Source organism: Meriones unguiculatus, chromosome 19, assembly GCF_030254825.1.
Source record: "Meriones unguiculatus strain TT.TT164.6M chromosome 19, Bangor_MerUng_6.1, whole genome shotgun sequence".
Lineage (NCBI taxonomy): Eukaryota > Metazoa > Chordata > Mammalia > Rodentia > Muridae > Meriones > Meriones unguiculatus.
In genome coordinates this window covers 66341805-66485983 of record NC_083366.1, presented here as the reverse complement: position 1 = coordinate 66485983, position 144179 = coordinate 66341805, and the positions used below count along the sequence as shown (strand labels likewise).

Sequence of the window (144179 nt, the reverse complement as noted above, 5' to 3'; positions counted from 1 at the left end):
TCCCACCCCCAAATCAAAGTCACAGTTCTACCCCTCTCCCCCAACTTTTTCTCAGTTTGTTGGGAAATAAACTAGATCCTTCCAGAAATTTGGAGTCATCCCATTCAATTATTTTGCAAATGATGAATTAAAAGTACTGGGCAGGCGAGAGCCACATGAGGAAGGAGAGGGTGGACTTCAGAGCCAGGCACCGGCTGCTGCACAAAGGTGTTCAGGGTACCACATCCACGCTGCAGGGGAAGGTTCACTGGACAGGAGGCAGCTGTTCAGGCGGTCTGGCCAGACCGTGGGAAGCCATTCAGACTGCATGCAGGCAGCTGACAAGTTGAATGTATTTCCTCTACTTTTGCTGCTTCTTCCTCTCCCACCCCCACCTCATAGCCCAGAGAGAGAGAGAGACAGAGAGAGAGAGAGAGAAACAGAGACAGAGACAGAGAGAGAGAGAGTTCTTTTGATTCTGTTGACTTTTCATTTTTCTTCCCATGGAGGTGACTCCAGCTACTTCCCAAGCACAGGAGAACTCAGGTGCCAAAGGACAGCTCGGTCCTGTAAAGTCCTCTTTGAGATGGGACATGAGAAAAACTCTTGAATTGCTGAGGCCCTTTCTTTCAGGATGGATGAAGTGTGACTGCAGAGGTGGCTCAGTAGCTAAGAGTGCTTGCTGCTCTTTCAGAGGAACCAAGTTCCCAGCACCTTCATCAGGTGTCTCACAGCTGCCAGTAAGTCCAGTTCCTAGGGATCCGATGACATTATCTGGCCTCTAAAGGCACCTTCATACACACACACACACACACACACACACACACACACACACACACACACACTCATAATAATTACAAAAGGTACATTGTGTGTCGGATTGAAGAGATTTTATTTCCACAGCTCATGAATATTCATCTCTGCTATTGCTGGACTATTCGGGGTCTCAGCACAAACACTGCTCTAGCTCTGTTAGTTTACATAGTTTGTTTGCTTTTTCATTTTCTGACCACGCTGCCACTGAAATGCTTTGGGGCTGGGAAAAGCTGAAATTTGGAGAGTGTTCCTGCAGATGTGGAACCCACCCACACACCCTTTTGTCCATCATGGAGACCACTCCACCGGGAAGCAAAGCATTCATGGCATTCCCCCCACCCCCTTGTGCCTTTGAACCCCACCACTGCCTAGGACAACCGAATGTGGGGATAACAGTGTGCAGACACTTGCGTGACTAACCTTAAAGGCAGCATGGCTTCCCCTAGCTTTGTTGGGCTTTCATCCTGGGTGTCAGACACTTTGTTTTCAGGAAGCCCAGGCCCCAAGAAGAGATTACACTTGGGTGTTTGAGACAAAAGCCAGCAAGAGCCAGCACAGGCCAACAGCCCTATCAGAGCATGGCCATTGGGTGATGTCAGCTTCCACTTTGGATATTTCCCAGAGGGACCTCAGACACCATGGGGCAGAGATAAGCCATCCGCTACTTCCTGTTCAACTTCCTGCCCCACAGAAAGCAGGAGAAGTGATAAAGGATTATTTCAAGCTGCCAAGCTTGGGGATGTTGTTAGATAGCAGTAGATGATCAAGGGCAGAGGAGGAGAAACAGAGAAATAGGAAGAAAATGCTAACAAAATGACATGGACCAGTCTGTGGTTGTTTCCTTATGTAGAATAATGTCTCTGAACATCACTGTGGTAGAAGATTTTGTGAATAAAAATGACAGGGTTTAAGGGAAAACATTATGTTTAATGGGAAAGTATGCAACACCAGGCCAGTTTTGTGATCGATTTATTATGTTACCTATCTGGCAAAATAAACAGCATTTTCCTACACCGTGTCCCTTGGCAAGCTCCTGCTGTTTGGGAAAGGGTTTGGTTTTGGAGGAGCGCTGGTGGAGACACAGCAATGGGACCTGAAGGAGGGTCACTGCTGGAAATGCAAGAGCAAGTCCTGCTGATTCGGCATTACAGCAGCCTTTTTAACCCATCGTGCTTAAGGCAACGGCTGCCTGTGGTTTGTATTGCATTGTACTAGGTTATGTATTACTGTGCTTCACTGAATTATGTTCCATTTTTCTGTTCTATGGTACCGTGTTGTATCATATTGTGCTCTGCCGCATTGTATTACACTGTATTATTTCAAGAGCAATGTATCTGCGAAATGTAGATTCTTACAGGGGTGGGCCTCTGGTGATACTTCTTTGTCCGGGGCCTTCCTTTAACATTTATATCTGGATTGTGTGTGTGTACATGCTTATGCATGTGTGTGGTGCATACATAGTCATGTGTGAGGACATACGTGAGACCTGAACTCAAGTCCTCAGGCTTGAATGACAGTTTGACATACAAGGCCGGGATCGACCCAGCCGGGGTCTGTGTTTCCATAACCGGAATGCTTGCTTACACTTGAGAGTCTGCAGCGCATATGTCCATCATGAACGTCCAACACTCACTTATGGGTAAAGTGTGCAGAAGATGTATATGTCATTAATTTACTTACTTAAAATAGTTAAGTGTGAATTTGAAATTAAGAGAATGATGCCAAGATTTAGGTGAAAACCTTGAACCTTGGACCAGTGAGATGGCTCAATGGATAAAAGCACTTGAAACTAAGACTGATGATTTGACTTCGATCCTTGGGACCCACACAGTGGAAGGGCAGAACTCACACCTGCAGGTTCTTCTGTGCCTCCACACGCGTGCCGTGCCAAGTGGGACCATCCCTCCTCCAAATAAAGAAATGTAAGAAAAAAGAAAGCCTTTGTCTCTGTATTTGAAATACATACACACAGAGGCATGCATGAGCATGCAAGATACATGCTCACACTCACGTGTACACGCACACAGAGACACCGATAAACAAACACACACACACACACACACACACACATATACACGTTGGGGTGAGGAGACTGGCTTTGAACACCCAGTCACAGATGCAGACAGCTGATACAGGTGGTAGTTTGGTGGCTCAAATACCAGGTGGTTTTTGTCATTGGGAATGTGGTTTTCTGGAGTGATGAACCATGCTTGGTACCGTTCCAAGCCAAATAAAGAAGAGCTTCCTCTTATCTCCATCACAGCTAGATTCTTAGACCCTGTATTTACACGTGAAACGTCAGATTGTGGGCTCAGATAACCAACAGGTTTCTCCCTCCACATGAAAACTCAGGTGGGCATCCAAAAGTCACGTGAGGCAGGACACAGTTTATTCTCTTGCAGGCTGAGCAGCATCTCTCTTTTACTCCTACCAAGTGCCAGAGGCACCTCCTAATTGTACCAGTGAGTCAAACCCAGCCTCCTCTTCTGCAATGGCCAAATTACAATGCACATAGAATTCCTAAGCCCACACTGTCTCTCCTAGGAGCATTAGGGCACTGAGTGGGGCAGCTCCGGAACTGGAACAGAAACATATGAACAGATACAAAGAAGCTGGGGACCCTGAGCTCTGAATTCCATGATGTCTGCAGGAAGGAGTTAGCAGGGCCAGAGATTGCCCTTGTGAAGGCTGGCTCTAGGAGACTTGGATTCATACTGTCTGACTTGTTTGTGCAAACGAATTGGTTGCTGTCGAGACCAGGTTTTCTTTCACTATGTGTTTCAAGAATTCCTTCCCCAGGGAGATGCAGACAACATGTGCCCTCTCTTTGCAAGGCCCCAAGGCAAACTGAGTACAATTTCACCTGGGGACTTTATTGGGCCTGGTTACAGAGTGTGGCTGAGGGGTCACTGCCAGGAGCGTGGGGTATGCCAAGCAGCCACACTGGAAAAATCTGCAACAGGCATGGACACAGCTTCCCCATGGACAGGGAGATAAGAGCCCCTTCTGTTAACCTGCCCCGCATCGTATGCTCTAGCACCTCCTGGAGACAGTGAGGCCAGGTGCAATTAGGGTAGAATTGCACACCAGTATCTGGGAGCAGAGGCCGGAACTTCCAGTGAGGTCCAGTGACCCCCGCCACCCCTCCTCCTCTGAGGGAATGTCAGCAGGGACAGGTCCACTGGAGATGGTGTCTTGCAAGCAGGCAAGCTGCTCAGTGAAGGTGACAGCTCTTTCCCTATTCTGTAACACTGTGCTCCCGGTGTAGTTGCTGGTTTGGAAGTGTCTGTCCCACCAAACTGCTCCAACTTGGTGCCGGTGGACGTAAGTGTACCCTGTGTGACTGGAAATTGTCACCTGAATTCCTCCAGGTCTTGTCCCACTTGCTTTTCCCTTTACTGCCTTTGTGTTCTTCTGAGGCAGTGATAGCAGTGGGTCCAGCTATCTTCTGAGCCCAGTGCTTTCTCTTAGCGCAGTGTGTTCTCTTCACTGAAGAGAGAGGTCCTCTGGGGATTCCATACACTGTAGAAAAAGCACTTTGCCCTTCCTGCAGGCAAATCCCTTTGCCTGGCGATTCTGGTGCGCTTTCCCCAGACGGTGGGTCTATAGGTAAGGCTTCTCGGAAATCAGAAGCTATAAACTGTAGGTACATGGAAGTCTCAGCAGGCCCCAAGGGATGAAACTCAAGGTGTGAGTGACCCACAAGGGGGTATGTTACAATCGACACCAAGTCTGTGACCTGGAACTGACAGGAGCAGGTGCTCTTACGGTGTGGTGTCAGGGTGGAAGGACTGTAGGATATGACCATCTGATTTAGTGACTTATTTCATCACATTTATGCCTTGTGGGTATATAATATTCATTCAGTGTGTGTATAACACATTCACTGTGTGTGTGTGTGTGTGTGTGTGTGTGTGTGTGTGTGTGTGTGCGCGCGCGCTTGCACACTCGTAGGCCAGTGGAAGAGCTGTGGGATTCAGCTTTCTTCCTTCACCACATGAGTCCCAGGAATTGAACTCAGGGCCTCAGGCTCGGCAGGAAGAGCTTCACCTGCAGAGCCATCTCTCCAGCTGAGCCTGAATCTGTTGCTGCAGACAGCAAGAAAGCTGGGGGTCTTTGAGCTCCATGGGTGAGAAAGGACTCCCCCTGGTGACTTGTCTGACAGATGGCAATGCCTGTGTGCTGGTTTCTGAAAGAAGCAGGCGACTTAGAGAGAAAGTCTGAGTTGTCTCAGGGAGAACCAAACCCACCTCCAAAGGCTGGTGGCCTGGACACTAAGGGTGCTGTTCTGAGGGCAAAGCAGAAGGAGAGGAACACACTGCTATGATCCGGGCAAGGAGGCTTTAGTATTGCAGGGTTTTGGGGAAAGGATGCCTGAGAGCCATGCAGAACATGGACCTCCATGGAAGAGAGCTAAGGAAATTCCAAAGCAAAGTGTTGAAGGGGTTAAATTTATCATTGATGTGACAAAATACAAAACAATTCAACTGAGGGGAGGGAGGGAGGAAGAGAAGAAGAGAGAGGGAAACTTGAGAAAGGGAGGAATGGAGGGAGGGAGGGAAGAAGGGAGGAAGGAACAGAGGGGGGGAGGGAGTTTTACTTTAGCTCACAGTTGGAGGGTGCAGTCCACCACAGTGGGGAAAGCAAGGCAGCAGGAACCTGAGGCAGATGCAAAGGCGAATGCCAGTGCTCAACGCACTTTCTCCTCAGGAGACAGAGATAGAGGCTATCACACAGCACCCCACTTATAAGTTTAGGATTGATGAAAACTGGGGTACCCACTGGAGCCTGCTTCAGCTGCCACTGCATCATAAGCAACACTGCACATGACGGCTTAAGCACAGGCCCCAGATCCAGAAAGGGCTCAGCGGGCTGGCTTATCTCTGTATTACCTGGCTGGGAATGTCTGGTAATGTGTTTCTACACGTGTGTGTGTCCATGTGTGTGTGCATAGCCCAGAGGTTGACATGAGGTATCTTTTCCAACCACTTTCCACTTTATGTTTTGAGACAGAGTCTCTCAGTAAGCCCGGAGCTCACAGATTCTTCTAGACTGGCTGGCCAGTGAGCTCCAAGGATTCCCTTGCCTCTGCTTCCCCAGCTCTGAGATGACAGATACACACCACTGCCTGCATGTTTCTCCTATGGGTGCTGGGGATCTGAACTCGGGTCCTTGTATTTGTATCGTAAGCACTCCCCTAATTTCAAGCCCCTGGCCCAGATTGTTCTTTCTGGATATGCTGTCCTCATGTAACAGGGTCACCCAGTGTATAGCTATTCTTAAGTCCTGGTGCTTGCCTTCCAGAAGGCAAGAGGGGAAAGCAGCCAGGGCAGGCCCAGAGGCACAGCACCCCCATGTGTCAGCTCTTCGGCAGGACAAAGTGAGAAGACCTTACCACCCTTACTGCAGGTGAACCCGTGGCTCAGAACACATGATTGGGGCCATTTCTGAGAAACGAAGCTGGTTATAAAGGCGAAGCAGAGACTATTCCCTTCGGTAGTAGTGGTTGTGTTCTGGGATCTGGGAAGCCTCTGAAAGAACCTTCAGAGTAACAGTTGAGACAGTAGTGAGGGCAGAGCATCCTCTTGCCTGAATTCCTTGCCCGAGAGATGTCAGGTTACAATGGAGCCTGTGGGCTCTTCCTCTCTGGAAATTTCATACGCTTTCAGCTATGATGGTTAATTCTCTGGTCAAGCACCCAAGGAGCATTTGAAAATCTTCCTGAGGAACAGGAGAGCTGAGAGAGGAAGAAGCAATGGCAGTAAGTGTGCCCTTTATATCATGCTCCGGTTCTCTCATGGTATGGTTGTTCACACGCCAGTCTTCACACCTGTGGGAAGGAAGAGTCTGTGAAATGCACACATCCCTCAGTATGGGACTATTGACAATTCTGGTCTGTGTCTCCATCCTCCTACTTGTAAAGACTGATTACAAGACAGAATGTCCTCTTAAACCCCTGTGTGCCTTTGAGGCCCGGCCCTCAGACAGCACTGCCCACCCCTGCCATCACCAGCACACCTCGGTGAAAACACAACTCTTTTCTTCCCACTTGGTTCTCTGACTTTAGGGTTTGATCTTACAAATCCCGAACCCAGCTGTCTTTCTTGCTCAGTCACCATGTGACCTACCAAATGCCCTCTCTGCCTCAGTGGAGTGGACAAGGAGGGCAATACGTCATCATTTAAGCTGTCAGAGACAGAGTCATTCTGCAGAAGCTGTGCCAGAGCTGTGGAGTAGAGGAAAAAGAGGGGAGAAACAAGAGGTACCCATAACTGGCACCTCTCGTTCATGATCATAACTCAATCAGGAACAGGTCATAGTCCTTTTGAACCTTCTTTCTTATTTCTGTGCTCTATAATCTAGTCCCTGCTTTGTTCGCTCTTTAATATTTGGAGAAAATTTTCTGCTTTCATCTTTTTCTGTGACTTTGGTATTGGTTGACATTTTGACATCAAAGCCAACTGTATTTCCAGCCTGTTGAGTTGGTGTGTGCTTTGCATGTCTGAATGAATTCTCACCAAATTAGTCACTCTAGGGTGTACAGACACATGGCCAGCCATCTCCAGCACCCCAAAACCTTCATAATGCACCTCTATGTGCTATTTGAATGAGAGCAGAAATCTCTAACAACCTAGCTCCAATGACAGTGGTATCTTCAAATATAGTACAGATTCAATTAATCAGACATCTCAAGACAGACGCCACAGATGCAGTGACAGGAAAACTGAACTCGTTGTTGTAATCCCAGGGGCATGGAAACCTGTCGTGGATCGGAACTGCAGGTTTGGTCTTTGGCACACGGCAGCACTGTCTCTGCTGCTGTTTGGGTGACTGCTGTGTTTCATGACTACACGAGGGAAGCTTTAGGTGGGGAAAAGCCTGGCCGTGCCTCACTGTTTAGGGTGATAATAGTCTCAGCTCGCATGCCTCAGAAGTAGAGCTGTGGTCAATGCGAGCGAAGACTGCTGTCTTGGCTCTCAATTGGGGTGTTTGGCGGGTGGCAATGTTGGACCAGGTTTTATAGGGTCTAGGACTCTCTGACTCCTCTCTTTTCCTGCCTCCACACACTTCTGTTAAGCTGCAGAGAATAAGAAATCACAGCTGCAGGGTCTACACAGATGTGAGCTCTTGACCTCACTCAAGAGCTGAGTCAAGAGCTGCCAGGATGTGAGAACCAAGGTTCAGATCCTTGCACCTGTATGAAAACCAAACATGCATGGGTGACATAAAGGCAGCTGTGTTACCAAGATGCCCAACTCAGCACGAGTGACGCTCATGACAGCTGCATCTCTGGAGCTTCCGGCATGTGTTTATTGCTTGTATAACCCCGGGCAGGGCCTTCGAGGGCCTTGTCAGTTTTAGCTCCCAGGACCTGTGAGATTCATTTGCATCTGAAGCCTAGTGAGTTTTCCTCACCCCGGTTCAGCTGGCAATTTTTCCACACAACATACCATGTAGTTGCTAGTATCTGATGCTCGCCCAGGCATCACACGGTTTGTCTGGTAGAATGCAGGTGTGGTTGGGTATATCCTTGAAAGGTCCAGGGTCATGGCCTGGGGTGGTCAGCCAGAGATGGAGGGTCACAGGGACACCTTCTGTCAAGAGGGATAAGGCAGTTCTTTCAGGACCAGACTAACTTCCAAGTAGTTTTTATGGGAATGACCCTGGCCCCTCTCTAGTCTCTTGCTTCCTGTCATGTGATTCCTTCACTCACACCAAGCCCCGCTCATGTATGAGCGTGCAATGTATGATGTTATATGCTGTGCCACCAAATAGCTAGATTACTCCACCAGATCCAAACAGCTCGTGCTCTCCATATCCCCGTTTTCCACGCCCCAAAACTCTAAGCTAAATAAACCCATTTCTTTTTCGACATGTGCATCCTCGTATGAGACCAGTGCTGTGTGAGGATTTAAAAAGGGATTGGACTGAGCTGCAAATGCTTGCAACCCCTTGGCTGGGTCTTAACATCTTTGTGTTGATCGAAGGAAGCCAGACAAAAACAAAAACAAAAACAAAAACAAAAAAAACCAAAAAAACAAAAAACATGAACCTTAAGCTTTGTTTTAATATACTTGGGGGAGACAAGATAGCAGATAATTTCCATTGTGTTGGCAGTGGAGACAGGCAGACACTACTTCATATCTGTGCACTTACCTGCATGTACACTTTCCTTTAAAGGGAACTATGGCCAGTGGTGACCTCAGCTAATGGGACTTGAGTGAAGTGTGTGAGGGCAGACTGTGCCGATGGTTTTAACTTCCGTCTGCATTCATCAGTGCAGGAAGAGACAGGTAAATGAGAAGCTTGTGAAACAGGAATGTAGGAAAGTGTTTGGTCTGGGAGGCAGATAGATACACACTCAGTGAAGCCCAACTTGTGTGTTTGAGTTTTTAAAGTGAAATATTAAGGTGGTCCCTCAAGATGGCTTCCAAGCCTGGAGACCCGAGTTGATCCCTGTAAACATGGTGGAGGGAGAGAACTGATTCTCCCAGGGTGTCCTCTGGCCTCCACACGTGTGCCATGGTACACACACACTCCAAACACACACACACACACACACGTGCACGCACACACACAAAATAAATGAATAAATCATAGTCATTGTTTGAATTGAGATATTAGCAGAGGTCATACTGAGGCTCTGGCCTCCCACAGAATTTCTAGGTGTGACCAGAAGGGAATGTGTGTCTACAACAGTGTGCAGGTGGGCTCACCTGTGCAAGCTGGTACACGCTGAGGCAAGAGGCTGCTTCCCCAGTCCCTTCTCCTCCTTAGTCTTGATACAGGGTCTCCCATTGAGCCTGGGGCTTGATTTTGCTGTGCTGGCAGGCCAGTGAACCCTGGATCCCCACCTGTCTCGCACTCCCCACTCCCTGCAGGTGCTGGGGTTTCATCCAGCTGGGGATCGGAGCTCTGGTCTTCATGCTAAGACAGCAGGCACTTTGCTTCCTGGCCCATCTCCCAGCCCACGGAGACACATCGTGTCTGTGTGTATGAAGCCGTACAGCTTTAGTTCCGGCACAGTCCTTGTTGGTAGAGCCTGGCCCTGCTTCTCCTGTGCTGGGGGCTTTCCTGCATCATGGTTTGTAACTGACTGTAGCTACATGGAGAGAAGGTTGCTTTTGTTTGCAGATCATTCATTTGGTAAACAGAGTAAATTCATGGGTACAGTAATTGATCAGGAATTATCATGGGTTTTCTGGGTGTAAAATTCTATCCCCAGATGATGAGAAGATTTTCCTATTCTCTTTCAACATTTAATTTCTTACAATTTGTTTCTTATGTAATTGACACCGAGTACAAATCCTGGTTGCCAACTCAGGCTCTGAATGATGATGGTCTTGGTACAAAACTTAAACTATTTTTAAACCACGTGTGTAAGTTCAGGCATCTTCTTCAAGGTCTGAGTATGCCATTTTCTCTGTCTGTGAAATGGGGATACAAGCAGTATTTACAGGATGCTGTGCCATTTAAAGGGATGGTGTGTGTAACACTTCCACCAAGGAGGAAATCCAGTCTTTAAGGAAACAACACATTCAGCGTTCCTCTGAAAGCATGAAAGAATCTATAGCCAAAAAGGTGTGTGTGTGTGTATGTGTGTGTGTGTGTGTGTGTGTGTGTCCTTGGGTACCACCCATGGTTTTTTGTTTTGTTTTGTTTTTGATGTGTGTGTGTGTGTGTGACAGTCTTTCACTGACTTGGGCTCACCAAGTAAGCAAGCTGGCTGGTCAGTGACCTCAGGCTTCCACTCCCCGATCTTTACCTGCACAACACCAGGACGGAGAGCAAGGAACTTCCTCCCCAGGCCAAAAGGACTTTGGTGGTGACAGTTTTGGGGCAAAACAAACTTAACAGGACCGAAAAGTCTGACAAAACTATATCTTGTTCCTAAGGTTCTTCCCCTCACAGGCGTAAGGATGAGGGGCAAGATGAAGTCAAGAAACTAAGAGCTTTTCTGTGTGATGCCCACGTGATGGTTCAGCATCCGCCAGCTACACATCCAATGTCCTATATCCCCCAGATATTGGTGAAAAAAAAAATCTTTAAAGTATCAGTCACAAGAACTAAAATAAAGAACTGCTTTATTTATTTTTTTAAGTCATTCTGTGGGTCTCTCTGGAGAGGAACCAGGGAGCTCAGATCTGAAGTGGGAGATGAATCCCAGAGAGGAAGGTGGGCCATAGGATCCAGGTGTTGGAGAAGGCTCGTTGGGCTGTAGGGAAGTCGGAGTTTCGGTCTTGTGGCTGCGGGGAGGCTGGTGGCCAAGGGTATCAGTTAGTCCTTGTGCAGACCTGGGCGTATCACACCTCCAGCCGGACACACATGGATGTGGCCACCTATAATTAGGAGGAGCAGATGCTGTGGTCCCGGGTCTGCCCGCCGCAGGAGTGCTGGTGCTCGCCTCCCTCTGAGGATATTTTAGGCTGGGGGGTTTTGATTTTATTTCTGTCTGAGATTCACCTTGGATGGAAACCCCAGAGCTGATTGATGGCCTTGGCCAAGCTGCCTTTTTTACCCCTCCGCCTAAATGCAGGCCAAGCCTGTGGCTTCAATCAACGGCAACAGCTCGCCAGCTGAGATGGCTGCGGATCCCACAGACAGGGCCTGATTTCCGGCAGATGTCCCAGATACCAGGCAGGAGAGCCACCACAGAAATGGTTGCGTAAAAGAAGGTCTGCTCAGCGTGACCTGCCAGCCACAGGCCCGACTTGGGCCTGCTCTTTCCCAGTTGGAAACTTCAGGCGTAGCTGGGGTCGCTCCTTTCCCAGAGCATCCTCCTGTCCCAGGTGCTGGCTCCGGCCTGTCCAATGAGGATTCTCCTCTGAGTGAGACCTGTCACTTGGGGCCTCTGCAGGGTCTGTCCTCTGACATGAAGGGCCCTTCCTGCCTCTGTGCCAAGTTCAGTTTGAAGGGCAGGAATGGATGGCTGACATCAGTGTCTTTTGCATCACCAACTGGCCTATCATGCATCCCACACTCTATAGGTCCCCAACATACGCCACAGAGCAGGGATGAGGGACACATAGGTCCAGGCAGCTTACACCTAGTGAGGGACAGGGCAAGGGTCAAAATCAGAGACCTCAGCTCTCAGGAGCTCAGCTTGAGGTTCAGGCCAGACACCTGCTCTACACTAGGTCAGCTTTCTGAAAAGAGAAACAGAGAGTGTTCTGTGCTTCAGAGGGAAAACCAGAAGAAAAAGGTGAATATCCCTGTAAGGGTAGGTTCGTGTCTCTGTGTGTGCGCACACACACACACACACACACACACACACACACACACACACTTGTGTTTGTACATGAGAGTATCATAGTACACATGTGAAGGTCAGAAGGCAACCTGGGGGTCAATCTTCTTCACCTTCTACCTTGCTCGAGGCAGAGTCTTGTGTTTTCCCTTGCCAGCTCCAGGTTAACTGCCCTACGTGCCTGTGAGGATTCTCCTGCCTCTACCACCCAGCTCACAGTAGGGACACGTGGAACTCAGATACACCCTGCTGTGCCCGGCTTTCTGTGGGCCCTCACATTTGCATGGCAAGGGCTTTACAGACTGAGCCACCTGCCTGGTTCTCCTGTTAATACTTCATGTCTGGAGCCAGCCCATGTCTGGGCTGTTCAAAGCTTACCAAGTTCTCAGGAACAACCTCTGGATGTCTGTGAAACCCACAGGCCATGGACAGAACCCAGCACACGTGGGTCCCTTCGCAGTAGCCACAGTGTGAGGCAGGAGTCCCCGTGCGACAGCACTGAGGGGCCCAGTCCTGCCGTGGGCTGTTGGCTGCATCCACAGGAGATCGGGAGCAAGCTGCAGCATGAGGTGAATTAAAGCAAAGGCTTACTCTTCCCATTTCTGCCCACAGATACCTCCTGCCCCCTTCCTTAGCCATCGATTCTCGGGGAACCCTCAGACTCTGGGAGAGGAATGTCAGTTCTCATGGTTGACCTCCTAGATCAATGCATTCCAACACCAGTGACAAATGATACTGAAATCCCGCTATGTTTTGTTTTACATGTAAGCATGACCTGAAGAAAACCTATCTAAAAACAAAACCAAACCAAAACCCTGAAAATGATGTGCCGTCTCTATTCAACCCAAACCAAGAATGCACCCTGTAGCTTTCTTGCCCGTATGGCTGACTTTCCAGTGATCTTTTCTATGTCCATCAGAAGATGTGCAGCCCTCCCCCCTAGGGGTAGAATGGAGTAGAAATGGGCTTTGCTTCCTAATGGCCTCTGGGATCTTCAAATGGCCCGTAGCTCAGAACTTGGAAAAGCGTAGTAGGTAAAGCATGAGGCTGCCTGTCCATGTGCACACAAATCACTGGGAAACCGAACCCCAGGACAGCAGCGTCGGGATGGGGACTGGTCAGGTCGTGAGGGCCATCAACTAGAAATGGACGTTTAGCTGGCTCTGGTAGGAACGGGCTGCTGGGCAAAGGCTTCCTGCTTCATGGATAACCTGGAGAGGAAGAGAAGCTGACTGAACACAGATCTGACTCTGGTCCACAGCGTTTCATTCACCGTTGTGGGTCTGCACATCAGTGTTATATGCAATTGGGTTATTACTGTGTGGTGGCATGTGTGCACGTATGTAAGTGAGCAGACATGCATGTTTGATGGGAGGAGCTCTGAGATCCCAGTCCATCTGTCTGGAGCACTCCGCAGGCCTAAGAATATGCCTCCAAGCTACAGGCAGCAAGCCAGCTCCCACAAAAGAATCTTTAAAATTCTCGAAAATGGGAGAGCCTCTTCTCGACCCCACACTGGCTCAGTCACATGACAGCTTCGTCCTTGGGTGTCTTTTTCCTCTATCAGTGTCCATGTGCATGCGTGTGCATGCATGCATGTGCATGTAAGTGCACACTTCATACCTGTGCTCTCTGTACTCTTACACACCTGTCCCGTGTCACACTGTAAGAAGAGTCATGCGGAAGAGCCACCACCTCTGCTGAAGGGGGTGTCAGGGAGTCCACCTCTCTCTGCGCTTAAAGAGCCAAAACCAAAACAATTACAACAACAACCACAACCCTTTATTTTTTGGTCAAAGAACAAAACAAAACCCTTTTCTTTTTCCAAGATAACCACAAACATCGTAGAAAGATAGGCAAAAGTATTTTCCTTTAGCTGGAAACTTGGTTTTGTAGAGTTTAAACATTAAAGGTGGAAACAAGGCAAGCAAGCAAACAAACAAGAAGAGCAGTTCCTTGCCATTGTGATACAAAACAAAGTGGAGCATTAGTCAAGGAAATGCAGTCAGACCTCAGGCCTTCTCCATCAGCATCTGTGTATTGTTTCTGTTCAGTAAAATTCTATCCCATTTAGTATGACCCCTCTTCCTTTTGCTGGGTGTGATTTGCTTTTGAATTATGAAATCTCTCACCTATATATTAACAATCATCAAATCCTGGAAGTGTACCAGCAATTTCTTTATCATTCTTCATCACAATTCACAATGTGAATGCTTTCTTTCTTTCTTTCTTTGAGGGGGCAGGATGGGAGAAGATGGCCTCTTGCATAGACCAGGCTGGCCTCTAATTCACAGAGCTCTATCGGCCTCTGCCTCCTCATGCTAGGATTAAAGCAGGTCCCACCATGCCTAGCCAGATGTGAATTCTTAGTGCTTTGTTTACATGGCCATGCTAGAAACTTCTCGCTATACTTTTGAGCAAAGAGCATTCTCGAGCATGCCTATCAGTGTGTCCTGCGCGTGCTGGGTGCTATGTAGGCCCCTTGGAGGTTAACACCTAGTTGGCTGTGCTCTCCTGGTTAGGAGAGTTCCCCACTTTGTTCTGGTCTAAGGGCTTTGCCCCTGGTGCTCAGCAAGGGCTCCCAGCACCAGCTCCCAACACCCTCCATTCAGCTGGCAGTTAGCTGTGCACATACCCAGAGTCACAACCCATCTGCCTCCCTCAGTGGGCTGTGAACAGTGAAGGGGAGGGGGCAGGTGGAAGTGCTCAGAGCAGAGGTTCTGTGCATCTTTGTTTTTCTCAAGAAGAGAAAATATTTGCTCCTTCAGTGCTCTGCAAAGTGGTGTAAGGACTTTGGGATGACGTGGACTTGAAAAAGGACCACTAGTGTCAAGTGATGCCCATCCACTGTGAAGAGCCAGCACATGGGCTGTGCCCCCTGGAGCCCTCTAGATGGTCATGTCCCCACGTTTCATTTTGGCCCAGAAATACTTCCTTTCACTCCACACAGGCCAGGTACCTCTTCTCTTTGTTTGCTCCAGAGAGAATAAAAAGCAGATCCAGCTCACTACTAGTCACGACGGCCAGTGTGCTTTTTTCCTGGTCCTCGCTGCTATAAGCCCCATTGTTTATGGGACATCTTGACTCCTCCTTAGCCTGACCCTCTGCCACCACTCCTACTGTGCTCAGGCTAGTGCCAGTGGCAAGGGAAGATCCCGGGTGGCCCAGAGAAGAGATTTGCTGAAGGACACAGCAGTTCCCGCATGGCCTAGACTTTCCTGGTCCCAGTCCTGGAACTGGCTGGTCCTTTGTTTGATTCTGAGGGTCCCAAGCTTCTACCAGCCAGGGTAACAATGATGTCAAAAGTTCTCTGGGAACTGCATTATCTTTTTCCGGTGAGGCTGTGCTGGAGGCAACAGGAGCATCCTGCATGTTAGATACTGCCCTGCTGCACATACGTGTGTGTGTGTGTGTGTCTGTGTGTGTGTGTGTGTGAATCCCAGATGTTGTTCCTCAGGTTCTGGCCACAGTTCTTTTTGACAAAGGATCTCTCATTGACCTAAAATTCACCAACGAGGCTAAACTGGCCGTGGAACCCCAAAGACCTTCCTGTTTCTGCCTCCTTGCTGGGATTATAGGCACACATCACCATGTCCATTTTTTTTTTTTTTTGAATGTGGGTTCTGGGGATTGAATAAGATCCAAACTCCTTTTTTTTTTTTAAAATTTCCTTTTAAAAAGAAAAGCTACAAAAGAACAGTTTTCTCTTTACCCAATGACAGGGTTGGAAGGCCCCTCTTTTCCTTATTGCTATGGTCCTAGCCTTGCTATTCCCATTTCCTGGAAGACTAAGATCACCAATGTTGGGTGTGTGTTCCTGCCTGAACTATAGCACAGTTTTGGCCCATCTTCTTGGCCACCTGTTCCCTTTCCAGATTAGAAAAAACTGAGAGGAGCCACCACACTGGCCATGTTCCCTTGGGCTTTAAAGATGGTCACATTTTAAGCAGGCCTAGAACCACTTCTGCCTCCTCTACTCTGTCTGCTCAAGAGAAAGAATCCTATTGCCACCTGCTGCTTCCTCACTCAAAAATCACAGCGGCGCTTAGGTGGGAGACTGCTGGCCTTGCTGCAGGAAGCTCAGTGCCACGTGCCCACTGTGGTGGGACACATTCATCCTCAGCTATGCAAAGCAAGTTCCTGGTCAGCTGGGGTGCATGTTCCCAAATAATCACAACTGAGTCTCAACGCCTCGATATGTGTGAAGGATTTAATGACGACTAAGTGAATTGACATCTCTAAATCCTGTGCTTGTCATCAAAGCGCTATTGATCCATTCATCACCTTTATTGACATTCAATTTCTTTTGAAACAAGGTCTATGTCAGTGGTTCTCAACCTTTCTAATGCTGTAACTCTTTAATACAGTTCCTCATGTTGTGTTGACTCCACAACCTTAAAATTGCGATTGTTACCACTTCATAACTGTAATCTGCCATTGTTGCGCATTGGAGTGTGAATGTCTGCGTTTTCTGGTGGCTTCAGGCATCACCTGTGAAAGGGTCATTCAACCCGGGATTGGGACCCTCAGGTTGAGAACCCCTGCTCTACATAGCCCTGGCTGTCCTGGAGTTCCCTCTGTAAATCAGGCTGGCCTTGAACTCACAGGAATCCATCTGCCTCTGACTCCTAAGTGCTGGGATTAAAGGCATGTGCCACCTTCACAGCTTGATTAACATTTTAATCATTGCACATTTCTAATGAGTGTAGTGCATTTGTGTTGTTAAAAAAACTTCTGTGTATTGTGTGCATGTGTAGCCACATGTGTGTGCATGTGGAGGCCCGAGTTTGATGTGGGGTGTCTTTCATCTATTGCTCTCCATGCTATATTTTTGAGTCAAGGTCTCTCACTTAGCTTGGGCCTTATGAATTTGGCTAGACTGCTGGGTTAGCAAGCCCCAGGACACCCCTGTTTCCACCTGAGATTTCAGCTGTCCACCTTACATCCATCCTTTTATGTGGCTGGTGCAGATCCAATCAGGTCCCCATCTGTGCTCATACAAGCCCTTTGTTAACGGAGCTGTCCCCCAGCCTGTTCTTGAGCCAGTGCCTTATGACAAAGTCAGCTTATTCTGTGGCTGTGTTTGTGAGGCTCCCAAGTCAGAGGAAAGCAAGCGAGACATGGGCAGCTGTGGGAAGAAACGAGAGAACAGAGGTTCCCTTGTGATTTTGTTCAGGCAGCTGAGGTCAGAAAGCTGGTGGCCCTCCATGCGACCTTATGGTGTCAAGGAGTTGTAGATGAGACATGAGGCTCCTCTGAATGTCCCAGAGGTGATTAAAAGGGCACAGGTAGTCCCTGACTCCTCATTTCTGCAGATTGAACTGTGGGTCCTTTAAACCCCACACTGCTCTGTTCCTGCAGCCGACTTGGCACTCTGTAGTGCCTACTATGATCCTCAGGTTGCTTACTGGGCTGGGCGGGGAGACTGAAGGGAGCCCACAGCATCTCTGATCCCCGTCGCTCCCTCAGAATGATTGCGCGGCTTCTGAAAGTCTCTGGGCCTTGGTTGCTCTGCGGTCTGTCCCTCATTGTACTGCTTTCTCTCTTTCCTTTTTTCACGGATCCCTCAGGAGCTCACAGAGGTCCTGGGTGTGGGGAGACTGTTGTCCCTGTAATTTGTACAGATGTGTACCCACCTAGGAGACACTGGGGCTGCGTGAACCTAGGTTTGCTGATGTGATGTGTACGCACAGGCAGTAAGACTGTGCAATACGACAAGCCTCACAAGAGGAAGCAGCAGGGAGCGAGGGTCTCACTCCAGGTAGCTCCCCAGCTAGGGAGAGGGCTCCGCTGACAGTGCGCGTGGCACGCAGCATGAAGTCTGAGTTTGTCTCCCCAGCACACATGTGAAAAGTCCCCGTTTCAAGAAATGTGGTGGATTCGATAAAGACACCCGTTGTCATTTTCTACCCTACACGCACGCACACACACACACACACACACACACAGAGAGAGAGAAAGAGAGTGAGAGAGAGTTTATAGCAATAATCCTACTCACTCATATTGATCTTATGAACTATTCATTTCAGCAGTATGTACTTTAAAAAAAAGGACGTGATTATTTCTGCAAAGAGTGCTTGTAATGTTTTTCTTCTGCACCAATAGAAGACCACACAGTTCTAGTTTTGCTTGACATTTTGGTGAGGTTGATGATGGCGACATTTTTGAGGTATGTTATGGCCCAGAACAGCCTGGAACTCACCATTCTCCTGCCTTAGCCTCCTGAGTGCTGAGATTATAGCTGTGCATCTGTGCAGAGCTGGCCTTGGTTTTGCTCATGCTTCTAGTGTGCCGGGAAAACCCTCTCTGTAGAGGAGGGTAGCACCAGTAACAGCCATCTAGCCGAGAGGTGATGTGACCCTTGGATAGCTCTGAGCATGACAGGCAGCAGCTGGCTCACCTGCCACGGAGTCTTCTGCCCATGTCAGAGACGAGAGAGCTGTTTTGCCCTCATTCATTCAGCTCCGCCATTCTGTGAATCGTCTGCACTGGGCTTCAATGTGCCAAATGCAGTCAGGACTGCCGCCCTTTGTTCTGACTGATTAAAACCGTCACAGGGGCCAGAAGGGGGTTCAGAGGGTAAGGGTACTTGCCAGGGAGATCTTGTGAGCTGAGTTCAATCCCTGGATCCCACGGTGGAAAGAGGGAACTGACACCTGAAAGTTATCTTCTCACGTCTACACGTATGCCGTGGCGCGTGTGCTTCTGCGCGCACACACACACACACACACACACACGCACCCGTCATTGGAAAGCTGTGGTAATAATAGCACATTTAAAACAGGTCAGAGGACTGAAGAAGAAATGCAGATGACCCACTTTCCCGAAGGCCTCCCTGGGGATGGTAGCCATGGTAGCCATTGTTACCTGTTCATGTCTTAGTGGCCGCAGGACTATGGCTCTGAACGCAGGCGGGAGCAATGCAAGGATGCCTGCAATCCCCAAACAAGAACATGGCCAGTGGCATACACTTCCTGTCACCTAGAGAGCTAGGTCTCCTCAGCCAGAAAGCAGAAAGGATGTCTGCAGTTGTAGAATAAGGGATGCCTCTTTAAACTCAGTTGAGACTTGTCAGGTCTTTTATGTTCAGAGAACAAAAGGCTGAAGAAAGAGGAGGGAGGAGGGAGAGATGGGCAGGCTGCGGCAGGCCAGCGCTGCAGGCCTTTCTCTGCCCTGGCTGGGCAGGGCCGGAGGCTTTTGCTGTTATGTGCACATCACCAGGCCCTGAGGCGAATGAGGCTTTGATGGACATGAGCGTCAAGCCTGGAGAAGACGGCAGTGACGTGCCCCGTGCTGTCCCTTAGGTCCCCGTTGGTGACTTCCCCTCCATAGATTTCCACAGGTGTTCCATCCATGTGCAGCTGAGCGCATGAAATGACTCCCCCCCATCATTCCAAATACCATCACCTGGGCTCATTTCAGAGGCGACAAGACACTTATTTCTGGTTTCTTTGCTTCACACACTCACACCATTTGTTTTCTAGTTTTAGAGTGAACTGAGCAAAAAGACTTCCCTTCCTCTTAGGTCCAGTTCTTCCCTCTAAAATAAGACAAGTCACGTGTCACTCTTTTCTGAACCATGCACAGGTCCAGCCTCCCTAGCTCTGAAATGAGAAAGCCAAGGTTTCTGACCTCAGAGTATTTGGGGCTTGGGATTTTCAGATTAGGGACACTCCCTGGTAGAGTCTGAGAAGTTGGCAGCATGGACAGCACTCTCCAACCTGAAAACCACTGGATTCTGGGAAGAGGGTTTGGGTTGCTGAGCTTCGGGCCTTGTTTGACAGATCTTCAGGAAGACTGTGGCTCGGCAGGAGGGGACTCTGGCGCAGGTGTCTGAGGCATTGCTGTGGCCTGGCTCTTTGCTTCTTACACATAGGACATGCCTGGTGAAAATGGGAGAAATTAGGGTATGGGTAGACGGCAGAGAAAGTTGCTAACTGTCTTTCAGGACTTGTGTGTGTGTGTGTGTGTGTGTGTGTGTGTGTGCATGCACGTGCAAGCATGTGGAAGCCAGAACTCAGAAGGAGAGATAGACAAACATCTCTGTGAGTTCAAAACCACCCTGTTCTAGACCTACATAGTAATACCCTGTATGAAAAAAAAAATAGAATAAAGCTAAAAATCAAGGTGGAGATTATGGGAGGAAGACATGGGGCAGTGACCTCTGTCTTCCACATGCACACGGCTGGGCTTACATGTGCACACAATTGACCTTTAAAGAGAATGTACATTCTTGTCTCTGGTTCTACTTGTGTGTGGAGGGCTGGGAGATTGTACGGTCCATGTACTTAACATCTGTGTATCAAACACACACGATGGCTTCTTGTCCATGCTACGCCATATAATCAGTCTTTTCCTTTCCTCCCTTTTCTTTTGTTCTCCTTTCTGCCCTCCACAGTTGAACACAATGTCACAAAACCAAGCACCCCTTTCAGCTTAAATAACCCAAGAAAATAAGAACTTTTGAGTTCTTATGCCGTTCATTCTCTTACACATTCACAAAAATAGAACTGCAAGGCTTAGGGTTGTTATGGGCATCAGACAGGCACGGAGCATGACACATCCTTCTAAGTAGGATCCCTACTGGGGCCAGGAATGAAAATGCTGCGCCTACTTAAAAAGCTGGCATGAGTCATGTCTGCTGAGTTCACCCTTTGATTTAGGTGCCAGGAATGATCAGCCCTTTCAGATACATTATCCAATTAGTGGGATGGGCCTGCCTACTGGCAAGGCCTGTTAGCTGCTCATGCCAGCCCTTCCAGGGTTGTCATGGAGACCATGAGAGCAGATTCCTTCGACTGGGGAAGGTGTCTCTTAGAAATGGAAAACTAAGTACAGGACATTTGATTCTAAGTCAGGGCCACGTGGAGCTGGAGAGTGGGCTGGGCAGAGCAGACTCCTGGGAAGAAGAAATTCATGGACTATCATGGCTGAGTGAGCCTCCACATGACCCACAAGGAGAAGGACATTCTAAGCTTTCCTGTAATTCCTCTGAATCATTTAACTGCTGGCTGCCAGGTTTAATCTCAAGATATTCAGCCCACATCAAGAAAGCTTTATTTGAATGCTCAGGGGTTGCTGGGAGGTGTCCATCAGAGGCACTGGCCAGTGTTCCTCTCTGACAAACACTTAAGATGATCAAAGGACTATGAAGGATCAGGGATTTGGGAGTTCTGGTTCAGAGTTGCCTGCATCCATGGCTTTTGAGCCTGTAGCAAAGCAGCACGTTGTAATGGAAAAGCATCGCAAGGCAAAGCCATTCACTTCCTGGCCGGGATGCTAAGGAGAGCCAGGAAGCAGAGGGATCCTGTAAAGCTGTGTTCCCAGTAGCCTGGAACTCACCACTAGATCCCATCTGCTAAAGGTCTCATCACCTCTCATGGGACCAGAGATGCATCACAAAATCCTTAGGGTCTGTAGCATGCAGGGCTCTGTAGAGAAGGAATATAGGAATAAAGGTATATATATATATATATATATATATATATATATATATATATATATCACAAAGGTACTTATACTCTTGTAATACCTTGGTCTACATGACAGGAGTATGGCAATGGCTACATGCAGCTCCAGAGAAATCAAGAACCAGGTAGCTTCCCCATGCATGAAGCTGGGTGCCGCGATAGTCCTAACATGACAGCAAAGTCCTGGAAGCTCTTTGCAAAGCCACTGGTCTTCCTCTCACATTAGGAGGCAGATGAGGCTGGAGCCTGGTGACAGAAGGTGACATGGAAACTGCAATGATAGGCTGATGTTTCTGCCAGCATGAGTGAAGGCAGCAGGCAAGCAGGGCAGATTTCCTCTCTGACAGACTTCCTTATGCCAGGAGGTGTAACTGAGTCTCCCTGGAAATGTTCTCACCAGCCTGCCCAACAGTGGATCAGTTAGTTGGTTTCTGATCAGTCAAGGAAGCCATTCTAGATCTGGTAGACCTCAGCATCCTTGCCTATGAAGCACAATGTCTTGAAGATCGCCCCCAGGCCTTCCCAATTTAGCTCAAGTCGGTGTGGCCAGGACAGCTGGGCCTGGAGGCATCACCACTGAGAGGAAAGTCAGCAGTATGAGCTTCTGAAAGGATCCTATGCCTTCTTGGTCACATCTGACACAAACCCACTTACAGAACGGCAAACTGGAGCTCACAGGGAAGATGCTTTCGTGAGCTTCTGTTATGTGCCAGATATGCCTTTAAACACACTCTCCAACCCCTGTACAAGCTGCAGGTTTGGAAGGTGACATCTAACATTTAGGCCGCTCAGCTGAGAGCCGCACAGCTGTCGGAACCTGTGCCTTTACCGTGTCAGTAACAAGTACTTCCTGATGTAGGCATCCCGGCAACCCCCACGAGCTCTTTCTGGAGATGAAGAAAGAGTGTACCAGGGCCAGCAAATAGCCAGGGCAGTTGTCGCCTGTATCAGTCCATCCTTTCTTTTTGTGTGACTGGAAACTTGTTGCGTACATTGATTCTCATTTAATGGCCGAATTGCTCAGTCTCTTCTGAGACTTGTCAGGGTCAAGTTAAAAGCTGATGAGACAGGAAATGGATAGATGGCTCAGAGGGTTTGTTTGTTTGTTTGTTTGTTTTTTTGTTTGTCTTTGAGACAGGGTTTCTCTGTGTAGCCTTGGCTGTCCTGGACTCGCTTTGCAGAACAGGCTGGCCTCAAACTCAGAGAGATCTGCCTGCCTCTGCCTCCCCGAGGGACAGGATTACAAGTGTGTGCCACCACACCCTGCTTGGCTCAGATTTAAGCGAAGACGCTGCCTTTGCAGAGGACCTGAGTTCAGTTCCCAAAACCCATGTCTGGAGTCTTGGAACAGCCTGTAACTTCAGCTTCGGGGGATCTGGTGCCTCTCCTGGCCTCTACAGGTAACTGCACACCTGTGCATGCTCCCCTCACACACACATTCATGCGCATAATTAAAAATAAAACAAATCTTTAGGAAAGATTATAAGGTGCTCCTTTTGTTTACTTAAATATAACAAGATGAAAGAAGAAATGATGATGCCTTAGAAAGGAAGGGTTTGCTCCACTGTCTGGCCTAGGAAAACATACTGGCCCTGAGAACCTAGAGCCTGAAAGCTGGTGTTGCTTTCAGTGAGTGTTGCTCCTGCCCAGGCCACATTTGCTCGGTTTAAAGAGAAGTAAACATATTTCAGCTACTGTATCTTGGGGTTTTATCAGACCCATTAAGTCTGTTTGTAATTCATGTGTTCCAGAGGTGAAAGTCAACTTAAAATGGACCATGAATTTAAGAAATTACCCCAGGCCTCTGCAGAGGGAAAATGCCCACTGGCCATGTGCATGAGGCCTCCCTGTCTTTCCCTGGTTAGTTGGGACCACATAGAGTGAGGAAATGCAGCCTCGGAGGCGGAGTTTATGGGTTGCAGGAAAAGGGCAGGCTTAGCCTGACTGCTGTGCACGAGGGAGGTGTTGCTCTGCTCTCATTCAGGAGAGAGCCCCACTCCCCTTTTACTTCAATCTTTAATAGTCACTGGGTGGGAGCTTGGACCCACATTCAATAAATAATAGATGAGAACTCTGTATCTGATACAGAGGACTCTGGAGGCAGGATAGAAGAGAAAACAACTCATCTCTTTTTGAAGTATAGGTGTGTGTGTGTGTGTGTGTGTGTGTGTGTGTGTGCCAGAGAGAGAGAGAGAGAGAGAGAGAGAGAGAGAGAGAGAGAGAGATGCTGTCTGGAGGCTCAAAGCTCAGACTCTGGCCCCAACTCAGGCTCTCAGCACGTGTGGAAGGTGGCAGGATGTTTGTTTCAGGGTTAGCCTTCTCCATGGTTTTTGAGCCTGTGGTAAAACCTTCTCCGTGAACCACTGTGTCATTCAGGGGAAGCTGGACACCATGACAACAGAACACTGGCTCAGCACTGTGGAGAATCACTCTGGGAACACAGCTGAATCCTCAACCTACAGCCATCCCCAGTACGTCTACCAACTTGAAACAAGGTCCCCAAACCAAGATGAATCTACAGTTAAGCCACTTTCTAACCCAACATCAAAACCCAGAATGAGGCAGCCAAGCCATTTCCAAATTCCCAGCCCTCAGAAAGCGTATGGGAAAGGATTTCTGCACAATGGTTTGTTAAGATGCATATAGGAGCCAAGCATAGCTTAGAGGTAGAGCACTTGTCTAGCAGGTACCAGGTATGGGGTTCAACCCATACATAATGTCCCTATGCTATGATTTCATGGTGATAAAATCATTTGACAAGATAAGCTTAAGGGAGGAAGGCTTTATTTTAGCTCACAGTTCAAGGCAGAGACTACCATGGTGGGAATGTTAAGACAACAGGAACTTGGAGCAGCTAGTTCATTATTTCTGCCTTCAAGAAGAGTGAATGCACCATCTGTTCAGGTCCCTTTTTGCATTTGCACAGCCCAGGACCCCTGCCCAGAGGATGGCGCCACCCACGGCGCCTTCCTACCTTGATCAATATAATCAAGATAATTTCCCACAGACACACTTAGAGGCTCATCTTTCAGGTGAGTCTAGACTCTGTCATGCTGACAATTGTAACCATTACAGGTCCATCAAGAGGAAGGGCCCAGGAGCTGCTTTTCTGCAGTGTTTTCTCCTAAGGTACCCAGGAGGTTGGATTAGGTCACACTCTATATCTGGCACTGACTTTGCTGAATAAGAAAAGATATCTAACCAACATCTCAGGCTTTTTATTACGTAGAGGGCTCTGCCTCCTGCCTCGTGGGTGGTGTGAGACTTGGGTTTGATGGTTGCAGAGAATGGTGCCTCATGCCTGTCCTCATTCCCTTAGCTGCGTACACCCAGCACAGTTCTTTACAATGTGCTTCAGTCACACAACCTATTCGTAACTTTCACATTTTGTTTATGTGTGGATGGAGCTGGTAGGTTCTTGTCTTGCTACTCCAAGCCTGTTTTGCAAAACACACATTGGAGACAACACGGTTCAAGACTAACAGGACAGAGGCAGAAGTAGACTCCTCAGCCAGCCTGATGTATGCCTTCCACTCCACCATGGCGTCTGTCTCGGAAGAGGTAATGCCCACTCAGCGTTGGCCTCTCCTGCTCCTTCTTCATTGGCCCACATGACCAAGCCTTACATTCCCTCTGCAGGGTCCTGAATGCACGAACTGGGTAGCCATCTGGACAGGTGTTTCTGGTGGCAGCTTGTGGCTGTGATCACGTCTCTGAGAATAGGCTCTGAATCACTCATGGGAGCGTGCTTAGCTCCAGGTTTCATTCCTGCCCGGCCTTGTTTACAGATTATGTCAGCTATGGAATGTGACTTAAATTATTGTAATGCATTTGAGAATCAGATTTATGTTTTCAAAGATAGGAGCATGGGCCCTGCTGCTCTCAAGTGTCCCACAAACTTTTAGGTCCTTTAGGGCATGGGATGGGTCAGGTGGTGACTGGCCATTATAGCAATGTCATTAGGCTCACTGTTCCTGTGGGAGGCTGGGGAAAGTACCATGTGACCACAGCCCACAATGCCAGAACAGGTCATCCTTAATTAAATGGAACCCAGGCATGGCCAGCTAAGCATAACTGGAAATCAACTGCATTCAGCCAACCACCCTACCCGTGAGCCCTGGCACTTCTCAGCATAATGACCTCATAAAATTGCAACAAGGAATAAAATGAGGTCTAACCAGTACCTGAGCCTCACAGTAAGATAGCTGTATGCGACAGCTTCTGAACAATTCTGGTTCCATGCTCAGAGGTCATGGGCACGAGGTCATAATTTTCACCTGAAATGTGTGCGTGAATCTAAAGGTGGTCTTTTGACCTGATGGTCTTTCTGTTTTGATTTATTCATTTCCTCTCTATTTTTAACAATCTGTTTTATTTTAGATTATGTGAATGAAGATGCTCTCAGAGGCCAGAAGAGGGCATCAGACTCCCTGAAGCTGGAGATACAAGTTGTAAGACCACATCAGGTGGTGGGAACGGAACTCACACCTCTGATTCACTGCAGCTTTTGCTGTGGAGACATGCTGCTGTGTTTCAGAGATGGTAGACTTAGGTTCATGCAACTTCAATAGGAACAGGTTGGAGCTCCTTGTGGAAGCAGCTCCAGTGGTGCTCCAAAAATGGGTGTGGGGATGTGGGTTTTCTACTCTGGGCAGACACCCAGGAGTTTCCTGCTCAACACTCAAAGATAATCCTACACCAACTAAAAGTAAACTTGCTTTTGTCTCACCTCCCTCTACGGGCCTCTCAGCAGCGTCAAGGGTGATGCCCCTTTTCCCTAGAGCTCTTTGATGAAGTGAATTCTGAACAGCTCTTTCAGCAATATCTACATACACTTTGACTTAACATATCAAGGGGATCTTCTCCTTTCTAATTTCTTTTTATTTATTGTGTGTGTATGTATACGCCAAGGTGTATGTGTGGTGATCTGAGATGAGTCTGCTGTTGTCAGTTCTCACTTTCTACCATGTGAGTCCTAGGGATGGGATTCAGTTCCCAAATCTTGGTGGAAAGTGAACCTTGACAGCTGAGACCCCTCATCCTTCACCCACCTGACAGATCTTTTTATTAATTATGGAGCTAGTCCAGAAGACTTACCTAGGTTCACATGGATTGTATACATTCATGGTGAGAGAAATTGTTGTGCCGCAGTTTCTTCTAAAAAGAATTTTCTCCTGGAAGGAAGGAAGGAAGGAAGGAAGAAAAGAAGGAAGGAAGGAAGAAAGAAAGAAAGAAAGAAAGAAAGAAAGAAAGAAAGAAAGAAAGGAAAAAAGGAAGAAAGGAAGGAAGATCATTCCACTCAGGAAATAAACAAGCCTCATAAGTTTTTTTTTTTTTTTAAAAAAAAACTCATCAGCACAGAGATTCTTAGTTCAAATTATCATATAAGTAGCCCTTGGCCCAGTTTTTGATCAGGTCTTTGGTCCCTTCCTCACTGGCAGGACCTCCTCAGTCCACATTTCTTTCAACATTATTGTCTTACAAGATCTCACTAGAGCAGCCCATTAAGCTCTGAGAACTCAAGGGCTTCTCCATCTCAAAGTTCCAAGTATTTGCACAATCTTTCCCCAAACACGGGTAGGTCTGTCATGGTAGCACCCCACTTCTGGTACCAGTTTCTGTGTTAGTTACTTTTCTGTAACTGACTCTGACCAAAAGCAATCTGGGGAAGAGGAAGGAACAGAGTTTAATTTGGCTTATATTTCCACACCACAGTCCATCCTTGCAGGAAATCAGAGTGTAAACTCAATGCAGAAATCATGTAGGCAGAAATCATGAACAAACACAGCTTGCTGGTTTGGTCTCTGGCTTGCTCACAGGCTCATATTCAAGTATTCCTAACCACCCCAGGACCACGTTCCCAAGGAACGGTGCCACCCCTGGTGGCCTGGGATCTCCTCCATCAATTCACAATCAAGATAACCCCTCACAGACCAAGTCTATATAGGCAGTTATTCAGTTGAGGTTTCTCTTCTCAGATGGTTCCAGGCTTTGCTAAAAATACAATGAAGACTCATCAAAATAGTTGCAGGTTGACTGTAAATTATACGCCTTCCACGTACTGTTACTTCCTCTTCTTAAGCAGCAGCTATTACAAGTGTCACTAGATTCTCTCCAAACAGATCCTAAAAAAACCCTGTAACAAAAGAACTGCTCATTCACATTTCTAGAGTGTCTGCTATTCAAAAACTACTGCTTGGAAATCTCCAGGCCACATTTCAAGAGCACCGGCTCCACCTTCAGTTGTGGACACCATGGTGCTTCCCACAGATGGCCCTTCCTGGCACTCCCCTCTCCCATGTCCTATGCAGTGTTTTGGCTGATGGATCCTGTAGTTTAGCTGTTGGGGTCTGCCTCCAGCCAGGAGCTATCTGACTTCCCAGGCTCACAGTTCCCATCTAGGAACTGTTTTGGGGAAGGATATAAACTCCAAGCCCCATTGTCTCCAAGGTGGATGTGGTAGGAGCATCCATCAGAGCCTTTGGTGTGGATGGACCTCCTCCACCATCCAGATCTCCTCACTTCCCTATCCTGCCTCCTTCCTCCACTGTCCAGGGATCTCCACTTCCATACCTTACCTCCTTTCTCAGCCATCTCAAGTCACTGTCAGGTTCTTTGGCATCTTGCTTATGACACCCCTCAACTCCCTGAATCCACATCTTACACACCTGGTTCTCTTCCCTGGCTCTCTGTTTCTTCATTATGTATGTGCAGTCCCATTCTGGACCTCAGGACAATCAGCACTGAGCCTCAAATATGCCCAGCATTTCTTCTTCTAGGATTACAGTTTTATGTCATTGACACTTGGAGATTATCCAGTTTGGGGGGCACAAGTGACATCTTTCATTTCTGGGATATGTTGAGACAACCCCAGACTCCTCCTCTTTCTCCTCTGCAGTGATATGTATCCCAGGTCTGCTTCATCAGACAGAGGCCCTGCCAGTCTTCTGTGGGAGGGGACCTTGGCCATCTGGGTTGGAACTTTCTTTCTCACTTTCTCTGGCCATTTTTTACCTTTTTACCTGGGTGAAGTGCAGCCATCTCACACTCCTCTGAATTCAGCATAGATCTGTGCTCATCTTTCATCTTTTGAAATCTATCTTCCCAGTGGAGTAATGACGTGCCTGAGATGGGAAGAACACCTAAGAAGCCCCAAACCCCACAGTGGCCTCATCAAACGTGATATTTGATGAGACTCGGGTCCTAGCGTGGGGTGCTAGGTACGCACAGCATCAGAGGACGCCAGTGGGAGAGGCATTACTAGCCGGTCCTTTGACTATCCTAAGGGCAAACTCCCACTCCTTGGTGAGCTGGCAGCCTGATTTGTTAGAAGGATTTCACTGAAGCGCTGCTGTCTGCAATGTGGCTCTCTCAGCACCGCACAGCGATTACTGACATCAGATATCCACCCCCAGTCACTGCTGAGTGCTCACATACGGAGTAAACAAAAATATCCCAGAGTCCTAAGTTCTGCTGAGTGCACCCTAATATGCGGCACCAGCACCATCACTATTGGCTCTAATGAGCTTCCTGTTGCAACAGCAGCAATGACACCATCACTTCAGCAGCTCTGTGGGTGTCTCAAAGGCTGGATCCCACCCTTCTCTCCGCAGAGGCTGCAGCTGAGGGGAGCAGAGTCCCATGGCACCCATGAGGAGTGTCTTACCTCACAGGGCCCCAGCTTGCTGCCAGTAGCTGCCCCACTGCTCACACCTCCTTGATCATACCCTCTGAGGTGTTTCCCTCTGAAACAGTAGTTTTCAACATGACCCCCTCTGGGGGTCACATATCAGAAATCCTGAAGATCAGATATCTACATTGCAATTTACAACAGTAGCAAAATTACAGTTCTGAAGTAGCAATGAAATAATTTTATGGCTGGAGGGGGGAGTCACCACAACACGAGGAACTGTATGAAAGGGTCACAGTGGAAGGTTGAGAACCACTGATCTAAAACGTATCAAAACAATTTTTAAAACTGTTTTATTGCTCAACTGCCCTAAACCAGCTATACAGATTCCTTTTAGCTTCAGTATTGAACCCAAACCGCTTCTCTGGTAGCCCTCTGGGAAGTTAAATGAGGCGAAAGGGTTAGTAGTTACTGCCAGATTATTTTGACAAAACTCTTGACAAGGTAAATTGAGGAAGAAAGTTTATTCGGCTCATAGTCCACCATGGCAGGGAAGTCATGGCTGCCAGAATGTGAGGTCCCTGGTCACATTACATCTACTGTCAGGAAGCAGAGAGAGATGATACTGGTGTTCAGCCATCTGTCTCCTTCTAACTCAGTCCAGGACTCCAGGCCATGCGGCGGTCCTTTTCACATCCAGTGTGGGTCTTCCTGCTTCAATTAACCAAGTCTGGAAATTCTCCCACAGGCAGTTCCAGAGTGCTCTTCAAGATGATCCAAGTTCTTGGTGAGTGAACAGTATTATTAGTCACACAGAATTATAAAGGAGTGATGAAATGTGGACCTGCCTTCTTCTGTGTGATGGAGTGGGCTTTGGGTATCAACTGCTGGTACATACAGTGTGCACGCTACCTTCCTTCAGGCCGATGCATGATCAAAAATGTTTCATCTTGACTTTATTGTCTTTTGTTATAGAACCCATTGCATGGGCTATTATTGTTGGGTATAATATCTGGTTTTGGAGCCAGAGGGAGAGACCAGTGTGGTCCCAGGAGACCTGAGATGTACACTGGCTTACTTCAGTCAACAAACAGTATTTGAGGTCCTGTTTTGGAAATTGATGCATCTGTACCCTGAGCAGAATTCTACATAGTTTCTATTCTTGCCCTAATGTGCAGAATCTAGGGAGCTAAAATCACATCTCTCAAACTCTCTTGAAAATAGATTCTGGACATGACTTTCTTTCAGTTCAATTGCCATGTGCTGGTGGTTTATAGAGCAGAAGGGAGGGAAGCAGAAGAACTTGTGTTCTTCTCTGCTTACTATTTCAACAGGGCAGTTTGGAGGTGACCCCAGGACTCTGCAGCAGGTTTAACAAAGGTCCGGTGTCCAGGTCTACAGGTGTTGAGAGGCTCAGAGAAAGTAGCAGATGCATCAGCCCTGATTTCAGGCTCTCAGCTAATGTGCAGTAGTTTTGAAGCCCTCTGTGGGATGCAACATCTCAGTGTTTCTGAACACTGTCTCCTCTGCCTGATGGACTCTCCCTCTGTAAGATCCAGCTACAAGCTGGGGTAGGGATGAACAGGGAATTATCCACCTATGCTCAGCTGTCCACAGTGTCTGCCTTTCGAGAAAGGAAAATGGGGCCATTACAAGGGATCTAGAGAGTGAATCCCTCCTGTGTGATAGTGAACCTGATATAGTTGCTGACTTCTTCAAATGGAGAGATTCGGTTATCCTTCAGAAATACACTAGCACCCAAGAACAGAGACTTCAGAGAAATTCAGAACATCTACTTCTTTATTTCTGCCGAACTGCAAGAATCTTTAGGGACATGTGCGCCCCAAGAGTGCATATAAGAATGCATGTGCGTGTGAGTGTACACACTCACCCAGAACACTTAGCAACACCTATAGACCATTTCTAAAACAACAGGTATTTTCCCGTTGGTACTTTCACCTATTTCTGGATGAGAAACTAGACACCTGTCCAGGACCCTCTTCCCTCCCGCTTGGATGACACCCAGATTGCAGAATTTCTCCCTACCTGCTATTTCCTTTGCCCAACAGCCTGGAGATTCATGTTCCCCCTTTCAGTGAATGATAGGCTGGCATGGGTCATAGCATTCACTTCCACTTTTACACACAGGCTCAGGTAGGGCCTCCATCAAGGCTTTTCTGGGAATAGGTCCTTTGAGACAGCAATTCCACTTAAATAAAGGAGGTGTTTCTGTGGCTGGCACAGTTCCAAGGCTTCATCTGAAAGCTGGTAACAGCATAGCGGATGTGAGGGCGACTGAGACCCTGAGCAGAAGACTTTCCTCTTCCTGAAAGCTCCCAAAATCTGTGCCTCAGAACTTCCCCTCTCAGATCTGGACACCTTGCTCCACATACAGAGAAAAGCAGAGACATTCCGGGAAAGGACCGACAGCCATGGCCCAGGGTTGCACTCCACTTAAGCCACTTCCCTGCAGCAGCCAAGCTCCGTACCACGACAACCCGGGGAGGAGGACAGGGAGAGGCTGAGACGCCCGGGCTTTCACTGCTTCTTACCCATGACTAACCACAGGCGGCACATGGAGAGTTCTCAGATCGATGGGTGAACTAAAACACAGAGTTAGGGCTGGGGAGATCCCTCAGTGGTTAAATCACTTGTAGTAAGGTCGTCATAACCATGGGGGTGGGGGTGGGGGTGGCAGAAATCCCTGTAAAAGTTGGGCGAGCAGCTGAGCCTGCCTGTCTGTAATTCCAGCTTCAGAGAAGAGGAGATGGCATCCCCCGAGCAAGCTGGCTGGTGAGACTGTTCGTATCAGCAAACTCTGGTTTTGACTGAGAAACCCTACCACAGTGAATAAGGCGGAAGGGCACACACCCACGTGTGTGCTACACACACTCACACAAGCACACTCACACGCACATGAACACTAAGCTTTGTGCAGTGTTTGCTGTTCTGGCGAGACAGAAATCCACTCATACATGACACACAAAATGCAAATTGTGTAGGAGCAATGATTCCTCACGTACCTTAAAAACTAATGTATTTGCATATAAGTGTGGCTTGTATAAAGGGCACAGTTTGTGCTAATCATATCTAACGCAGCAGCTCTCAACCTCCTAATGCAACCCTGTAATTCAGTTTCTCATGCTGTGGTTATCCTCAACCACAAAATACTTTTTGTTGGTACTTCATAACAGTAATCTTTCTACCGTTAGGAATAGTAATGCACAAATCTGACACACAGGATGGCCTTAGGTGACCCCTGTGAGGCAGTTGTTGGGCCCTCAAAGGGGTCATGACCAGGGTTGAGAACCAGGGACCTAAAACTTGAACCTGATGTGACATGGAGTAACTTGAAAACATAATATCAAGCCAAGAAATTCCTTCAGAAATGAAAGAGCCTTCTGCTTAGACCCAGGACACATCCATCCTGCTTTGGGTATGGGTGCTCTCTCGGGCACCCATACCCAGAGTGTCCACCAGACTCAGAGCCATTCTTTAACAGTTGATTTTGACCTTCAAGGGTAATTAGGAGCTTTGAGGTTAACTTATGGGCTCTGGAGGGGCCACGTCAGAGGCCCTGTGTGTGTCAGAAAGGAAAGGCAGGTGAGGTAGAAGGTCAGGGAGATAGGGGCACCTAGTTCTCCCTATGACAGGGACTCATTGTCAGAGCATCTCTTCCCAGCATTGTAGTGTGGCCCTGGAGCCACACAGGGTCCTGGAATAACCAGACACAGACTGGCTGGGCTGTCACTGCAGCAGAATGGGCTGAGACACTGAGGACATTTTGGAACACGTGTCTCTGCGGCCGTGCTGAGCCAGAATGTGGACCGAGTGGTCCCTAGGGGGCCCAGAGAGGGTATCAGGGACAGCACAGGACAGAAGGATTCTGTACTGTTTGGGGAGCTGCCCCTACCCGTGTCTGTGCTATGGGTTCATGTGCTGGCAAATTGTGCCCCCCCTAATAGACTATCAGACATGCACAGTTCAGATAGATACAGACATGTACATGGTCACATAGTCACAAGCAAATAGACACATAAACATACACAGACATAAACACAGATATACATAGAAATGTATGCACAAATGCACATACAAGCATATATGTATAAATACAGACTTAAAAACTCAGATATATATATACAGATATATAAACACACACATATAGACATAAGTGTACAGAAACAAATAGGCACACAAACACACACAGATATGTATGCAGATACATACAGACAAATATACAGACATATAAGTGTATGGCATATGCAGACATGTACATAGATTCACACAGACATGTACACATACATGTATATACACACAGAAAGACATAGACATACAGAGGCACATAGGCACACTAGCATGCATACATACACAAATACACACAAGAATGAGCACAGATATACAGACGTGCATGTATAGAGAGACATACTGAAGATAGCCAGGCGTGTAGATACACACTCAAAGCTGTGCAGCAATGGAAAAGATTCCTACATTTAAAAATACAGTGTGCTGTGAGGAAGCAGGAGTAGGGAAGTGCTGACAAACGTCCAAGGTGAGCTTCGCCCTCGGTACTTCTGCTGTGTGCTCCTGCAGGAGGCCGTGGGAAGCACTCTCAGCTGGAGCCGTCAAAGAAGGGGGCCATGGAACAGAGGGCTGGGGGAGCAGCATGGCTGTGGAGAGTGAGTCTGGGAGAGAGTGCAGCTAGGAGACAGTGTGACAGGGAACTTAGAATAAACTTCTAAAGAGAAAAAAATGTTTGAATAAACCCACAAACCTATGGACACTTGGTTTTTTTAAAGGACTGCAAATAATTTATATATTTTTATTTTATGTACATTGGTGTTTTCTGACTGCATGTAAATGTGTGTAAAGATGTCAGATCCCCTGGAAAAGGAATTACAGACTGTTGTGAGCCGCCATGTGGGTACTGGGAATTGAACCCAGGTCCCCTGGAAGAGTAGCCAATTAACTGCTCTTAACCCCTGAGCCACCTCTCCACTACCTCTCCAGCTCCCGGACACTTGATTTTTGACAAAGAAGCCAAAACCATTACAGTGGAAAAAAGAAAACATCTTCAACAAATGGTGCTGGTCGAACTGGATGTCTACATGTAGAAGAATGCAAATAGATTCATATTTATCACCCTGCACAAAAGTCAAGTCCAAGTGGATCAAAGACCTCAACGTAAAGTCGGATACACTAAATCTAATAGAAGAGAAAGTGGAGAAGAGCCTGGAACTCATTGGCACAGAAGACAACTTTCTATACAGAACAGCAACAGCTTAGGCTCTAAGATCAACAATTAATAAATACGACCTCTTGAAACTGAAAAACTTCTGTAAGGTGAAGGACACTGTCAATAGAATTAAACAGCAGTATACATATGGGGAAAAGATCTTCACCAACCCTACATCCAACAAAGGGGTAATAACCAAAATATATAAAGAACTCAAAAAATTAAACACAAACAAACAAAATAATCCAATTTAAAAATGGGGTACAGAGCTAAACATAGAATCATCACAAAGAAATTTTGAATGGCTAAGAAACACTTAAAAAAATGCTCAATGTCCTTAGTCATCAGGGAAATACAAATCAAATGACTGTGAGATTCCATCTTACACCTGTCAGAATGGCTAAGATCAAACACTCAAGTGACAGCACATTCTGGTGAGGATGTGGAGAAAGGGGAACACTCCATTGCTGGTGGGAGTGCAGAGTTATACAAAAACTTTGGAAATCAATCTGGTGCTTTTACAGAAAATTGGGAATAGCTCTATCTCAAGACACAGGTATACACTCCTGGGCATACACCCCAAAAATGCTCTGTTGTACTCACCTATGTTCATAGCAGCTTTATTTGTAACAGCCAGAAACTGGAAACAACCTAGATGTCTCTCAACCAAAGAACAGATACAGAAATTGGGGTACATTTACACAATGGAATACTACTGAAGCTATTAAAAACAAGGAAATCATGAAATTTGCAGCAAATGGATGGAACTAGAAAAGATCATCCTGAGTGAGGTAACCCAGACCCAGAAAGGCACACATCGTATGTCCACACTTATAAGTAGATAGTAGATAGTGCAGGATAAACATACTATCATGCACAAACCCAAAGAAGATAAGTAATAAAGAGGACCCACGGGGGGGGGATTAAATCTCACTCAGAAGGGGAAATAGAATAGACAGCAGAAGTGGTTGAAGAGAGAGGATGACGTGGGAGAGGGAGCAGGAAAAGAAATGAAGGTGGAGATTAGACCTGGTAAGAGTGGGAGCAGGAAGAGAGAGGGCCTGAAGAGAGAAGAGAAACCGTGGGTGGGGGCAGCTCTCTGACAAACTGGAGCTATGACAGCATAGGAGTCTGGGAGGATATGGGGGTGACTCCACCTGAGACTCCTGGTAGCAGGAGTCATGGAGACTAAACAGGACACACTCTAACTAGACAGGGCTCCTAGTGGAGGAAGGGGAACACCAACACACCCACAAAAACTTAGGCCCAAAATTTATCCTGCCTACAAGATGTGCAGGGACAAAGATAGAGCAGAGATTGAGTGAATGTCCAACCAATGCCTGGCCTAACCTGAGACCCACCGTATAGGAGAGAGCCAGCCCCTGACACTATCAACGACACTCTGTTGTGCTTTCTGACAGAAGCCTAGCATAGCTGTCCCCCGAGAGGCTCCACTCAGCAGCAGAACCAAACAGATGCAGAGGCTTACAGCCAAACATTGGGCAAAGCATAGGGAGTCTTGTGGAAAAGGAAGAAGAAGGATAGAAAGACCTGGAGGGGACATGAGCCCCACAGGAAGACCAACAGAGCCAACTAACCAGGGCCCAACAGGACTTGTGAAGAATGAAGCATCAACCAATCACCATGCATGGCCCCTACATAGATGGTGCTGATGGGCAGCTCAGGCTTCATGCGGGTTCTCTAGTAAAGGGAGCTAGGGCTGTCTCTGATGTGGAGTCAGTTGCCTGCTTTTTGATCACTCTCCCTTGGCGGGGCTGCCTCAACAGGCCACAGGGGAAAAGGATGTGCTCAGTCCTGATGCAACTTGATGAGCTGGGGTGGATGGGTTCTTTTCTGAGGTATAGGTGAGGGGGAAGGGGGTTGAGACTGGGAGGAGAGGAGGGAGGGGGTCCAGGATAGGGATGTAAAGTGAATAAATTAATTTTTAAGAAAGAGAGAAAAAAACTTGTTTGAGTTCAATGCTAGAGGTTCTGGGCCTCCAGTGTGAGGTGCCCGTGGTTACAGCAGAGAGTACAGAGAGAAGAGAACAGCTCCCATCATGCCAGGCAGCAAGAAGAACCAATGGAAGAGGCTGGGTTCTCAAAATCCTCTCTGAGTGCATACCACAGTGCCCCAAAGTTTTCATGATGTGAGTGCCAAGCTGGTGATTTAGTCCCTAAGTGCTAGGCCTTCAGGGATGTTCCAGACCCACACCGTGGTGAGAGTCCAGGCTCTGGGCCTTGTGTGTTGAGAACTAGCAGCTGGTGAGTGCTGTTATTTGTATAGCTGAAGTGCTCTAAGGAGGACAGAGAGTCTAGTACCAAAACCGTCACCATGGTGATTACCTTGGACAGCGCTCAAACAGCAGCTGTAGTTCTGAGAAGCTAGACACACTTTCAAGGCCACTCAGTGAAGGAGCACCACAAATATCCTCAAGCTGAATCCTAAGGCCCATCTCTGTGTAGGATCTGAAAAGATGTTTGAGACACAAGAGAGATGTTGGGGTTGGGAGCCACAGCTCAGGGGTTCAATACACATCCAACATATGTGAGGCCCTGGCCTTGGGCCCTGGACTTCAGCCTCAGCAGAAGCTCTGGGCAGGCTCTTCCAGAGGATCTATGGGGCCATTTAAATTCAGACACATGAGCACCAGATGCCCGGATCCCTTTAGTTGTGGAAAGACCCCAGGTGTGACCATTGTATTCCTTCAACAGTGATTTCTTCTTCCTCTTCCTCCTCGTCTTCCTCCTCCTCATCTTCCTCCTTCTGTTCTTCTTTCTTTCTTTTTCTTCCTTTTTTTTTTCAAGACATGGTTTCCCTAAGTAGCCCTAGCTGTCTGAAACCCACTCTGTAGACCAGACTGGCCTCAAACTTACAGAGATCCACCTGCCTCTGCCTTCTGAGTGCTGGGATTAAAGATGTGTGCCATCACTGCCTGGCTCAATGGTGACTTCTAAAGAAATGCCTCAGAGACATGCAAGTGCCAAAGAGCCTGCAGAAAAAGCACCCACTCTGCAAAATGAAAAAAGAAAAAGAAAACATGGGGATGATGAAAGTCTGAAGAGCCAGCTTCCCCCAAGCTGGCTTGCCCTCCCTTAGCAACTGCTTTCTTTTCGGCTCCTGGGTCTCTGGCGCTGTCCACAGCATGGATCGAGTGCAGACTGATGATTGGGCTTTAGCTATACACCAATTTTTGTTTCACTGGATTTATTTATTTCCTTGTTCTGGAGAGCACATGGCTCATGAGAGCCCCATGGATTTGGAAGAATGTGCATTGTCTCATCTACAAAACAGACAATGTTACCCAGGGCTCTCCAGGGAAACACAGTGAATGTGTTCCTGTTACAGAGATTGGCCCATGTGCTTATGTAGGCTGAGATGTCCCACCTGTCAATGAGAGAACTCAGAGAGCCAGGGATGTCATTTGTGCCTACTCCAAACACCTGAGTATGGAGGAGGCCAAGGGTTCACGTGCACGTTAACTCAAGACCACTCCACCCCCAAAAGAGAACCTCATTGGCTGAGGGAAGAAGTGGGGTGTCCCAGCTTAAGTTCAGAAAGCAGATTCACCCTCTTTTACCTTCATGCTCCACTCAGCCCCTCACCAGCTTGGTGGCACCCAACATCCTGACCCCTGTGTCAGGAGCCATTCTCTTTAGGCAGGTGGGCCTTCAGGAAGGGGAGCTGGTGTTTTGCAAGGTTTGTACCATGATACACCCAGAAGTGCTTCCAGCCTCTGACACTCATTCCTTGTTCACTGCGGTGTCTCTCCAAACTCTGGTATGGTATGAATTGTCACTTTCTAGGTATTTACACATTCTGATTGATTACACACTTCCTATGGGATCTTATTGAAGACGTACTGCTATTCAGATAAATTAATTCCTAATTACGGAATTCTTGATTTGATTCAAACAATTTTAAAAGTTAAATTGTTTTAGAACTTCTTAAACACCTTTAGAAAGTCTATGGCTGCAAGAAATACCTTTGTGGCCCTCTACATGTCTCACTAGGAGACAGGCTTAAGACAGATTTGTAGCCTCAGATAGCCTTCACTCAAGAATCGTGTTATACACATAAATATAAGCAAGGTAGTTTAAACTTCCCATGAACCCAGATATAATGGGACCCAGCAATGTCTAATTAAGTACAAGCCTTGATGTCATTGTACACTTTGGCAGAAGCCCGTTGAATGAAAGCTGGCTAGAATTCGATTCATCCTTGAGTTGTAAATATGTATATAGATATGTGCTTACATATAAATATGTATGTATGTCTATTTTTTTAAATTATATATATTTCAGTTGTCTGTAAGGAAGGAGCTCCTTTTGTATTGTCCATTGAATGTGTGTATGAATATGGACAGGTCTATATGTCTGGTTGTTTGTCCATGTGTATGTCTGGGCTGATGCTGTGGACCAATAGCCTAAACTTGCTGCAGTTTCTGCAGAGGGGACGCTAGCAGAAATCAACATCACTGTCCTATGTCAGCTTGTGGGAATTCACTGAGGTTAAAGTTCTTAATTCCATTCACCTTTCCCCTTGAGCATGTGTGTGTGAATGGTCTTTGCTTACCTTCTTCCCCTTTTTCTTTTTCTTACCGATTTACAAACACATTAACAGCATTCAGGATCTAACTATCAGCCTAGGACAGCCAGGAAAAAGTTTGCTTTAGCCTGTGGAGGCCTCCTCACTGGCCTGGCCTGAGCAGGAGCTGACCTCAGACCAAAGAGCCCCTTTTTACCACTTGCAGTTTGGGCTAGAAGCAGTTTTAAAGAAGGAATCCTGGGCTCCCTCCCCTATGCTTTTTTCTTTCAATCAACTTTTCTGATCGGTTGCTGATAGGTTGCCTGAGCCATCAGCTCAGTGACCCAAGAGATAAAGCAAACAGGGAACTCTACATCCTGTCCCAGATCCTACCCTGGACCCTGGCACCTTGCCAAAGCAGAGAGAGACTTTGGCAATCGGACTCTAGAAGACTTTAACAGGTTCTGAGAGTGGATCTTCTCAGCTCAGTCTACCAGTGAACATGCTAATTTCTCTCTGAAACTTCCTCCCAGATACACACAGACATAACAACGGCTTTACCAGTCATCTGGGCAACTTGTAGCCCAGGCTAGTTGATGCATGACAATGGGCATATCAGATCTTCCCTTTGTCAACTGGACAGCCATGAACACCTCCTTAGCCTATCCTTAATCACCAATCAGGAGACCTCAAAACTGTAATTAAATCTAATAAGACACAAGTATGTTGGTATAATTCCTAATTCGCTAATCTCTTACCAGAAGAGAGAAAAAGCTCTTGAGGTCCTCTCAAGATTCTGTAGTTTGTGCTGTAAAACTAATTGTCCTTTTCCCAGTCTTTTGCTCTGATAAGACACCCTGACCTCACACACTAGTTTTCTGTCACACGCTTGAGCCAGATGAGAAAAGGGACTTGCAATTGAGAAATTGGCCTATAGTCAAATCTGCCAGCCATTTTCTTGCTTAACGATTAAAGCAGGAGGTTCAGGCTACTGCAGGCAGGCGGGCAGGCGGGCAGGTGGGCCTGGGTTGTCTATGAAAGCATGATGAACAAGCTTTGGGGAACAAGCCGATAAGCAGTGTTCCTCCACAGCCTCTTTTCAGCTCCTTCTCAGGCTTTCCCCTAGTGATGGACAGTGCTGTGGAACAGAGAGCTGAAATAAAGCCCTTCCTCCCCAAGCTGCTTTTGCTCATGGATTTCCCCCCCCCCACAGTATTGGAGATCCTAAACATGCACTGACCAAAAATCATGTTATGGGAATGTGGGTTTATTGTAGTTCACAATTCCAGGTTGCAGGGAGATAGTCAAGGCAATAGGAACTTTACATCACAGTTACGACAGACAGAATGGATCCATGCACAGTACTAGGAAGCTCACCTTCACCACTCCTACACAACCCAAACCCACTTTCAGGCTGGGTCTTTCTACACTAATTAAAGATATATGATAATCTTCCATAGACGGTCCCACAGGCCAGTCTATCCAGAAACTTCCTCATTGACACTTTCTTCCCTGGTGATTCTAATGGTAGCAACTTGGCAGCCCTAACCATAACACCTGCCAGCACTCAAACTCAGAATGTTGTGTGCTGTCTGAAAAGAAGCTAAGAGGGAAGCAGAAAGTATTACTGCGTAGACGCATAACATATCCCTAGCCATTGGTCCTCTTCCGGGGCCTGGCCTCATCTTGTGGTTACAGTGAGCTTAATAGCATTTTCCTCTCTGTCTATTTTCATTCCTCTCTCAATCTCCATGCCCCTTTGGCTCATCATTGCCTGGTGGGGTGATTTACAACATCCTTCCTAAAGGGTCTAGACTGCAGAATCCTACCTGGATTGGGTTCTGTCCTTTATGCAAATTAAACTATGAGAGTCACCAATAATGGTTCGGTATTGCATTAAAGAAAGAAATAAAAGCACTTCCTTTTGGAGACATTCAGCCAAGAGGGAATCCAGATTTAAATTCTCTCCGTTGTGCTCCCTAGCTTTTTGCCTCCTGCCTGCTGCTTGAGTTCAAAGCTGTGCCTGACTGAAGGCTGTCATTTGAATCTCTCCCTGAGTCTGCTGTGTGACAGTGTACAGCTGTCATTGTGTTTGTGTCATTGTCATTGTGCTGTGACTGTCTTAACAAAGGGCTCTGCTCTGTCTTTATTGAACAGCATAGAAAGCACCGAATGGGGGAGGAAATGGGATACCTTACAGAAATCTTAAACAGAGTTTTACAAGGGATTAAGCCACTGGCTCCAACTGATCCCAACTGACTCAGAAAACAAACATCATTGTTTACCAACCAATATCCTTAAGTGAATGCCTTCAACATTTATGGCAGATCCTAGGAAGCTGCTTTCATCTTCTGTATTTGCTGCCTTCAGCAAATGATACAGATGCCTTGTCTGGAACAGGCTCTTAGAAGAGTCATTGCTTAAGATTGCAGCTCTGCATTAGCTTAGGTTGTAAAAGTTGATCAGGTGGGAAATCCAAGGACAGTAAGGTTGCTTGTTACATTGTTCTCTTAGAGGCAGCTAAACAAACAGTTTGGATACACAGCAGGCTAAAGTCTTAAGTGACCGCAGGGTGCGGTATTAACTCTGGCTGTGAGGTCCAGCAAAAGTTCCAGCCTGGTCTGTAAAGTTTTAAGAGATACTTTTATTATAGTGCATTGCCATAGCCCTTTACTGTGCTCTCAGGGCATGGTAACGCCGGGATGTGCTAGGCGGTCTCCTGTGCCCCAGGCACACTCCTTGCCACCTCTTCTGTGCTAACCCTGTTTGTTTTCTCTTGGGAGACTGAAGTAGTCACCCTAGTAGACAGTGTAGCTCACTTTTTAGCCTGTTTTCTCAGAATTATGAAGGAGCCCAAAAGGGTCAGATAAAGACTTTACTTCCAGTTCCGTGCAGTCATGTTTGTGCCCTGGGCTGGAACCGTCTCCCTCCCTCTGGAACTAAGACTTCAAGCTCAGCAGAACATTGAAGCCACAAGAATGGGGAAGAAAAATGTTGTTAAGGGATGAGGGATACCACTGAGTGACATCATTCCGTGTCCACCATTTGTTCTCTGATCTGTGACCCCTGGTGCATGGTCTTAGTCTTGGATGTCTCTCATAGATGTCTGAATATTGGTCCCAGCTGCTGGCACTATTTAAAGAGGCCATAGTGCCTTTAGGAGTTGGGATATAGGTGGTAGAAACAGGTAATGAGGGCGGGCATTTGAAGCTCACGCCAGCCTCTGGGTCACACGCTGCCTTCACCTTCTGGTTCACCATGATATGAACAGCTCCTCCTTCTGCCCCTCTGCCAGTAACTGAGTTTCTCCGCCCTGCCTTCTCCTCCACGATGGGGCAAAGCCCTGAAACTGGGAACTAAAAGTACATCTTTCCTCCTTGAGCTGCTTTGTCAGACATTATGGTCACAGCAATATAAACGTGGCTGTTAATGCCCAGCCCTGAGAGAGAAAGCTCCAGACAGCTGGCCCTTGTTTAGAACACCGACTAAGTCCCAGGCAGTCTCCAGGGCAGCAGCCATTACTTGAAACACCAAATACCTGAGCACTTCCTGGTGCTGCATTCAGGTGAATCCCTTTCTCCAGCTCAGCACTATCATTAGGCCTTGGTCCCAGTCCGCTAAAGGAGAGTCAGCGAAGGCAAACACTCCTGCACCACCCTGAAGTGCCAGCCTTCCTGACATTTCTCAGATATTTCCTTGGTTGTGTCAGGAGGGTGGCTCATCTCTGGTTTTGACTCATGTCTCTAAATCAAGGAGAGACAAAAGCCGCTCCTGCCTTGTGGTTTTCTCAACAATGCCCGTGTCCCTGAGTGTGGGAAGATGCTGGGAGGACTTGGTGGGGGTGGGGCAGAGCCCAGAGCCAGGGTCTCAGTCCATGACCACCTGAAAGTGCCTCAGACTCCCTGGGTGCCTTGTCCTTACCTAGAAAGCACAGGTTGGGCCTGTTCTTGTCACCTCCCTGGCTCCTCCATGCTGGAAGCCAGAGTCTTCTCGTCTGTGATGATTCACGAGTCATTCGATGACACACAAGTTCACTGCTCTGTTCTCAATACACTGTTTTTTGGTCAAAAGCCCTGGCTAGCTGAGTGCCACTAGCAAGCCTGAGCATTCGTGCTGTCTGTGAGACATTGGGCTAAGTGGGGAATGTCCTGGGCTTCCAGAAATCAAGAGACCAGAGAGCTGGGATGTCGGGTCCCTTCCAGAGCAACCAGCACCCCACCATTGCCAGTCAAAGCTCCCAAGATGATTCCACTTTGATGTTAGACTAGCAGAAATAAGTTTGGGCCAAGTGGACTTTCTTTGAGACAGGGTCTCACTCTGCTCAGTCAGGCCTTGAACTCACTTTGTATCGGAGCAGGCACACATCACACCGGCTTGTTTTACTCAGTCCTAGGAGCAAGCCTAGGGTTCTGTACACACCAGGCAAGCTCTGCAGCCGACCGAACCACATCGCCAGGCTGATTTTTAAGAGTAAATAAAGAGATCCATTTCAGCCCCTTCCCAGCAGTGCTTTGATGTCCAAGATTAGAAATTGCTTCCTCGTATATAACTGGTATATTATTTCTGCACCTGCTGGAATGTGATTTCTTGCCTGTGCATCCACTTGGCAGCACTAAGTCTTGTTTAAACAGGTACTTTGTTAAGGAGGAAGTATCTTCATTTCCTGCCCCTGGACAGGGTGGTGCTCTTGTCTGAGGGTCTGCCGCCACCTACTGGACATGTGGAGAATAGCATGACATTATAGATTGGCGAATTGTATGGGGGGGGGGGTCCTGTCCAGCATGGAGATGGGCCTCATGACCAGGCACGCCTATCTTTGTATTAGGGGCTTGTTGCTACGGTCGTTCTGTCATCTTCCTCCTCTTCCTCCCTCTCCCTCCGACCTCCTGGCAATGGTTGCTTTTTAACATGGCCCAGGCAATGGGCGCCATGTGGTCCTTGGGATTATCTGTGTGACCTACCCCGCAGGCCTACCCCATGACATGTGCAAGAGGGCTGGCCTGCAGTCTGTGCTGGGGTGATAGGGATAGCACGTTCTGGGGCTGAGATTCACACCGTGGGCCCTGGAAGGCCTGGTGAAAGGCAAGGAGCTGAGAGCTGAGCCCTGGACACGACTTCCTGTTGCCCTGTGGTGCCCTCGGAGGGGCTGGAGGCACAGCTGTGCCAAGGAAACATGCGGAGCTGGAAGCAGAGGGACAGGCAGTGGGGCAGAGCACACAGATCAGTCCTGAGGACAGTGTCACAGCACTGTGTCCATGTCCCACCCCATCCCCGGCAGCGCCCAGGTACAACTGTTGCTCATGGAACAGTTAAAGGGGCGTACACAGTGGGCTGCAGTTTTCTTCACAACTAGGGAGGGCGCTGAGAACTGGGACCCAGCGGCTTTCACTAACTGTTGGTGTGTCACAGAGCGGCTTGGGATTCCATGATAAATCACCTTTGCTCTCAGCTCCTGCTCTCTTAGGAACGTCCCTTCAGAGTTAGAACAGAGTTAGCCTACGAGAGCAGGACTTAGCCAGCCATGCCAGGCTTCACTGAACATCTCAGGCCTTCTTGTGCTGTGGAGAACTTCCCCAGGGCTTCACCATGCTCTGCTTGTCTCCTTGCTTCTGTGTATGTGCACATACATCCTTGACTCTGCCTCCTCTGCTCTCCCTCCTCCCCCCTTTCCTCACCCTTTCCTCATCTCTCTTTCACACACACACACACACACACACACACACACACACACACACACACACGGGGCGGGTGGGGTTTGCAGAGAACTCAGAGTTCTCATGTATAAACCTGGCCCTCACTCTCTAATGATCCCTTAGTCCCCCGGAGGAAGGGTGACAGTGGCGGTGATAGTCACCTTTGCTTTCCAAGTCCACGATGGCTCTGTTTTGGGGGACTGTGAGAGAGCACAGTTAGGACTTCTTACCTCTGGGTGCCTATTCCTGTGGGATCAGAAAACAAAGCTAGGACATGGCACGTCTTGCTGGACACACCCACACAGGCTGCTCCGAGAGCTGTTCGGGAGGGGCTGACTTCACGGAGGGTGGTTTTGTGGGGACCCTGGCTGGCAGTGGCCTGCCTGTTTCTCTGTCTCACCTGGTGACACTTGCTGTCTGTCTTGGCCCAGAAAGCCCATGAGGCTGTTTAGGGTGAGCAGCTTGGATCCCTGCCCACCCACATGACCCCACCTGTCCAGCCAAAGGAGACAGAGTCCGCTAAAGAGGCTGTGTGTGTTTGAATGTAGACATTGAGTGCTAAGAGCAAGGTTCTTTTGGAAGCTCCAGTTCTCTGGCTGGTGCTGGCTGGGCCTGGGAGCTGGGGAGGGTCAGAGCATGGTGGGCTGTGCTGCTGGATTTTGCGGGCTCCAGCCTGGGCCCTGGAAGCCCTATGAGGCTCTGCTTGGCTGCCTATGCCCATTAAACAGACAGGTCTTGGTAAAAAGTAGGGAAGGGGGATACCTATAAGTCATCTTTAGGGTCCTGACGCGATGTTTAGGTTTAAGTAGAAGACAGGCTGTGTGTGTAACTCAGCTGGTCAAAGGTTTGCTGATCAATCCCTGTCTCAGCTCCAGTCTCTCTTGAAAGGCTTCCCCAAGTCATCAGCACTGTGAGATAACTCTTTCCAGGAGACAAGCCCCCTGTCCCACCATCTACACCCAACTGGTTAGCACCAGACTTCAGCCTCTTCCTTCCCCAGCGTGAGACCTCTGGGGAAATTCCTTGTGGACATCATCTCAGAAGCGAGGGGTGCAAGGCTCTCTTCAGCATCTGTGCATCCCTGCTAGGATGGTTAGGAGAGGCAGCACGGGAAGGGGCAGGGCACCCTCCATGCCAGGCAGGTGAAAGCCCTCACCGCAGACCACAGCCAGACATACTTATTTATGGCAATTTGGCCACATCCGGGGTTGTTTTGATCAGAGACTCTAAATCTGGGAGTGTGTTTCTCGGTTTCAGACTTTCTCTCTGGGAGGCATTCCCCATTGGCCTGATCCGTACACCACTCATGCCTGACACAGCAACCTCCCTTCTCCTTCCTGCCTTGCTTCCCCACCTCCCCATTCCTTCTTTTCCTAACTCCTGCCTTGGCTCCCCTCTCACTTCTCTCCTTTCATCTATTTCTCTCTCTTCCTTCCATCTCCCTCCCCTTCCCTTTCTTCTCTTTCCCTTCTTCCCTTCTCCCTTCCTCTTCCTCACTCTTCCCCTCCCCTTCCCTTCTTCCTTCGATCCCATTTTCCTTCCTTTTTCTTCCAGGCTCTCTTTTCTTCCCATCTTCCCTCACTCCCTCACTTGATACTTTTCTTTCCCCTCCCTCCCTTTTGTTTCCCTCTCCCCTCTCCCTCCCTCCCTTTCTCTTTTCCTCTCCCCCTCATCACCATTCCCCCTTTCTGTCTCCTGGAAGCATTCTGTCCTAATGTCCTGTTGTTCTTTGGCACCCTGTCCCCTAGCCAGACTGTCGTGTAGTGTGACCCTCTGTTTCTGGTGTCTGCATGGGCTCTCTCCATGATCCTGAGAGAGGATGTACCAAGGCAGTCACGATTTTTAAAAAGAACTTTCCCAAATTAACACGTTTTTGCCCGCAATCTGTTAAGACAGCTGTCTCTTTGTTTTTTGAGTTCCTTGTGGCTAGCGTCAGAAGCAGCCACAGGCACTGTGGAGGGTCGGGAGGAAACAAAGGAAGCTGGAGAACACCAGGTCTGGATGCTGGGGCAGGTCCACAGGTGATGGGCATTCCTGCCGTGTGGAGGTTAAGTCCCAGCGCAGCCCCGCTCACCCTCCGACTTACTGACCACCTGCTTTAGAGACACAGAGGTACATAGGATGCTCGCATGCCGTGGGGCGCCCAGTCCTAAAAGCATGATGGCAGTGGAAGAGTCTTGGTTGACAAGTGGAGCCACCATCCTTCAAGGCCTTACTGTGAGCATAGCTCAAAGGAGGCTGTTGTCATGGAAAGGGGTTAAGGAAAAAGCCTCCTGCAGAGGAGGGCTCCGAGAGGGCTCTTCTCAGGAAGGAGGGTTCAGGGAGAACTCAGGTAATAACGTCCCCACCAAAGAGGGCTCATGGGAGGTGTTACAGAGAAAAGCTCAGGTCCCAAAGTCAAGATGGGTTCGCTAGCTACCGCATGCTCAGTGGCTGTATATGGACCCACCCGTTCTCTCACTGTGGCCGTGGGACTAGGTTGTAACCGTATGGCCACTGTCCATGCTGGTGGCTCTGTAACCGTTCTGAACTGGAGCCAACTCTGGTGGGCCTTATCATTCTTTTTCTTCAAGGCCTCTCCCAAATCTTGTGAGTTTCAGGTTGTGAGATGTACGCTGACCTCAGATGCAGAAGCAGCCTCTGGAGACCCGTGGCTTCTCAGTGAGAGAAGGCGTGTGTGCAGGGATGAGAAAGCTTCTGACCTGACCTTCAATGCTGCAGGCACAGACTCCAGGGATGCTGGTGCCGGATGGTTTCAAGCTGAAAATACCTCGGGGGTTGCTCACTGCTCAGCATCTGCAGAGCCAGCAGGGATGGATGGGATGATGTGGTGTTCTAGGCTGGAATTTCCTGGATTCGTTTCCCAAAAAGGTCTGGGCTCTACAGAACACCAATCTCCAGATGCCTCCCCCTGCTGACGTGTGTTCCTGAAGCCTGGCTCCGATCCTACCAGTGCCCAAAGCTTCAACTTGCTAACTCTCCAGACAAAGGAGTAAAGGGTATGCCCCAGGCTTCAGCTCTGCCCTTGGAGGTCAAGTGCCCACTCTGCTCTTCCACAGAACCCAAAGCATAGAAAGGCGATGGAATATTTTAAAGGCAGAGGCCATGGAGTTGTGAGATCCAGTTTCCGCTTGGAATCTGGGCGTCATAGAGAGGTGTTCCTGAGCCCATTGGATGATGCAGCACCCACGCAGGGAGCCTGTACCTACATTAAGAAGGGGTCACTCTAGCAGGCCAAGGCTCTGTCAGGTCTGACCCTCTCCTCCCTGAAACAGGGCTCAAACGGCTCCACCTGGCTGCCATCCAAACCTTGGTAAGTGATTGACTTGTCTAATGGTGCGTTGGTATGGACAGCCTCACCTCCTGGTGTGCTTTTGGAGACTGCCCTAGGCTACACTACAGACTGATTACATGCAGTCTCAGGGACTTGGAGCTGGACATCAGCATTTTAATACTCTGGCTGTGTCTGAAGGTCAGTCAGGTTTGAGAGCCTGACATCTGCAGCCTAGGGCAGCTCAACAGGTTGGAAGTGTCTGTTCTAGGCAGTCTGGCTCGTCTGGTCTCAGCAGTCTTTGCTGCTTATATAAGCATGGGGAGGGAGGGAACTAGTGCATTTGGTCAGCTCCAGGAATTTCCTGAAGCTTTTGTATCGTTCACTTCCTGCCAGATGAATGTTTTGTCAGCACATGAGAATAAAGTAATGGGAAGACACTGAGACTACCGAGGAAATGTTGGCATGTGGTATCTTATTTACTTCAAGGGAAATGTTCTGGAATGAACACCAGTCTAAATGTTTTAGTCACATGAAAAACAAAGTATCAACCAAGGTGTTCGTACCATGCTCTCAGGACTCTGTCTCTCCATCTTCTAAGACCTGCCCTTCTCCCTGTCAGGAGGCTTGCTTGGCTTCTGGTCTCTGCTCTGCGGGGTACCCCTGCAGCACTCATAGGGCTGTGGAGAACACAGCGCAGAGGTCTTTGGCTTTACAAGCTCCGTGTTCTTCACAGCTGCATATTAATGAGAACAAGAAGAGGAGCCACAAGTTCAGGGGACAGTGTGGAGAACATGACCTGTCTGGAAGTTTTACATCTGGGGGAACCTGCCTGTCTGAAGTCGTCTGTGACCCTCCATGTTCACTCTAGAACCAAATCTCCTGCAGTGAGGTGCAGGAGGGCCACTGGCCTGCCCCGCCCAGGAAAGCTACTTCCTGACTGGCAGTGTGCTTTCCCAAGCCGTGGTCCCTCTGCCTCCTTGCTGCTCCTCACCCTCTGGGGGGGGAGGTTGGGAGGAGGCCTTTCTCCTTTGCATAAGGAACACAGGGACACAGGGAATTTGAGGACCCGTTCCCAGGCAGCCGGAGTCCTTACGGTCTGTAATTCGACAGTTTCGTCAACCCCAGTGATTTATAGAAATTGATGGTGTCATCTGATATGAGCCGTGGGGAAGAAACTGTCCCAGACACTGCCTCTTTATTTTCCATGAGCGAGGGAGAGTTGTTTATGAGTAGTCTGCATTTTGAACTCTTTGTTCCTCAGCTCGATGACAGGCAAGGGGGTTCTGAGTCACCCACAGACCTCAGAGACCGGGCCCTGAAGCCAGTGACTAATGGCTTCAGTGCCAAAAAAAAAAAAAAAAAAAAAAAAGGAGAAGAAAATAAAAGGAAAAAAGAAAGTCAGCCACTCCGTGGTCTTCAAGTTCTGGTGATGGCTGGCAGCAATGAGCCTGGAACACTAGCTCCACGGAGAGGGGTGGGCTCCTAGCCAGCTGGAGCATCCCAGGGACCGTTTCCTGGGCTTGGTAGTGGCAACTTTGGAAGTGTTCTTTCTTCCTGTGGGCTCATTTTGCAAAGCTATAAAATATTAAGTGGCTGTAAAAACAGCTTTCGGTGACGCATTGTCAAAGCCAGTACTCTAGCACCCTCTGCTGTATCCAAATGTTTTTTCTTTAAAGGAAATGTTGGTTTTATCACTCTGGGATGTGTGTCAAAGAGGGAATAAAGAGAGGGGAAGGGGCAGAGAGAGGAATACAAGGGGGAACATGCCTGAGGCCCTGCTGGGATCCTCAGGGGACTGTTAGGAGATGGGCTGGAGGGATGACCCAGTGGTTAGGAGCATGCACTGCTCTCCTAGACCAGAGCTCAGTTGCCAGCACCCACTGGCTCACAACTACCGGTCACTAGCTCCCAGGATCCAACACTTTCTCCTGGCCTCTGTGGGAATCCTATACACATGACACTTACACACATGACAAACACGTACACAAGCACACACACACACACACACACACACAAAGAATATCATTGTAAACTCAAAGAGATGGGGCCTAGAGGAAGGAAAGGCTTTCACCAGGGAAGGCTGTTGAAGGGGAGACTGGGAACGTCTCTCCCTTCTCTCTGCTTCCCTGCCACAGTAAGATGGCAGCCTCCCTCACGTGTGTTCCCTGGGTGATGCACTGTTCCTTACACAAGTCAACAGTGTCAGGAAGCCACGGGCTGAAGCGGCAACATCCTGCCAGCATCAGTTACTGCGAGAGACCCCTGTGTCCTCCGCTTCAGGCCTCAGAGCACTGAGGCTGCATGCCAAGGAACTGGAGTTTCTCCGGGAGTCTCTCGCTAGAAGGAACAGGCTGACACCTGGTGCTCGCTAGGCAGGAATCACACAGCTCTGAGCAGGAAGCCTCCTCAGCAGAGGTGTCACAGCTCCCAGGGGAGGGCATCCCCAGCTGAGCTCAGGAGCCTCAGCCCTGCTCCACTTCTTTGCTTCTTCCCTTCTCTTCATTGCTTCTCGGCTTCTTCTGATGGGAGAGTCACAGCAGGCAGCAAATGCCATAAAAGAGATTTATTGGTGGGTCCAGGGAGTGGAAGGATGAGTCCAGAGCCGACACAGCCTTTATATAGGATTCCACAGAGGGTAGAGATTTCCAGGGTGAGGATTGGTGGGATTTCAAGTCCTGAGCTTGGGGGAGCTCAGCGATTGGAGGGTTTTCCTGTTCAGGGATTAGTGGGTTTTTGTTCAGACTTTTCACCCAAAATTAGTATAATCTGGGAAGGGAACCGTTGAGGGGCTGGAGATGGCCTTTCTGACAGTTCCAGAGGCTGGAAGTGCTGTTATGACACTCAGAGAGGTGTGAGGAGGAGCCTACCCACATATGCCTCCAGGGGTTTACACAGACTTGACCTCTGAGCTAACAAAACAACTTTCCCCAACTAAACTGTGAACTTATATTGAGGGCCAGATTCCTGGTCCTGTGCCCTGGTTGGCAGTGCCAGCCCATGTAAAGATCCCTACCTCAGGGGAGTGTCTAGATTCTACGTGGTTGCCAGAGATGGCTTCAGAGTTCACAGACTAGCTCCTGCTGGAAACGCCTCCCTCCCCTGAGCTCCCTGTCAGCAGCAGCCATAGTTGAGGCCTCCGGGCTACTCCCTTCTCTGTGGCATTAGCTTCTCAGTTTCTCCAGGTATGTGATCCCAGGTGCCAGGGCTGAGGAGACTTAGCAGCCACTCCAGAGTCCCAAGGTGTTGCTGTGCAGAGGTGTAGAGAGGCCAGCGGCACAGGCTGAAGATCCGAGCACCCCTCTCAGGAACCACAGGGGGTGGTACCCGGGAAGCTGAAGAGCTGAAGAGGGGGCATCGGGAGAAAGATGTAGGGAGACCCCAGAGGCAAAACTTGCAGTGGGCAGGCCTGGCTGCTGGAGCTCCTCAGGGGAGGTGTGGACACTTTCCTGCAAAGTATACAAAGTTTACAAAGTATGCAAAAGTTTACAAAGTATACAAAGTATTCAAAGTATACAAAGTATACAAAGTATTCAAAGTTTACAAAGTTTACACAGGGAGTCCAGGCCAGGGAAAGCTTTCCCAGGTGCCTGGACAGCAAACACCTCGGCAGGGACCTATCTCTGGTCCTCTATTTAAACCTACACTTCATGCCAGGACCCCAAAAAATGGCCTTACGAGGGTCACTGGCCCTTTCTGTCGGTGTGGCCTCTACTATTGATGTGGTCGCATTGGATAAATATCTCTTCTCCACTTTTCACTCTCGTGTCCTCAGCTGGACTGGTGAAGACAGGTGTCTGGACCTGGCTGGTCAGGCCGGTCAAGGACCTGGACTTCCACCCTCCCTCCAGTAACAAGGCCTCTGGGACCATTGTCAAGATAAGCCTTTTCTCCTTCTACGGTGTTTTTTGGGGGGGATATTTGTTACAGTGCCAGCAAACTGTCACAATGTGTGGACCCACCAGCTTTAAACGTCTATCGTTTTTACACACACATTCCCGTGGGCCAGGCAAGCACTGATGCATGCACATGCAGTGCTCTTAAACTGAGGCTGTTTGGACACGTGTGTCCAAAACACACATTTGGGATGCATGCACACATGTATGTGTGTATGTGTGCGCGCGCATGTGGAAGACTGACACTGAGTGTTGCCCTCACCTGCTTTCCACCGTATTTTCTTAGGACCTGGAATGTGACAACCAGGATGGGTGGGGCTGGATGGCCATGAGCTGCAGTGAGCTGCTTCTTGCAGCACCGGAGCTACAGATGCCTGCCGCTGCACCCACCTGGGGGTTCAACTCAGGGCGCCATTGGTGCTCTGTGCCCTGTTCAGGCTAAGCCACCAACATGACAGAGCCTAGAGTCACCCGAGGAGTCTCCAATGAGGGACCGCGGGGATCAGATTAGCCTGAGGGCAAGGCGGCATCGTGGGTGAGTGTGTCAACATATATTTGTAAGTGTGGACATGTGTGTGCACATGGTCATGTTCACGTGTGCACCGTGTGCATGTTTACATATGTACATGCTTGTGCACGCATGCGTACATGTATCCCTGCATACACGTGCATGCAATGCTTGTCTGTCCACACACGGATGTACATGTGTGGTTATAGACAGTGCATGCCTGTGTGCCTGCCCATACCTTCCTTCAGAACAAGAGACGCCCGGGGCTTTGGAAACCTTTCTTCTCTGCCCTGCTGCTTTCAGGTTGTCTGTAACAGCGGTGGCAAGCTGGCCCTTTCCAGGCCACCTCTGCTCTCCTTGTCCCACTTTCTTTGAGGTTAGGGTTGGGCTGTTTGTCCTCAGACCATGAATCTCGGGCACAGATGTTCCCCCTCAGGACAAGGCCCTCCTTGCAGGCTTTCCCTGTGAGCTCCGGGGCCTCTGTTTCCACACTCCTGTGGCTGAGGACACACCATTCCACAGGCAAACTGCACACAGGAAGATGCTGGTCAGCTCTGGTTGAGGGCACAGCCCGCCGTATCCTACCCGCACCCATGAAAGTCACCGCAAGAGTGACAGGAGATCTTTATTAAAATAATTTCTGAAATCATTTTAATTACAGGGAGACGCTCCGTACCGACGCTGGTGGGAGTCACCGGAACCCACAACCCGGGGCTCCCCCTGCAGGGGGAAATGCAGTCACGGGGTGACATGCCTGTAGAGTCACTGTCTGGTACATGAAGCAGGGCTCGGTGCAGTGAGGGCCTGTGCCGGTGCACACAGAGATTTTAACGATTGGCCGGACTGGGTGCTGACTGGAGAGACAGTCGGTTCTGCATGAGGTATTCGGTGTATCTGCAGTCAGCAGGATGTGGCAAGGAGGTTTGGGATGCCCCTCGAAATCTGCTGACCAAGGGTCAGAGGTCAAGACACACAAGGGGCCCAGCTGCCAGGTGGAAGGGGCTCAGCTCATCAGAGCCAAGAATATATGCCTGAGAAGGACCTTGCATGGTTTCTGACCTTGCAGGTTTAGTGCATACACAGTTTAAATCCTCCAGGGAGAATCCTCTCCCCACCATCCCTCTGTGGGTCCGGGGAGGGGGGATTAACTTCTCAGGCCAAGTGGCCTCACCTCAAAGTCGCACTCAGCAAGACTTACTGTGGTGAAGGTGGAATCTGGCTTTACTGTGGATTAAAATTCTGTTCAGAAACTCATCCCGAGATGGTCTCGGTCAGCACATTGCCCTCTGTTCCAGTATGAATGTGTCCTGCAGGGTTCGTGTGCTGAAGACTTAGCACCCAGGTTCGCTGGCATGCTGTTTGGCTATGGGGCCTTTGGGGGGTGATCAAGATGAGGTGGGGTCCCGAGGGAGCCCTGAGATGGGATCAGGGGCCTCGTAAGAGGAGGACAGACACAAGATGGCTCGCCTGCTCTGTCAGGACACCATACTTCCATTCTGCAGGAAGGCCCCTGCCCGGCACTGCACTTCTCTGGTGGAGGTTCCAACCTTTCGAGAAGAACAGGTATAGAAATGCCTGCCAGATACATTTCTTTCCTTGTACATTATACTATCTAGGGCTTCAGTTACAGCAACAGAAAAATGAGTGGAAAACAGAATGTTGAAGTTTAAATGTGAAATGCTTCCCCCACCCCAAAAAGGCTCATGTATCTGAACACCTGGTCTCCAGCTGGTGGCATTCTCTGTCCAGGAAGCTTATAGAAGCTTTGGGAAGTGGGGCTCTGATGAAGGAAGTGTGTCACTGGGGGTGAGCTTTGGGGTCTTAGAGCCTGGCCCAACTCCCTGGTGGTCACTTTGTTTCCCGAGTGTGGACACCGTGTAGCCATCCTTCCAGCAAACTGCTCATGCCACCTAGTCTTTTCTGCTTGTTGTCTTTTCCGCTGTGTTCCCCCCCACCCCAACTCTGAGCCCAAAGGTCCTTTCTTCCCTTAAGTTGCATGTCAGGCACTTTGCGGCTGCACTGAGAAGGGGTCCCGGCTGCATGCTCTCTGCAGAAGGGAGGGAGTGTGACCCATGCCTAGCACACCGTGCCCAGTCGCAGAGGACTGTGGGAGCCCACCTTTCCCGGCAGCCTCCAGGCGGCACAGTAGTCGCACCTCCTGCGAGCACACAAGGCCGGACTTCCAGTCAAGGCGGACACCAGGGGTGTGTAAGCCACGTCAGCACGTCGTATGGTCTCATCCACATGGCAATTCTGTCTCCAGAGCTGACAGCAAAAGCAGTGTCCAAACTTGTCAGTTCCCTTACTTCCTGCTTGTCAGCTGCATCGGTGACTCTTCTTCTTATTTTCTTTGCTTAACTGGCATAGCACTTTTCTTTCTGATCTGCAAGGGACGCTGCAATCCTGGACCCAGGGGAACAGAATGACAGAAAGAAAACTTGGAAACAGTTCCCGAACGTGACCCCTAACGAAAACCACACAGAGGGAGGTGAAAACCAGACAGATGACTCCATGGGCTCTGAGGTCTTGCTGCTCGGCTGTCTCTCGAGGCCGGAGCTGCTGGGAGGGTGAGTCCCGGCTCTCACTCTGCGCGGAGGGAGATGAAACGCTGGAAGCCAGTTCATCTGAATCTCCTGTGATCTCTGAGAGTCCGCGGTGGCCAATGGCAGGCACCCGCCCCACTAGTTAACCACGTCATAGTAGTAGTTGCGAAGCCGTAGTTCCACGGCTGTGAATCCCGGCCGGTTCTCTACGCTGAGGGGGAAGAGACAACAGTTTTCATAGATTTATTAGACCACCATCAGCCTTACTGTCTGGATGCCTGCCACCAAAGGAGGCAGGAAGGGCAGAGGTGACATCTGCAGTCCCAACCCGTGCAAATCGTTTCCGCTGCCCAGGGAGAAGGGTTTTCAACACGCTTTCATCCCCAAACACTGGCCCCGAGCTCTCCAGAGCTCTTTGGGGGAGGGGGGAGAGGCTAAGTTAATGTTCTTGTTTAGGGTTACATCTTGCATCTCCCAAGGTGATTAGGTTACTGTGCCCCCTGGTGGTAAGTGCTGGCTGCTGCACCCCAGCACCAGCAAGGTCAGCAGTGTCTCCCAGCCTGCCTTTCACAGGAGCCCAAGGACACGTCCTTGGGAGTCGGGAGAGCTCTTGCACAGGCTACAGAACACCTTTCATGCCTGACGACACCTAACTGGCCCCTGCACTGCATCCAACAGCTGACTCATAGTCTCTGTGTGTGTTCTCCTGAATGTGGGCACACCTGTGTGGAGGTGTGTGTGGCCGCCAGAGGGCAACCTTGGTGCCAATCCTCAGATGCCATCCACCTTGGTTTTTGGAAACGCTGTCCCTCAATTTCCAGGATCTTGCCAAGTAGGCAAGGCTGGCAGCCAGGAAGCCTCTGGGACCTTCCTGTCCCCATCTCCCTCTTCGGTGCTGGGGCCACAAGCACGCGCCACCATGCCTGGGATTGAACTCAGGTCCCTGCACTTTGCCAATAGAGCCATGTCCCTAGCCCCTTGGCTCAGAATCTTAGGGGTAGATTATGGATACTGCTGCAACATTCAAGCTGGACTTTCAGAGAGGGGGCAGTTGGCATGTGCTCCTGCTAGAACCCATAGACTTCTGGGGTCAGAGTGAAGACCCAGGCCCTGTGCATCCTGACCGACGCACAGTAAGTCTGTGCCATTGGCAAGTGAAACGCTGAGGTGAGCAGGTGCTGGATGGGACTGCTACCTGTGGACGGAAAGGGAGCTCACTGCCTCTGTGCCCATGGGGGCACGGTTCCAGCCCCACCCGGAGGGGAACTAACTCCTCTGGCGTTCAACTTCCCTCTATCAAATGGCGCAGGGCCTGGGGAGGCAGCACAGTGTATAAAGTGCCTCTCTCCAGAAGGGAGGGCTGGAGCGTGCGTCGCCAACAGTTACGGGAAAGCCAGGCATGGTGGTGGTGGTGCGTTTCTGTAACCCCAGTGCTGGGGACAAATGCAGGCAACTCCTACAGGCCTGCTGGCTGCCGGTGCAGCAGGGAAAGTGTGGCCTGGCTTAGTAAGGGACTCTGTCTTAGATAACAGAGCAGAGAGGCCCCGTGAGGCAGTTCAGCGGGTAGAGGGGCTTGCTACCAAACCAAAGGACCCACATTCGAGCCTCAGCACCCACATGGTGAGGGAAAGAACCGATTCTGGAAACTGCCCTCTGGCCTCCACATGTATGCTGGGCACACTACTCGCATGCTGTGTGTGCACACAGACACAAGATCAAATGAAGGAAAACAAGGTGGAGAGAGTAATAGAGGGAGACCCCCAAGCCTCCACATGTTCGTGAACTGGCAAGCACTCCCGCACATACACAGCTGCACACACAGACATGCAACCCTGCCCACAGGGATCCGTCTCTGCACATAAGCCTGGCATCTTAAAGGCTTCTTGTGGCACTTGAGGACAGTTGTTAGTCTGTATGTGCAGGGAATGATGGCAAGAAAAGCGTGTTCACACCAGTGCAACTAAACGCACGCCATCTTTTCTCTCAGCACTGCACTGGGGCGTGATTTGGCCTAATACTTTTGCGGCTGTCCTAGTTTGCCTACGTAGGTTCTATGATGTCTCCACAGCTATAGAACAGCATCCCTGCCACACAGAGCCATGATCGGATAGAAAGGCAATCTCTCCACCTCCTGCCATCATTTATGTAGAAGGCAGAGCATTTCCTGACACATCAAGAGATTTCGTAGTTCATTTTAGTACCCAGTGAGATGGCTAAAGAAACTCCATTTTATGTCGGGCATCCATCTCGGAACCCTCTTGTCTCTGACTCCAGTCCCTGCAAGGTAAGTTCTCAATGACCCCGACTCAGTGACCTCCGTTCCCGACACCGAAAAATGTACAGCTGTGACGATCTACGTGTTATGATGTGACTAACTGCCTTTCTTGGTTTCTGTAACTTGCTTACGTGGATAACCAGATTGTACTTCAGTTGCCTTAATCACTTAGCATGGCAGAACACACCAGTTTTTTCTTGCTTGTAAGTTACTGCAGGCCTTCTTCTGGGCTTTGCCTTTAAGAGTGACCCTTCCCCACACCCTCCTTTGTGGTAATTGCAAGTTTGGCTCAGAGACTGTCCATCCTGCTAGCAGCTAACCTGTTAATTATAACTGGATCGAGTCTATGATCTTTTCCCAGGGCTCACAAACTCCCTAACACCAGCCATGGCAGTCTTACTGTCAACTCGACGACACAGTCTGGAACTGTGGGGAAGAGAGTCTCAACAGGGACTGTCTGCAGGTCGGCTTGTGGGGGATTGTCTTGATTGTGATGTGAAGCCCCCCCCCCCACGGTTACCATCGGATCAGGGCCTCCTGGACTTTCTGAGACAGCAGAAAGTGACCTGAGCCACACGCATGCCATCTTTTCGCTCAGCACTTGACTGGGATGTGATGTGGCCAAATATTTTAAGTTCAGGCCATCTTGACTTTCTTATGATAATGGGCTGTAATCTGGAGTTCTGAGCTAAAATAAATCCTTTTCCCCTAAGTCATTTATTTATTTATTTTTGCCAAACCATTTATCACAGCAACAGAAATGAAGCAAAGAAAGCAGCCAAAGTGCCTCCTTCCGGAATTGTGGGGTCAGTGGCAGGAAGGGCTGGTACTTACTCGTATGTCCAGCACAGGGTCATCAGCTCATACATCTCCCTTGGGCATCCTGGAGGGCACCCCATCCGCTCTCCTTTCTCCAGCATGGCGGTCACTTCGCTCCCCTTCATCCCCTGAGACGTGAAAATGCACACACGCTTTTAAAACATAAAGAAAAGTATCTCATCTCCAGACACGGAAGGACTGGGACCCAGGCTGTGCAATTTCAAGTGACATTAGTCACAGGGCTTGGGGCCCCTCCTCTGAATCCTAGGGTCACATGTGGCTGCCCAGTGAGAGGGGCTGGGCAGGTAGGCTTTGGGGTTTCAGTTCTGATTCCTCACTTAGGGCTGGCTCTGTGGGGAGCTTCAGTTATGACAATCCAGAGTGGCACCCCAGGACCTCACTTATCCAGGAAAACACACACAGACACACACAGATACACACACACACACACACACACAAGCATAGTGATAGCTAAAAGAGTGCCCCGTGTTAGGAGGAGATGAGAGGCTCCAGGGCGTCCCCGGATTCCAGGGGTGCAGGCTCTCACGGCAATACCCCCAGGCTGAGCAGTGCTGTTCTGCAGCGGCTGAGGCATGAGGCACGCAGCTGAGCACTCACCCTATACGGCTTCTGCCCGTAGGAGAAGGCTTCCCACATCAGGACCCCGAAGCTCCAGACGTCGCTCTTGCTGGAGAACTTGTAGTAGTTGATGCACTCGGGCGCGTACCACTTCACGGGCCACTTCCCGTGGGTCTGGGCCTGGAAGCAGAGCGGGCATTGTGGTCAAGTCAGACATGCACAGGCCCCTCTGCAGCGGAGCTGGGCTTGAGGAGTGGAGGGGGGAAAGGCCTCTGCTGAAATTCAGACACTCAGCTCGGATGAAAACGACGCAGAGAAATCTCTCCGAGAAGCAGCTGGACCAAGGAAAGGGCTCGGTCAGAAGTGGTCTTGCTCAGCATGCACAAAGCCCTCAGTGGTTCTCAAGCTTCGGTAACGACCCCTTTGGGGGTCCCAGGTCAGATAGCCCACATATCAGATATTTACATTATGATTTGCAACAGAAGCAAAATTACAGCGATTGAGCAGCAACAAAATAATGCTGTGGTGGGGGAGGGGGTCACCGCAACAGGAGGAACTGATTACAGGGTCACAGCATCAGGAGAGAACCCCTGGATGACCCAGGCATGGTGCTGCGTGGTGTGACCCCAGCACTCAGGAGAGCGCTGCCAGCCCGGCCTGCATGAAACCCTGACTGTAAAAAGAAAAAGCAAGTTGTTCAATTTCCGTTCCTTAAAGTAAGTTAGTACAAGCATGCAGGGCTGGCAAGATGTCTCAGGGGGTAAGGCCCCTGCGGCCAAGCCTGAAGGTCCAAGTTCAGTTCCTTGCATATGCGTGTAGAATCAACTTCTGCAAGTTGTCTTCTGAACCCCATTAGGACGCTGCGGCACACATGACTCCATACACCGCACAAGATAAATTAATGTGAGGGAACAAACATAGGAGGCTGGTTTGAACGAGTCTCCAGTTGAGACGCATTACAGTATTTTCGGTTTTGGTTTCTTGAATGACACAGTCAATCTTAAGAATACTTTCCCACAAGGTTACTTGTGAGAATTCTGCCATGATAAAATACAGAGAGCATACACTTATCGCTCAATGTCTTTGTAATCTGCAGCCACGAGCCTGCCTGAGCTGCCCCTCACCTTGGCCACGAGCCCGCCCGAGCTGTCCCACCTTGTAATAGTTTTCGTCAGCACGCAGGGCTTTGGATAGGCCGAAGTCACTGATCTTCGCATAGTGCTGGGTGACCAGAAGCACGTTCCTCGCAGCCAGATCTCTGTGCACGAAATTGCACTCTTCCAAATACTTCATCCCCATGGAAACCTGGTGAACCAGCTCTATGATGTTCTTGTCCTTGATGTGCCTAGAATCAAGGGGCTGTCATCAGCAAGAGCAGGTGGTGGCCACGCTGAACTCAGCCACACTCCCTGAGTGCACACACGGAAGAGGGCCCACTCATTCCTTTTTTTTTTTCTTTTAACAACAGGACAGACTGGGAAGGCTGCTCAGCGAAAGAGCACTCGCTGCCCAAACACGAGGACCCAAGTTTTGGTCCCCAGACACCATGTGGAAAAGCTGAGCATGGTCACATGTGCTGTAATCTCTGCCTTGGTAGGCGGCAAAGACAGGAAGATCCTGAGGCTTGCTGGCTACCAGCACAGCCAAAAACCCTAAACAAAACAACACAGCAGAGCGTCCTCTTTAGTGGGAAAGCCTCCCTTTTTGGAAGCAGGGTCTCTCTCTCTCTCACTAGGGTGGCACTGGATCCTAACTAGCCTGGAACTCACTACGTAGATTAAGATGGCCCCAAACTACAGAGATCCATACAACGACCCCCTCTCTAGATTCTGCTTCTATGTGTGGGCATGCATCCCCGAGCACATGTGTAAGCATACACATATACCACACACAGTCAAAAACAGCCACGGGAGGCCTGAGTGTGGCAGGTAATCTCACACATGGCGGTGCCAGACAGAGCCCCACCCCCCCCGGAGCTCAGTATGTTTCACTTTCATGCATGCTTTGTGATGTGCAAAACTTCTTAGAGGCCTATGGAGACAGCCTAGTGCTCAAGCACAAGGACCTGAGTGTGATGCGCAGAGGCCACATGAAAATAAAGCCAGCACGGTGGCCCACCCATGTTCCCAAAGCTGGAGCAGTGAAACAGTCGGATTCTTGGCATTCCCTGCCCAACTGGTCTAGCATAATCGATGATGTCCTGCCAGTGAGAGACCTGTCTCAAGAGAGATGATATTCCAGGGGATGGGCATTGCTCTGGGGTGATCTCTGGCCCTCACCTGTTGCGCCTGCGCATACACGCATACACGCACACACGCACGCACACACACACACACACACACACACACACATACACATTCACACACACATACACACAAACACACACATTAGAAATAATAAGGAAAAGCTGTATCAAATGAGCCTTGGCTCAGAGGAGTCAGAGATGGCTCTGAATCCTTGTTCCCTAGTGGGCAGGTTACAAATTAACTCTGAGCTTCCATTTCCTACCTGTAAAGAAGGGGTCACACTCCCTTCTGCAGAGTGGAAACCCACAGCTGAGCAAAGTATAAACAATGTAGTAATGATGGAATGATGCTACTGAACTTGGTTTTTTATGATACAGTTTTTCTCTGTTGACAACAGCCTTAGAGCAGCTGTTGGCCACAATCAGTGAACCTGCTCCTCCAGACACAGGCGTTCACCAGGTCAACCAGACCAGACAGAAACGGTGCTCCTGGAAAAACGTTTGCTCAAGGTGTTTATCCTGGAGAAACGTTTGCTCAAGGTGTTTATCTGGGAAGGATGTTCTGTCCGTTGGTGACAGATGCCCTGTCTACACACATTGAGGCTTTTATCACTGGACAGTTAAAGAGAGTCGAAGAAAAGAATAAAGACCAAATGAGTTAGAGCTGTTCTCTGACAGGTCTGGGATGATACCTCAGCTGCTAAAATGTTTGGTGTACAAGGATGAAGACCTGGGTTGGAATCCCGGTGCTCATATAAAAGCCAAGCACAGCAGTGAGGACCTGTAACCCCTGAGGCTCCGTGGCCCGCCAGTTTGGCTGAACTGGTGAGTTCCAGGGTTAGTGAGAGACCTTGTCTCAAAAAATAAGATGGAGAGCTAAAGAGATGGCTCAGGGTTAAGAGCACGTACTGAGTTTGGTTTCTAGCACCTATCTTGGGAGGCTCACAACTGGCTTTAGCTTCAGCGCCACGTGTCTGGCACTACCTTCTGGCCTTGTGCGTATCTGCACTCATGTGGTATACACTCATGCAGACGTACACACATAAGTAAAAAATAATAAGATGAAGAGCAACAGAGGACAAAGGATGACATGCAATGCTGACCTCTGGCCTCCACATGCTTACATTCACATACAGGTACGCACTGTAGATGTATACACCTATACAGAGAGAGAGACAGACAGACAGACAGGGAGGGAGAGAGAGAGAGAGAGAGAGAGAGAGAGAGAGAGCACTAAAAGAACTTGATCCAAAGGCTGCATCTCTTCTCTCATCCTTTCTCAAGATCCCCGAGCATGGAGCAACATGGGAAGGGAGGAGCGTGGAAGAGAGAACTGCCCTGAAATCAGGCCCTGCACAGTCCGAGGCCCTGATGCAGTCCCATGCACCCGAGCCCCACACACCGGTTCTGCTGCAGGAACTTGTTGAGGGGCCCTAGCTCCGCCATCTCCATCACCAGCATCCAGGACTCCGCCTCGCAGATTCCAATCATGCGTACGATGTAGGGGTTGTCCAGCTGCTGCATGACATTGGCCTCGGCCAGCAGCTCGTCCTTAAGCGCCGGGTCGTTGGCCTCATTCTTCAGGATTTTCACGGCCACTGTTTTCACAACCCTGTAACACAACTGCAACTTGTGAGAAAGCTTCCGAATGGCCTTCTGTGTGCTCTTCTGTGTGGCCTGGGCAGAGCAGGGGCAGAGGGAGAGTCCCATAAAGCCATTCATAAAAATGGCCACCGGCTGGGGAGACAGCCCAACGTGTGAAGTGCTTGCATGCAAGAGTGAAGACCAGAGTTCAGGTCCCCAGAACCCACAGAAACTTGGATACAGTAGCACATGTCTGTAACCCCAGTGTTTGTAGGGCAAGATGAGAGGCAGAGAAGATAGATTCCATGGATACTTGTGGAGTCATCAGTTAACCCCTGGATACTCTGTTTCTAACAAGGCAGAAAGTAATCGGTGACACCCAAGGTTGTCCTTTGACCTCTCTGTGCTGTGGCAGGGGTACCTGCACACACATGTGCACACACCTGAACACATACACACTTAAAAATGGCTAGTACCATTTTTCTCATTCTTGTGGGAATTTAATCGCAGGTGTAATTCTTTAAATCATTCATAGTTAATATTTGTTCTTTCATTTAAACCATATTTTGTTAGACTGTTTTCAAGAGTTCAGCATGATCCATGTGATATTTCTATAAGAATATGAAAACTCTATATTTTGGAGACACGTTGAGGCTTGCTTAAAATGAGCAAAGCCCAGTGGAAGAGAAGCGTTTATTTCTCTTTAACTCTGAACTTTAGCCATGTGTGAGCTGTAGGCTTAGATTTTTTCAAAAACCTACTTTATTGACTGTTTTAAATGCCTCTACCTCCCTTCCTATGTCCTGACTTTAGGTGGGAGATTAGTAGGGAAAGGGGCTGTCGACCCTTTTATCTACTTCCTGCTCATTAGGGTGTTGGGTTCTTTGGGGATTACCAATCTCAGTTGTCTGGATACCAGCAGTCCAGCCAAACAGAAGAGCAACAAAACACAGCAGCAGCAGGAGGAGGAGGAGGAAGAGGAGGAGCAGGAACAGCAGCATCAGCAGTAGCAGCAGCAGCAGCAGCAGCAGCAGCAGCAGCAGCAGCAGCAGCAGCAGCAGCAGCAGGAACAGCAGTGGTACCACTCAGTAAAAGCAGTGAGACTCTGCCCGAACAGCAGTAGTCCCACCAAAGCAGCAAAGAAGCATGAAAAGTTCTCTGGAGCATTTCTCTCTGTGAAAACCAGCAAAGCATTCCGAACCATTGCAAAGCATAAAGATGCAGAAAGCCTTGTCTCACTGTCTGTGGGCTTCTATTTATAACTTCTCAGAGTCCAGGAAAGGATGTTTTCCCATTCACAAAAACCAGGCCCCTTGCACAAGGTAGTGAAAAGGTGTATCACCTTTTTTTCTGAGGGGCCTGTTTTCTGAGGGGGGAAAACATTCCCACATCCCACACTTGAGATCCAAACAAAGTAACAAAAAAATCATATTCATGTGACACAAATGAGTTTCCAAAGAAACCAGAAGCTTCCACTTCAGTGAACTTTGACCTGGGCATGGTGGTACGCTCCCACGATCCCCTGTGCCCGGGAGGTAGAGACAAGTGAATCACAAGTTTAAGGTCGTCTTTATCTTCCTCTGAGGGTAACAACTGCCATTTCCCTCAGACCAGCTACACCTTTTACAATAGGGCACCAAGATCAGCTTGGGCTGCTTCTTCCTCACATGAGGAAGAGGCGGAGATGAGGACCGTCACCGGGAGTCCTGAGACCTCATCAGTCACCTCCTGGTCATCTCTGTGGGGTCCTGTCCTCCAGGTTAACATGAGCCTGTGCTGGGCTGTAAGTGAACCTGACACAACCCCGTAGAAGCCGCCATTCACGCTGAAGCCAGACTTCTCGGTGGTGAGCCTTCACACATGCTTTGAAGGAAGCCCAGGGAAGTCACTGGCTCCCATGGTGGGCTTCGGGGACTTGTTCTCTGGCGTGTGGTCGGTGCTCTGTGTGAAGGAGTAGGTGTTTGTTTTCATCTCCCAGGAAAGCCTTCTGCAGTAGCTAGTCTTCAGACCTACTGCTCTCTTGCAAGCAGTAACTACGCCCCACTGCCCATAAACAAGGGCAGTGGTGGAGAACGCTCCAAGCTTGGGAAAGGCCCTGAATTATAAAAGGCTAAGGCAGCTTCTATAAAGTCCACAAGCTGTGACGTGCTATAGCTTCCTGCAATGCCATGTGATTTACTGGCTAGGTTGTGTCTATATGCGTACGTCAGCACGAAGTTCTTTTGTGGTATTAGGAGCATATATTGTCTCACAGCTTTTCTTTCTTATGTAATCTATCATGGCCTCAAACTTGCCATATAGTGGAAAATAACCTTACCTTCTGACCCCCTCACCTCTACCTCTGGGGCGCTGGGGCTCACAGGTGCTGACCACCGTGCCCAGGTCAAAATGCACATACTGCTAAAGCTCAGAGTTCACCAGAGGGAGACGCTTCTCTCCCACCGGGCTTTGTTCATGTTAAGGAAGCCTCAGTGTGTCTCCAAAATACAGAATTTTCATTTTGTCATAAAACTATGTGCGATTTGAAGAATTACACCTGTGATAAAATTTCCACAAGATTGAGAAGTTGCTTCTTTTGCTGAACCTTCAAACTGGAGAATTAAAAAAAAAGAACTTTTTTTTCTACGTAGGGATAAAATAGCACTACTCCAGTCTGTTGGACAGCAACCATGATGTACAATCACAATCCACACCCAAAGGGAGCACTGGGCTCTCTCTTTCTGTAACCAGACAGAAGGCTCCTGGCAGGCAGAAAACGCCACTCCACAATTCTTAGGTAATGTGGTAAGGTGAGGGAAAATATTCAAAGAACAAGGATTAGACATGATTTTAAAAAGCATCATTGTTGGACTGAGAAGGCAGTTCAGTTCATAGAGTTTTGCCACGAGATCATGAGAATTGGGGTTGAGTCTCCAAGACCCCAACATGTAAAAAGATGTGTGTGGTACACAGTTATAACAGCAGCTCTCAGGAGACAGAGACAGGGTTCCTGTGGTTCTCTGGCCAGCCTCCATAGCCTAAGTGGTAAGCTCCAGATGCCAGTAAGAGACCCTGCCTCAAAACACAGGGTGGCTGGGTCTTGAAAACTGACAACTGAGCTTGATTTTTTTCTTGTTCTTCTTCATGCATTTGTACCTACACAAGTATGTAATCACAACCACACTTACCTGTAAACACATCTGAACATATACATTCAAAGCACATACATACCCATGTGCACACACACACACACACACACACACACACCCAGACCTGCCATTATTCATTAGTGACACACTTCTGTGTTAAAGAATAGCTAGATAAACTGCTACTGGTCACCAGCACCCTCGGCAGCATTGCTGGTTGTCACATCTGTGTGTAAAATCAGTTTTAGTTCATATATGAGGTATAGAAGATAAAGAAGTAGATGATGCTATGTGATACAACACAGTGGCATCAAGCTACTAAGAGTACCGAAGGCACTTAGCACTTACATGCAGAATACCTGAGGATGCATGTAAGGCGTTGGTGAGGAATTGACACAGAGCACTAAAGAAGTCTGTTGGGAGAAACCTGAGAGACAGCAAAGAATGGAGCCCGGGAGAGAATGGGCTGAGTCTAGAAATGGAAAGACTCGGTGATGTAAAGACACCGCCAGTCTCACGATGGTCTTAGCAGAACACAGTTCTCAACTCTCTAAGCCAGGTAGTTGGAACTGTGAATAAATTCATATTAAGTAATCATATTAGTTCATGTTAATTAATCAAGAAATTAAAATAAAATAAGACAAAACAGGAAGTGTTATGTCTAAATACAATGTGTAACTAATTACATAATTAATATTATTAACTAATAGATACATTTTTGTTGAATTAAATTAATAAATAATAACCTATATATAATTAATGAATAAAATTAATGTTCAGTCTTCTAAAAGATTTAGTTTTGGTTATGGATCTAAGTGTGTGTCTGCATCCTTTCATAGTCAACTTTAAAAGTGACTGATTGACATACATGGATTTAGACTAAGCACCATGGCCTCTATGCATACGTAGACAGTGAGGCACTAGCAACGAAAACTTGACACACACACAAAGACTCGACAAAGGCCTACATCAAGGTTAGCTCTGGGTAGCCGTGCTTGGGAGGCACAGTATGCCTATATTCTGTTATGAATCCGCTTATTTCTATTTAGTTACTGTCTATGAGGAACATTTACTAACGCAAACATTTCAGTACTGTAACCACAGCTAGCACACACAAAGGATGCCTTTATTACAGATGAGTCAGAAACGGAGGCCAGTGAGACAGCTCAGCTGGGAAAAGAACTCACTGCCAAATCCGATGACCTGAGATGACTGCCCAGAACCAACTCTTGTGTTGAGTGACCGTGTGAGTGCTGTGACGTATGTGCGTGTGCACAAACAAAATAAATGATAAATTAAAAGTCATTGTATCAGAAATTAGTACACATAATGCTAGTGAGAAAGGACTTCGCCATGCCAGGTTAAACTTCATGTCTGGGATGAAATGAGCATTGGGGCGCATTCTTAGAAGTACCCAGCCTTGATGCTCACGGGGAGATGACAGTAGCACAGATGGAGCAGTGGTGCTTACTTTTTCATTTGGTAGTATCCCTTCTTCACAGTTCCGAAGTTACCCGAGCCCAGTTCGTTGTCCTCCAGGGTCAGCAGGCTTCTGTCTAGGTAGACCTCTTTGGGCCGGATCTCTTCCGGGTCAGCATAAGGGCTCTCATACACCTCCGTGTCCATGGGCAGGGCTTCTCGCTGAAAGCCTGCGGGGATCAGGTAACATGTGACTCCAGACTGTACCCCTTGAGCTTCTATCCCTTGCCACCCTGCCCTCTGCTCCTGTGGTCTTCCAGGGCGGTTGCAAGCAGCCAGGAACTGAAGCAAGGGAGCAGACATGATGTTGTGTCTTCTACACTAATAGTCACAGCAGTCAACACTTCCCTAAGGCATTGAGCTAGGTGTAAAAGTTCTTTGACACACTCTATTGAGAGGAGGCGCCATGCTCCTTGCTGGCTGTATTTTTATAACTGAGCCGACAGAGCTCAGAGAAACGACACGTGTGCTTTCCAAAGCAAGGCTTTGAAGCCAGCATGCTTAACATTTGACATGCTAAGGGTGGGGTTCCAGTGATCTGAGAGAACTCTGGGAGCGGCCATGAACTAAACATGTAGACAACAGTGACCTCGACGGTGCCACACAGTGCCAGAAATGCAACCCAGGGCTCCGGGCATGTTAGACGAACACTCTGCCTCGAGCCGGATCCAGCCACAGTATAAGTTAAATGAGAGATAACTGACTCTCGTTGCTTTAAGCTTCTATGTGGAGGCAACCAACCAACTCCAACTTCATTAATAGAAAAACAACACGGGGATACTCCTGGATCCAGGAAAGCCACTTAAAGGCCCCATTTCTAGGAACAAGTCACCTGTGTCCTCCTGAACTAGGTTCACTGTGTCCTCCCCATCATCAAATCTGAAAGATACTGTGAGTTGTCCCTACCATCAAAACCACCCAGAGGCTACAGGCATCGTTTTAGCAACATGCTCTTGCAAGAAAGGCAACCAGTGTCCACGGAATGTGACAGACAAACAGCATGGTGCTGTCAACACTGACAACTTGTTGGTTTTGTTTTTGTGTTTGTTTGTTTGTTTCATTTGTTTGTTTACATTGTAAAAGATCATTTTCACTTGACATAATTGCTTGTTTTGTGGATATGGGCTATCTTCTGCCCATGGCTGACCACCAAGGCAAATTTGGAATAGTGTCAGGGGTCTGCAAGCTGACTTTGCACAATGGCAAGCATCCATGCCCCCTCTCTGGGCGTCCGTTGAGCGTAAGCGCATCTCTCACCTCTGTCTGGGGCCCAGGGCCCGCCCGTTGGCTCATAGGGGTTGAAGGACACAGCACTCTCTGGACGGCTCCCTTGAGGTGGGGCAGGCTGAAGCACACAAAGGATGACATGTTATTTGCTGCACTGAGGCTGCCGTTTTCAAATGGTCACAGATTAGCTTATGCACAGGAGACAGAGGGAAAGGATGAGGAGGCGGTCAGAAATCTTTCTGTCATTCTTCAGGCAACTGTTTGGGCCTGAGAAGGTCAGAGCAGCTCATGCCTTGCAGCTCCCACCCCTGACATGGCCTTAGAGAGGAAGGAAAGGACCCACTTGGTTCATCCCAGTAGAACTTTCTTCCCAGCTGTGCCCCGTGTGTGTTTCCCACCTCCCAGACGATGGGAAGGTTCACACCTTCCCCGGGGATTCTCTTTTGCCTTGAACTTGCCCTTCTGCACCTAATTTTATTTTGTTTAAAAAGTGAAGTCAAGCTGTGTCCACCTGTTTTTCCCTTTATACAAATTTAGGCACAATGCACTGATAGCCCAGGGTAGCCCAGGCCAAAGGACTAAAAGCCCAAAGAGGAAGACCGCATCCTGCTGCACCCCAACATGGCCCACTGCTCTTGTGGTCATTATCGTGATGATAGTGACGATGGCAGGAGAAAAGTTCGCTTTCTTTCCTGGAGGAAAAGAACTTTTCCTTTTCACTGCGCTGGTCACGGAGGCAGAAACTGAAGGAATGCCTGGCTGGCTCTTACACGCAGAGGCTTCTCATCCATTTGACTCAGGAGTAGGTGGAGGGGCAAATCTCCTCATGTTCCTAAGGGTTTTGCATTTGAGCTGTTCTTTTTCTCCTTTTCTGACCCATCTTCACTCACAGATTAAAATGAGATTACCCATTCTCTCCTCCCATATTTTTTTTGTCTCTTCTTGTGTATCTCTTTACCTTCTCAGCATCCACATATTGCCACGAAGAAATGAGAGAACAGTAGATTTGGGGAAAATAGAAAGAAACAGACATTCAGCTAACATTACACAGCCACTGTCTCAAAAACAGACATTCAATTCTCACCCACCTCACTGACATGACAATCCCACTCATCAAAAATGTAACCAACAGAGGCACACAGGGACATGTGTCTCATGATGCCCTGACCTGCTGGCTTCGTGGTGTTTAGCATGAGTTAGAGGCTGGCAATGCCTGTGGGAAAGTCCCCTTCAGTGAAGCCAGGATATCGCTTTTAGATGTCACTGAAACCATTTTCTCGTGGTCAATTTCAACTCTCCTGCAGGATCGTGTAACACAACTAACCATGACAACAGAGCAGAATTTGTGCAGATTTAGGCATTAAATTAAAGCTCAGCAGCTGTGCCATGCCAGTAACAAATGCTAAGGGAAAACACATAACACAAACATGATGGACGGACAGGTGTGTATGCATGTATGTATTTATGTATGAATGTATGTACAGATTGGTAGATGGATGGATGGGTATATGGATGGATTTGTGGATGGATGGATGGATGGATGGATGGATAAATGGATGGCTGAATGGATGGACAGATAAATGAATGGATGGTTGAATGGATGAGATAGCAGACAGACAGATAGATGGGTGGATGGCTGAATAGATAGATTTAAAAGTAATCTTTCAGAAGAGGGAGATGTGAATGTAAACTCACATGGCGTAAAATGAGTTCTCTCTTAAGTCTTTGCACACGGTACAGGTAATGGTCTCATGACCCTCTTAAACACTCACACACGACTTCAGTTGTGCCGGGTGTTGCTTGGATTTCCCTTACCATTTACACTGCCGTTGCCCTGCCTCAGAAGAATGCTTCTAGCTTGCACTCCTACCATACCCTCCCTCTCTGTTCTGCTTTGCTCCCTCTGGAAACAAATCCCAGCTGCAGTTTTTAAACGTCTCTTCAGGTTAGCATGATTGCCATGTTGAGTCTTTTGATTTTTCTTTGTACACAAGAGAGTTCTGAAATCCCAAAGACAGTCTCTGACGTGTCATGGAGTTAACAGGTGCCCTGGGGGGGGTGGAGGCATAATCCCTTCCTGGAGATAAAAGAGCTTGCCCTCTGCCACTCAGTGCCCCACTCTGAGGCTGCATGCAGCCTTTCTAGAGTAGTCTCCAGAGCAAGAGGACTTTAAAAAACTTTATATAATGAACCAGCACCCACAATTTCCTAACCAAATCTCCTGGGATATTTTTAAAGCAGAGTTGTTGGTCTTAGGAAATCACTGAAAAAGAAGAAGGAGAAGGAGGAGGAGGAGAAAGAGGAGGAGGAGAAAGAGGAGGAGGATGAGGAGAAGGAGAAGGAGAAGAAGAAGAAGAAGAAGAAGAAGAAGAAGAAGAAGAAGAAGAAGAAGAAGAAGAAGAAGAAGAAAAGGTGGCGTATCAGAAGCAGCAGGGATCAGTGCTGAGGGACCCTGAACATGAGAGCTTTCTAGAGGGAGTTCATACCCAGAGAGGAAGGTGCTGCCCTTCATCTAGCTGATAGAGGAAAAGACTCGGCATCTCCGCTGGAAACCAGGGCTCCCCTTTCAGGGGCTGTGGCTCAGGGCTTCGTTCCCATGCAGCCCAACATAAAGCACCTTATGAGAACGAGCATTCAAGACCCAGGCACAGCTAACCCATGAGACCCAAGGATACCTAACCCTTCTCATCTGGATGCCTCAGCCCTGTTCCTGCCACCTCCTCCTTCCTGCCTTTGGGACTGGGGCAATAATGGCTCCTCACTTGTCTGAAGGAATGGGTAATTTTCCACTGGGGGGGGGGGCAGCAATTGGCTGCTTTATGATGTAGATGAAGCTATGCGGTCCCACTTCCAGGTTTCCCACAGTCCCCTAGAATAGGCTCTTGGTAGCACCATTGTTGCCACTAAAAGTCCTGGAAGCAAAGCCTCAGCTGAAAAAGGAGCTAGGGCTCTTCTTACAAAGTGAACACAGAGGCGCGGGTCGATCTTAAAATGGAGGGAAACATGAACTGTGGTGCAAAGTGTGTTGCTGGTGGACAGCATGGGCACGCCTTCTCAGTCTGTCCACTTTGTGCTTGCTGCTCTGCCCACTTCCCTGGCATCAGCCTTTCTGCACTGAGAACAGAGCTCTGAGGAACTTGCCCACAGCCTCACCACCCCCACTCTCCGACAATACACAACTTCTAGGCGCCTCTAAGATGGCATCTGCTACCCAACCTTGGCTAGATGATGTTCAAGTTCAAACTACTCTGTCACAATTCATTAAAGTGGTGATGCATTAGACGTGTTTGTGTGTGTGTGTGTGCATAGCGTTGTGCGTGCAGCTGAGCAGTTACGTGTGTGCTTGTGCATTTGGAGGCCAGAAGTCAGCTCAGGCGTTGTTCTTCAGGAACCATCCACCCTGGTTTTTGACACAGGATCTCTCCTGGCTGGATGGCTGGTCAGTAAGCCCCAGAGACCTGCCTCTCTCTGCTCTCCAGACCTGTGACCACCAGAGCTCTCCACCACACCCAGAATCTCATGTGGGTGCAAGGGCTCGAACTCAGGTCCTCTTAGTTGTGTGATGAGCACTTTATTGACTGAGCATGTTCTCTGTCTCTGCCTGTCTCAATCTCTCTGTCTCTGTCTCTGTCTGTCTGTCTGTCTGTCTTTCTCTCTGGGACTTTGATGTGAACCAAAGAGAAAAGCAAAGGCTCCCTGGCTCGTGGAGCTGGCGGCCTCCGCCCAGCATCCTGCTTCTACAGCCTGGCCTTTTACTTTCTAGACCTTGTCTTTTGCCCTCAGCTTTGTGCAAGTATTTTCCAATCAGACAACAGTGGTAGTAGGGTGGATGGTAATATGCCCCAGAGGCCAGAAGGCAGTGGGCTCCGGGACACTGGCCGCAACTAGCTGGACATAGTTCCTAGTCTCAGAAGGAGCACAGGCCAGCCCAAATAACAGCACCCAGATGAGAGCAGACTCTGCCACACAGCTGGATGTGCTCAGGCCTGAAGATGGGCATATGCCCTGTGAAATTATTTTTACCTTACAGCAAAGATCTGAAACTTGGGCCCCTCTGACTGCACTTTCTCAAAATCCCAGCCATCCAAGTTGATACTGAATAAAACACAAAGACACATTCTTATAAAACATCCAGGGATGTGTGTCTGCTTAATGGTCTCAGGGTGGGGGTGCAGAAGCTGGGAAGCCTCCTCCAGGCTCCAAGGGCATGGCTGTGGCCATAGGTAACCAACAGAACTGCCAGGATCCACAACAGCAGAGGTTTTGAGTGGCCACATTGCACTTATGCCTTAGCCAACTGTAATTACACTCTAAGAAAGGGAAACACATTACTATTTTCTGAATTTAAAACCCACCTGTCATGGGCCTGAACAAACAGTTCAGTGGCTAAGGTTTTGTATCCCTATTGCTACTTGCAGAGGACCTGAATTAGGTTCCCAGAACCCACCCTGGGGTGATCACAGCTGCCTGCAACCCTAGCACTAGAAAACCCATTCTTTTCTTGCCTCTGACAGCACCTGCACAAGTGTAGCATACACTCACACAGACACACACACGTACACACGGATAACAATTGATTTAAAACATGGACTTGACTTTGTGAGTACTTTTCTTCTCCTGGTGCTAACAGCCAAATCCAAGGCTTTATGCGTGATAGACAAGGACTCTGTCACTGAGCTAAATCCCCATCCTAGTTTCATTTTTTTTCTAACGAAAATTTCAAATTATTAATCTTAAAATCAAAGCACATTTTTCATTAACTCTTGAAATGCTAGAGTTAATTAAAGTGTTTGCTGACTGGGCTGTGTTGGTGTTGGCCTTTTTTCAATGTGCACATCCTGAATGTGTGTGTGTGTGTGTGTGTGTGTGTGTGCATGTATGTGTGTATAGATATCTATAGATTCAGGGGCCAAAGGCTGATGGCAGATGTCTTCTTCAATAGCTTCTCCACTGAATTTTCTTAGACAGTGTCTCACCTGGAGCTTGCCCATTGTCTAGACCTGCTAGCCAAAGGCCCCTGCTGCCTTGCCTCCTCAGCCCTGTGATGGCGGTCGTGTGCCACTGTGCCTGCCTCCTTACATGGGTGCCAGGAATCTGAACTTAGGTGCTCACGCTTGCATGGCTGGTACTTTCCTGCCTGGGCCATCTCTCCTCACTGCAGTGTTGGCATCTTAGCACACCAACTGGCTGTCCTGTGTGCTCCTCACTGAACCATGTGGAGGTCTCAGAACAAGTCAGGACTGCTGCCAATGGAATTACAGCCCCTAGCCAGCTGACACGTGAGGATTACCCTGTGTGGGCCTGACTCAAGCAGGTGAGAGTCCTCAGCTGCAAGTCTAGACTTCCCAAGGAAAGGGAAAAGGGGGTAAAGGGAAGCTAGCTGATCCCTACCATGGGGAAGCTTTAGCCATGCCACTGATGTCCCAGCCAGCTTACAATCTCCCCGTGGACATTGCAATTGCTTAGCTAGTCTGTGTAAGTGTGTAAGGTAAGTCCTTGTAATACATCTGTGTGTAGATATATGCAAGTAATAAATTTGCCCCGTGTAAGCACCAACATATGCATACATAAATGTACATACCATACAGATGTATGGAAGTGCATATGTAATGCAAAGACAATTCCATGTATGCCTGCATATATGAATGTGTCATACATGTTTACATGTGCTTGTCTCTGGCAGAAGCCAAGAGATAAGTGTGAAATGCCAGGATGAAAGTGCTCCATGCAGGACTGCGCCGAGCGGGGCTGTGAGTTAGCCACAGGCCTTGGATGAGGACAAGTGGGGTGACGGAGTGTGGTAGGAAGCACGTGAGGAGTCAGGTGGAGGAGGAAGAGAAGGAGGAGGCACGGGGTTTACCCAGTGCCCCACGGTGTTCTGCGCCTGTCGGGATTACCACGTCTGTGGGCGTCACCCTGAACCACAGTGCTGCCGCCGCTGCCTGAGTGGACTTTACACTGACACCCGTGGAACGCTCCCTCAACCAGGCACTTCGTAAGTACCTTAGCCTCTGAGGCACCATGCTACTCCTTCCCACTGGGCACGCTGGACATGGGTTACCCCTGTTGCAAAACGGGGCCCTCTGCCCGGAGACTGTGTCAGACTCTGAGCACGGCTCAGGCTGTTGAGAGGGGCAGTTGTCGATTTTCCCTCAGAGATTGGCACAGCCTCCTCTCTCTCCAGCCACCACACGACTCTCTTTACTGTGCTCTGGTCAGCAGGATTAAGACCCTCTAGTGAGTGGTCCATGCAGGGAAGAATTGGTGAGTGAAATTTCTTGGCTTTATGCTTTTTGTTTCTAATAAGTACTCTAGCACTCAACTCGGTGTGCCTGTGCTTGGTCATGTGCCCACATGCTTGGAGAAACATTAATTCAAAATGGAAACAACCGTTAGCAGAGGCAACCTTACCTGAAAAGGTAAAAATAGATATAAAAAACAAACTATACATATCATATATGCATGTATGTGTGTATATATACATCTGTCTTTGCATATATGTAACATACACATGCGTGTGTGTGTGTTTATGTGTGTGTGTCTGTGCGTGCTTGTGTATGTGATTCACTATAAATAAGTCCATACAAAGGTCATGATGGAACTCCTTGTAATTCTGCAACTTGAGAGATGGAAGGTAAATTCAAAGACAGCCTGGGCTACGGAGTAAAATCTGTCTCACAAAAGCAAGGGCTAGGACACAGCTCAGTGGTAAAGCACCTGAGTCTGACTCCCAAACCCTGAAAAAAATCCTTTTACATGTATTTACTTAGTGTGTGCATGAGTCTTGGCGTATCTGTGGTGTGAGAGGACTCTCCTTCTACCATGGGGGTTCCAGGGACCAAACTCGGGTAGCAGGTGCCTTTAGCCTCTGAGCTATCTTCCCCTCAAGGTTGCCTTTTTACTATCCCTCAAAACTCAGTCATGCAACAGAATATAGGAATCACCCTGATGCCTCGAGGGGCAAAGCACCCCTGGAGCCCCCCAGTTCCCTCCCTTGTGAAGACCTCTACGTAGCAGAGGACCTGATAACTGTAACACAGGACCCCGGACAGCGACGGTGAGCTGCCTGTACAAAGACTGTCTGCGACTCGGCAGGCTGTGTTCACTGCAATGACTGAAGTTATGTCTTGGTAGAGGACAAGGCCACAAAGCAGACAGGTTGCACATCAGCAGCAGCGACGGAGAAGCCACAAGCAAAGCACACACGCCCAGCAAAGAGCCACGAGGCTCGGCAGGACACAGGAAGCAGGGTGCAGAGAAAGAGCTGTGGAGACACAGTGCGGGGCTGCCAGGCTCAGCATGTGCACTGAAACTGGGCATGCGTGGGCAGGAGGCGTGGAGGCGGGGCCCCGGTCAGCCAGCCGAGCATGGACTGCGGGCGGGTCTACCCTACCACTTAGCCAGGGGCAGCGAGTAGGGGACGCTGTAGCACCTTTTTGTGGCCAGGCTTTGGGAAGGAGTAGGATTTGATTCTTGAGATTATTCCGCCTGGTGTCCAGCTCTAGAAAGCACAATGGCAGAGAGGAACAGAGCATTTAGTTCCAGGAAACACATGTGGGATATTCTTCATAGTGACAGGCTACCTGGCCTTGCTTCTGCAAATGCATGCCCGGCCCCTTGACCTACCCCGGGGAAGAATTCCTGCATGAAAGTGGATTGTTGGAGATGCTTCCAAAAGAGCTTAACACTCTAGTTGAGAGGTCTAGAACATTCAGTATTTTCCCCAGACAGCTACGAAATTAAAGCTGAGAAGTGAAGCAGCCGTGGTGTCTGTGGAGAGGCTGTGTCTCAGGCCCCACAAGAGACTCTAATCACTGACTGTTCAGTGGCAATGATTGCAATATGACAGTCATCTACAAATGGTCGCAGCTCTCAGGCCACAAGTTGGACATGCCTGAGAGGGACAACAGATCTTTCTCAAGGGCACAAGAATGATGAACACCAGGTCCATGAGAAGCATGAGGACCCTGGGGGCCACCGTGTTTCCGAGGACGGCCCTCAAGTTCACTGGTGTTTTAACCAATTCAAGGTCTCCCAATTTGGTAACAAGTGCTAACCCTGGAATAAACAGTCTCGGTGCTGAGTGGAAGACCATCCCCATGGGGGACAGACCTGTATTTGGCTTTTGGTAGATCTTGTTTTTCAGGAGCTTAGCAGAGAAGCTGAGAACTATTTTCTGGTGTGCTCATGGCCCGGGGTGTCCCCACTGATGTCCCTGTGATATGACAGAGTGACTCCTGAGGAGTAACAGCTCAAGTACCAGCTCCTGCATCCTGGATGGAGGAGGGACTTGAGCTTCTTCTCTCTGTGTGGGCATGATGATGGAAGGGGACCCTAACACAGGGGCATCTAGTACATCCTATCTAGTGACGGAGTGGGATGTGGGCCTTTCTCTTGATATCTTACCAAGGACACCCTCCCTCCCCTAATCATGGGTCAAACCTATTTACCCAGAGGATCATGTTCCTAGAAATAATGTATCGATTGGTTTGGTCAAAGCTGTTGAGTAGCCAACCTCCAGGAGATACCTATCTGCTGGTCGTGTTACACAGATACGCATGTTGGCAGGCCTGTGGATGGCACTCCAGTTCACTCAGACACTGCAAGGCTGAATTTGAACACTCAGTTTCCCTTTTCTACATCTGACAGGTGACTTTCTGACCTGACAGTGGGTTTCTTCCTCATCCTGCACGCTTCTAGAGAACTGAGGGAAAATAAGGCAGCCAAGAAACCATGCAACCCTTCTTAGCTTAGCAGATGGTTTCCCAGGCTCACTGGAACTCACATCTCACATTCAGGGATGCGCTTGAAGTACAGGTTCTGTGCTAACTAAAACATGATTGTCCCATGTGCTTGGACACACTGCTTCCCCAGCAGAGGCAGTTGTGAATACTCACCACAGTGTTTGGGCTGGGCAGGGAACCTGCAAGAAGAATGGGCTACGGTTACAGTTCCGTTACTGTTGCGTTCGTGCGAGCCACCTACTTCTCAGATTAATCAGTACAACTGTACCGTACTGGGGAGACTGAACTTTCTTTCACTGGAGTTTTCACATCTTCAGTTAAGCTTTTCATTTTGAGACAGGGTCTGACTATATACCAGGCTGGTCTTGAACTCACACAGATTGCCTGCCTCTGCCTCCTTAATGCTAGGATTAAAGGTGTGCCCCACCATCCCTGGTAACACATTCAATTCAAATCCACTACTTTTTGTTTTGTTTTAAAAAAATTTTTTTTTTTAATTCAGTGTATGAGTGCTCTGTTACACCTACACACCAGAAGATGTCATTATAGAGGGTTGGGAGCCACCATGCCGTTGCTGGGAATTGAACTCAGGACCTCTGGAAGAGCAGACAGTGCTCTTAACCACTGAGCCACCTCTCTATCCACCCCCACACACCCAAAGCTATAGTGATTGGTTATCTTTCAACTAATGATTCCTCCAGTTGAAGTGACATCAAGTTCAATCACCTGGTAAAAACCAAAGCCTCATTCTGCTTCCATCTGGAATAGGCAAACCTGACACCAGGCTGACCATGACCAGTTTCCTCAACCCAGAGGCTCTGCTGCCCCAGCCACTCACCCAACTGTGCGCCAATCTTTTGACATGGTACCGTGAGGACTCTTAACAGCCCATCGGGCTTATAGGAGTAATGTTCCACTAACTGCAAGAGAGAGCAAGGAGGAAAGTGGTTAATGAGGGAGAGGTAGGAAGCCGGTGGCAGAGCCACAGCCCTCTCAGGCTTCAAAGCCATCTAAAGTGCAGATAGTGTCTTCCAGAGGGTACTTCGAAGATGGGTAGGGGATGTCCTTGGGTAGAGCCAACAAACTTGTTATCCTTGAGGCAACTGGTCACACTCACAGTCAGAGTACACAGTGAATGAATGCAAGAATGCTCACTGCTTAGCACGCTCCTCATTTGTGCGGACCAGAATCCAACTCTAGGGCACGGTGCCACCCACCATGGCCTGGCTCCCCCGACATCAATTCATGGAATCAAAACAATTCTCACAGACATGCCCATGAGCTAACCTACACAGCCCTTCACTGAGACTCTCTTCTCAGGTGATTTAGATTGTGTCAAAATAACAGCTAACCATCACATAGCCAGATGGTGATACATTAGGGATTTGAGGTCTCCAAACCATCTCTGTCATCACCCGATCCTTTACTGGCTAATTTGTTTATTTGCTAAGATAGGATTTTGCTAGATAGCCCAGGCTGGCCTTGAATTTACTATGTACCTCAGGACAGCCTTCAACTTCTGATCCTTCTGCCTCCACAGCTAATGTAGTTGTTATGCCAAATTAAGGAGGCAAAATGTGCATGGAAGCAATTTGGGGGGCTGGGTGAACAATGTTGTGGTGCTTCTGCACGCTTGAGTTGCCTGTAGTTTTACAGACAGATGTTGACAGCTGGGTTGAGAAAATCACCCTCTGCAGAGCAGTGTTCTTCTGTGTTCCTGGACAGGAAGTTTGGATCCCAGAAAGAATGTGTGTGTGTGTGTGTGTGTGTGTGTGTGTGTTTGTGTGTATATGTGTGTGTGTACATGTTATTCTAGTCCCCGATGGCAGGACCTTCTGTTAAATTCTGAACACTGCCCAGGAATACATGATCTTGAGGCACCAAGAACTTAATGGCTCTAGATAGGTGATGGAAACATCTGCAGCTTCATTGCCTTGACGACAGTCTCTGTGTCAGCATTTCCCAAACACGTAGTCTAGAAAGAAGTAGGCTGATGGGGTATATGGGACAGACAGCCTCATCCCTCCTCTTGTTTCTGAGAGTTTTGGAACTGCACTGTGCCCTCCAGAGAGGGAGGGAGAGAGAGACAGAGAGACAGACACACACACACACACAGAGAGAGAGAGAGAGAGAGAGAGAGAGAGAGAGAGAGAGAAGGAAGGGATTAGAGCAAAAGCAGAGAGAAAGAGAGAGAGAGAGAGAGAGAGAGAGAGAGAATGCAGAAAAAGCATTCAGAGAGGGGGCTCACCTGCCAGAGGGTGTCAAACTTCTTCCCCTCAGGAATGGAGAGCTTCCCGGTCTTGTCTCTGTCGATGCGATAGTGTAACACCTTCCCTTCATGCAGCACGCACAGCGCGTAGGAGCCACTGTTGTCTCTGGCCCTGATCCTTGGAGAGAGAGTACAGCATGTTACTCTGACCTCCTGACCTGGGAAGCAGTACCCTGGTCACAGCTGGGGTTCCCACTGGGCCACCGGTGCTCACCAGAACCAGCACGCCAGCAGGGGGCTGGCAGGCAGCACCCAGATCTCGAGGGCCCCTCGGCTCAGTACCGGAGCCAGAGGCTGAACCAGCAACAAGGAAATGGACAATGTCCGAGGCTCAACAGCTCTGGAGATCAGTGAGAGAGCATGGGGTGTGCATAGCTAGGGGCAGCGAGGGCAGGCTTTGGGGTATCCAGGAAGCCCCCAGACTCATCTCCATTTTTAACTACAGGCACAGGTGTGGTGCAGATGGAAAATCTAGTGGGCACTTTAACAGAATCTTCTAGAGCACACACAAAAGATAATGAATGCTTCTACTCCCATGGCTTTCTCCATTCTCTTGATCTCTCCCCAGGGAGAGGACCAGGGCCAGGGCCAGGACCAGGTCTAAAATACTATTTGGTAATAGCAGGTAGCATCGCCTGCCTGAGAAGGGAATGGTAGCCACCAGGGTGAGCCAACAGAGACAGTCGAGGCCCCGTAAGCATCCATAGATGAACTGAGGACTCCATTTTCACTGCCATCATGAGTTACACGTGGGGTTCTGGACCCCCTTGCCAGGCAACATACTGGCTCGCCCTTGAACCAAGACACATGCGCAAAGCAGTCCTGCCCTTAGAAGAGAAAGCAGTACTTGGAAAGCTCAGTCCCCAGAGAGGGTGTGATTCAGGCTGACGTGGCAAGAAGAGAAGTGACTGTTCCAGTTCAGAATCTCATTTCTGCCCAGACAAGCCATTCCCCACTCTCTAGAGACTCACACCTTCTAACCGTGAGGTCTGGGGGAAGGGTGTGTCCCTGGGTCATCTGTGTGGTCTGGGAGTCAGTCCCTGAGGTCTCTGCGGCCTCTCCACTTGCTAAAACAAGGAAAGTGAATTCTCAGAGCATTCATTCACCTCCAAACGCTTCGAACTCGGGAAGAGCACAGTTGGGTCCCAGCTGCCGGGGGAAGGGTGTCTGCAAACCAGTGCAATTTGTGCTGCTTTCTCGGGGTACAAGACGTCAAGGCCACAACCACAATTCAGGCTGAGCTGAGCCTTGGAACCGGATGTGACCACACTTCCCTTTCCCCTGCCATGCCCATCTCTTGAAAGTGGGGGAGGTTCCTTTTGAAAATGGTGCTTGGCTGGCACAGTGGGCAGGGCTCCCTCCAGGCCCCTGCTTGAAGCTCAGGCCAGGTGGTGAGGAGTGGAAGACCCTTCTCTGCCCTTGTGGATGCCTATTCTAAACTTTCGCCACTGTGGAAACAGCCCCTTCCTCCTACAGTGAGTCACCAGCACCCTGAGGTACCAATCCCTTTAGATGGTCATGTGGCTGATTAGAGCGTTGCTGGTATTGGGTAATGCCCAACCACACAATAAATCACCATGTATGGACAGAGGGTTGAACTTGTTTTCTAGGGAAGCCATTCACAATGTGTGCTGCCTCTGTCTTACAGACACCAGCGGCTTGCAGAAAGGAGACTGCACACACATACATGTAAAGGTCTGGGGACACAGCTCGGGGGTAAGAACACTTACTGTGAAAGCAGGCTGGACAAGGTCACGTGTGTCTGCAAGCCCAGGGATGGGGGTTGGAGGCAGGCAGATACTAGGAGCTCAGGGGCTGGCCAGCCCAGCCAAAACAGTGAGCTTCAGGTTTGGTGAGACACTCTGCATCAGAGGACTATGTGGAGAGTGAGAGAGGAAGGCGCTGGAAGTCCTCCTCAAGTGTCTGCACTTACATGCATGGCCATGCACCCTAACACACATAGGCAGGCATAGAATACAGTGGTAGAGGGAGGGTGTGTGTGTGTGAGAGAGAGAGAGAGAGAGAGAGAGAGAGAGAGAGAGAGAGAGAGAGGACAAGAGGGAAGGAAGACAGGGAGAGGGAAGAAAGGACAAAGTGGGAGGGGAGGGAGAGGAGGGCATGAACACCTATCATGCCACCAACAGGAAGTAGAAGCAGGAGGGCCAGTAGCTCCCTCCATTGCATAGAGAGCTGGAGGCTGGGCTGGGGTCCAGGAGACAAGGACAAGACAGACCAAAACAAGAAGCACACTCATGAAGCACATGAAGAACTTATACATACACCTATAAAAGTGGATCAGGGGAGAAAGGTGACAAGAGGACACACCGACATGTCATTCCTCTTACTACGAGCTCTTCACACCTGAGATCCCAAAGTTATGGAAAGAAAGGATGGGTCTGAATCCCTACATCCTTGTTGATCTCGTACTGATCAATCCATCCTGCCTCGGGCCTTGGTTGGTTTTTCTGTAGTTGAGGAAGACAAGGGAACTCCAGGGTCTGTGCTGCTGAGAAGAGGCACATTGTTCTAAGCTACAGAGAGGTATCCACACAGACTCTGAGCCTCCGACCTCCTATGAACTTCTTGGAGTCCACCTCTCACTGTGCTGAGGGGGACAGGAATACAGGGCCAGCCTAGGCAACACAGCAGTGTCTCACTGGCAAACAAACCCGATACATCAGACCCAGTGCCCAGGGAGGCAGATACCCAGAGAGATGGTGCAACTGTGACCCCGTGAGAGTTATCTTTTTAAGAACCTCTCAGCTTCATACTCTCCACCTTGAACTGGCAATTCAAAGATGCTGCGAGTACGATTTGGCTAACAGCTACTCATTTTTAAAAGATGTGTTTGCTCCTTGCTTGCGGCTGCTCGACATTTTGTACGATTCACTCCTTCGATAGGTTTCATAAAATTTAGGCAAATACTGACTAGGAGTCCCAGGGAAAAGAAAAATCCACAGAGAATTTGAGCCTCCCACCTCTTTTGTGCCTGTTTGGAGGAAGAAACATAAAGTAGATCACAAACCCAAGTAAAGTCAGTGCAAGCTCACTGACGTAACAGCCCCTGCTCCGTGTTTTTTAATACACTGAAAAACCTAAGAAAGAAAGTGCAATGGATCCATTGTATTTCCTAACCCCCCTTACCCCAGCTGAAATATGCAGAACCCCCATCCTGTGAAGAGAGCCGGGCAGTGGCTGATATAGATCGAAAGGGGTATAGAAAATGAAATCATAATAAAAGGGGTCATTTGCTGAGACATATGAGCACCTCAGGCTTGTGTTGGAGGGTAAAGCTGGCACTCTCTGTGCTTGTCAGAAACTGCACACAACCCCAGTGTGGACAAGGCACTGAGTCAACTGTCAAATCCTACAGCAAATCTACTGAAGCAAAGGAAAGAGCTGGAACAACCAGCTGAGAGTGGCAGCTACAAACAGTGCTACTAAGAATCAGGAACAGGAAATGATGGAGGCTGGGGGGAGGCTCCACTGGCAAAGCACTTGCCATGCAAGTATGGAGACCTGAGTTCAGATCCCAGGATTCAAGTTTTTCAGGTGTGGTGGTGGGGCCTGACGCAGTGGAGACAGGAGGATCCTGGGAGTCACACTGCCCAGCCTATTTGAACTGGTGAGTTCCAGGTTCAGTGAGGGGCCCTGCCTCAAACAACTAAAAGCAGAGTGACCGAGGAAGACCTCCACATCAGCCCCGGGCCTCCGCACGGCAATGCCCCACTTGCACATGTGTGTGCACACGTGCAGCTGCATGCGCACATCATGTAACACCCCCCCCACACACACATGAGTAAGCATACTCCTTGATTGCTCATACACAAAGTCCCAGAAGGGCCAGAGCAAAAGATTGTATCTAGAGATGTGCATCTTGATGGTAAAAAAAAAAAAAAAGAGGAAGAGACATAAAATGTAAATACTTTATGAACACAGGTCTAAGAGTGAGCCCCTTGGGGGACGGGTTGGGGGTTGGGGAGGGGTGTCTGCCACTCGGGTTGTATTCAGGTGGTGTTTGCTTGGTGTTTATTCTTTAAACTGTGCCTGTGTAACTCTGGGGAATTTGGTATCTCACGCTAAAAGCAGGAAAGGAGTAAAAGGAGGAAGAGGAGCTGGCCTCTGGTGCTTGCACAAGTCTATCTGCTAGAACCCGCGCTTCTTGGAGGCTCCCCAAGGGGGCTATGTATCAGTGACTGTCTGTACTGGGGGCCAAACTCCCCTCGGGCGGCAGGCGGCCCACAGCTGTGGTTACTGCCTGGACACACACTGAGCAGTGCCCACAGTGGCCGGGAGGAAATGGGGGCACAGACGGGAAATCCACAGGCTCAGCATCTACAAGTGACAAAGACCAGAAGGGCTTGCCACACCAATGGCCCTGCAGCCCAGAGGTATCTGCAGGCTACAGACAGACCTGCCTGGGGCTGATTTACCTCAGAACAGGAGAACTGGTTAGGAAGCGGCTGCCTGGCCCCTGTTGTGGCTGCCTCCTGTTTCTAAGAGACCCAGCCCCCAGCCTGTGTCACGGGTGTCAAACTGGCCCAGGTCTATGGAGAGGGCTCTGAGGTTAATCTTTGTGATTTTGCTGGGTTCCATTGGCCCTAGACTGTTCACAGAAGCCTTTGACTAATGTTTATCCTCCCCCGTGTGTTTGTGTGTGAGTGTGTACAGGTGTGTGCACTGGTGTGCATGCTGATGTCTGAGGCTCACACTGCTGTCTTGCTTTACTTCTCTCCACTTCCTGAGACAGTGTCTCTAACTGAACTGGGTTGGCTTGCTCCTGAGAGCCTCCCATCTCCTCCTCGGTGCTAGGACGACAAGTGTACCGTGTGGATTCCGGGAACTGAACTCCTCAAGCTTTTGAGAAAACCACTTCACCGACCCTGCTGTCACCCTGTCACCGTGGCTCAACATTTGACTATTTCCACCCGACATTTTCCTTGGAGTAAGTAAGATCTTTAGCTTGGCCTTAGAAAGTGCTGGTCTTAGGGTGACGCTCTGAGGCTTATGTTGGAGCTTGTGTTAACTGGCCTCACTAGAGTCCTTGTTCTTCTGTGGCTGCTCCAGGGAGTGGTCTGTGGCTCCGCAGACAGATCTTGTGCCTGCTCCTCCCAGAGGTGAGAGAGGAGGGTATTGCTTTTGCCAGAAGGGCTTGACCCTCTTCTCCACCCTTGTGTGCCCTCCAGAGCAAGAGAAAGTGTTCAGGCACTGAGCAGAGGACCTGGGAGGTGGCAAGACACTGTGGGCTGCCTCTCTGACTCTAGGGCTGTGGTCTGCGTCAGCCAGGGAAAGAACAGAGCAGAAGGCACACACACCCCAGCCATGGGCCATCTGGTCTCTGTTGCTTCTGTGCAGGAGTATCTGTGGTGGGAAGTTGGAGTGAAGAGGGGAAGAAGGATGTCTGGGCAGGGACAGAGTGGAAGGGAGGGAAGGGGAGGGGAGAGTAAAAGAGGGGAGAGGCAGAGAGGGGAGGGGAGGAGAGGAGAGGAGAGAGTACTAGGTAGAAAACAAACGATCCCTACTCCGAGCTAAGAATGCACAGTAGCTTTTCCAGGAGGACTAAGGAAAAGAGGGAGATGGAGATCGAGGAGCAAGTGACAGGAAACACTGTGTCTGCCAACACCTTGATCTGGCAGCACACAGGTACACTGGGTGTCTTCTGTGCAGACCCTGAAAACAAGGTCAGTCCCTAAAGCGAGCTGGACAGGGGCACGGCAAGCAGGTGTTCTCCACGAGAGCATCATCTAAAACACTTTCCACAAATGTCTCTCCCTGCATTGCGGGGGTGGCACAGTCGGCAAAGTGCCTGCCCTGCAAGCAGGATGGCCTGAGTCCAGTCCCTGGTCAAGCAAGCAGACAAACGCCAGCAGCCAAGTGTGAAGATTTGCTCTGCTGATCCTCGCGCTGGGGAGGCAGAGACCGGTGGGTAGCTGGCCCAAGGTAACCAGCAAGCTCCAGGGCCAAGCGAGAGAGCCTGTCTCAACAACCAGGTGGACAGCTCCCGAGGAATACCTCCCGAGGCTGGCCACTGGCCTTTACACACACTCACTGTGTGCGCATATACCCACACACTCCAACTGCTTCTTTGAGTTTCTCTGTGTGGCCTCTCTTCCTGCTTCCCAGGACCCTGAGCAGCAGCAGTGATCTGATACTGGCATCAGTCTGCAGCGCTCTTTGAACTTTTCCTTCAGGCTGGCTGTGATGCTGTTTTTGATGACCCCGGTGGCACAGCCACACGGATCGAATGAATGACCTGCTTTGATGCACCGTGGCAGTGTGGGAAGACTGACTGAGCATGGCTTTCCCTGTGGCACAGGGCACAACAGCCACCGTTTCATTAATTAGTCATCAAAGAGAAGGGTTTCTCTCATGGCTCACAACGTAATTTTGAAACGTATGGATAGTGAGCTGAAACCTGAGGAGGCAAAAATTGTATGGCAAATAAAAATGAAAGCCTGGGCTTGGCGCCAGGGAAGACAGTTCTGTCAGTAAAGCACTTGCTGAGCAAGCATGAGAGACCTTGTCTCAGGGGACAATGTGGATGGTTCCTGAGAAATGAATATAAGCTTGACCCCTGTCCTCTATCTGAACTTTTACATACCCCTGAAATCATGTGCACACACAAGCTCTCTCTCCCTCTCTTTCTCTCTCTCTCTCTCCCTCTCTCTCTCTCTCTCTCTCTCTCTCTCTCTCTCTCTCACACACACACACACACACACACACAGTGGGGGGGGGCTGAGGTCAATCACCACTACCAGCATTGCAGTGGGCAGGAGCTGACTCTCAGGCCGGCAGCAGCGGTTGCCTCCTGGAGGAAGGCGTTAACGGTACACACACCCAGACTCCCCACAAACTCAAGCACAAACAGATCACCCTAAATGTAAGCAAGCGAAGTTATGAGAAAAAGTCATTGAATGAGAGAGGCGGGAGGGGGAATGGAGGACCATGCACCCAGGCGTGCTCAGGAGGAAAACCACAGTGCATGGAATATAAACTAGCTATGCAGGGAAACTGCAAAGAAACAAAGTATGGAATCATAAAAATTACCAACCAATAACTTCTAAAAAAATGTCAAGAGACAATTTTGAGAGAGAGAAAAAAGCTCTACTCCAAATATAATTTCTAGACATTGAAAGAAATAACTCTTGAGAAAAAAATTAATGAGTGAGTGAAACAACAGATTGGCCAGAGATCAAACAAAAGTTAGTACACAAGAAGAGATGCAGCAACAGGACGCATGTGGCACAGAAGGAGAGGCAAAGGGCATCAAGCAGGCGGGAGAGGACACAAAAAAGAGGCCCAGCGTGCTTCCCCTGAAGGAAAAACGGGTTTATGAATGGGGAGGAATGGCATATGGACAGGCGAAAGCAGGCCTTCTCCAGAGTTGATCGGAAAGTTCCCAGACCTAAGTCTGTAACTGCTAGCTCAGCTCTGAACACGTGACCCCCTCCATCTCCACAACAGGACAGCAGGCACCTTTACTGCAGGGAGCACCCGTCAGGACGCGCAGCAGACGCTGAAACTAGACACTAAGTACCATGCTAAGCACAGCCTCTTTTGGGCATCGCTCCTCCTCCACCTGAGCCATGACAAGGTAAAATGGGCTTCAACATAGCTGCCACGGCACGGCAGGAACCGAGACCCAGGATGGCTGGTTCACTGGTGGGTGGGTGGTGGACACAGGGTGGGCACACAGGCAAAGCATGATTCTCGCCCCAGGACACAGGATTTTCACCCAGTGCCACACGAAATAGGCAGGGCAGCACAAGCGACCGTCCTGCAACTCAGAGTGCGCTCAGTTAAAACTTCTGAACTGTTTCTGGAAGTTCCCGAGTGGCAGTTTCAGTCTTAGCTCACGGCAGCTGGAAAATGGAATCATGGAGAAAGGGGACTACTGTAGTCCCTCCAGCTTGTTTTCAAGTAAAAGGAGGCTCAGAGATTAAATTAAACCTCAAGAGTGCGTCTGCATCATAGAGCTCATGGTGGCCAGAGGGTCTGGCCAACCCAAGTTGCTCACTATTCCCCCCAGTCTCCCTCAAGGACAGCAGCCAGGCTCACTCACTGCGATTTCCTCCAACTTACAAGATCTTTTTTTTCATAAAGATTTATTTTCATTATTGTCACGTATGTGCATGCGTGTCTGTCTACATGAGCGAAGGCCGAATGTGTGACAGTGGCCTCAGAGGCTAGAGCAAGGCACCAGATGCCCCAGAGCTGAAGTTATGGGAGGTCGTGAATACTAAGGACCGCATTCCAGTCCTCAGGGGGAGCAGCAAGAATCCATAACCACTGAGCCATCTGCCCAGTGCCTCATTTCCTTTGTAACACATAGTTAAGTTCTGCGTTTCCAGCTCGGTAGTTCACTTGTGTTTGCAGCAGCTCATCAAGGGGACAGGGATTGATCCGTGTTCATGCTGGGTAAATGCTCTATCGCTGAGCTCCCCCTCAGCCCCTGTAGCAGAATACGCCTCTTAGGTATTCTCATGTAGAAGCATCATACGGTCTGAATGTTCACTCTCTCTCTCACCAGCCAAACGCTGCAGCCTTGGGGTGCGCTGTATCTCCACAGATGTGATAACAGACCTACAGAAATCTCAAACGGCGGCTGTTCCTCATGCAACCGGCGATCAGGCACGTGCACAGACTCGGGCAAGGCCATGTGGCCACTGCAACCACCACCAGCAGCACTTGAGAACTTGGAAATGGGAGCTGCCGAGTGGTAAACTACCCAGCGAACTAACGGCTCAAAGGCTGGGACCCTCCAACCATGCTTTGCCCAGCCCTCAGTGACATACATGTGTATGCACGCACATGTGTGCACACGTACATTCATGCACAGAGAGACACTCACATGTCTGAGAGCTATTTCTGGGCTTTACCCTCTTTGGGTCATGTGCACACTCTGTGCCCTGAACACAGGGAACAAGGACTTCTTGAGGCTTAGTTTAACTGAGGTATTAAAGAACTATTATGGAAAAGGGACACACGTGGGATCCCTTGTATGATCCCATTATGTATGATCCCTTGCTATCATACATAATGATAACAGCCAGAGCAAAGTGCCATGGGCCATCCCGGCTGCAAGTGACAGAGACGGTGTTGAACTCATGGCCAGGCCAGCACAGCCCACAGGACACAGCTCCTGTCTTCCTTACACACTGTCCACATGGGTGCCTCAAAATCATGTTGGTTTCCAATCTGAAGCCTCTCAACACCCCTGCCATGTCCCCTCATCCATCACGCAGGCAATCCATGGACAGCACTCTTCACATTCCCTGAGGCCCGCCTCAGACCTGGACATCCAGCTCTCCTTCCCAGGCGCTCTCCCAGTGTCCCCTTCCGGCAACTGATCACAAGACAATGGGGGACCATCTTTTCTCCCATCCAGCAATGCACCGTCACTTGGGGCCTCTCTTCTATTCTGGGTGTGCGGCTCTGCTGGGCTCTCCCTCAGTCTTCAAGCTCCCTCTCACAGTGATGGAGACCTGGGGTTCATTCATACCATGGAATGCTGGACCCACCTATTTCCATGACTCTCATGCCTGCCCTGGGAGGACGTTCTCCCCATACAATGTGCTCCTGCGCTTCCTACCTCTCCTGCTGGACTCTATTTCTCCCCAGTTCATTCCACTACTGTCACCTCCTGGGACCCATAATCCCACAACTCTACTGTTCCCTCAGTTTGGCAGGATGCCAACAGAGATCACTGCTGAGTGCTACTCCACCTTGGAATGACCATCCTGGCTGGTCAGCCCTGCAGACTGGGACAGCCTGGTCAGCCCTGCAGTCCTTCCTGCTCCCCTGCCTCTCCTCTCCCTGCTTCTCTTCCTGCTGTCTCTTCTTCTTTCAAATTGTCACATGGTCAGCTCTGTCATAGGCACTTCGTCTCTGGCCTGGCCACCTCCCTTCCCATGGCTGGTCACACTAGGTCCCTGGGGCTCCACACAGGTACATCTTCTGCTTATGATATCCCCTCCTCAGCCAACCTCCTGTTTCTCTCTCAGGACCACATGGAAGTCCCTTTACTCTGAGAGTTCCTCACACTGAGGCACTGTTGTACATGCTAAAATTACAGCTGTTGGAGACAAGAGCCCAGTCCTTCAAACCAAGGCACCCAGAATGAGCTGGGATGACGGCTGAATGTGTAGACAAACACAGTAATCACAGCACAGGTGTAGAAACAGCGTCATTAAATTCTAGTAGGCAACAGGGCAAGGGAGATGGTTTCCATAAAGTGTGTGATACACAGGCATGAAGCAGTGAGTTCAAGCCCCAGAACCCACAGAAAAGAACTGGTAATGGCGTGCTCTTGCAATCCCAGCACTGGGGAGTCAGAGACAGTGGGATGTCCTGGGCTTGCTGGCCAGCCCAGCTAGCAGGGTCAATGAGCGAGAGGCCCTGTCTCAAAACAGAAGGTGGAGAGCAATACAGAGATGCCAAGTGTTGACGGCTGACCCCTCCCTAACACATGCGTTTGTGCAAACGTACTCATGACTATGTATACACACAGATGCGTATTTCATGAGACAGCATGGCAGGGAGTGGCATGTTTTCATGTCGCAGGCTCTGCAGTGTGGACCCAAATGACATCTTCCCCGACATAGAGGGCATGACAGGGTGGGGAGCAAGGCCTGTGTGTGTAGTCCCAGAACCCCAGCACTGGGCTGCCTGCCACCTACCCAGTCAGAAACATGACTCTCTTGTTGAATGAATAACTGACTTGCTCTTTTTTTTTTTTTTTTTTTTTTTTTTGGTCTTTGCACAATGTGGGCCGCAAGTCAGAAAATAGGAACTGTGGCTCAAACAGCAGTTTGCTGACTTCCTGCCTTGATGACTCCACAAATATGAAATTTATGGCTCTTGGGAATACAACGGTAGCCTGCTGCCTCCACAGCTGCCCTGGGGGCTCCTATGTTTTGTGCAGTTCTGTCAGCAGTTCCTGCAGTTCTGGCTGACGGCCTGAGGCTTTCCTTCACTCATGAATGCCTTGGTGTGAAGGGAGGCGGGGATGAAGGGCTCGGATGGCAGTCCCCCTGGACACAGTGGCATTCCAAGTGTGTACACCAGGGTAGACTCAGCCACACGGGCAGAGTGGCCGTCCGTAAGCTCCATCACAGACCAGACGGCTGGGAGCAAACTGTGTGGGGGTGGAGAACCAGGCTCTTTCTCCAGTGCAGAGAGAGCTTTGATGGCCAACTCCCGTCGTCTGGGCCTTCCCAGTCATTCCTCTCTGCAGGCAGCTGATAGATTAGGGTGGGGAACTAAGAGGGTGAGGAAGGAAAGAGGGAGTGAGGAAGGCTTCCAGATCTTTCTGTGTTCACACCTGAGAGAAGCCAAGTCCCAAGAAAGAGGACTTGCTACACTGGACCACAAACAGATGCGAATGATATCGAGACTCTCTACCCAGCGCTCCTGTGTGGCTGTCCCAGCTTTTGCCTAGTTGCCATGAGCACTGAGAACAAGAGAGGATGGTGAGGATGAACCATGCTCTCTTCACTACATTCACACACAGCAGGGGTGGTTGCGGAGAAATGACACAGAGGTCCCACTGAGTACTACACAAAGGATGGAGGAACAGAGGGGACACAGGGTCCATCTTACCAGGAGCAGGACGGAAGCTGGTACCCAGAGTGAGCTGTGCATCCTGTATCATGCCATGGTCCCCACAGTGCAGCCACATGCCAACTACCTTGCCCTCCAGCAAACATTAAATGCAGCATCTTAATGCAGGCTTATAACAGCAGGATCCTGCAGCCACGGTGCCAAATATTCAGAAGCAGAGCAGGCACCTAACAGTTCAGGGCACAGGACACCCCACCTTACCATGGCCCATTCAGGATGCTACAGGCAAACAGGTCTCCGCTGAACATCAGGTAGGCATGGCCCTCCCCACATAGGAGGACTACAGAGCTCATCCAGCATGGGGAACACTTCACCATGAACCTTCACCAGCCTGGCCTTCCCCCTCTACCCTAGGCTTCTCATACTGCACCAGCTTTGGTGGGGTTTGCCCTCTGCCCTGCTCCTGTGCCCAAGTACCCAGTGCTTTTCCCTGAACAGGTGGCTCTTTCCTCCTTATACCCTCTAATCATGCCACTACACTGAGGCAGACATGAGAAAGAACACTGGCACCCAGCCCACTGTGCTCCCCATCCATGGAGCCATCACTACAGACTGAAAGGCTTACAGAAGAAAAAAAAATGTGTCTGGACCAAACATGCACAGATTATTTTTCTTGTCATTGTTGTCTCTTTATAAGGATTTATTTTGAGTTTTGTATAGAAGCCAGACAACAGTGTCAGACACCCTGGCACTGTAGTTCTAGGTGGTTGTGAACCACCCAACCTGGGTGTTGGGAAATGAGCCCACGTCCTCTGCAAGTGCCCTTAATGGCCACCTTTCTAGATCCGTTATTATTCTCTACACAGTACAGTGTGACAACTATTTATGTGGCACTGGCGGCGTATTAGATGTGTTTAGATGTGACTCATGGCCTTTGGAGGAAGCACGTGTCTGTCACTTTGTGTAAGGGACTAGAGCGTCTGCAGCTGCCCTGGAACCAACACCCGAGGCTGCAGGTCACAGCCTGATGACACGGTCTTCCCAACAACTTGGGGCCTCCCCACCTTGCTCCAAACATTGCGTGTATGAGGGTAGACCCTTGCTGAACTGGCTTGTGCAGTTCAGTAACCACGAGAGTGCCCCCAGGAGGTCTGTGCCCGTGTATGGAGATTCTTCTGGGAGGGGTGGACTCACAGTGATTAGCAAGAGACAGAAGACCCACTCCTTAGGAAAATATGAACAAAAATCTGCCTGAAAATAAAGGACTAGGAAGTCACCAAGAGCTGCCTTAGAACCTTGGCTCTTCCGGGAAGTGTAGGTGCTCCTGAGAAGGTGTCCCCTCTGAGAACAGTCAGCTGTAAACCCAATCCAGTTTTGACAAGAAAAAAAAAAACCTGTCTGCCCTGGATGTTCACTGGAAGAAAGGGACATTTTACCAAATGAACCGTAAGTGAGCTAGTTTGGGGAGACTAAGTCAAGTTCAGGAGCTTCTCAAGCCTCTCTCACTGCCCATGGAGAATGGGACAGACACCGGCTGCGGTCTGGCCATCGGGGCTAGTTTCCGAGAGTCCCCTGCAGCCTTTGACTCTCCCCTGTAATGTGTGAATCCTTGCTACTTGCATAGCGAGCAGAAGGAAGATGAAGCAGGGTTGGGGCAACCTGGGCTAACTTGGCAGACTCATCTTCTTTTCTAGGGCGGACTCTGCCCCATCCAGACACAGGGATGACTGGGGCTCAGGTAGTACCACTGGCCAACCTCCCCTTCTAGTGTCCTGTCCAGACACGCAGACAAAAGAAGACAGTGGAAAACATGTGACAGACACAGCTGAACTCATCAGGTTCTATAGGAAGCCAGGAAGCCACGAGACAGTCACCAAGTGCTAAGAATGCTGCCTCCTAGTTCCTGTGTTTGAGGAGCCACTGGAGTCCCTGGTCAGAATTCCCTCATGCTAATGATGGGGAAATCATACAGAAGCCACAGAGAGGAAACTCAGACCCACGCTGATCACACACACAGAGTGGTGAGCTAACGTGCATCTTTATTTATTCCTCAAGGCCGTGATAGTGCCTTCCTCAAGGTAGTGCAGCTCAGTGTGCAGAGTACTTGCTTGGCACCCATGAAGCCCCAGGTTCAATCCCCAGTAGAGCAGAATGAAGGTGTGATGGTGAACGCCTGGAGTTTCGGCACTAAGGAGGTAGAGGCAGGAGGACCATAAGCTCAAGGGTGGCCTTGATACACAGTGAATTCAGAGCCAGCCAGAGACCTTGAAGAGAGAGAGACAGAGAGAGAGAAGAGGAGAGAGGCAGATGTGAAGAGAGGGAAGGTGAGAGAGAGAAAGAGAGAGAGGGAGGAGAGAAACACAGAGAAGAGAGAGAAAGAGAGAGAGGGAGGGAGAGAGGAAGAGAGGGAAGGTGAGAGAGAGAGAGAGGGAGGAAGAGAGGAAGAGAGGGAAGGCAAGAGAGAGAGAAAGAGGGAGAGGGAAAGAGAGAAGAGAAAGAGGATAGGAGAGAAGAAGAGAGAGAGGAAGAGAGGGAAGGTGTGTGTGTGTGAGAGAGAGAGAGAGAGAAAGAGAAGGAGGGAGAAGGAGAGAGAGAAAGCACAAGCACAATCATGGACCTCAACCCCAGACCTAGAGAAGTTCAGTCTGGAGAAGGTAGTCCCTTGGCGTTAGATCCTAAAACTGACCTGAAGGTGGGGTGTAAGGAAGGGCCTCACAATCTCCATTGGTGACATCTGCCTTCGCCTCTCACCCTGCCTGAGGTGAGGCCTTAGCTGGAGTGCACACTCCCCACATATCCATCCGTGGGCAAGCCCTGCGGATGTAAGGAGCCTGGGGAGGAGTGGACCTGGAGTGTCCACAGCACAAGAAGTGGGGACCAGCAATGTCTGAGAGGTCTGTGCCTACAGGGGACTTTTAGGTGACTTCAACCTAAAGAAGAGAAGGGCCCGCTCCCAAAGGGATCGTAAGCATACTGTGGAAAGACAGACACCCGGGTGTCTGGTCCGTGCGGCCTTTGCCTCTCTTGAGCTCTGACACTAGTTGACAGGACACACACCAGCTTTGAGAATCTCCTGAATAAACCACAAGGCCCAGTGCTGGGCTGGAAGGTGGTGTGAAGAGGCATGGGGTACCTGTGCAATGGCCTGGCGGGCTGCCTGAGGCCCCCAGCACTGGTGTATAATGCGGGAATCTGTGGTCACAGCCGTTCCCCCGGAGAGCTTGAGAACAAAGGCCCTGGCCAGCAAGAGAGCGGTGGCCTTCTTAAGGGCTCAGCGGATCTTCTTGTGACCCACATGTCACAATGCTGCCTACTGCCCTAGGGTATTTGAGAGGGAAACTGTTGCTCAAAACTAACGCAGCTGGATCTTGGGAAAACGCCATGCTAGGCACCTACACAAGGGAAAAACGTTTTCCTTCTACAGTCTCACTGTGATGCGCCCCTGTCCCATGAAACATCACAGTCCATTCATCAGGGACTGCTGGCCTGGGCTCTTTTTTCCTTCCTTAAGAAAAGATCACGATAATCTAAAAATAATTCTCACTTCATTATTATTTTAGCCCGACTGTGGGTGTTTTGCCACATACATGCCTAGCTCATGCATGGGCTAGAAGAGGGTGCTGGATCCCCAGGGGACGGTTGTGAGTCACCATGTGGGAACTGAACCCAGGTCTTTTGGAAGAGGAGCCAGTAATCCCAGCCCCTGAGCCATCTCTTCAGTCCCTAAGCCATTAAAAAAAATTATATGTATATATCAGAATGCAAATGCAGCAAATGCAGAGGAAACACCCGCACTTCTAGGAAAACAGCCTGGGGCTGATCCTCGTGCCTGGCCAGGAGGCCACACCATTCATTCTGAGAACGTTTCACTGGAAGGAATGGGTGGCAGTTCTTCAGAGCCCCAGCAGGCCTCTGTGTTGGGACATTGAGCGATGACAAATGCAGGCAGTCTCAAAGATGCACCACCTCGGCAGGAGCATCTTTCAAAGAAAAGGCCCATCCAGGGCAACTCCTGGCCTTCCTGGACCCCAGACTCTGCCCAGCGGTGCCACTGCTCCAGGATCTTCTGACCCTAACCTGAGCCGTACTGAGCCACTGCAGGTACCCAGGCCTGGAACCCAGGATAGAAGCCTTAACATTACTGAGCTGGCCAGGTTGAAGCCCACAGACCCGTCTCTGCTCAGACTGCTACCCTCAGGTTTAGTGTATGCTGCTCCCAGGAGTTTGCTCCTGAATGTCTGCATTAGCACTCACTTCCAAACACAGACAGAATTCAAGGCCAAGATCTGGCGGCAGATCCGAGCGAACCAACTGCGCCATTTTACTTTTTTTCTATTACCACATCGTGCACCCATATCTGTCTGCCATCTGATGCAGAATTCAGGTTGAGCACCCCTATTCTGAAATCACTGAAAAATATTGCAAGGAAAATTACCTTGATGCTAGGGGTCCTGTCGGTAAAGTGCTTGTAACGCAAGCTCATCCCAAGAACCCATGTGAAAATCTGGGTGTGTGGGGGGGTGCCCTCAATCTCAGCACTGGAGAGGTGTGGACAGGAGGATCCCTGGAGACCGCTGGCCAGTCAGGCTAAACGAATCAGCGAGCTCTGGGTTCAGTGAGAGACCCTGTCTCAAAATACACAGTGGAAGGGAGGGCTGGCAAGCTAGCTCACTGGATAAAGATGGTTGCCGCCTGAGCCCAGGGACCTGCGTTCAACATGTGGCACCCATGTAAAGGTGGAAGAGCTGTCCCCTGACACACACACACACACACACACACACACACACACACTCAGGGAGGCACCCGTACTCCCCCCACCAGCATGCCCACACACAACAAGAGGTAAGAAAGCAATATTAAGATAAATAAGGTGGGAAGCAAGCGTAAAGACACCTGAGGTCCACCTCTGACCTCCACACCCATATGCACACATGTGCACACACATTTAAACGCTTGAGCAGGGAAATCTACACACAAGAGAAGCTTCCTAGAGAGTATAAACGTAAACCGTTTCTAACGGGTAAATGAATGTCTAGTGCAGGCTTGGGTGAGATCTCAAGACATCTCACTACATGTATGCAAGTGTTTCCCTAGTCCGAAGCACTTCCGGGCCCACCATGTTGGATAACAAACTAAGCCCTCAAGGGGCCGAACACCATTTTCTGTAGGCACGATGTTTCGTTTTGTGGTCAGACTAGACAAAAACAAACAGTGGGTCACAAGTGACAGCGACCCCCATGTTGGTGGATGGGGGTGTGACACCTTCTCGGGGCCAGTGGGTTCTGTGAACGGGGAAACTATTACCTCCCGGGCCTGGAGGGAGGTGGGGGAGACACCACAGCACTCACAGGAATTTCCCGTTGACCTTTGATCCTATGAGGACCGTCTGCTCAGACTCCTCTCTGGAGATTTTGCCATGGAACCAGGGCATCTTCTCGTGCGCAGTGGTGGCGATGAGCTTCTCCAGCTGGGGCTTCTGGCTGATGATGGCCTGCTCCAGAGCCTGGCCCTGCCGTGAGCAGAGAGGGAGTGAGCTGGCTGTGTAGACACAAGGCAGATCCCATCACACCCAAGCCCCACCCTTCTCTCATTCATTCACTAAAAGAAGGGAGCCAGTAAGATCTCTGTATAATACTTGCATGTCTGCAAGCATATTAAAAAAAATAATAATAACGGTTTTGGAATGAAAAGATGGGCCCTTGAAAAGCCAGGCAACTATTTGAATATGTAGGTCATTCACCCATGGAGTCAGGGAAGGAATCCTCCAAAGACACCTGTATACCCGAACAAGGTCATGTGTGAAAACCTAGTCATTTCATAACAGGCTGGAAACCTTAAGAGGTGTGTGAGGTCGGGGGCAGTGAGGCAGCCTACAGGGAAAGGTCTCAGCTTGCTGCTGAGACTGCTCTCTGTTCCCAGAACTCGCGTGGTGAAGAGAGACTGACCCTCAAGTTGTCTGACCATCACATTCATGCTGTCAGCCTGCAGACACCTCCTCTCCCCCACAAATAAATAGATGTAACCAAAGAAAAATTCAAAAGGAAGATGTACTTGAGGAAGGTACCCACTGGCTTCCTCTCAGTCAAGATCCAGCTTCCTCCTCACTCCCCCCCCAACACACACACACACACACACACACACACACACACACTCACACACACGAAATGTCATCAGAGGAGGCCCAGGTAAACAGCCTGGACCATGCAGGAAACACAGTGGAAATAAAAACAGGGAAATGGGTCAAGTCCTGAGAGGACTGATTTCCTTTCCCTTTCTAGTGAGAGAGCAACAGATCTTGCTAATGAATTGCCAATTTGATATATATATATATATATATATATATATATATGATAGATAGATAGATAGATAGATAGATAGATAGATAGATAGATAACCCAAAGGAGTAAAGTGAAAACACGACTTTCTCATGCAAGGAGAAGGGAGGAGGATACAGAGCAAAGGGGAGTGTGAGGCCTCAGCTTTCACCACGCACAGATGGCAGTGGGAACCAAGGCAGCGAGGGGCGTGGCTACGCAGGCGCCTGGACAGCAGCAGAAGCTGGAGAATCCACCCAGCCAGCACTGCCCCCGCCCCCAGCCTTCGCATAAAGCACGCAAAGGCTTCTGGATGGGTCCCCGGGGCTCCGTGGTCTCGGGGAGCAGCGCCCAGCACACTCACCTGGAGGTTCCAGGTCTGTTTCACATATTCCCTGATGAGGTTCTCCTTCAGGTCCTCGAAGGGTCCGGTCTTGGGCTGCACCCCCGGGGGCCGGTTGAAAGGCTTCTTGAGGAGGCAGACGAGGCCATCCGATTCCTGGGAGTGGTAGAGGCAGAGGTCTGCCGGGCTGGCATGCGTCCTGCCACCGGAGATGGCATAGGTGCCGTTAAGCTCCCTCTCGATGGTGTAGTGGTGTGCCTTCCTGTTGTGTGCCACCGACAAGGCGAAACCTCCCAGGTAGTTGCGGCTCTGGCGCAGCAGGTAGAGCCCGTCGCTCATGCCTCCCTGGACCAGGTAGTCTTCGGCCTCTTCCCGGGTGATGTTGCCGAAAAAGTAGGGCAGGTGGTTGGCGCTGTCGGCCGCGTTGCCTGCCATGGCTGCACCACTTCAGAATTCCAGGAGGTGTGCAGAGAAGTCCCTGGGGACAACAAAGATGGGAGAGCTCCAGTGAGGTAGCCAGACAGCCAGGGCCACTGAGCGGGTCAGGCACTCCTCCACAGGGACACAGGCCTTTCTAGCTTAGAACGACACACGACCCTATTTGATGGTGGTTCTTTCTGTTACCTAATTTGCACAGTTTCCCAGCATGCACCCCAGGCTTAGTTAACTGAATCCACGGCCTTTGACAAAGATGACCCAATTCACTATTGTTTTCTCTGGGGGGGGGAAACAAAGGAATTCTAGGAAGACACACAGAAAAAGAAGCGCACAGTAGTCTTTTTGACACACCCTGAGTGTGGACAGTGGAACGTGGGACAGAATCAGCAAGGACGCAAGGCCCTAGGTGGCCTGTGGAGGCACAGACCCCACTGGGAAAAACTATGGCCCCTCAGTCTCTCGGGTTTTGTGTTGCCCACCCTGACCTTGAACTTTGTATGAAGCCCAGGAGGACCCTCAACTTCTGATCCTCCTGCCTCCCCAATTTGAGATCGGAGGCGTGAACTGTTTTGTGTGATGCTGGGGTGTAAGCCAGGGCTTCACACACGCTTGGAAGGCACACGCGTATGGCTGAGCTACAGCCCAAGCCCACGTAGCCCACGTAGCCCACGTCACGTAAAGAAGCACTGGAGTCTCACCCCATGGCTGTAGCCATGGCCTCTTTACCACAGGCCTTCTCACCTCCTGCCTGGGGTACAAAGGGCAGCAAGTGGCTTCCCGAGTTACAACCGTGACATCTATCCAGCGTCCCCTCTCTGGCAGCCTCGGGTGAGACTAGGAGAAACATCAGAGTCCCGGCTGGTCCCCTGCACCCGCCACTGCACAGCACAGAAGCAGTCAGTAGTTGCAGGTGTGAGAAGAGCTGGACAGGAAGGCACTTCCTCCGAGGCACACGCTCGGCAGAAGAGACACGAAAGCACGGATCCATTTGTAAGTGACAAAGAGGCACAGTGCCACCAAGAAATTGTTCAAAGGGTGTTTAAATAAAAGGCGCTGGTCGTCTGGAAAATAACGGACGAAGCAACCCTTTCATCGGCGGAGAGGCCACTTACTACTCCTCGTTTTCCTCAAACTGCCTCACTCCCACAGCATCCTGTAATCACACATGCCATACACACCACATACATGTATCACATGCCATACACACACACATTGCAAGATATACCACACATCACACACTATGATATATCACCTGCACACAGCATAAACACATATCACGTGTCACCGGTACACACGTCACACACACATCAATCATAACAAATAGCACACACCTCACATGTATGGCACATGGTATACACACACAGCCAGTGTACTCGAGGAAAATACACAAGCACACCTCTCACTGCACACTTAGCACAGTATGCACACATGCCACACATAGCACAGCATGAGCAAGTACGGACACGCCACGCTCACGTCACTCAGGGTTCCCTGAAACAGCCTGTTCCCTGGAAAAGCCATCCTCTGTGTGGCTGCACAACCCTAAGATGCCATGTGGGCACCGGTGACAGAGTGTCCTGATACTGTGCCTCGAGGCGGCGCCATGGAGGGGAAGTCTGCTGTAATCCCTCAGAACGCAGAACGCAGAGCTTCTAACGTTTGACCGTCACCTACTGTCCTTGTCCGGCCAGTTTCTAAGACTCCATCTCCACTCCGCTCTCACACAGGGACAGCCAAGCTTCCTCTTCTCCATCTGTCCATCCTGTCACACCCTCCCCTCTCCCTCCCTGCTCTTCTGACACTCCTCAGCTTTTCTGTATCGCACCTTCTAGGGACCTTCGCTGATCACACAGGCCTCACACGCTATGGCTCCTGCCACCCCAGCAACACTGACTGGAGCGCACTAGGCTGCCCGCGCTGCCCTGTGCATGTACGCGCCGGGGAGTGTCCCAGTGGAGAGCCTGAGCAACACGGAACATTTCAGGGCTGATGACCAAGTGTGTTTCTCAAATATTCATCACAGTGGACTTTTTTTTAAGTTTTGTGGTGAGAACCTTCAGAATCCTTCCTTTTTAGCTATTTTGAAATATGAAGTCTGTTACTGCTGACCCACTTCCAGGAGCTCCCTGTAACTCTGTCCGCTTTGACTAGCCTCTCCCTGTCCCCACCATGGCTCCCAGCCTCGGGAATCACCACGCTACATTGTAGCCTCCTCCTCCACAGGAAGCCCCTTTCACTTTTAGCGGGAAGGAAAAAGCCTGGTGTTGTCATTCTCCTTGTCCAGCAGCCGCTTCACTTTGAGCAGCTGACTTCCGACACAGCAGGCCATTCAGGTGCTAGCTGCAGGGAGGAGGTACCTGGCAGCTTGTGGAGGTGGCATCTCCTGGCATAGCCTAGGCTCTAACCTGGGCATGAATATCATCAGTGTAGACCTTCCCTGACCCACGTGTAGACCTTTCCAGGGCTGGCACTCCTAGTGCCCTTGGGACCTTGTTCTGGTCCCCATCCTCCTCTTACCCAGACTACCTTCTAAGATGGCCACCGGCCACGCAAGACTCACAGCTGAATACTGGTCTCAGCTCTGCTTTGCAAACATCAGCTCATGAATCAAATTCAGCTTTTCACCAGGCACGGTGACACAGGCCTGTGATTCCGGAGCTCACATTCCCTGCAGGACATTTCCAGCAGCTCTTAGCCATTGAAGATTGCTGGTGTTCCCATCACTGGGCCACAGAGCCCCTGGTGTAATGTGAACTGTGGCTGGAGAAAATGGCTCTCTGGGAAAACACCAACCACGGGTAACATCTGCCCAAGCTGGGCCACACAGGGAAACAAAATCAGGAAGATGCAAATTCAGGTTCATCGCACTTGAAACCACGAGGCCACCCCAATGCAAAACAGCCCCACTCAAGTGTCCCTGGGAAATTTTCTTGTAGCCTTAAGTTGAGTAAAGTAAATACTAGAACTTCATAAAAAAAAGAAAAAAAAAGCTTTCTTTGGGGGTTATGTTAATTTTCATTAAAAAAGAGGAATGAGCCTAGCCTAGAAGCTAGGCGAGGCTAGCCAGGCTGGTTGGTGATAGGAGAGGGAGGTGTCACAGGGCCATCCCCCTACACCAGGCTCTGCAGCTGATGGCCTGCAACTGCTCTTCCCAGAGCTGTGAGCATTCACATGTGGGATCTCACCATGCAGGAAACACAGGGCCCGAGCTTGGGGCCTGAGCAGGAAGAAGGGAACCCGGGGGAGACTGAGCCTAAACCACTCAGGGCACCTGCCTGGCTTCTTCACTGACCTGAGCTTGTCCTCTGGGAGGCCATCTTGTGGGGGTCTGTCTCCCAGACTTCCTGTACCCTGACTGGATGCCACACTGTGCAGACTCCTAGCCTCCCCAGGAGGAGCCACACCTTTCTTCAAGGAGACCCCTCCCAGTGTCATACTGGCAGCAGCACTGGGGACTTCTCAAAATGACTCGGCCTGTGCTTCAGAGAGAGGAAGCCCAACCAGGGCTGTCCTGCTTGATGTCCACCATGATTTGGAAACAGAGAGCCAGCAAAGTGCACAAAAGCATGTCCCGAACCTTCAAAACCAGCTCAGTATGAGGCAGCCTCAGGAGCAGAGAACCCCACAAACAAACCTGGCAGAGGCTAACCCATCTCTGCTGGCTGCTGGACCTCTTACACAGGGAAGTTCTCTAAGCTGGTCTCTACACCCACCCGGACACCGTTAGCACACATCACGGAGCAGAATAGTAACTGTTTGCTTACAAGCAAGTGACCAGCCCACTTAAGTGCACTTTATTTGTTCACACTTGTGGGTGTGTGGGTGTGTGGGTGTGTGGGGGGGATGCCCATGCATACGGAGGCCATAGAGCACTCTCACAGGTTGTCCTTCAGGCATCACCCACCTTGCATTTTGAGACAGGGCCTCCCACCAGCCTTGAACTTGCCAAGTAGGCCAGGCTACTGGGCTAGCAAGCCCTGGCATTCTGCCTCTATCCACACCTCCCCAGCACAGGAATTACACGCACGTGCCAGCACATTTGGCTTTTTTAAATGTGAGTACTGGAGACTGGACTCCGGTCTCTGTCCTTGCCTGGCAAGCACGTCACCAACTGCAAGCTTGTCACAGCCCCTTAACTTAACTCTCAAATCTAAGTCACGGACCCAACCTTATAGACCTGCTGAGTGGCTATCACAAGCTCGTCAGCAAGGTCTGTGCCAGAGAAAGCGTGAATGCACTGCTTCCCTGACAACGTGCAAGTGGGAGAAAGTTCTGGAACAAAAGGCGCGGAGATCTAGTGAGGACGACATACACCCTGGCTCTCACATGCACCTTTTGCCTCTCTGGCTGGCGTCGCCCACAGACGGCAGGCACTCGGGGTCCAAGCCTCTGCATTGTCAGTGTAGCAGCCCTCCCCACAGCATTAGACCAGTGCAGACGCAACAGGAGGCCAGAGGACGAGAACGCCATACAGATGCGTCGCCTGCTGACTTTTAAGCAGGGAACTTGGAAACTTCTGCTAGACGCCAGAATTTTCCTTCTCAAGGTGACACTGCCTGAGAGGGAAGCAGGTAGACCATATTCTCCCTGGCACACTGGACAGCATCATGACAGCAGAGAAGCCAAGCAGGGAGGACCATCCAAGCCGCTCCCCACTCGCATGGAGGCATGCATCATGAATCCAGTGCCTTACTGTGACATAGGGAGGTAGAGACGGGAGAGATTCCTGAAGCTCGTGGGCCAGGGGTCCTTTATATACAGCACTGAACTACAAAGAGGCGGATAGTCATTCAGAGTGGGCCTCTGAGCTCCACATGTGTACCACCAAATGCATGTGCCAGCACGCTCTCTCATACACCACATACAGGTATATACACATAATATGTACACAACACACACATATATACCATACATACAGTTATAGACACATATATACATCTCTCTCACACACAGAGACACCATACATACAGGTGCATACATATCTACACACACATACCATGTACACTCACATAAAATGCCAACAGCTGAGTAAACACCCGACATTTCATGATAAAAATGTCTTCTAGCTTTCACTGCCATCATCTCAGGGCAAAGCAGCCAGGACAGGCGAACAGCCAAATTACAGCGTTCCTCTGGTTCCCGCCTCAACCTCCAGTAATCTCCACCCCAGAGGATCCCAGCTGGGTGGCCGGATCGAGGCCACACTGGACACTGTGACCAGCAGTCTCCACTTGTGTCAGGCCATGGAGGCCCGGCTGAAGCTGCTGGCATCTGGGCACTCTTTTTGCTACCCCCTCTGCCCTCCTCACAAGAACAATATGCACCAGGCTCCAAGGCCTCTAGAGAATCCAAATGCCCAAATTTGGCACAAAGGACACGCCATGCCTGCTCAAGGAAACCTGTTTGTTTTTTAATTCATGACTGTAAAATAGTCCAGTAAATTACAGTGGGTTCCTGTGGTTTCACAACTGTATCTGAAGACACAAACTAGCCCCATTGTTCAAAGGAAGTGCCAATAGTTATGTCTGCAATTGGCGAGGGACGCACACACACTCAGATACTGACGTGCCCTCTCATGCCCACCCATGGCACAGACAGCCCTGGGGTCACCATTGTCGAAGGCCACAGATCTGACTTACCTTCCCGTCCTGGACTCACAGAAGGCCTGGGCTCCCAGGCCTCAGGCAGCATGGAGTGCGGGAAGGACCAAGCTGGCAGGCTGGAAAGCGAGGGTGGCAGCAAGGGAAAGTGGGCAGAGGAGAACGGGTGGAGGAGAGCAGCGAGGAGAGCAGTGAGGAGAGCGGAGGAGCTTCCTGCTGCTAACTGCTGCCTGTAACTAGGGAAGTGACTTTTCCTCAAAGTGTCAGCTAGCAAGACAAGCCAGAAAGCAGAAGTGGGAGGCCCTCACCCCCACGGGGGGGCTGCTTGTTAATTTCATATTCAAAATGAAGTTAGAGTCGGAAGGCAGGGATCCCATACAAACACACGCCCGCTGTGGAGGTCAGCAGACATGGCGGATAGGCTCGCTCTTTCTCACACATTTCCCACACGCCACGGCTAAAACTGTACCAAATTTAAGGTATATTTAAATTTTCTTCTCATCATTTTATTCTATACTATGTTTAATGGTTTACTAAGTCTGTTCATAATTTTAAAGGCTCAAAGTATGCTTTGTTAATTCTTGTTTAAGGTTTCCTTTTTGGTTTCAAAGTTTTCCCTGTGACTTCTTTTCACCATTGTGGCTTAAGCTTAATTTACTACAATCCCACAGAGCATCCTTGCCTAAGATTACAGGTGACTGAGCTGATGCACTTTATCTGATACATTACCATGGTCTGGGTGTGAAGCTCAAAGGCTTGGCCAGCGTGTGGCAGATTCAAGTGGAAGAACCTTTCAGAGGTGGGTTCTGGCATGAGGGAGCAAGTTCACGGGGCGCCGTCCTTGGAAATACTAATGGCTATCTCAGAGGACTATGGCCTGCCTTAGTTACCATGACAGTGGACTGTTATAAAGCGAGGCCTTTCCACCAATTTGTTCCCATCCTCAGCCACTATCCATCACGTTTCTTCTACCTCCTGGTGCCACCTGCCAGGGTTGCGTGCATCCTGAGGGGCTCGCCTGATGTGGCTGTCTGAACTTGGGTTTTTAAGCTCTAAGCCGTTAGCCAAATTAAACTCCTTTGCCTTATAAAGTACTCCGTCTCAGGAACTTTGTCATAGCCATGGACTTAGTGCTAGGAATCTCCTTGTAAGCACTGCTTTTGGAATCGTTCTAAAAATGCTTTACACTGTATTTTCATTTTTTAAAAAAATATTATTTTATGTATATGAGTATTTGGCCTGCCTTTATGTCTACCACGTATGTGTCTGGATCAGATCCCTTAGGAATGGTGTTATAGACAGTTGTGAGTTGTCAGGAAGGTGCTGGGAACTGAACCTGGCCCCTCTGCAGGACAACCAGTCCTAGCTGCTGCACTCATTCTCCAGACCTTTGAATTTTATTTTCATGCTAGTCAAAATATTTTAAGGGTTCTTTTGAGATTTTTTTTTTATATAAAAGCCCATTATTCAGTTTCCCAATAATTTTTTGTTATGGATATATGTGTTAATTTTGTTGTTTTCTAAAAATAATTTACAAGGCTTTTTAAATGTAAACTTAACAGGCTTTCCAAGCATGCTACTTTATTTGGGTAAATATTCCTTGAGAGCTTGAGGGAGCACATTCTTCTGTTGTGAGAGTAAACAGCTCAGAATATCAGGTTGATTGCCAGCGTTGCTCTGGCCTCTTTATCACTATCGAGTTTCTGTTTGATCTTTCAGTTATAGAAAGAGAGAAACTGAAACTGCAGGACATCATATTGGCTTTGTCTTCTGTTTTGTCGGGGTTACCTTATGTGGTGTGGTGGCCTGTTGACCGGTGCACACGTGTTTAGTAATGCCATGTCTCCTTGGGTGTCTGACCCTTTTGTTATTATGTAACAAGGTATTGTGTAACAGGGCTTTTGTCCCATAAGTGGTTCAGAAAGTGAGGAAGGTGCTGAAATGAAGAATCCATTGGGGAATTCCCTGTTGGGTCTGGCTGACCACGTGTTCTGTCTCGGAGAGTTATCTGTCCTGTATAGAAGGCTCTAGGTGATTTCCATACTTACTGCTTGCTCCCTCCCTGGCCTCTTTCTCAGATCTTTACTATAACAAGCGAGTGGGATGGGTGTCTTGACTAAGCTTTTTACCGTCTTTATCTTGGAGCTTTTGATGCCCAGGCACTTGCTGAGGTTGGGGTACTATCTCAGCACTGACCAATGTCTGGAGAAACCAAAACACTCTACATGTAAACAAACCAATCCAAAGTCCACCTTGAACGACTTCCTTTATGAGGCTGTCATATGCCAACCAATTAGTCCCCTGCCTTGATTGTTCTACAAGAGCAGGTGACAAGGATGGCCTTCCTCTCTCCAATGCCTGACATCACGTCATAAACCAGTCAGGCCCATGCCTGCTGGGCTCCACTCTGCCTGCTCCTGCTTCCCTGCAGGAATCACAGGAGAGGCTCCTGCCAACCCCACTGACCCCCCACGCCCTCACCCTGCACCGCTTCCCCATGTGGTCCTGCAAGGCTCAGGGCACTGATTGTTCTGAGGGAGCTCCTCATGATGCTCCAGCTCTGGTGTCTTGCTACATCCATGATTTATTTCAACACACAAGCCCACTGCGGGTCTACATGGTTACTCAAAGGACATGAAAGGTGAAAAGCAACAGGAAAGACTGACAGCAGGAAGAGAATATTCTCCTGAGCATTGTTCTGGGTTGAGACCATCACAGAGATACCCCCCAAAATAACTGAACCAAGACTAAGACTTTTAAAACCACAGTTGCCTGTTAGGGAAAAGAGAGGCAGGAATGAAAAGACACTGGAGACCAACTAACTAAGATTGTGTGTGTGTGTGTGTGTGTGTGTGTGTGTGTGTGTGTAGTAAAGACCAGAAAAGAAATGGCAGCTGATATTCTAAGCAGCAGAGAGAACAGATGTTGAGGGTAAAGGGAACTCACAAGGGAAGGCAACAGTTTGAGAAGAAAGAGATGGGACTTGAGTTCAAAATCCCAAAGGAAAATACTAAAAGATAAAGAAGGCCCAAGGCAAGTAACACTGATATTCCTAAAAACATAGAGTTAAATGAATGGATAGAATACATGTTCAAGATACAGGTTCACTTTCATAATACAAAGAGGCCTCATCTCTCAGGGTCTAAGGGACATCTAAAGAAGAAAAGAAAAGCAAATTACCCGACCTCCGCTGAAAACGTCTGGGCAAGCATCTCAGAGATTGGAAGTCGGTATGTGGAAGACACATGTGCGTGATTGCTGTTTACTGAGGTATTACAACAGCCAGGAGGTGGAGCCAAGCTAAGGGCCACCAGCCTGGCTGAGTGACAGTGAGGTAGGCATAGACTGTAGAGTGCTATGTAGGTAGGAAAAGGGAACTCATTTATAACAATATAGACCTCGAGAACATGAAACGTGTCTGGCACAGAGAAAGATGCTATGCAGCTACTTCCTCAGCACTGATGTGACCCCTCCTGGAGGGCTCTTGATGCTCAAGCGAAGGAGAGAAGAGTCATCTGTGGAGGTGTGAACAGGCTGGGCAGGGATGCCAGAGATGAGCTTTTAGCTTGGTGAGCTTTTAGCGAAGTGGCTGCTTTTGAGACACCTGTGCTCCTCTCCGTCACCCCCACCCCTTCCCACTCTGGCAATGCCAGTAAACAATTAACTCGACAAGCCAGACTTGGTCCAAATGGTTTCTTTGGGGTGAGCATACATTTGCTCACGTATCCCCAGGAAAGATTCGTGAAACAGAAGCGAAGTTCAGAACTCTGAAACTGAAAGAAATGGACAATAGGATGGTGGTTACCAAGGGGGAGGGGGAGGGATGTGGCAGAAGGCAGGGAGTTGTGGTTTGGGGATCTGAGGGAGACTTGGGCCTTTGTGGTCATGAATATGATAATTAGCTTGATCTGGTCACCCCTAACTGCTTAGACAGAGCATAGCACCATGAGCTTCTTGTTAGCCAGACCTCAATCTTAGAAAGCAGTGTATACAAACAGCCCAGAGATGGTGGTCCAGCTGGGCCAAGCAGAAAGGAATTTTAGAGATTGGAACAAACTGTACAGAAAGTCACCCTGTTAGCATCAAAGGATGAGAAGGGCAGAGAAGGGCTCCTACCTTCCAAAGTCATTGATGGTTCTTAGAAATCCAGACAGCGCCCACTGCAGCCTGCAGCCTAAGGCCACTGTGCCTCCCACTATCCTTGGTCATCACACCCCAGTATCAAGCTCAGCCACGAAAATAGCACTGCTCTGCCAAGGGTCAGGGGCTTGGTGCTTTTCCTAACACACCAGTGGTAAAGGTCCCAAGTCCCCCAGAATCTTTAAATCTCTAGGGGCTGAGCCCAGAAATCAGAGTTTCTGAACAGCTCTGGGGTGAGCCTAGCAAGCAGCCTGGATAGAGGGTGACTTATTCCAGAACTCTGGTCTCCATAAGGAGGCCAGGGTCTGGCCTGGCTCCTCAAGTGATCAGACAAGTCACACAGTGCTGATTGGAGGGGGAACCTGCCAGAGCAAAATATTCACATTTCCCCTTGGGTTCTAGGGAAGCTCTGTGGATGGTCAGCATTCAGGAAAACAGTTGTGGTGGCTGGCCAGGACTAGCAACATGATAGATTCAGAATCACCTGTCTGTGAGCAATTCTCTGGATTAGGTTGAGGGGAGAAGAACATCCTGACCACGGCAATGCCACCCCATCGGCTGGTGTCCCTCGCTGAATGGAAAGGAGGGAGCTGACTGAGCACCAGCATGTGGCTCTCTCTCTGATTCCTGACTGAAGATGCACTGTGACCAGCTGCCTCAGTCCCCTGCTGCCACATCCCATCCCCCCTGATGGACGAGATCTTTATGTGAGCCAAAACAAGCCCTAGCCTTCTGAAGATGAACTTTTGGGCTATTTTGTCACAGCAGTGAGAAAAAATAACTCACACCCTTTCAGTTGAATTTTCCCACCATGAATCCTTAGTCACTTGGGTTGTATTAAGAGGCTCACGATGGGGGAAGTCATGATGGCCCTGGGAGATAGCAGTGGAGCCCAGCAATGGCTGTGGTGACTGGGGCAGCCCAGGCTCCTCACTTCCTCACACTAGGCTGACTCATGGGAGGAAGTCTCCTAAGTGCAGGGCCCAGCAAAGCAATATCTCTGGTGTTTTGCCTTCTCCCGAGTTACCAGGAACAGGAATTCCAGAGGCAGGTGAGTCAGTTTCCCACCAGACTCCACGTGAGCAGGTGGTGGAGGGCTGAAGAGATAGGGGCTGGGCCCTAAGGAGATTCACAAGGCCCAGTGTGAGGGGTTCCCAGTCCCTGTGACAGCCCCAGGCCCCACTCCCTTCTGTCCACCAAAAGTATCTAAGGATGCTCTGGCCTCTTGCTGGTCTCAGGCCCTTGGTGAACTGGAAACCCTGACCAGTTTCAGTGTGTTAGTACAAGAAGAGAAACAGATGCAGGAGAGGCTGATGGTGAGAAGGGGAAGGGGGAGTGGGAGGAGATGAAAGTGAGAGAGGGCATGTTGAACGGAGGGAAATAGGGACTGAATGTACTAAAATCCATTCTTTAAACATGTATGAGGTGGTCAGAGAATAAATAAAAATAACATTTGAAAAAGATTATGTCAGGAACTGAGTCCTGCATGGTATCTGAAGAGGACTGGCTCACAGACACCCCACATCTCATGCAGCACCCTGATCTGCAGCTGCTCGAGGCCTTAGCATTGTACAGAACACGCCTGTTGTCTTAGTCACTTTCCCATTGCTGTGAGGAGACAACTTAGAAGAAAACAAATAAACAAACAAAAAAATGCTCGTCAGTTCCAGAGGGCAAGAATCTGCAATCATCGTGGTAGGGAGCACAGCGCTGGAGCAGGAGCTGAGAGCTGACGTTTTGATCCATAAGCAAAAGCATGTATTTGTGTTGCACACACACACACACACACACACACACACACACATGCACACACAGAGAGAAAGAGAGAAAGAGAGAGAAGGCAACACCTAATCCTTCCCAAATAGTTCCATCACCTGCGGACTGAGTATTCAAACATATGAGCAAGTGCACTTACTGTGAGCAACAGTGCTCAAGGCCAGGCAAGGCTGGCCAGACCCCTCCCATCTCTAGCCCCCCAAGGACCCTTTGGACCTGTGGGGGGTGGGCTCAGGTCTAATTTAGGGTTCAGCAGCCCTTTCTTCCTGGAAATGCTTATCTACACTGACATGGCCACCTGCTTCCAGGCCCTTGCAACATGGGCCTGGGTTCTGAACTGAACCATCTATTATGTTTAAGATTAGTTGAAATATACATGGCTATGTGTGCTATGTTGATCACCACTGTCAGGGAAGCTAGAGAGAAGGATTCCAGGCCCAGCCAGGCAGCATGCATGCTCACTCTGAGACAAACTTGGGAAGAGAGGCCATGACTGACACAGCATAACTATGTCCCAAGGGGCAGTCTGTGAATTCTACAATTCTATACACTTCTCCCTTCTCAAAGTTTCTCCCATTAAGACCAAACTTGGAGGTAATAGATTCCTGTTTTTATTAAAGAGGTGGTACATCTTGTTCCAGATATCTGCTTTTCTGTGTCCAAAGCAGATCTGACAGAGAGAAAGATAGATAGATAGAGAGGGAGAGAGAGAGAGAGAGAGAGAGAGAGAGAGAGAGAGAGAGAGAGAGGAGTGTGTAAGAGGGCTGGGGAGATGGCTCAGACAGTAAAATCCCTCCAAAGCATGAGCCAAGTTCAGCATTTTCACATGAGTTTTGGGGACCTGGTGGTGTAAGCTCAGTGCTGGAGAGGGGGACAAAGACAGGAGGATTCCGGAGTCTCACTGGCCAGGAAGGTCTAGCCTGCTTGTTGAGCTCCACGGTGATTGGACAGGACTGGGGTGATGAGAAGGCTCGGTGGCTAAGAGCACTTGCTGTGCTCACTCCTGGTTCAGCTCTCAGCACCCACATCAGGAGCTTCATAGACCCCTGAATTCCCTGCTGCAAGAGATCCAACACCCCCCTCTGGCTCCCACAGGCACCTGCACACATGTGGTGCGCACACATACACTCAGATACACATGCATTAAAAATGAAGTCTTAACATTCCCCCTGCCAAAAATAAAACCCAAGGTAGATGGCATCTGAAGAATGACACCAAAGGTTGACCTTAGTTTCTACACATACTTGCACATAGCTGCATCAATGTATGTATAGTCACACACACACACACACACACACAGAGAGAGAGAGAGAGAGAGAGAGAGAGCACTTTTGAGACTGCAGAGAGGCTCCAGGGAAGGGTTCGTTCAACATCATTTTGTAGGTGAGAAAACCTGAACTTAAGCAATCAAAATGGTGGACTCAGGGTGCTGGGTGCCTCTGTCCACTCTGCTGCTCTGAGGACCCTAAACCACCATTTAGAATTGGACAGGTGCTGATCAAAGCCACAGTCTCAGACTTGCACGAAAAGGTGTAGGTGACACGTCCTCGGGCTTTCTGTGGTGAGTAGAGCAGTGCAGAAAAGCACATCTGGAGATGAGCAAGTGACTGCACATACCATCGGCATACAGCTACCATGAGAGCAGCCTTCAGGTCACCCTTGCTGCAGCCGGTAGGGCCCAGATGTCAAGCTAAGTCACCCAGAAACCATAGCCTGAGCTCTCAACCAGAAGGAAGGCAGGTTATGTCCTCAGGAGAAAAAAAAGCCAGGTCAGGCACAAAACCAATGCTGTGATCTCACAGCACTGGAGCGGACTAAGACCAGTTGAGAAGATAATCACGACAATGGGAACCATGCCAAGGGACTTGTGTAAAAGTGGGTGCAGGGGCGTGCACACTTTCCCTCCCTGAGAGTTATTTTATGTGCATTCATCTCTTGCAAGTATGTCAGCTGGCTGAGAGCAGACGGACATTCTCAAACACTCAAACACCCTGAAAATCCCAAGGCTGGCAGAGTTTAATGAATGAAAGCATGTGTGTACAAATGAAAAATGGGTAGATGATTAATCCACCCACTGCATGCTCCTTCTCTCTCTTTCTCTCTCTCTCTCTCTCTCTCTCTCTCTCTCTCTCTCACACACACACACATACACACACACACAAATAAGGAGTGAACACTTGGGCCCACCTGGTCTTTGCAACTAACATCACACAAAACAGCCATTATACCCAGCACACTCACAAATTCCAATTTTAGCCTTCAAGGATGTGCTAGTGCCCCGTGAACTATTTGAACCGGTGCTCACCCCATTCCTTTCCTGTTGCTCTGGATGGAATGGGGCAGGAGGCACACCCCGGACCCCCCAGCAACTCAAGCTGGACCCAAGCATCAGGAGCGCAGACAACATCCAGGTGTGGCACAGACACCTTCACAAACTGAGTCTGCTTGACCCCGAGCACTCCTCAACCTCTGGAAGCTTTGGCCTGTTTTCGGAAAGAATTTGCTCAACTGTTGTGACAAATGTCATGTTTCAAAATTAGTTTCCTTCCTGGCTCCATTAAATATCCATTCTTTCAACAAAACCTGACTTTATTTATTTATTTATTTATTTATTTATTTATTATTCTCATAACTTGACAAAGACATACTTCTGCCGTGAAATACCTACACACTTACAGAAGTAATCAAAATCACAATGGCTATTCACCATGTCCTCCAGAGGAATTCAGCTTGCTAACCTCCACTTTTCTCATGTTCTCCACATCGGCTCAAGGTTTTCCAGAGGTGGTGTACGCAGCCCATGGTATTCAGCTTAGCAGTTAAAACGCCTGAGGATACAGCCAGGCCTGGGCTTCCCAGAGAGACCACCATTTCCCTCTCTCAGGCAGTAGAGCATGGGTATTGGTGGAATACACTGATTTAGAATGTAGCTGTCTAACTGCTGCACTGGAGGAGAAGACTATCTCTTAGAAAGCATGATTCAAAATACATCCACATGGAAGAAGCCACAGACGTTCTATTGAAAATACAAAAGTAAACAAGCATGGAGATAGAAGGCTTATGGGAAATGCGCCCAGCAATTATGACACAGGTGATGGTATTACTATGTACCAACTCACTGGCCTGGATATTTTTAAGGTCCATACAGAATGCAAAACAGACACCGTGAGCATCAAGAAATATAGTCAACACACTTCTCAAGGGCTTTCTGCAGTTCTGAACATATGTGCAGCCAAGCTGAAGAGCCCCTGACAGGCTGGAGCAAGACAGAAGACAACTCCAGGGTGGGGCAGGGGGTGTTAAGAAAAAGAAGAAGAAGGAAATGGAACTGAGAGATGACACGGTGTATTTTTTGACTTGTGGAAACTTGTATTGAGAGGTTTCGATTTGATGTCGTAAAGTTGAGCAGAAAGTGAGATCAGGTTCGAAGCCAAGACAAAGTGTTGCCCTAGGAAGAGCAGAGAGGGGTAAAGGAGGGACAAGCCAGGACACGGGATGGAACAGCACAATGGCTTGGTCTATTTCTTGCTGCATGACAAAATACCAAAAGCTCAGTACTTAGGAGACCCTTATTGCGCTCACATTTTTGGAAGCCCAAGACAGGGTGGTTCCATCTGTTTAGCTGCTGGTATGGCCCTGTGAGCCACAGAAGAACAAGGCAGAAGGTACCTTGGCCAGAGTCATGAGTGAGGAAGAGATCATATAGAGAGAGACAGGAGCCACTGGGAGCCAGGCTTGCTGTTTAACTGAAGAACTATGCTAATGTCTTCTGAGGACCCACACCCCACCGTCCTACCCACCAGCTAGGACCCACACCCCACAGTCATGCCTACCAGCTAGGACCCACACCCCACAGTCATGCCTACCAGCTAGGACCCACACCCCACCGTCCTACCACCAGCTAGGACCCACACCTCACCGTCAGCTAGGACCCACACCCCACAGTCATGCCTACCAGCTAGGACCCACCTAGAGTACAACTGCCTTTCAGCACAGAGGCTCTCTAAGCCAAGTACACTGACCTTTGGGGCCACAGGCAAACAATTCAAACCACTGAATACTCAAGGGGTCCTGGTGTTCATAGCTGACAAGGCCGTCAACCTGAAGGCTCACAGGAGCACTGGGCAGGGAACACAGTGGGGGAGGACAGTGGACTCTAGCCGGGTCTTCAGAGTGGAGATGCCATGGTCAAGTGTGGACTCAGCAAGCCACACTTGATAGGATGATAGTAAACACCTTCAGTAAACACTTGCTGAAACCCGTTAAGCCCAAGTCACAGAATGATTAGCATTGGAAGGTATAGGAGTCTGGATTCTGCCCACCCCTCATTCTCAGATGTGTTGTTTCCAGTTGATACATAAAATAAACTAGCCAGTATGCCTTGTGTGAGCAAATGAACAGCTTCCAAAACAAAAAGCTTGCTTCCTGGAAGCGGGACTATGGAACAGAAAGATACAAAGACAGCTCAGGAACTGTCAAGTGAATGACACGAGGCTGATCTAGACAGAGCAAGAATCCATCAGTCAACCCTACAGACAGAGGCACGAGTAACTTCCACAGTGGGTATTCCAACACTTCTATAGACGTGCTGAACCTACATAAGCCATCAATATTGGAATTATGGATTCTGATAGCTATCCTGAGCCCTTCCTTCCCTCCTCACAGCACCTGGCTCTGTGTATGGGTGTCTGTCCCATCTTCTCTAACCAACCTCCTCCAGCAGGCTCAATCTCCCCCACACCTGTGTTCCTGCCCAGGCCTGAAGCCTGAAGGCCATTCTAGGAGAACAGGGCACAACACAGACTCTGTATGTGGACAAAGGGGTCCCTTTACTTTTCCCAACTGCCATCTTCCCACCCCAACTAGCCACCAAAACATCCCAAAGGAACCCACTTCCCTCCCCTACCCCAAGTTTCCAAGAGATAAAAGATGGTTCTACTACACTGATCACAACATAAATCAAATACGTTTTCTTTGCCTGTCTTTGGGTTTTAACCATATTTGACTATATTTAATATTTAAATTCAGGCAGTGAGTTTTAGAAGATGCAGAGCAGGTATTGTTCCGTTTTATTTTGTTTTTGAGTAAGGGTCTCGTGTAGCCCAGACTGGACTCGAACTGGGTAAGTATCTGAGGGTGTCCTTGAACTTTTGCTCCTCTCTCCACTTCCCAAGTGCTAGGATAATGAGAATGTGCTACCACATCCAATTTATTTGGTGTTGGGAATGTCACGCACGTTAGGAGAGTGCTCAATTGACCAAGTTACGTCCTTAGCTGCTGCCTGCTCTCCATTACTCCCTTTTCTTTTCTTGTTTCTGTTTTTCTCTTTCTAAACAGTTTTTCATGTAGTCCAGGCTGGCCTCAGTCTTGCTTGTAGCGCACTCTCAAACCTCCTGTCTCTGACTCCCAATTGCCATGCTTACACCTGCCTACACGATCCATTATTGTAAAAGGTTATTTAATTTGACGTGCAGGTGTGTGTGACTGTACAGCTGCGCAGTCACGTGTCCCTGTGGAAGCCAGTAGATGGAGTGGAGTCCCCAGGAAATGAGGTGATGTATGGTTCTGAGCCTCCGTGTCCGAGCCGGGAAATGAACTCTGGTCCTCTGCAAACGCAGGAAGTGGTCTTACCCGCTGAGCCACCTCTAAGAATAAATAACTGATTCTTAAGAGGAAACAAAACAAACAAAGTACACACACACACACAGACCCTCAAATGGATCCAAGCTAACATTTTCGTCAATGTTATAATCAAATGAAAATGCGCTTGAAAAATTTATAAAATGTATGAATATTAGTAAAATCCAATCAACCTAGCGATTATTTTAATCTCAAGCAACCTTTCCGTAGGAAAACCTTTTATGCCTAGTGTTCGTATACTAGGTTGAAGATTATATGGAATAAAATACGACTAAGGTAAACAATTAAATTACATCATTGTGACTCTGCCTTCTACTATACCAAGAAAAAAATCTAACTCATGGAAGATATGTATGTTCACGTGTGTGGGGGTTTGTCGGTGTGTGTATCAAAGCTTATAATTCTATTTTCCACCACCCATTTGACATAACACAGATCCAGAAACAGAGAAGATAGCTGAAAGCTGCAAAGGAGGGTCAGCTGGGGCGGCTGGAAACAGGCCCACACGGCCAAAGCTGAGAGGCTGGGCACAGGCTAGCCTCTGAAAGGAGGTCTTGGCGGTCCTCGGGCAAAGGGAACAAAAACAGTCACGAAGGCGCAGCCGCAGAGGGAACCAGAAACTTGTCTGCCTGGACTGCAACTGTGAGAGATGAGCACGCCCCTTCCTGAACAAGCTGCTGCTCTCTCCTGAAGTCACAGGAAGGATGGGAAGTTGTCTCTAAATGTCCCGGACCACTTGGGATTTAACTGAACTGCTGGGACATCCGGTAGACACTAGCTATTTCCTGTGCCCCAACAAGAGGCACTGCCCGCTAGGCATTGGAAGGGATGGGGTTGGGGGTCCCACAGTAGAGGCATTTGACTGCCAAAAGCACGTTATCCATACAGACCCGCTCCTTGAGCCTCAGCGCTGAAAAGCAAGGCTTGTTTTTCTTTTCTCTCACCAAGTTGTAAGGAACCCCACTGAGCGACAGCACCTGGCCTAGACTGACACAAGCTATTTACAGTTAGTATATATTCCCCGCGGAACACAGACGCTGCGAAGCGTGAAGGAATAGTGGTGCCGGGAGGAAAACAGTGCCCGACGCGCCAGAGCGGTCACAAGCAGAGGAGTTCCTGCTCACACACACCCGCCTAAATTCTAAACATAAACCTTGAATCTTGAAAACCCTGAAATCCCAGACACGTGGGATGACCGAGAGACAGTCTGCTGGGAAAATTCTACCGAAGGGCCTTCGCTTTAAAATCAAAGCCCTACCCTGAGAGATCATACCTACAAGTAGAATATTACATACGGCTTTAGAAACACCAAAGAACCATTTCGTGCAAAAACAGCGATAAAACTGTAAATTTTAAAAGTCAAACTTCACGTCTCAGGGGTGAAATATATTCCCAGAATATATTCCCCACTTTTATTCTAACTTAAAACATTCTTAAAAATCATTTTAAAGATTTTTTTTAAATTAAATCTGGCATATCTAAGCATCTCAAATACAGAATTCAAATCAATCTGTTTTTCTGCAAAATTCTCCTAAATCTATTTTTTAAATTATTGATTTGGACAGAACAAGATGAGTTGGTGAAATAATTTCAAGTGACAAAAAATTTATGACTTAAAACATTTGCTGTCTTGTAAGTGTTTAAGCCTTTTTACTCAAATATAAATATGCCCACACAGTGTTTGAACTGCCATCGCGGGGAGAGAGGACACATCCTGTATTTAATGATACTCGATTTTAAAGCTGCGCTGCGAAGGCTTGATCCCAGTACTCCAGGAATGTCCCGGCATCACCACCACCACCCCCCACAGCATTTTTTTTTAATATTAAAAATCAGAGGCGGCCACCGGTCCATCTCTTTATATCACACGCTGAATATGCTTTCAAAAGATTAAAAAAAAAAAAAAAAGACGCCAAGGAAAAGAAAAATACCCCGAGTCGAGAATTTTTACTTAACTTTGAACACAGTCGTTGATCAGTCAGGTTTTGTCTTTTTTTAAAAAGTTCCCCCCAAAACGGGAAGCTGACTGACTTCTCCAGCTCTTTCAACTCCGTGGACTTTCAAAGGGGGGGGGGGGGGGTGAGTCTCCTCGCAGTGGCTTTTAGGTGGGGTTAGGTTTGGGGAGCCAGACTGGCATACGCTCAAGGGTACAGTTTAGAGCCTCCGTCTAAAGGGTCTGGAGAAGTGACTTCACGAAGGAAGTTGGCCAGGCAGGGCGAGCTGGCTGGCTTCGGTGAAGCTGCTCTTCCCCACCTACCGCATTTCAGAGGCTCCGGGGCTCCGCGTCGACTCAGGGGCGCGCCCGGAGGCAGTCCCTGGTCTCAAACGCCTGGGGACTCCGCATCGCTTCGGCGGCGCGCGCCGCGGCGGTCCCGGGCTTCGCCGCTCGGTCGGTCGGAGGGCACAGCGGAGAGGCGGAGCTCCCGGCTCGGCCCCGCGGGCGGCCGCGCTCCCCTGCGCCCGGGAGCGCGCCTGGCACCCCAGCGTCCCGGTCCCGTGTGCCCAGGCACGGCAGCTCGGCGCTCAGACGCAGCCATCGGAGCTCGGCCGCGGTCCAGCCGGGGCTAGCCGGGGTCCGGCGCCTCGGGGTGGCTGAGGCCCTGCGCTGTGGCTCCTACCTGGGCAGGTGGCCGCGTCCAGCCCCTTCTCCTCCTCCCTCCTCCTGTTGCGCCGCCGCCTTCTCCTGCTCCTCCTCCTGCCTGGAACGCACGGGTTCCCGGTTCTCCCCGCCGCCCGGCTCGCCGCTTCCTCCTCCGGGGGAACTTCCTCAATGCGCCCCGGCAGCTTCCTTCGCCGTCCCGAACCTGAGACACATAGCACCCCGCCCAGAACCCAGCAGGGTTAGGCAGCGCCCGAAACCGAGCCAGGCCGGGAAGTACCCGGCGATCTGGAATAGTGACGCCCCGAACCTGAGCTAAAACGGAGCAGTACGCTGAACCGAGCCTGAGACAAGTAGGACCCCGAACCTGGACCCCCAAACCGAGCCGGGGACAGGCAGTACCCTGAACCTAGTCAAGCAGCACTGGAACTTGAACCTGAGCTCCAGACCCCCAAGCCAAGCCTCAACAGATGTTACCCTGAACCTGAGCTGAGTATCACGACCCCAGCTGGTCAGCACCCCCACATCTGAGCGCCCTGAGCACCTCTAGGCTATTGGCCTCACTCCCCCGGGGGCGACATATCTAGAGGAACGCGCCCTTCTCCAGATCTACAAGTCCGGGGGATCAAGGCTCCCCAATCAGAAAGGAAGGTTCATCCCCAAGCTCAGTCTAGGCCCCAGGCGCCTTCTCTCTCCTCTGCAGCCAGACAAGGCTGTGGCCGAGACTGCCTGGTGTATGGCGTGTTAATGTCAGCAGGCCAAGATGCTCCGAACACCGCGGCCAGAGAACTCGAGTGACCCGGAAGGCGGCCCAGAGGCCTTGCCTGCCCAGAGCTGTTTCAGAGGGCGTGACCTGTTACCCACAGTCTGTCTCTCGAATCCTGTCCAGTAGCTCTTGACACCTATTTTTGGTTTTGTTTTCTGTTAGTCTGTTAACATTGTCGGGACCGGAATGTTCACTTGTATCAAACTCTAACCAACAATAAACACGGCGAGTATTTAGATTCAGTAAATAAATAAATTCAGCAAGATTCTAGATGCTGTTTGTGGTGAATTTTAAAGAGCAGTGTCCTGTCAAAACAGAAACAGGGGTGGAGAGGCGGCTTAGGAGGTGAAGTGCTTGCTGTGCAATTAAGACAACCTGAATTTGATCCCCAGTACCCATGGGAAAACTGGGACACAGGGGAAGGTAGCAATAACTAGTAGATACAGTGGGAAGACGGTGGCAGGCGTCACTGAAGACCCGTATCCCCTCCTTGGAAGGTTCAGCATCCAAGCTCAAGCTAGTCCCCAGGCCCCATTGTAAGGCATGTCCTTGCAGTAATACGGAGGACATCCCAAAGAACTGTGCCAAAGCCACTGCCTTCTACAAAGACCACCGCGGACTTACACAGAAACCCTTTCTGCAAGGATGGGGGTCCAAGTAGCTCCTGTGTTACTCTGAAAGGGCACCAGCCTTATTAGTGACCTTTGCAAGCCAGGATTGCTGTTTTCACACAGTACTGGGGCTTGACACGTGTACTGTGCCATTCAAAGCTCCCCTTTCTTCATCCTCTGTAGGATGTACTCTAGTGAACTCTGGTACGCATATTCTCTAGTGCACTCTGAGACTACCAAACAAATGAACTGTTTCTGTGAAATCTGTGTGGGTTTTGTTTTGATTTTTAGACACATTTTAAATTTGTTTTTAACTGATTAATGCCTATGTGTGTGCAAGTGTTCCTATGTGCAAGGGTGTACAGTGCACATGTGTGTGTAGGTGTGCACATGTGTGCACACAAATGCATGTGGAGGCCAGAGGTAGACAACAGAGTTCTTCCTTGGTCCTTCTGCAGCTGACGCTTTGAGACAGGACCTTTCGCTGAACCTGGAGCTTATTTGTTTTACTGCACGAGCTGGGCAGCAAGCCTATGGCCTCTCCTGTCTCTGCCTCCCACATGCACCCTCCCACCCTGGTTTTCACATGGGTGCTGGGGTCAAGTTCAGGTCCGGTGCTTGTATGACAAGATTTTACCTAAGCTGCCTCTCCACCCCTGTTTGAGAGTTGTGACAGCACACTCCTCCTTAAAAATCCCCCACAAACAGCATCTAGAATTTCTTGGCAACATATTTAAGTGCCTGTGTTGAAAAGTTGTGCCCTGATTCCAAGCACAGACGTACAGACAAAACAGGCACAGAGAGAAATGATGTGGGCTGTTCAAACTCAGCGGAAGCCCCTCTGCCTTTTCCACTTAAAATGACCCTGGGTTTTTGTTTCTATTCATTTTTGCCGATATGTGTGTGTGTGTAAATATATATATTTATCTAAATAAAGGGGTTTTTGCTGTTCTTAATCATTTCTTATAGTTAATTATTTGTCAAACATAAGACTTAATTTTGCTTCAGTGAACCAGAAAAAATAGCCCTTGTTCTCTGAAAGGAGGCTGCAGAATCCACAGGAGTTTTCAAGGTTGCCGCTTCTGGAATGGCAGTTCCCTAGATAGAAACGAACAAACATCTACTCACCCTCAGAGAGGGAATCAACAACAGGCCAAAATAGACATACCATCAGAATGAAGCTTGGTGAACCAATTGTTTGTTGGGGTTACTTTGGGGAGGAGTATGGGTTCAGGTTACTTCCAGGAGCACGAATGACTCAAAGGCAGCTGCGTCAGGGAGCCCACCCCAGGAAGCTAGGTCCGTGTGGCTCACTTTCCCACTCCAGGAAGGTCTGGAAGTCCAGCAGCCTCTCTTCTAGGCAGCTTGTCTGGGCTGCAAGTGCCTCTTAGCAGTCCTTTTTGCTTCTATAACCTTGAGGAGAAGGGGCTTCTCCTGATCAGTTTCAGGGACTTCCTGGGGCTTCTGAATTTACTTCCTGAGTCTTAGTGGGTCTTGATTTGCTTCATTCAAAGACTGAATATTTTGTTTTCACTCATAGGAGCATGGGGGGAGGTGGGGAGGGGAGCAAGCCTGGAGCAAGAGTGAGGTCCAGACATGTCCAAACCCCAAAAATATCATCTTGAGACAAGCAGGAGCAAGGATTACTTCCTCCCTGTTCTGGGCCTTCATGCCCTATGCACACAGCCTTGAGACACCCCCTCCCCCCTCCGCTCTGCCACTCTTGAGGTAGTTGCATTGCCTAGTGTCCAGGTTTCAGGTTAAAATGTTCCTTATGGGGACATGTCCAGCTAGCACCTACAATTCCTCTTCATGCAACTGAAGCATTCCCAGCCCAAGCCAATGGTGCACACTCACTCCCCCCCAGCCCCTACCCACTTCCTCGGGGTCTATATAGCCCTCATTTCCCCCAATGGAGGAGAGCTGTTTCATTGGAGACCATCTTGGACAAGGCTGTTTCTCCCCACTTACCACCAACCCAGTTCCTACGCAATGCGCCTGTCTGGCTGAGCTGCATTCCTTACAGTCTAGTCTGGTGCACAGTGGTGTCTGGACAGCCTGGGGGCAGAATCGGGCCCAGGACGCAACAATACAGCATTAAGAAGGTGTCCATGGGCTTTGGACCTGTGTGCAGAATAAACCCAGCCCTTTCCAACAGGCCACGTCTTACAGGCGTCCCCCTTAACACACCTGGACCCCCACTGTGACAGCTTGCTAGCCTTGAAGGCCCTCCTAGCTAATCTCTGCACACAGGAACTTTTAAAAAGGATTTTTTTTGTCTACATGATCGTAATAAAAACTTAAAAACAGCAAATGCAGTATGGTTGTTGTCAATGCTAATGCTGACTCCTGAAGTCTTCCCGGGTCTGGCCTTTTGTCTGAGTATTTCTGCTGTTTCTTGCTCGGGTGCCTCCCTTCCTCCATACTCATGGGCATTTGACAGTGAGCCACCATCATCCTTGAAAAATTATTTCAGTGACACCAGGAAGAGGACATTTTTATTCAATAAGAAAGCGCCGTTGTCTGTGCCGGCAACCTAGGTGGTAACTGGTCCTTGAACAACTTTAAGGTACCTGTTCAGCTTACGTGTTTCAAGTAGACGGGTGATGTGAATTTGGACTATGGATCGGAGGACAGCTTCTGTTAGCTTGTTTTTCTGTGCTGTCTTTCTTAGTGGTGATACGTGGATGTTCTTTGCCTTGGGAGGTCTAAGCCTTCCATTCACCTTTCCTTCTTTCCAGCTGTGGTGACAGATGCTAATTAGCTTAGCGACAGGTAAGTACTTCAGGAGCACACATGGCACACTTAAAATGCACAGACTTTTTATTTGTCAATTGAACTTTAATAAACCTGAAAAAAATTTTGGGGGGTAAAAGTTCACAAAATTTAACCCTTTAAGTGCTGGAGAGATGATTCAGCAGTTAAGAATGTTTGCTGTTCACGGCAGAGGGCCAGGATTCGGATTCCTACTGCTCACAACTGTCTTGAACTCCAGTTCCACGAGCCTCTGTGGGTACTGCAGCATGCAAAACACCCGTGTACATTTTTTTAAAAATCTGAAAATAATTTCTAGCCTTCCAGTAAAAGTAAGCAAAATGCCTGCCCACCGAGCCTTACAGTTTCCCCTGACAGTGCTTCCTGTGCTTAAGCCTTTCCTCCCTGAGGCGTGTTTTAACTTAACTTGATATACGATATGACACATGAAGCGAACAGCCGCATTCAAAGTGAAGAAACAATGAAACCCCTTTGGTTTGTCCCTGTCTCCCCAGCCTCACATATGTATGTGATGTGGTTGTGGGAATGCGCACACACAGTCACATGTGGAGTCCATTCTCTTCTTCCACCTTCACACTTCGGGGTGTGGAACTCAGGGCGTGAGGTGAGTGGGCAGTGCCACTCGTCTTTACCCACGGAGCTCCCCACCCCACCCTGCTGCCTGTGTGGTCCCAGGGGTAACAAGCACTCCCAAGCTGAGAAGTTCCCTCATGTATAAACAGCATTCACCGCACACTGGGTCTGTCTGTAATCTCGTTCCACTGATCACTGATGAAAACACGTGGGTTTTAAAGAGCCCTTTGGTGGTGTCTGCCTCAGCGTCTTGGGCAGCCAGTAGCCAGTAGCCCTGCAGTGGAAGCTCATCAGTCTCCCTCTGTACCTGTGTGTGCAAATCCCTTCCTCCCCTCCCCATCTCTCCTCCACCCTCTGAGACGGGAGTGTCTCCTGCGTGTGTCCTGCGCATCTTCAGCTCCCAGGAGGCTTTGCACAGCGCTACCGCCACCACTGCTGTTGTCTTTTCAGGCCTTGTTCCTGGGTCGTTCCTCCTTCTGTTCTCTTGACACCGTCTTTCTACAAGAAGCCATAGTAGCAACCATGGATTTTGATTCAAGAAAAACAAAAACAAAACAAAACAAAACAAAACAAAGCACTGATTGATCAATGGAGCACTGATGGATCTATGAGTGTGTGAATTTGTATGTGTGAATATGTGTGAATGTTTGTGAATGTGTACATACATACATGAGTGTGTGTGTGTATACATGCATAGGTATGAGTGGGCGAGTTGTGTGTGCATGCATGCATGTGAGTGTGTATGAGTATGTGAGAGTGTGCTTTTGTGAGAGAGACTGTGTGCATGAGACAGTGTGAGTTTGTGAGAGCATGTTTGTGAGTATGTGTGAATGTGTGTTGAGTGGTGTGTGTGTTCTGAGTGTGAGTATGTGTGTGAGTGAGTGGTGTGTGTAAGAGAGACAGGGAGAGGCTTGAGGGTTTAGAGCTGGAAGAGCTTTCTATCTTCTCTGCACTTCCTGGTCCACGATGCTGAGCGAGCCTGTTCACACCGTCCCCACAGTCAGCCCATTCCTACCTCACACTTTCCCCGATACACCGGCCTGTTCTTCTCAGAGTGTGTGCCAGCGTAAGCCCTTCCTCCTTAAACAGCCCATGTAAGGTTTGCACTCACATCCACCAGAAAAGCGCCGAGACCGTGACCACAGCATTCTCCTGCCGTGTGCACACACGACAGCAAGCTCATTTCAACTAGAATTCCCACCCTCAAGCCCAGCATGGCCGCATAGAACATGACGCTTTGACTTGACAGAATAAGCAGCTGATGTGAGCTGACGTGTGCAAGAGACTGTCAGAGCGAGGCTTGGTTTTTGTTTTGTTTTTGGGTTTTCTTGGAGGGGGTTTGGTTTTTTGGGTTTTGTTCTTGTTGCTTTGGTTTGCGTGTGTGTGTGTGTGTGTGTTTTAATTATCCAACTTGTTGAAGGAAAACAGACAGCTTAAGCCCATCTTGCTGGGCAGGCAGCTGGCATTTCAGAGAGTCAGCCCCTCTCTGGGACTCCAGTTTGCCAGCTGTACTCTGCCCTCTGGGGTGAGTGGTGTGTGTGCATGCATGTGTGTATGTTGTGAGTGTGAGTGTCTGTGTGAGGTTTCAGATCAAGCTCTGTCTTGTTTTCAGCTCTGACCCCTCAGCTGCTTATTCTTAGCTCTGAGTTAGAGGAGTCTGCTGGCTTTGGGGTCCTGTTGGCAGCTTCTTGGAGGAGTTAGCAGGAAATAAGCAGGAGGTTGGGGGTGAGGCTGGGGGGAAGGAGATAACATTCCCACATAGCAGCTAGACTATGAAGAGAGTTCATACACACACACACACACACACACACACACACACACACGCACACACTTTGCAGCTTAGATACCACCTTACTCACTGTGGTTATCTTCCTGGGCCAAGGACAATCCGGAGGAGATGGTGTCACAAGAGACAGGAAGAGGGAATCGAGAAAGAAAAGAGGGGGTCACAGGGAGGAGAGTTGAGGCCCTGTCAGAACCAGCTCAGACCACTCGGGTCTGCAGGTCTAGGGACCCCTGCTTGCTGGCGGGAGGCTTTCTGCCACTGTCTCCTTCTCTGGGTCTTAACTTTTTTGTTTCCGGATGCTCAATTCTGTCCTTGTCTGCCTCTGGGAAGAACCCCAACCCTGGGCAGCCAGGCCACAGCCCTGAGCCTCTCTGAGGAATTTATTTTGTAAAGCTTATTTAATTATTTGTTTCTTTCTAGACAGCCCGACCTCAAATTCATTATCCCCCTCCCTCAGCCCAAGTGATATTAGAGGGGTGCACTACTGTGCCCCATGAAAAGAATTGTGTTTGAAATTCCCGCTAGTCCAGCCTCTGAGGAGGACCTGGTGCTATCCCAACAGCAGCAGCATTTCTCTTAAGAACCGGAGTCCCAGGAGAGCCGAATTAATCCCTTCTCACGGCAGTCCCAATGACCTGACTACTTCCCACTAGGCCCCACATCTACAGGGTTACACCAGCTCAATGCCACACTGAGTGAGGACTGATGTCCCAGCACCCTAACCTTAGGAGTGTACATGAAAGACCCCCAAGCGACAGCATACATGAGGGAGGGCACAGTCTTTACACACATCTGGCCAGCTGCCATTTTACAGTAAGGGCGGGGCTAAGCCACCACTTCTTAGCTGTTCTCAGGGTTTGAGTGAGGTGAGCATGCTGGAAGATTCAGATGAGGCTCGGGGAGCCATGTGGCCACATCATGACCCCCTCACCCTTCTGGTTTTCCTGGGAGCTGCTGGCTTCAAGGTACATCTCATGGAATGCTTTTTGTTTTCTCATTTTCTTGTTTTCTCCATCCCCCCTCCTCCTTAGGGTAGATAACTAAAAAGGGAGAGCATTTTTTTTTTCATGGTGTATTGTGACTAGTTTACCACTCTTATCCAGAATTTAGTGTCATGTGCTTTTACTATAGGGTCTACACTACGTATTTTATTCTTTCTCTCTCCATGTGTACCTGTGCATGTGTGCATAATGTGCATGTGTGTGTGTGTGAATGTGTGTGCAGGTGCGCATGTGTGTGTGTGTGAATGTGTGTGCAGGTGCGCATGTGTGCCATAGTGGGAGTGTGGAGGTCACGGGTAACTTTTGGCACTTGGCTCTCACCTTTGTCTTTGCTTTAAGGCAGAGTCTCTCATTCCCCTGCTGCTGTAGTCTGTGCTAGCTGGCCTGTGTACTTTGAGGGAGCGCTCTGCGAGCATTCGGGCAGCTGGCCAGCCTGAGCATCCCCTGTGCACATCTGCCACTCACTGTTTCCTTCTCCAGCTGCTGCTCACTCCTTCCGTGCTGCCAGGCAGGAGCTGGGAGACTCTGCCACGTTTGGCTTCACCCAGATATGTAAGCTTTTGCTTACTCCCCATGGCTCTCCAGCCTCTCCTCCCTGCCCTCCTGCCACTGCACACTGTCACTCCTCTGCCTCTGCCTCTGCATTGTCTCTCTCTATTTGGGCGTTATTTCCAATTTATGCCATAACAAAAATCAGGAACTGAGGGATATGAATCACAAATGGCTTGCAAGAAAAAAAAAATCTTTGGGTGTCTTTGGAGAGATGGCTCAGAGGTTAAGAGCCCTGGCTGTTCTTAGAGGACTTGGAGTTCAATTCCCAGCAGCCATGCTGAGCTCACAACTTTTAACTCCACGTCCAGGAGTTCTGGTGCCCTCTTCTGGCCTCCAGAGGCACCGCATACACATGGTGCACAGACATACAGGCCAACTACCTACACACATAAAAAGAGCAGGAGATTTGCACAGGGAGAGAAATAAGACGATAATGAGTAAATGTGATCGTTCTTAGTCTTATAAGCAGCTGTGTTACTGTTTTGTTATAAATATTACATGCAGTGCAACAGACATGGTTACAAAGAGGCTTATTATGGGAAAGACAAGGCAGAGAAAGAAGAAGAGCTTAAAAGGGAGAGGAGAATTAGCTAAATTTGAAGCAAGCTTTATTAAATACTGGCCAGGGTGATTGACACCCGGAATTCCCAGAGAATGGCCACGAATTATGTTGGTCAGGAGCGTATAAAAGCAAAACCCACAAGGCTACATACTTTCCATCTTCATCCGATCCGGGCACAGATCCTGACCTATTTTCTGTCTACATACCACCCGAATATGTGTGATCAAGCACAGTGTGTGAGTCAGGGCTACCAACCCTGTTTACAGAAGTGAAAACACATGGTTTGCTACCTTACATGAACAACAGCCCCAGTGTCCCAGGAAGCTGTCTGTCCTTGGGGGGGGGGGGGCTTACAGATTAGAGGTCTTCTGTTTTATAGACCTCTTCAGCACTGTGATTAAAACTTAAAACGTAACTTTAGCCCTTGCAGTATTTCAGCATGTCTGTTTGGAGCCAGACAGATGACTCAGTGGTAACCAAGTCTGAGGACTGAGTCTCATCCCTGGGTTCCATATGGTGGAGGAGAGAACCAACTTCCCAACGTTGTCCTCTGACCTCTACACCTGTGCAGTAGCAGGCTCACCCTTGCACCCATGTGCACATGTGCTGTGGATGTAAACATTTGTTTTGTTTTGATCCCAGGTGTGGGATGTGGGACTGATTCAGATGATCCACAGCAGCGAACTATTTGCCACATGCAGGCTCTGAGAGGGGCCCTTTGCCAGCTGCAGACAGTTTAATTCTGAAGATTCTGGAGAGGGAATAAATGCCAGAGACCAGAAAGAGCAGGAAACTCCAAGAAGAGGCTGATGCTTATCCATGCTGCTCCAGGTAGCTGTTTGATGCAGTTTGACAAGAAGTAGTCGGAGATATCCTGAAATGAAGATTGGACTTGGCCTAAGGAACCAGATGACCCTAGCCAGCAGGAAGTAGCTAAAGAGAACTCCACCCCTCTCCTTACCAAGGCTCTTTTTCTCCTACCTGGTATTGGGGTGTTGGAAGGGATAGGGGTGGAGAAAGGAGGAAGAGGCATAAGAAACCCAAATAAAATAGTACAAAAAGTAATGTTAACACATATGTACACACACACAAATAAATGTAATTTAAAAATTAAAGTGGTTGTTTCAAGGCACTAAGATTGGATGTGAGGTGTTATAAAGTCCCCCAGCAATAAACAAGATAGGCAGACAGTAATGTTGTCAAACGCCAGCTCTATAATTTAGGTGAAGATGGATAAGGGGCCTTTGTCCAAAAATCAAGATTAAGTGTCTATAATACATTAGTGCACATGAAGGTCTTGTGCTTTCCAGAACAATGGGCACGCTTTGCAGCACTAACTGTATGTTTGTTTTGTTTTTAATGAGCCAGTGAGTTTATTGGGCTTAGTCACAGGATCACATGTGAGGGGTTACTTACAGGAGCATGCTGGGATGGCTTGGATGAAAATGGCCCCATAGGTTCATAGGAAGTGGCACTATTAGGAGGTGTGGTCTTGTTGGAGTAGGTGTGTCACCGGGGGCGGAGCCGGGGTTTCAGAAGCTCAAGCCGGGCCCAGTGTCACTCTCTCTGCCAGCCATCCAGATGTAGAGCCACCTCTCCAGCACCGCACATGCCTGCATACCGCCATGCTTCTTGTCATGATGATAATAAACTCCTCCTCGGAACTGTAAGCCAGTCTCAATTAAATGTTTTCCTTTATAGGAGGTGCTGTGCTCACGGTGTCTCTTCAGAGCAATAAAAGCCTAACACAACAGGTAAGAGGTAACTCACAAAGGCATGGGTGAAGGGTCATGAGGCATGGGTGAGAGGTGACAGGGGCACAGCCTTCCCTTTCTGGCTACTAAAAGCCTCTGGCAAACATCACCTCACATTTTGTTTTTGCCACTAAGGGACAGAATTCAAGGGCGACCCCTGACAGCAATGAGTATCAGCTGAGTTCAGTTCCTCCTTTTAGGGCTCAGTTCCCCTTTTCCCAGCACAACAATGTCCACAGCTGTGTTTCGTCAAGTCAGTGCACTTCCCTCTTTCCTTCTACACACAGCCTCTATCAGGTTTTCTCAGAAGAGACAGCACATGGCGCTTATGGACTCGCCAACCATCACCTTTCTCTAACTCCTTTACATGGATAACCTGGTTTTGTCCAGTCCAGTCTGTGAAGTGAGGACTGTTTCTGTTTCACGGGTGGAAGAGCTGAGGCATAAGAGGTTCTCTGCCCTGAGTCACACAGACAGGAAGTCATAGGTTCAGGTTTCTAGAGCCCCAGACTTCGGGTCTCTCTAGTGTTCCTGAGAGTATAGACACATGGCACAAGAGTCTTGTGAAAAGCTTTCAGGCACATGTGTACCTATTTTTAGACTGACAATGTACCAGCACAACACATAATAAGATCACCACTGTCACTTCAGAACAATAAGAAGAGAAAAAGTACAGCCAGGCCACTGTGTTACCATGGAGTCTGCTGTTGCCGGGGCTTAGCCAACTTGGGAAACACGCCCTGGTCCAGAGGATGCCGACCCCGGGTTGTGACATCTTTGACCCACATACAGAAACAGGAAATGATCCCTGAGGCCCACGATGGGGTGGGGATGGTCTGAGAACCACTCTGAAAGATGATTCTTCCCAAGGACACTAGAGAAACTCAAAAGTAAATAGCTTTCATGTTATTCCGTCACACTCCACTGCTGTATCCATGCAGCCACACAGAAACTATGCCCGAGAACCACCAGTTTTCTGAAGTACCCATCTGAAAATGGCTGTTCCTGCCATTGGGCACTTGCATTGCCAACAGGGCTGACGTTATTGAGTCTCACCTGTACCTCTCTTGCTGGGTGTCTCCTGCTCACTGAGCTACTGAGCCAAGTTAAAATGGTATCAGACAACTTCACACTCTACTATCCAACTTTTCTATATAAACCCACACAAATTAAATGACCTTTTCACTTAATTTATTTATTTAGATCCTGGGTCTCACTGTGTATCCCTGGCTGGCCTGGAACTCACAGAGATCTGCCTGCCTCTGCTTCCCACGTGCTGGGATTAAAGATGGGTGCTTGCCATACCCTGTTTTGGTTTTGCTTTGTTTTATCTTCATTTTTTCTTAATCTTTGGGGGGAAAAAAGATTTCAAGTGCAGCTGATCTTCAGTGTGAGCCCGGCCCATTTCTTTATCTTATTACAAAAGGATCAGAAGTTCAAGGTCATGCTCAGGTAAAGAGAGTTTTAATCTAGACCCAAGATGAGATAGAGAAAGAGAGAAAGAAAGAAGGAAGGAAAGTAGGAAGAAAAGAGAGAAAGAAAGAAAGAAAGAAAGAAAGAAAGAAAGAAAGAAAGAAAGTTAGCTATAGGTGATGCTGTGCACTACGTTGTGACTTTCTGTCATTTCTTGTCAAAAACGGCAGTCAGCGATGCTCTCCTGAACAGGCTACAGAGGCAGAGCGAACCATCGGATGTCTTAAGCACTAAGTTACTCTTATGGACAAAAATTTTGCAGACAATTTGATGAGAGAAGAAAGTTCAAGTTGGAAATACCAGACTGAAGGAAGAAAGTGAACTGAAAGCAGAGTTCTTTCAGGCAGAAACTCAAAGCAGAGAGGCCAAGGCCGTTCCCCCCTTGCACTGTCCCAGAACTGAGGATAAGGTTCCTGAAAGAGTGACTCAGTCTGCACTAGCAGCAGCCGTCTCCATTGGTCCCAGAGAACAGATGAAAGGGTGGGAGGAGGAGGAAGGAAGGTGCATGGTAAAGGCAGGAGGCAAGAAGGAGCCTCACCAACATCGGCCTTCTACCGAGAGGTTTGGCACTCAGGGTCTGGATCTTTGAACCCATTGCCTCATTTCACCTGAATGCAGATTTTCTGCATGGAGAAGTGGGTGTCAGAAAGGCTGCTCCAAGAATAGTTGTTGCCAGGCTGGTGAACGGTGTTCCCACGGACCAGATGCAAAATCAGATGGTGAATTTACTCACTTGCACCCAAACCTACAAGGGTGTGGTGGATGATGTGCTGATGGGGAAGCAGAAATCCTGGCTCCTCCTACTGGCTTGTCTTCCATGGGACTTGGGACAAATGGCCTTTGACTTTTTTTTCTTGGCCAGTATGATGAGGAGATCAGTCTCGAATAGACTGTGAGCAGATCAGCTCCACTTGTGTGCTAGGAAGGAGCATGTGGCCATGTGTGAAGGTGTAGTGGTGATAAACATACTTCTGCCTTGATCCCAGGTGTGGGATGTGGGACTGATTCAGATGGTCCACAGCCGCAAACTATTTGCCTCTTGTGGGCTCTGAGAGGAGCTGATTGCCAGCTGCACATAGTTTAATTCTAAGGACTCCGGAGAGAGAATAAATGCCAGAGTCCAGAGCATGCGGAGGAACTCTGAAAGAATAAGGATGCTGCTGCCTTCCCGCTTTGGCTGCTGTTGCTGTTGATGCAGTGAGACAAGGAGATGGAAATCTCCTGAAACAAGGACTGGACTGGCTCCAAGAAACCCTATGACCCTAACCAGCAGGAAGCAGCTAAGAGAATTGTGCCTCCTCTCCTCTAACCCTTTCTCCCTCCTACCAGGTGCTGGGGTATTGGAAGGGGTTGGGGTGGAATGGGGAGAAAGATGTAAGGAATGTAAATAAAAGAGTTTTTAAAGTTATGGGGCTCCTTGAGGGTTAGAGAGGCAGAGGGAGGGCAGGGTTAAAGCCATGGCCGACAGCAGGAGGAAACGAGAAGGAACACTGCGGAAGGGTGCATGTCGCAGAGAACATCAATAATGTTTAAAAATAAGTTTATTTTCCACAGATCAAAAGAAGAAACTCCCTGTGGAGAATCAGGCCTGCCTGAAAAAATATACACCAAAAGTTTTGCAAAATCCAGGCTTTGGTATACCATGCATACTTCGTGTTAACGGCAGTGGGAAGCCAGCCCGACAGTCTTTTCCAGGTGAATGGCCCATCCACATGTTTTATGTGGGTAATTTGAGCAGACCCCCTGACGCTACCACTTAGAAGGCCTCCATCCTTCTGACGCTGGCGGCCTGATAGGCAGCCGGGTAAAGCACCAGTAAGCTGACTTTTCAGGGACAGTTAATGCTGCAAAGAAGGGAGAGTGGGAAGGGAGGTGTCTGAAGAAACTACATCCTCCATGTGAATGAGTGAAAGGGTTAATGAACTAACAATCCTCAGAAAGACAAGGAGGTGCCATGTTCCAGAGAGAAGGCTGGCTGTCCGTCCATGGCTGTGGATGTGATCAGTCATGCGTAAGTATTATAAAAGAAGCAAAATTCACCTATGGGCACAGTTCCCTTTAATGAGGATGAGGTTTATTACAAGGAAGGGGTTTTAAGGCAATGGGTGGGTCTCGATGTGGGAGGAAGAGCTAGACAGAAACAGTACAACGTATGTTGGTAGGGCCTTGAAGGCAAAGCGAAGCTTCCCTTTAGAGTCTGGGGAGGATCGTTCTGAAGAGTGAGAATAAGAGAACCACCATGGAAGGGGTGTGCGAAAGAGGCCATTAGACCCTCTTCAGAGGACCTCCCTAAACAAACCTCTCCAAGGATTCTTGAAACCCTAATCCTGCCTTAAAGGTGCAGGCCCTCCTCCTAGCAGCCATAAGACAGACCTCTGCAGACCTTTCAAGGCCAGGGTTTGGAGGGTTTCTGATTGGTAAGCGTCCAGATGCCATGGATGGTGGTGGTCAAGCTGGAGCCTTTAGTGCCTTCCATATGCCCCCAGCTTCTCAGCTTTGTAACAACTGCTGTTATTTTAAAATAAATGCCAAATGTTTCTCTGAGTTCTGTGAGTTGTCCCACCCAGTAATATAACTCAAGCTGGGAGAGGTGGTGACAGCTCAGTTGGTAGCAAATGGATCAGATGTAGAAGTCCTAACCCAGAGTTAATGGGACAGACCTCTGGGACCCTGCCCTGACCTGTGGGCTGTGTCAAATACCCATGGTATTGTGGACTGGCTGGGTGTGGGACACTATTCCCACTCATGGCCATACGTTGAGTACTATGCAAGCAGTTTGCCTGTTTTTCTACTGCAGTTATGTGTGTGTTTATATGTTGCATGTATATCGCTGTATTTTGGTATGTTTGCACACAGTGCATGGTGAGTAGTCTGTGTGTGTGTTTGTGCATTTGTTTGTATGTGTAGAGTGTAGGACATGTGATGCGTTGGGTATGTATGCATGTGATTGTGTATATGTATGTGTTGTGTATATGAATTGTGCACGCTGTACGTATGTTGTCTGCGTGTGCACTGTTCATCTGTCTGTGTTGGAGCTGGGCTTGTTTGGGGAGCGTTCTTATGTGGATCTTACAGAGTGGCTGCCTCATCTCTCTGAGCTAAATACCTGGGTTGTGAAAGCATACCCGCAGAGCCGCAGATACGGAGGCTGCTTACAGGAAACTGCCCCAGGCTCCAAAGGGCTTGGACAGCTCCTGGACAGGAACTGCCCAGCAGGAGGGCCTGGCACTTCCTCTCTCTGCCTCCACTCTGGCCCCTCAACATCTGCATCCAGTCTTTCTCGTGAGGACAGAGCACCACCCGAGCGAGGGCTGGCTGCCCTGATGGCCAGCTGAGCTGAGCATGTTTGTCTGTAGCTACGGGGTTTTCTATTGTTTTTAAAGACCCTGTCCAATAAGCTCCTCGGTATTTCCCTTACTGATTCCCAGAAGAATTCTTTGGGTTGTGACTTGTGCTCACCTACTTTAACTTGAATTATCTTTTGGGTATTCTAAGTTTTAGAGCTACCATCCAGATAAAGCCTGTTTCCAGGCACACAGGGCAAGTGTGTCCCACCAGCTCTGGCTGCCTTACAATGAGTAGACTTTTTAAACTCAGAAAGGCATGGTGGTCTTTGCGACTTTGTGGCTTCTAGGTTTTTAGTTGTTTAAATAGGCCCAGTTGTCCTTGTAATCAAATAAGTATATGGTTTCCTCCTCTTCTCCAGTATTAGGGTAAGTAGGGAATGAATGGAAAGGCGGTGAGTATGAATATTCTTATATGCATCCTTGTGTATGTATGAAATGAACTACACATGGTCTGTGTGTTTCTGTTAACTGAACTATTAACAGCTGCCATTCATCCAGCATCCAGGGTCCTTATTGAGCTTATCCCTAATCTTTGCAACAATTTGCAAAACATGTGCTCCTCCTATTCCCAAGGTCCAAGGAGGGCTCTGCAGGGAAGAGTCTATTATGGACAGTGAGAGCCAGGCACAGGGTTTCTCTGTACAGCCTTGACTGTGCTGCGATTACAGCACTCAGGGAGGTATGGGCAGGTGAGTTCTAGGCCAGCCTGGTCTACAAAGCTAGTCCAGGACAGTCAAAGCTACACAGAGAAACCCTGTCTTGAAAAAAACTGAAAACCAATCCAAATAAAAACGAACAACAACAAAAAGACAGAGGACAGTGATAGGGCCAGCTTTGGATTGTTCTGGTCTTCCGCTAGCTGTAGGCATGCAGGTCTGCAGCTGTGTGAGAGCATGGTGCCATGCTGTGCGGGAATGCCTCCAGACTACATAGACGACATCAGAGGGTCAGCCATTGGTGCTCACACAGTGCATGTCAACCCCTTCAAAAGCTCAGTGTGGCCTTCCACCATCTCACACTGTTCAGGGGAGGAGGTGCACACTGCAGGGCCTCATGAAACTGCCTTTGTGTGACTTGGTCACAGCCCTGGGAGTGTGATGAACCACAGGAAAGGAACAGGCCCGCCCAACAGGTGCTGGAGGCTATGACAGCACGACAGGGGCCAGTGGCCACACACTTTTCTCTTCTTTGGCTTAGGGGCCAAGAAGTCACACCCAGCTCTAGCAGTGCCCAGCGATACTCGGGAATGGGTGAACAATTTTCTCTTCCAGCAGTATGTTTCCCACTGACGGTCTCTCTCCTGGGACCTCAGCTCCCACACTGGCCTGTTGGTGTCATACTGAACTATGTTCCCTCTTTGAGGACATTGTGTTTGGGTGTCTTTCTATTCAGCTGCTCTGATGGGGACCCTGTTAGACCCAGCCAGCATTCCCTGCTGTAAGGAGAATAGAGTCAGTCAGCTAGAGGCTCCCTCCGTGATGAGCACTGACTTGGAACAAGAGTCAGGGAAGCTCTTCAGAGGTCAGGACACCCAGGGAGAGTAGAGGCCGTGGCCTGGGGCTCACCCTTCTCTCTCCCAGAGCAGGTATGTGACCTAGGTTTGCAAGTTTTCAGCCTCCTCGGCTTAAAGAAGGAATCGGATGGTTGAATGGGGAAGCATAACACACTGTCAACCACTTACACGAATTCTTTTGAAACCTTTTGTCCCCTACATTCTAAAGCAGCCAACTGTGTCTGCAGGCCTGGGGCCTCCGAGTGAGCTCTGCATGCCTCCGAGGGCTCCTGCGAGTCCTGCTGTGTCTCCAGCTTCAACTGATGCTCACATAGCCTAGACTGGGCTCTGGAGAGTGAGACATTTTCTGACTGTTAACAGTCCCACTTGATTCCCATGCGGGTCTCATCATGGTTCTCATAGGCCTTATTAGAAATGAGTGTGACCTAGGTTGGGGAGCCAGCTCAGTGTACATGAGGGAGCGCCCGGGAATGAGAAAAACAACTGATTATTTGAACTGAAGCCAGGTGCAGATAGCTCTTGAAGGGCAGGGTGAACTGTTCTGAGAAAAACCATAAGCAACCAGCTGTAAACTATCTTCATGCTATTCTTGCTGACCAATGAATGTATAGAGCAAAAGTGGTCTGATTTTCAGGTATAAAAACCCTGTGCTTTGCATGTTCCAGGTCATCTCCTGTCTTTGGATGGGCGACCCTATTGTGAACAAACCTCTTGCTTTTGCATCGAGTTGTGGTCTTTGAGTATTCCTGGAAAGGGCGCAATCCTGAGCTCCTGAGCAGTGAGACTCCAGGTCTTATATACAGAGTGTATGGTACACACACACGTGGACCTGGGTTCAATCTTCGTGCAAAAAGCCAGGCATGGCCACACATGCTTGTAACTCCAGAGCCAGTGAGATAGAGGACGGATATAGGTGGATTCCAAGGGTACCAAGACTGCTTGGCAATGGTCCAGGCCAAAGAGAAACCTTGCTTCAAACAGAAAGGTGGAAGGCGTTTGAGGAATGACATTGAAAGTCATAATCTGATTTCTACATGCATATTCAAGCATGTGCACATATGCACCTTCACATGTGCATACACACACATACACACGCACACGCGCACGCACACACACACACAGAGGAACAGACTAACAGACCAGACTGTCCCCAGGTTTTCCTTGCCTGGCCTGACTTTTGATATCCAGCAGAGGGCACTAGAGTGTCAGCCAGGGACATCCCTTCTAAATGAGAAACTGTTAGCAGCTAACAGCTTCTGCAAAAACCAGTCTCGGCTGGACAAGGGCTAATCAAAGGAGAGCCAGCTCAGACTTTGTTCCTTAGAAGGCGTCCTGGAGACCTGTGCTCTCTAATGCATGAAGAGACGTCAACTGTTTTGTATTCTCCCCCGGCCTCTGTTTATAGCAGTTATTAATGTGCCTGTAGTGGAAGCTATTTTGCCCTTGGGGAACTGACTAAATGACAGCATGATGGCATCTCTTGCCAAGCATTAGGTATGGTCTGCTGCCTCCGAAATTGCCCGTTTGGAGAATGTGTGCACGTCACAGGTTGTTTTAAAAACCTTGAAAATGTTATAGTGACAATTCCTAGGATTCAGACGTGAATGTCAGGTTACTGTAATGACCTAGTAGCGATTCTTGATTAACCTCTTCATCCTGAATGTGACCTCTGTGCTCAGGCCACTGACCCCACACCTTGACCTGGTTTCCTGAAGCCATTCTGTACACAGTGAGTCTCTGGTTTTCGTAGTCACTGTGGGGTTTTTCCATTCTCGCTAGGCTCCAGTGAGTAAGTTATTGTCAAAGGCTTCTCAGTACCCACTACTTTAAGCAGTTTATGGGAAAAAAAAAAAAGCAGCTCGCAGGACAGGACTGGGGCTGTAGGGCTCCATCCCCGGATTTGACCCCTCAGCACTCAGAGGTGAAGACGGAAGAACAACCGTGGAGTCCTCCTTGGCTACACAGCGAGTTCAAGGCCAGTCTGAGTGACAAGAGCCTCTCAAGATCTTAAAAGAAATTGGATAAAAATAAGCTTTTAAGTATATCACCCATTCGAACACACAAACTGTTCACACCAGGTGTCTTTAGCTCCTGATTTGACTAGTTGGAGACTGAGCTGCAACCTGGGAGCCCAGCCCAGACGATGGTTTTCAGAGCTGGGACTGCTGGTACAACTCCAAATCACACCCACAGCAGCAAATCTTGTGAGGGTCAGCCTGGCACCATCAGCCGCCTTAGTGGGGGGGGGTCTTCTCAAGAGTCGCTCCAGATGACTGTTAGCATGCAGGTGATTTCACTGGCCTGCCCTTGGGGACCCAGCAGCTGCTTATGCCTGGTGTGTGCAGAGATAAAAAGGTCACCCTAGATCTCTCCCTGCCCTCGAAGTTCTCTCTGTCCTCAGTGCACATGCACACCCGCCCGCCTGCCCACCTGCCCTCATGGCTCTGCTCCTGTCTGTCTGCCTGTCTACATGGCTCTCTTGCTGCCTCTACCCCTTCCCCAGGTCCTCACTGCTCTCCCCTCCCACAGTAAACCCTTTTGACCCCAGGTCTGTTGCATGACATAATTTCTCAGGGGAGCACCTTGGCTCGGGCCCACCAAGGATACCCCTCACCCCATTATAATTTATAACAATGCTCCCCTCCAAATTCCCTCTCCTGACACACCTGTGCTGGCTATTAGCTGATTATTTGGAGACACAGTATTGACTCTGAAAGGCTGGATGTCCTTCTGTATGGAGGAATTTGCACCAATCTGCCTTCGAAAACAGTGGATTCAGACAGGGGCTAGTTCTGTGCAATCTCCCTTTTCTGTGTAGCAGGACTTAACACCTGACCCCCTAGAAATGGTCACTGTGGCTCATATCTTGGAGATTTCTTTCTTCTACATCCTAGGACAGCCCTGGCCGGCTGTGCCCTCTGCTTACCCTCCACAGCCTCACCCATCAGCCCTTTGTCAAGCTCTGGCTGAGGGCTAGCTGTCTTGCCCCTGTCTGAGTGGTGAATTAAATGTGGGTGGCTTTGGCACCATCAGCTGGAGCTCTTAGAAGATCCTACTTGTGTTAGACATTTTTACAAGACTGACTGATTAGAACTTCAGTGACTAATCAGTGATTAGCGATTCAGTGATTGTCACAGGCCAAGAGCCAGGTTAATTGTGGCTACCTCAGCTCCTCATCTTGCCACGTGTCACCCATCTCTGTGTGAGATGGTCTGGCATTGCCAGCTGGGCTGTGTTAGGTAGGAGCTCTTCTGGGAGCCTGCTGCTTAGACACTGCTAGGATCTGACTTCCATTGTAGAGGAGAACTTCACGATGAGTCAGTGAATCAAAGATGAGGCGTACTAAAATAAAAACATGGCATACTTATATTACAGGGTGCTGCACCACCAGAGATGGTCACCCAGACAGTAGCCAACCGAAAGTCTTTATTCTAGCTGGCTGAGCCCACACTTGGTTATTCAGGTACCCACCTGTTGCCCCGAGCATTTAGGCCAAGGGGCTTTTTATAGGCAAAACTATACCCTACCACCTCACTCAGCGGCTGCAGGGAAAGGTTTGTACAAGCAAGCAATTCAACAGAAGCTAAGGCATAGCCTGACTTTGTGTTCCTAGAATAGAATTGGGTCATTTCCCATGGGATTCTCCATCAAGGAGAACAAAGTTTAGTTAAACCTGAAATGCCCTCAGGAAGAATACAAGATTGTCTTTCCCTGTCACACTTAGACTTCCATGATGTCAATGATAGAATCATGGGTATGGAGAAAGAAGTGGGGGGAAAAAAAGAGGCTTAACAGCAGCTATATTATTTTGTGACCTTTTAACTTACAGTGGTCAAGGTAGGTAATTTATATCCAAGTTTAAAAGATTAAGTAAAAATATTTTGGTATGTCGTGTTTTGTCTAAAGATTTGCTTTTCTTCCATCAACAAGATTATAAGGTGGTCCACAAGCTTCATTGTACAGGGCTATACATAGCAAACAAATGCTAATAAGATAAAAACATATGTCCCATATTATAAAATGGCCTTCTAAATGTTTATATCTGTAGATGAATGCCTTTTCTTAATGTCAGCTGAAGAAGCCTCTTTCTGCTCTGTGTAGTGGCTCTCTAGTGACTGCCAAGAAAGCAGGGATCCTATGGGGCAAAGCACTTCTCTCATTAAAGGGATAAATTATTCCTCCCATCTCCTTAACATGGCTTAGGGAGAACCAGCCTTCCCGAGGAGAGCCCCTTGGGGAATGACAGCCTGAATGGATTAATTCTGGGCAGAGGAGATAATGGCAAGTCTCCACCCAGAGGTAAACTCCACACTTTTGACCAGAAGGACTTCCTTTAATGATGCTACTGTAACACCCCAGCCTGAACCAGGGCTCAATGCAGTCACTGGTGCTTTGCTCTTAAAAACTTTTGGGAGTAAGTCCCTGAACAAATCTGGTAAACTACATTGCTTCTGAAAAGGCAAAGCAACACTTCAGTCTTGCCCAGACATCTGAGCAGTGTCTAATTAACTGACTGTACAAAGTGACCCTGGCTGCTATATTCATTCTCCACTGGTGCTGGCAGAACAATTCGGTATTGTTATGATAATGGAAAGGCTGCCATTTCTTTGCTATGCAAATTGTACACATTTTGGCCGAGTAAATACTCCCTGTCTGCCTGCTGCACTGATCTGAATAAGAAAAATATAAAAAGTTAAGAGTGGGCTTCTATGGTCCAGCAAGTTTTAGAATAAAGAGATTGCTCCCTGCAAGTGGCCTAGCAGCTGTCCCAGTGGGGTAGACTGAGGAAAAGCTTGAGCCCTCTTATAAAAAAAATCTAATTTTCATGTTTGACAGACTGAGACAACTTACACACTTGGAGCCTCAACTCTGAGGTTCCTCCATGTCTTCCTCCTTTTCAGTTTAATAAGACATGGGCTTTATCCACTGCAAGGTTTGGGGTTTTAGTGTTCAAGGTGGACAGTTGAGATAAGCTCTTCTTTTGGGTAGGAGGTTTATTAGAACTATTGTAGTCAGAACAGGCAGACAGCAGCCTGACAGGTGTTCCAAGGAGAGTCATGCCCACATGGAGGAGTAGAAATTCCTTGTCGAAGGTTTCAATGGAAATAGGGTGGGAAGGAGGGTGACCAGGGGACAGTGAGCTAAAAAATGTCAACTGGCAGATCAGCATCTCTCTTGACCTCTATTGCTGGGGCTTGGGAGAGGACAAGGATACAGAGAAATGAGTTGCTTTAGTGCTGGGAACCAAATTACTATTGTTTTGTGAATTGTCAAAGTTCAGCCAAAATGGAAGAGCTTTACAAAATGGTGTGGTCCCAGCTAACACCCACCCCAACACTGGTGTGTGTGAATGTACTCAGAAACCAAAAGCAGTGCTCATTGGCAAACATGGTCACCTTACCAGCAGATTTTTTAAAATTTAAATTTATTTTTTAAATTTATTCACTTTACATCCCATCGGCCCCTCCCTTGTCTCCACCAGGTCCTACCATCTATCCTCCCTCTCTCTTCCTCCCTTTCTCCCCTAGTCCTCAGAAACGGGGAGCCCTCTTCCCCTAACCCCAGCCTGTCAAGTCTTATCAGGACTGCCTTCATCCTTTTCCTCTGTGGTCTGGCAAGGCTGTCTCACCCAGGGGGAAGTGACTGAGGAGCAGGCAATAGAATCCACATCAGAGACAGCCCCTGCACCTCTTACTAGGATATCCACATGGAGACTGAGCTGCCTATCAGCTACGTCTGAGCATGATAGACAAAAGAATTAAAAACTAAGTTTTTGGGGTACTGAGCTAAATAGTTTAAAACAGATCAAGCCAGTTGACCTTGCTGCTTCTAGGCAGAGCTGGCCAACTGCATGGAAAAGCTGACCTTGTGGCTCATTAGAAATATCGTTGCCAGGAAACTGGCCTGGATGGCCCTCAACTCATTACAACTGGTACCTTTGCTCCTGAAAATAGCACAGGCTACCCAAGGCCAGCACAGGACAGGACTACCCAAGGCTCTCCACCCCCTGGCAAAAGAGAACAAAAAAGAACCATTCATGGTCCTGGCACTTTCCCATAGCAAACAGTTTTGAAATGTAGCATCCCCCTTTTCTGCATTAACCAGAAGTTTGCCAGGGTAGAATATCCTGCTTTGGGTGAGCTGGGAGGGACTAGGACCTATAGATCACCCACAATCCGGAGCTTGGGGCTCTCTGCTGGATACCAATGCCTTGGTGTCTGTGAGAGTTCAGCTTGAGCTGGGAATAGAGAAGAGAGTCCTGATGAGACCTGATAGGCTAGGGTTAGATGAAAGGGGAGGAGGTCCTCCACCATCAGTGGACTGAGGAAGGGGCATAGGAGAAGAAGAGGGAGGGAGGGTGGGATTGGGAGGGGATGAGGGTGGAGCTACAGCTGGGATACAAAGTGAATAAATTGTAATAAATAAAAATTATATTAAACAAACAAAAAGATCCTCATGTGTTTTGCAACAGACTTGACTCCCTAGTGGTCTTTTGGGGTCTTGTGAATTGGGCATAACAAGCAGGGGTCCAGGTCCTCTCCACGCATGGTCCTTGGTTAGTGCATCAGTCTCAGCAGGGACCCCTGAGCCAAGATTTGCTGGATCTGTTGGTCTTCTGTCCCCTCTGGATGTTTCAATTCCCCACTCTTCCAGAAGACCCCCTGTGCTCTGCCCAAAGTTTGGCTGAGTCTCAGCTTCTGCTTCAACCTCTTGCAGCATGGAGTCTTTCAGAGGACATCTAGGCCAGATTTCTGTTCTGTGTCTAGTCTATTTGCCCTTCTGAATGAGAATTAAGCATCCTCCCAAGGGCCCTCTTTGTTACTTAGCTTCTTTAGGTCTGTGGATTGTATGGTTTTCCTGTATTGTATGGCTAATAGCTGCATATAAGTGAGTATGTACCGTGCTTGTCTTTCTGGGTCTGGGTTACCTCGCTCAGGATGACCTTTCTCAGATCCATCCATTCGCCTGCAAATTTCATGATGTCCTTGTTTTCAATAGCTGAGTAGCATCCCATTGTGTAATGTACCAAAGTTTATTCTTTGGTTGAGGGACATCTGGGTTATTTCTGGTTTCTGGCTATTACGAATAAAGCTGCTATGAATATAATTTATCCTTGTATGGTGGAGCATCTTTTGGGTATATGCCCAAGAGTGGTATAGCTGGGTCTTGAGGTAGAGCTGTTCCCAATTTTCTGAGAAAGCACCAGATTGATTTCCAAAGTTGTTATATAAGTTTGCACTCCCACCAGCAATGGAGGAGTGCTCCCTTTTACAACAACCCTACCAGCATGTGCTTGAGTTTTTGATCTTAGCCATTCTGATGGGTGTAAGGTCGAATCTCAGAGTCATTTTGATTTGCATTTCCCTGATGACTAAGGACGCTGAACATTCTTAAGTGCTTCTCAGTCATTCAGTATTCCTCTACAGAGAATTCTCTGTTTAACTCTATACCCCATTTTTAAATTGGTTTATTTGATTTGTTGGTGTTCAGTTTCTTGAGTTCTTTATATATTTTGGTTACCAGCAGATTTAAGCCAAAAGGCCATATTTTGTCTATGCTTTGAGTATCCAAGGGTGACAGAAAATGAGATGGTATAAAATGCTTTATGTTACTCAAAATGGCTTTAAATAATGTGCATCAATAACCTTCTATTAAAGTACTGCTACAAGTTCCTTTTAACAGTGCTCCTTCTGTAAGCATCAACTATGAGATTTCTAGTAAGGCAGAAATGTCTACGGAAGGACAGAGATACATGCTTGTCAGAGATCTGATCTCTGTAATGGGATCACGGGCTATCCTCCCCTCTACAAAACAATGGCATCCAGAATGGGGCAAGCTGTTGTTAGTCTGTGTGCCATAAACAAAAGAATGATAACTGGAAAGTTTCAAGTTTAGGGTTCAAGGGGAACCCTGAGATGGATTGTCCTTTAGGTAAGAGGATTGTTAGAAAAGTTATTGATGCCATAGACAGACAGTTTTATGGAAGGGGCTTGGGGCTTGTTGACAGATCAAGTAAGAGACAAAGAGAGCCTGCTATGCTTCAAGAAACTTTGAGCCAGTTCTAAAAGCCCTGCCCTACTTCCCTCCACTCTCTTCCTCATCTTTCCACTCCTATTCATCCTTCTCCCTTTCCTTTAAAAAAAAAAAAAGTAACTTGGCATTTCAGATGTCTCTCCATCTGATTGGAAATGTTTTTGTCCATGGACTGTGCCCTCAGGACAATTGTGAGGGAACTCAAAGCTATTGTGGCTGTTGGAAGGTGCTCATGTATGTTCATGCTCCCTTCCTTCACATCTGAGCTGAGAGCTCACACCTCACACTACAAACAGGAGGCAGACTGCACGCTAGGAATGGTTCAAGTCTTCTGAAATGTCAAAGGTCACCCCAGTGACACACCTACCCCAACAAGGTCACACCTCCTAATCTTTCCCAAACAGCTTCACTAACTTTGGACAAAGCAGTCAAACATACATATGAGCTTAATAGGATCATTTTGATTCAAACTACCACACTGGCCTGTAAAAGTTACTTTTATTCACCTGGTTCAATTGTTGTCTCAGAGGCTAAATGCCTCCAGCTGCTAACCTAGGCCTAGTCCTGGAAGCTTCTAGCCTCTGTATAAACTAACCTAGGCCTAGGAGGTTTTCATCCTCTGAGAATTATTGCTGAATAAGCTCGCTCTTTCTTCTTTCTGTGCTCTGGGCTGGCTACTTCAACTCAGCTCTTCTGGCTCAAACTAACTCTCCTAACTAACTTAATCACTCTGACTTTTCTCTGAGCCTTTGAATTGCTCTGCTTGGCCTCAAACTAACTCAAGAAATCTGCTCTAAGCTTTTGGCTCCTTCTCATTCTCTGACTCATTTGATCTTCAACTGAGTTCTTTCCCTGCAACCTGTCTCTCTATTACTGTCCCAGTAAAACTGCCTCCTCTCTCTGCATTACCCCTTAAGTAGCTTTCTTTCCTCTCTCTTCTCATGAGATTTGGGTGTATCCTATTCTGTCAAGTCTTCCTCTGATTTTCTGCCACTTTTCTGCTACTCAATTAGGCATCACTTTCAAACATGGGTGCTTCCTTCTACAAACTAACTCTCCCTTTTTTGCTTGGGATTAGGTCCACCACCCCTGGACCTAAGCTTTTATATACCTGAAACTTACTCTATACCAGGCTGGCTTGAACTCAGATCTGCTTGCCTCTGTCTGCTGTATTAAAAGCCTATTTGTATTCCAGCGGGATCACACAGACCTAGAAGGTCTTTGGATGTGATCTCCTGCCAGATTAGCCACGTTCTGAATTAAAATTCCTCTACATGGCCTCTTACTGAAACAACTGAGCAAGGGTTCTCAATATGTGCAATGTAGTGAGAAACTTTATTCAGAAGTAAAGCAAATAGTACAGACCAGAATGGCATGCCTGCGCTCGGGTAGCATGCCACACGGACGAGGCGCTCAAGTGCTCTAATGTTACATGGAGTTTCTCTTGGCTCAAGAGGAGGAAGAGTTAGCTACTAAGGGAGAAATTTGGGCAATAGTTTGATTGCTAGGTTAAGCTGTATGGCTTAGTTAGGGTTTCATTGCTGTCATGAGACACTATGACCACGGCAACTCTTACAAAGGAAGACATTTAATTGGAGCTGACTTACAGTTCAGAGATTTGGTCCATTACCATCATGGCAGGAAGCATGGCAGCGTGCAGGCAGACTTTCACAGGTGCTTTAGGGGAGCTGAGAGTTCTACAGGCAGCAGGATGAAAGTGCCACGCTGGGCATGGCCTCATCATCTGAGACCTCAAAGCCTGTCCTCAGTGACAGACTTTCTCCAACAAGGCTACACCTGCCCCAACTGTGTGGCTCACTATGTGCCTATAGGGGCCACTTTAATTCAAACCACCAC

The 144179-nt window shown here is 49.0% G+C and overlaps 1 protein-coding gene across 6 annotated transcripts; it reads right to left on the bottom strand.

The window, feature by feature from the left end:
- Nucleotides 1-52886: 52886 nt before the first annotated feature.
- Nucleotides 52887-118345, bottom strand: Syk (spleen associated tyrosine kinase). Of its 6 annotated transcripts, none has more exons than XM_021643592.2 (14): nucleotides 117595-118345; nucleotides 97404-97860; nucleotides 96074-96234; nucleotides 79143-79281; nucleotides 77733-77814; nucleotides 77048-77073; nucleotides 75583-75651; nucleotides 68181-68268; nucleotides 66916-67093; nucleotides 62138-62347; nucleotides 59646-59835; nucleotides 58530-58670; nucleotides 57927-58063; nucleotides 52887-55028 (listed from the first exon to the last, which is right to left on the bottom strand). In XM_021643592.2, exons 2-14 carry the CDS (start codon nucleotides 97815-97817, stop codon nucleotides 54956-54958), a joined length of 1908 nt encoding a protein of 635 aa, XP_021499267.1. In that variant the 5' UTR covers nucleotides 97818-97860; nucleotides 117595-118345; the 3' UTR covers nucleotides 52887-54955. The 6 variants fall into 6 exon arrangements, with proteins under 6 accessions (XP_021499267.1, XP_021499269.1, XP_060228991.1 ...); XM_021643594.2 differs by lacking the exon at nucleotides 117595-118345 and adding an exon at nucleotides 117234-117370; XM_060373008.1 differs by lacking the exon at nucleotides 117595-118345 and adding an exon at nucleotides 103460-103673 and having other exon boundaries at nucleotides 79143-79275.
- Nucleotides 118346-144179: the final 25834 nt, after the last annotated feature.

What these genes read in the sequence shown, in the direction of transcription:
- Syk (XM_021643592.2), bottom strand. Translation starts at nt 97,817, where the DNA reads ATGGCAGGCAACGCGGCCGACAGCGCCAACCACCTGCCCTACTTTTTC. An exon ending in GGATACTACCAAATGAAAAA is followed by an intron (nt 62,348 to 66,915) that starts GTAAGCACCACT and finishes GTTGTGTTACAG; the next exon opens with GGTTGTGAAAACAGTGGCCG. An exon ending in ACCCTGTGCTGGACATACGA is followed by an intron (nt 55,029 to 57,926) that starts GTAAGTACCAGC and finishes CTTCCCCCTCAG; the next exon opens with CGTAGAGAACCGGCCGGGAT.